Raw genomic sequence first — 142,294 nt, forward strand, 5'->3', positions numbered from 1 at the left:
TAGCAAACTTCCTTGTTTTCACCCAACTCTCCTTCTTCCGTTGTTGTTTTTTATCTTCAAAAAAATTAGAACATTTATGTAATGGAAACTAATACCGTATAAATGATGTACTTTGCATGCATGTGCTCATTGAAAAACAATTAGAAAGAACAATAGCCATTGAGGATATAGTACGAAAAGATTAAGAGTACTAGCTACTACTGAATTTACTTTATATTCACCATATTAAGAGTGTGTTGTGGTTTGGAGAACAGTAATTCAACAACAAAAAAGTCGGAAAAAGGACTTTCAACTCCAATTCAACAATTTTCTCCTTCAGCTTTGAAGGCTTTTAAAAACATGGGAAAAAGCACGCTCGTTCCCGATCCAAACATGCACTAAGATGATAAATACGCAAAGTTATTTGGTGAAATAGAAAAATTCAAGCTGTTTGATCATGTTTCTGCAGGTGAATGAATATACACAGTAGAGCAATCCCAGAGCTAAAACCCATTCAAGGTTTGAAACTGACACCAAACTTTGGAATTAAAATAAAAAAACACCCAGAAGTCGTGTGACATTTAGAATTGAATATAACATTCAAAATCAATGAGAACAAACTACTACATCCATACAAGTGAACTCAAAATTAACTAGACCTATAACAGACAATAGCTGACATCAACATCAATTACAAATACTTCCCTAGATGTAGATGAACTAATTAGAAAGCCTCAGATTGGGTGAACAGTTCTAAACATTCTTTAAAAAATTTGCCAAGGATACTAGAAATTAAATGGCAATCATAACTTATGGGGGTTTTAGAAGGGAAAGAAAACAAATGAAATGAGAAAACCTTGACCAAAGTTCTATTTTAACTTAACAAGCACAATAGCATTACCGAAAAAAACATGTCCTAATTGCACATGTTTTGCTGCATTCACTGGCAGAGCTGCTCAACTGCTGTCACAATCTGAGCAGGCTGAACCACCGTCATTTCTTCCAACGGTCCAGCATATGGGGTTGGCACGTCCTGAGATGACAAACAAACGATGGGAGCATCCAAATAGTCATTGAAATTTTCACTAATAGCAGCAGTCAGACTAGCACCAATTCCACCAGTCCTCATGCACTCTTCAACAATCAGCACCCTATGTGTCTTCTTTACTGAATTCCCAATTGTGTGAAGATCAAACGGTTTCAATGACCTGATATCAATTACTTCAGGGTCATACCCCTTGTTCACCAATGTCTTTGCAGCTTGCATGACATGGTACCTCATCCTGGAATAGGTTAATATCGTGACATGCTCCCCGGGTCTAACCATCTCGGCTTCTTCAAGTGACAACACATACTCTTCATCTGGAATTCTCTCCTTGAGGTTGTAAAGCAAAACATGTTCAAAAAGGATCACGGGGTTATCACTTCGGATTGCAGCTTTCATCAAGCCCTTGGCATTGTAAGGGGTTGAGCAAGCCACCATCTGGATTCCAGGGATTGACTGAAAATAAGACTCCAGTCTCTGTGAGTGCTCGGCTCCGAGTTGCCGCCCGACTCCACCAGGTCCACGAATGACAACTGGGATTTTGAACTGGCCTCCAGATGTGTAATGCAGCATCCCACAATTGTTAGAGATTTGGTTGAATGCGAGAAGTAGGAATCCCATGTTCATGCCCTCAATAACTGGCCTTAGACCAGTCATGGCAGCTCCAATGCCCATGCCGGTGAAGGCATTCTCAGCAATAGGGGTGTCCAGAACTCTCAGGTCCCCAAACTTGTTGGCCAGGTCTTTAGTCACTTTGTAAGATCCTCCATAATGACCTACATCTTCACCCATAACGCATACATTAGGATCCCTCTCCATTTCTTCTTCCAAACCTTCACGTAGGGCTTCAAAAAGGAGAAGTTCATGCCTGAAAATGAGATGCATATCTCATCAATTCCATTGTTATTGATCATAACTCTACAATAAGTGAAGCTAATAAGAGAGAAAAAAAGAATGCCAAAGCATGTTTTTAGTAGCTTCAACCAGTCATATATTTACTAATGTTCTGAATTAAGTGTGACAAGTATGTGGCCCAGAGTAACTACTTTTACCTTCCAGTCATATATTTACTAATGTTCTTATAAAATCAACTAAAATTCAAAATAAATATTACCATAAAATTAACTAACTCATGGGGTTTGGCGAATCATTTGTTGAGTCAAAAGAGAAGACAATCTTTATGAAGCACGTACATATTCACAGAAGAGAGCAAAACATCCTAAAAATCTGGACAGAAGGAAGCGCCATGGGTGTGTCTCGCACCCAATTCAGGTGACCAGAAAATAATATATTCATTTAAAACCAAAGGACGTGGAACATTACTAGAATATACTCTTTATCTTAACTTCTACTGCAACATTCAGATCACCACTTAATCCTTTAACCCTCCTACTTGTGATACTCTCCAGCACAAGGGATGAGCTATTCCAAGGCTATGCAAGTGTAATCAAAAGGCTATGAGCTTACATTTGATTTCTCAGGCAATGAGCCTTCACTCAGGCCCTAACTTTGGAGCCTAGGTGAGGGCCCTTGCAGAGTAAAATAAGCTAAGGGCCGTACGCCTTCAATCCCTTTGTTCTGCAAGGATATGAAACTGTAAAAACCCCACTTAGTAATGTCGTGAGCTTTGACTCAGACAAGAATAATCTGACCCTTGCCGTTGCATTAAAAAGTTTAAAAGTACAACACCAAGGGGCCACCAATTACACAAGTACCTTTTCAGACATTTTGCTCAACTTTTCTGTCTCCCTGATCCCCTTCTCACTAATACACAGCAATCCTCTGTCTCATTCTATTCTGTCCTGGCCCTCCAAACAAGGGAGTCCAGGATGATTTTTTATGTTTGTAATAAAGTCTTTCATTTAACCCAGTGAAGAAGTGTGACTTGCTTGTGTCACTAAGAAACTAGCACCTTAAATAATTGGCAAAAAATCAGGACCTACTTTCATTTCATTTTATCAGAAGTCGAAAATATGCTTAATTGGTAGCCAACTCCACACATTATTAACACATCAATAAGTAAGGAAGTTTTGGCCATGTTTCAGTAATATGACTTCCCCTCTTTCCAATGCTTATATTTTCATCTGTACCAAGCACATTCTAACGCTATGCTTAAATTGAGTAACTACGAAAAACTGGAAACTGCAAAGGTAGATTCTACTATGTTAAAATCTGTCCACATTTCCACTCCCCACCCAAGCGTTTATACTACAAAGACCATATTAGATTACTTTTACGTGTAACTCCAGGAAAAAAACTGGAACAATTCATCTATTCATAGCTTCATATAAAGAAGTCAATCTGTGAGCAAAAGTCAATCTGAACATGGTTATATAAAGAAGACAATCTGTCAGCAAAAGTGTAAACATATCACCACAGCTTCATAACTATGCCTATGCTTGCATAGCCGATCCTAAAGCCTGGGTAAAGGAAGAATGTTGTCTTAGGCCTTCGGCAGCCCACGTCAAACTAACCGATATCTTTAATATGGATCAAACACGACAGATTTGTGTTAATACTAAGTCGTTGCCCGAAAGCAACGTGTTGTATGAGTCAAGTACAGTGTTAAATCAGCTAGAGCCTTTGCATCAAAGCCCCTATACAAAGTGAAATGAGCAAGGGTCCTCACAACTTCCTGGACGTGTAATCTATTTTAATTATTCTTTAGCATATGACCTCAAGATTTTGAATTTTTGTTTTAAAAAGCGGGAGGCACATCTTATTACAAATAAAAGCGGGGCCTTGAGGTCACAAATTGACAAGTTACAAACCCAAGAATTAAGTGGAGGCAGCTCAAGGGAGAGAAACTATTTGACTTTTAAGAGAAAGTTAGTGGAGGAAGGTAATTGGTATCTGTTTAATCCTGTTTTGAACATGCTTATCAGGGATATACAGAAGAGCACTAAACTGCATGATATTTGCGGATGCTATAGTTTTAATAGAAGAATCAAGAGAAGCGGTTAATTCTAAACTTGAGATTTGGAGAAAGACTTCGGAATCTATTGGATTTCAATTAAGATCGAGTAAGACAAAATATATGCATGGCAATTTTATTAACACTAGTATAGGAAGTAATCTGGAAGTGGAAATGACATCATACTACAGGTTTCATAGATTAGGTACGTGGGATATATTATACAAAATAATGAGTAAATTGACAAAGATGTTATACAAATAGTTCAAGCTAGGTGGTTAAAGTGGAGAAAAACATCACGAGTTATCTTATCTGTGACCACAAAGTACCTACCAATCTCAAAGGAAAGTTTTACTGAACTTCTATAAGACTCATTATCCTCAGTGGTAGTGAACGTTGGGCTTTAAAGGGACAGCAGAAAAAAGATAGAGTAGCATAAATGACAATGTTAAGATAGATGCGTGGCAACATTAGAAATGACATGATGCGCAATGATCATATAAGAAAAATATATTGGGGTAGTGCCTATCGATGAAAAGTTGACGGAAAATCAGTTAAGATGGTACGGACATTCACAAAGAAGTCTTTTGGATGCACCACAGAGAAGAGTTGATAACGTGGTCCTAAGTTCTGTGAAGAACATTGGATGATATTGTCAAAACTGACTTATTTATTGTCAATAATATCCCACGAAAAATGGTTTTTTGATCGACCGCAATCGCATCGTGTGATTCATATAACCGAACTCAAAGTGGGATAAGGGATTGGTTGTTGATGTTATATCACCATAGCTTCATCTTAAACAATAATAATAAATCACTATCACTGAATTGTATAACATGGAAAGACAACAAAAAGTGATTACAGAACTAGAGAGTAGACACATACCCAGGTTTTGATGTAGAAGCCACAGAACTGCCCTCCTTTGTCTATAAACAACCAACAAACACCATTTTAAAACTTGATAACACCATGCAAAACACTTCACATTGATCCCAAATCAAACTGCAAAAAAGGGAATGGAAAGGGGAGTGATGAAATAACTTACTGCAACTGCATTGGTAATCAACAAATCATGCTTGCGAGCTCCTGTCTGGTTCGCCCTTGCATCAGATCTGACAACAAAGATTCCAGCTTTCCTCTCTGCATCAATCAATAAAAAAAACCACACCCACCAAAATCAAAATCCCAAATTTACATAACCCCCTTCAAAATTTGGCATCCAAAACCAGAATCACCCATCAGCTACAAATCATAAAATCAATTCAATTATCAAATTTGAAAGAAAAATCTTTGAAGAAGCGAACCTGAGAGGGATCTACGAGAAGAAAGCAGGGACCTTTTGGAATTGGAGGGAGATAGTGAAGTGAGAGCTCCCAATCCCTGGAAAAGGGTCGCCATTGGATCACCAAAAAAGAATGGAAATGAAGAGTTTGAGGGAAAAAGATTAGGACTTTATTTATAACAGGAAAATTGGGCGGAGAAATCAATGAAGATTTTTGAGCTTGTGTTGTGTTGTGTTGTGTTTTTCTCTCTTTTCTCACACACATGCTATTGCTAATGCTAAGTACTAGTTGTAACCAAGCTGGTGCATAGTTTCCATCGCCAAAATGAGGTCTTTGTTATGGACGATGATGCCTTATTGGTGGCCTAAATTGGACCTGATTAATGGGACCTCACATTCCACATACCTGTCACACTTGGTTCTGTTTATGGTTGTTGTTTGCATTCACTAGTTTCATCTTCTTTTTTTGTTTTGATATCTTGGTTTCTTTGTAAATGGTAGTTGACATGGGTTGGGTTGAATTTTTTGTTGGGTTCATTAGTTCTGAGTTCTGACCCAATTTGTCTATTGATGTGTCTGGACTCATTCATAATGTGGTTTGGACTTTAACCAAAAAATATTGTGGTTTGGACTCAGGCCTAGCCCCCATTGAGGAGAAAAAAACACTATTTTTTCAGGGCACAAGAAGGGACGACCATGTAAAGGAGTTGGCATGGGAATGTGAAAAGACCTAGAATTTTCATTAGTTTTTAATTATTTTTGTTTAATGTGTAATATTTTTCTTATATCAAATTATAATTATTTGTGATGTTTGAACTTTGAACTTGTTGGAATAATTTGGTTAAGAATGAAATCTTCTGCTGGCCGAAAATATTGATGTGTTGTTTTATTTTGATAGATGCATTATGACCTTTAACTTGTTGAGTGACATTGCAAATTTGGTAATGATGTGACTTACATTGTTTTCAATAATTGTTGATAGTATCCTACACGACAAATAGTAACCTAATTTGGAGATACTAGAATAATAAATACAACTTAGGGGTACTATTAATCCTAGCAGTTGGCGACCAATTTAGAGGCACTCGGCAACAAACAAATGACAAACATTCATTAACAAATTTGCATTAACAATCGATATTACCGTAGACCATGACAGACACTAACATTCGATCAAAGAAATTTCCAATGTCATACATAATGTCGGCTAAATTGACTTAATTAGAATCGGCTTATATGATCGGATCGGGAAAGCCAACCAAGACTACCCAAGAAGTGGTAGAGAGAGGGGAGCGTTTGAACGTCGGGTTGAGGAGAGTAAGGGGTAGCGTCTGGAGCTGAGAAGTTCGGGGTGTAGCTTTTGAACACCGTGGTTGAGCCCGGGTGGGGGTCCTGCGAAGGTACTTCGATGCCTACGTTAGTTCAGGAGCTTGGCTCTCAAAATCTCTAAGTGTTGAAGTTAGAAAAACCCGCCTTGGGTCCAATTGAGGGAGTCTTTTATACTTGCCCAAGGAGCTAGTGTTGCCCCAGGCGAAGTCATGAGTGCCTAGGCCAAAGGGGCCTCTCTACCGTTAGATCTCTCTAGGGTCTTTTTTGCATTCAGAGACCTAAGGGTTAGGGGCTCCTAGTAACCAGTAGCTAGACCTCGAGCCTCGTTCTTAGCCCTTTGTAGCTGGGGTCTAGGATCAACGATGGGATGGTTGAGGTGATCGATTTGCATCCTTCCCTAGCTTGCGCTACCCGCGCTTGATGCACTTGGCACATGGCATGATCGGGCTAGTACGATCGTCTCGATTTGTTAGTTGGAGGTATGAACTAACCAGTCGAGGGGTGGTCGGTCTTACCGACTCCCAAAACAGTGGTCCCTTAGTTCTGGTCCACAAGGATTGTAGAGTTTGAACTATGGCGGTAGCCGGTCTTGCCGACTCCCATAACATGATCGATATTAATTTTTATGAATATTCGTCGACCGAAATACACAATTAGTTGTTTGGGAGTTGGCTAAAAAACACTCAATGTAACACCAACTAATTAAAGAAGTTGATATTAGATACATTTTGTAAAAATGAGAAATTTGCTTATATTATTCGTGGAATTATCTACATATATAGATTTATAGGTATTTCACTCAAAATTGAAGTAAAATTCGCTGTTTGATAGCAAAGATCATATAGGCAATAAGAATTGAATGAGATAGAGTGTAATATTTGAGTAAGTTTAGAATTTAGGCCTTGTTTGGAAACACAGCTTAATTAAGCGCTTATGGTCATAAGCGCTTATGACATAAGCGCTTATTCATAAGCTATTTACATTTTTTATTGAAATAAATTGAAAATAAGTTATACATAAGCATAGGTTCTTTTTCATAAGCTATCTTGAATAGCTTATGGTGGGTCATAAGCTGTTTGCATAAGCTCTCAAACACTAACATAAGAGTTTATGCTAACATATAAGCTCAAATAAACTCTTCTTAACGGGGTCTAAGTGTTAGTAGAGTGTAAGCTACTACTTTTTTATTTAGAGCATCTCCAATGGTAGTATCTAATGTTAAATAAATACTCATATGGGGATTTATTACCATTGAAGTACATATTCAATTTCAACATGACAAATATGAGTATGTGGGAATAGATACTCTACACTAGACTTGAAAAGTGAGCTTGTATTTATTACAAGCACTTACAATTAGTATAATTAACAATTAAAATGGAGATAAATAATAAAATATACAAAAGTGATGTTGATGGTGTGATCCACTACAGAAACTTTTAAGAGTTGTTGGGTTTGAGTAAAAAGTTAGTAAAGTGGTGTAAATGATGTGACATTATGAGAAATTGTAAAAAATGAAGTGTAGATATTATAGTGAGTATGATGGATGTAGATGCTCTTAGAGCATCTCCAATGCTAGTTCTTAGCACTATTCATGTGAGTCTGTATTGTCACATGTGCATAAGCAACTTTCAAGCAATTTTGCTTCCCATGAGTTCTTAGTTCTTACCACTATTCATTTGGTCACACCAACTACGTTATTTATACTTTCTATTTTCATAAAGTAAAAAACAAAACTCATTTTTTTTGATAGGCAATATGAATTATATTGAATAGAAGTACAAGGGGTACTTCAACCCAATACAAATAGAGAGAAGAAGAAGAAATATACAAGCTAAGAGCTAACAAGTACAAAAACAAAGAACCTAAATATGACAAAACTACCCCACCTAATGCCTCCTTGAAAATAGACTTAACAAAACATGCCTCATTAAAACCTTACTAGGATAAAACCCTCTTGGGAAAACCTAGCAAGGAAAAAGAGTACCAATTTTAAAAAGTCAAGAGGGTATTTTCAAGGAAGCTTACAAAGAATTCTAATACCCACCCCAAACCAAGCTGCCAAGCCTTACAATCAATTCAGTTCCCACCTCCAATGCAGAATTCATTACTCACTTTGGGTTTTTATGTTGCAGCTTCAAAGCTTCCTTCAGAAAATACACCTCCAAATAAAATACCTGATAGCATACCTCTCTTGTAATCACCAAACCATAATGAGAAGAATAACTTTAGCATCCCCAGCATAATTCCGTAGTCATACACGAGATAAAAAGGAAAGCCACCAAATCCAATTAATCAGCCAAGGTAAGCAACACCTTATATAAGAACTCAAAAAGTAATAAAGTAATTTAGATGAGAGAGAAATAAAGTAATTTGGATGAGAGAGAAATAATTAATATTTAAAGCTAAGAACTCAAAAAGTAAAACTCCTTATATAAGAAAATGCTTTGTTTGTTAGGAGAGAGATAGAAGAGAGAGATGCAAGAGAGAGATAGGAGAGAGATGGGGAAGTAACCTTGTTTGGTGGGAGAGAGGAGGGAGGGAGGAGGGGGTTGTAGAGGTGGGGTCCACCCCTTTTTGGAGTCTCTCCAATTTGGAGAGAAATTGAACAGTAACCGTGGGTTGCATTTTTTTATTTTTTTTTACTACTTTTAGCCAACTTAGTGGCGGTTTTTAACCCCCACTTTGTTATTTTTTTCAAAAAAATATTATTTTAATCTAAAGTTAATCTTTTCTCTCTCTTCCACCTCATTATTTCTCGTCTCTCTCTCCTCTATCTCTATCATACCAAACAACCTCTTAAATCCACTCTATTTCTCACATATTTCTCTCTACTAAATCTATCTCTTCTCTACTCTCTCTACCCTACCAAACATAGTGTAAAAGATTCATATCAGCACATTAATGGTAAATGACTGATGCTATTGGAAGATAAAAACATGTAAGATTTGTTAAATGATTGAGCAGAGCGCGTGTAATATGAAGCGGCATAATAAAGCTCACTCACACTCACCAACTCATTGACAGGAAACGTTTATGGCAATTTCGTCTCGAGCGTGACGCAAACGCACCGCACCGCCGCACCGTCATCACATGATGCAAACTCTTAAAAACCGTGAAACACGTGCTGAAATACACAAACTCTTACTACATGCATTCACTTTTCATTCTTCCAATGTGTTCCCCGCCGATACAATATTCTCATTTTTGTTGTGCTTTACGTGTTTCGAATGAAAGCACGCACTTCACTCCATTTTTCCACTTCTTTTAACAACACACCACCCTCTTTTATACTACCATTCACGCTCTTGATCTTTTTCTTTTTCTTATACTACCTCACAAAAACAACTTCAATCTCTGATTTGATTTCTCTCTCAAAGATATTGATCAAGATGAGGAGGAATTTGAATTTAGAACTTCAACTCTTCCCTCCCTCTCATTCCGATCTTCGCCCCATGTAAGTAACTTTTCTTTTCTCTTGTTTCTGAGTCATTAGATTATGAATAATGTCTGATTCTTTTGTTTTGTCTCCAATGAATTGAAGAAATGATGAAGAAGAAGCCAGAGAGAGCCAACAACAAGACCACAGCCACCAGCAGCAACAACAACACCGGCCGCTCACCATTTTCTATGGTGGCAAGACTTGCGTCCGTGATGTCACAGAAATTCAGGTTAATATCATTTTTTACTTTAATTTTTCTTATCAAATTTCCTTTCTTTTGAGTGTTAATTCTCTGTTTTTTTTTTATTCTTCATAACCTGAAAATAGAGATAGGATTTACAATGTTTGTTCCAAGTAGTAGCTTTTCTGATCTGGCTACCCACCTCGTACACATGCTAGTTCAATAGATTCAACATAGACTTTTTTGTGTTGATTTGCTCTCGCAAATCTTCTGTAGTGATAGTTAAATGCGTTCCAAAAATTATGATTCTTAAGGATTAATCAATTTTAACCATTAAGTTTGGAATGAAGACCATTTGTGCTCACTTCTTCTCAACTAGCTTTGACACATTAAGTCCTTAAGGAACAACTCAAGCAATAAAAGCTGAGTGACATCATAAGATAGCAAGTGTAGGTTGATCATGGGATCGGATCTATAATAAAGATATAAAAAATAATTAACCTCCCAGAAATTATTATTTTTTTGACTGATGAGCCTTAGTGTTTTTAGTGAGGCTTATCATGTTAACTACATGGTGAGTAGAGCTGTCAATATGGGCCAGCCCGACCCATATGGGTCAGTCCGTATGGGTTGGGTTCAAAACGGGTTGGGTTATGTCAACCCGGGGTTTTAACGAGCCAGGAAAATATGAACACAACCCGACCCGCAACGAGCTCGCGGGTTGACGGGCTGGCTCGCGGGCTGAGTGAAATAAATATAAAAAATTGAGAAATTGGATTAGAAAATGTTTAAAATGCTATAAAAAAAATAATTTCAAAAAAATACTTATAGAAATTGATATCAACTCATAAAAAGAGGTTTATCAACGCAATTATTTTTATCTCACATTTGAAATATAGAAAAATAGTTTTGTTTACAGGATTTAAGAACACAATTATTTTACTGTCACATTTAAAATGAGATAAATAATATAATAATAATAATAAATAAAACATAAAAAATTGACTCAAATTAAAAGAAATGAAAATTTCAATTTTTCTATCTAAAATTAATCCATAAAACTAACCTGGAATTAAAGAGAAATAAAATAAATTTTTTAATTAAAAATAACTCTAACCCGACGGGTTGGATCGCTTGACCCGCGGGTTGGCCCGTCTAACCCGCGGGTTAAACGAGCCGGGTTGCGCTAACCCAAGTTTTTTTCGAGCTGGAATTTAACCAACCCAACCCGGCTCATTTAGCCAACCCGTTGAGCCAACCCATATTGACAGCTCTAATGGTGAGTAATTAACTACTGTGTGTCTGTATCTACAACAACAAAAAACCTACTGTAACTCACATAATGCAGTGAAAGAGAAGGATGTAACTTTGTAAATGGTGCATGGTAAATTCCATGAAGGCAGTGGCGGATCCAGGACCCCCGGCCAGGGGGTTCAAATTTTTCACATGAACACATCGGTAAAAATATAATTAAAAACAACTTTAATATGTTTATACATCAGAAATTATACAAGTCATAGTTGCCCTCTACGTGATTTCATATTATGAAATCGTTGAACAATTTACACTAACAATAGCGATTTTTTTCTCCCCTCAATCGAAGGAAAACTAAATAAAGTTAAATCTTACATAAAACTTGCAGAAATATATAAAAGCGACTTTCTCTTATTATTTTACTTACTAACGAAAATAGCAGCCCAAATAAGTAAAAACAGAGGAAAAAGTACCTGTCACTTGAAATTTTGTATCTGCAAATATTTATGTATATATGCACATGTATATGTATCTATGATTCATTAATATTTATGTATATATGCACATGCAAAATATCTTAGTTTAAATTGACCAACTGAGGTGAGAAATCTAAACTGAAAACACCAGAAAAATATATTATTCTCATTGAACGTTTCCAATTCAGTAAAGATCAGATAAATGAATAATTCGATTGTCTTCAAGAATTAAGTAACTAACTCGAAACAGAAAAATTGAACAAAGGAAGCATAATTTGAGATTGAACTATTTTGCATACGTTGATTTTGATTGCAGTTCTCACATCTCAGTTGGGTGGGACTTAGGGTAGCGAGAGAAAGAGGATGAGTGGCTGAGTGCGCGTGTGTGTGAGAGAGTGAGAGGAGTAAGTCTTTAGTGCAAATAGGATCAAAACTTAGTCTACTAGTGTAATTTAAAAATTCCAGGGGGTTCAAAAAATATATTATATAGAGGTATAAGTGCAAAAAAAAATTTGTTCAACCCCCTCACTTACAAGTAGATCTGCCCATGCATGAAGGCAAGTTGGTGATATATAAACAAGTCAAGACAACGAAAGGTGTAGAAAGCAGAAGGGTGGGTGGTGCATCTGACCTGTACCACTTTGTTTGATGTGTAACTTGGCAATAGTTTCCAAAATGGGGACTAGTCATTTTGACCTTAAAAACTGGACACAAATGTATACCAACAAGTACAACACTTGTAGTGCATGTTTTTCTCAAGGTCGACGATGCGTGTTCTTTTATTTCATTTTCTCCTTGTCACCTTTTTTCTTTCTGACAGCTGGTATTTTCCCAAAGTCACCTCATTTCATACTCTATTATCCACTTTTTATTTTAGGCGCATAATTTTCACGTGCTGCCATGAATTACAAAAATATCATCACATAATTTCTATAATTTTGATTTTTAAATGCCTCAGAGGTATATTTAATTGCCATTCATATATTTATTTCTATTTGGAAAGATGTTTAATTTGTTTGCTATCCAATATCTAGTAAGTGCATGTGGGATATGTTGGAATTAACAGAATGTCCCCCGGTCACAGTTTTTAAAATTGGTTATTTAAACTTTTAGGTTAAAAATTGGATTAAAAAACACATTTTAGTGAAATATTATACATTTATCATACTCATGATGACATTGCGAGAAAAAATTAATACACAAAACAAAAGACTATGTTTGGATGCAAATGTACATTATGACTCATTTTGAGATTAAAAATAGGTGAACGAAAAAATTTCATGTAAATATCTTGTTACATTATAGCTAACTGGCTTCATGTGAATTGCGTGCAGGCCAGATCAATTTTAATGGTTGCACATAAAGAGATCATGGAGGAAAGAGTGAGGACACCAACAGCAACAACAACATCAACAGGGTCATCACCAGTAATACCGCAGTCACATCAAAACTTGAACAGCCCTTGCACGAGTCATTACATGCAAAAATCGCTGCAGAGGTTTCTCCAGAAGAGGAAGAATCGGGCCCAAGAAGCATCCCCATACAATGTTAGGTCAAATGAGCAAAATCATGATAGAACAAATGAAAATTAATTTCCATCTTGTTTTTACATTAGACTATATAGTATGATGGATCGATCATGTATCATTTTAACTCCTTTTTTTTAAAAAGTTTGTGATATGTGAATTATGTAGTATATTAATTGGGGGTTGTCTAAATGACTCATTAGAAAGTTTGAGTTAAATAACTCATCATTCAATCACATTTGAGATAAGTGAGTTGAAAATAAATTAATAAATAAAATATAAAAATTTTAACTCAAATATTTAAGACCATAGATGATCTTAAAAAGAGTAATAAAAGAGTGATTAATTTATTATCAGTGGGGTGTGGTGAAACTTATACAATATTTTAAAGCAAAATATTGAGAACAAAAGAGTCATGTAACTTAATTATGAATTTGAATTTGTTCCACCAAACTATATGTTTACATATTTTGCAGCTCTTGCTCATAGCTCTTGTATCACTACAAGAAAGGCCTTATAGCGTTAACGTTAAGTGTCGACCCCTAAACTAACGCTATTTATCGCTATTTAGCATCAATCAAATTGACAAAATACATTTAAATTTTTGTGTACTTTACCTAAAAGCAGTGTTGTATTGGCCAACATTGATTAAAGTTGGGCTTAGCCAACTCTAAAGGCATAACTGGTCGACACTAGTTCATTTATCACACAACATCACCCAAATGTCGTGTCGGTTTTGATGCTAAATTTGAATTAATTAACGGGTCATCCTCAATCTCATGACCACATTCGATTGATTTGAACCTTGAATCCCTTATTCTTCCTAGACCCCAATAATCTCTTCTCTTCTCCACCTATCTTGCCTCTTAGACTAACCCCTCAGTTCCCTAACCTCATTCACCTATTCTCCCTCTAGACTGGTTGTGCTTCCCCATCTTCATTTGTTGTTGTTGCACCTCCAATCGTCGCAGTGCCCCATCATGTCGTGTACCTAGCTACTGTCCCCCGAAGACCATATCGCCTCCCACGCCCACTCTTTGCAGGTTAGTTAATTCTATTTCCTCGGCATGTTGGTTAATTTAGAAATTGGTAAGCGAGTCAGCCCGCAATTCCGCCGGTCGATTTCCCACACTCACTCTTTCACTACATTCTGTAACTAATCAGCGCACCAAATGCCAAAAGTGGACTAGCCTAACTCAACTCGCATTTTGACGACTAATAGCGGGTTGGGTCTGCCAATTCATATTGCCACCCGCTCTTTCGACATGACCAAATGGCTCTCTCAGCAATTAAAAAAATCAAATACAGATTGTCTACTCTTTAAAAATAGTTCTTTTTGATGTAAAAAAAAGGTTCTCTGAAATTATTAAAAAATAAAAATTTCAATAAAACGGTATCAGACACATCTTTGGTTTCTCAGATCCAAACACGAGAGAAAGAAAATGGAGGCCATCGACTCTGTCTTCGATCCGCTCAGAGAATTCTCCAAGGACAGCATCAGGCTCGTCAAGCGATGCCACAAACCCGATCGCAAAGGTAGGTTACTCAAACCCTAATCCCATTCCTACTTGATTCGAATCTCTGTGCTGTAGATTTTGATTTTTTCGTTTGCGTTTTGGTGTTTATAGAATTCTCCAAGGTCGCTGTACGCACCGCAATCGGTTTCGTTGTGATGGGATTTGTGGGGTTTTTCGTGAAGCTCATTTTCATTCCAATTAACAACATCATTGTTGGATCTGGTTAGGTAAAGTTCCATTTTTTTAAACAAAAATGATTTTTTGATTGTTTTTTTGCTATCCCTTTTGGACTAATTGGATCTCTATATTGATATCTGATCATCATTCATCAGGAAGATTATGACTTGATTTTTTTGGGGAAATGTTCAATTTCTGTGAAATTTGAATGGATTATTTGGTTGAATGGTTTGGGCAAATTGTAGTTTTTGTTTGTGGCAATGTTGTCCTGTAGTAGCTTGAAACAATTTGATACGATACGAAGAAGAGATTTGAAGTTAAAGTTTATAAAATGAATGAATAAAATTGGGTGTTTGGTTACATGTATGGTGGGGCAGGCATTGTAGATTGGTTTGTTTGAGATTTTTGTTGAATTAGCGATGGAAAAGAAAGCTTGCATGTTTGCTTACTCTACAAATTAAGATAAACTTCTGTTTTGGTTGCTGGTTTTGCCCTTATTGGATCATTCTTTAGTTGGTAACTTGGCATGATGAGGAAGCTCTGTATTAGAACCCAGTATTTTGGATTATGACAGTGAACATTATTTTCGTTGTATGTACTTCTATAGTGGTTAAGTACTTAAGTTTGCAAGCTTTTCCCGAAGTTTGCTTGTTCGTCGTTTACTTTCAGTCATAATTGGCTAGTGACTTATCTCTTCTTTGACTGTGGTATGTGCTGTTGCTTTGGCTTATTTTGAATGGTATTGCTTTTGATCTATATTTTTTTAACACAAATTAGTTGATATGTTAATTGACTGCATTATAAAGTGATTTATTTGGGATAAATCTTCTTCAGTTACATTCTAAATGAACATATTTGACAATGTGCTATAATTTATCAAATGGCAGCCCTCAAGATGGAATTAATCTTCTTCTGTTTATCTTTTTTTGTGATATGTTGGTTGTTTTGAAGAGGTGGAAGTTATTTTTAATTTTACTGGTATTATTAAGTTAGTGTTTAAATTGATTGATTGTTGGGATTGAGCACTAAGAGGCATCATATGGCATATTTAGTCTAGAATCTGTGTCTTGAGCCAAGTGTGTAAAATGAATGAATTAAATAACACTCTTGGTTATCTCTGCAGGATGAGGGAAACTACAGTCGCCTCAGGAATTCAAGTTGTTGAGTAAAAGGAGGCAGAAAGAGTTCCCACTTCACTAGATCGTTCTGTGCCCTAAATCTTTTTGGTTTTTTTCCTTATTTGTACGCTTCAGAAACATTATAATTTTGTTTAAAATGTAAAATCAATTTCCATAGACCCTTGACACATTGTTTGGATTTAGTAAAAGAAGGAAAAGAATTAGATAAGGGTTTGTACTTTTGCTTTGATTCTTTGCTAATTTGCTTTCTAGTTTTTTTATGATCAACCCATAATACAACAGCTCTGCTGTTTATTGGCCGTTGGGCTGACTCTAAGTTCATAAAACTCGTATCGATGATTGACTTGATAGGGTACTAAGTGTGTGTTTGCTTAAAAGTTGAAATAAAAAGTAAAAACACATTCCCTCAACTAATCTCTTTTGTTGAAGCATGACTGGATATTCGAATGTGCTATGAATCTCATAGAACAAAGTAAAATGTTGTTTGGGAACCCATCTATACCAATTGGGATAATGAAGAAATGCTCCAAAATTTCATTGAACACAAAGCAAACTGGGATGTGCTTACCCTTGCTACCAATCTTCATTTATGTCCTCCTAGAAGGGTTTTTACTCAATGTTTGGTTTGCAACTAGAGCTTGCTCTTTTGCTGCCAATGTGACGTCACCTTTAGTTTCCTCAGCTTCATGTGGTCTCCCTCACACTCACCTGGTTCATACTGGTTTGCAGCTTTTAGTTTCTCCGCTTTGCCCCGTGATTTCTGGTTGGATTCAACCGTCCATTAATTTGTATGTTCGACTTCTGGTATAATTTTCATGCTCACTTTTTTTTAAAACTTCTTGACAATTTTCTTTTTTGTTGTACATATTGATGACATATTATAATTTTTTTGGTTCAGTCCATTAATTTGTTTTTAATTCACATCACGACTGGTTTCTAAAGGGTTTCATCAATGATTCAACTTTTATTAGTATGAAACTTTTATTCCAGTTATTAAACTGATCACAATTTGGGTTATTCTCACTTCAGTTTCAAACATCTGGCCGCTTGATGTTAATAATGCATTTCTTAATGACATTTTAGAGGAAGAGGTTTACGCGCAACAACCACAAGGATCTTAGTCCTCACACAAATCACTGGTTCGCATAAGGCTCTATGTGGCATTAAACAAACCCCTAGAGCTTGGTTTGAGAGGCTTATTGCCTCCTTGATGTAACTGGAATTTCCCTCCAGCAAGTGCGATGCTTCCTCACATTTTGCATCTGTCATTTATCCACCATTGTCTGTAGATGATATAATTGTTTTAGGTAATAATTCTCAGCAGATTCAACGACTTTGTAGCAGATTAAATAATCATTTTAACTTAAAACATTTGGGCGAACTCGATTACTTTCTTGTTGTGGAAGTAAAATCTCTTATAAATGGTTTTCTTATTCTTAACCAAGTAAAATATATCTGAGACTTTTTATCTTAGGCTAATATGATTTGTTCTAAGCCAATTGCTACTCCTATGGTTGGAGAACTTAAAATTCTGTAAACATGGAGAAGATCATCTTGCTGATTCATCTCTTTATCGCTTTATTGTTGGGGCTCTACAATGTGCAACTATCAGAAGGCCTAAACTTGGTTATGTTGTCAACAAAGTGTGCATGTTTATATCGCAAACTTTGAATTCTAATTGGAAATTAGTGATAATTGAAAGGGGCTCTTTCTCTTCGCCTTCGCCTTCGACCAACTATGCTCAACAGTCTTATGTCTATGATCTGTTATTGTGATGTGGATTGGGCCTCAATCCTGACGATAAAAGGTCGATTTCTAGAACTTGCCTTTATCTTGAACCTAATTTAGTGTCATGAATCGTGTCTAGAAAGCAAAATGTTATCGCACATTCATCTAAGGAGGTAGAATATTGCAGTCTAGCTGCTGCTACTGTACTTTTTTTTACCAAGCCAATACAACTAAGAAAGAGTCATCATTCAATCACATTTAATTTTACTGGCAATAAATCTTTCAGAGTTTACAAAATCCAAGCTCCATGTGCAATGAATGAGTCTAGATAGAAATTTATTCTGCACAGTGAAAAGAAGTAGCAGTTACTAACTAGTTTCTCATGGCTTATTGAAGCATGAGATAAGAAGAAAGGTTGTTCTAAAGTTCCAATGATCATCAGGTTTATGATGAGTAACCACTAAGGCTCCAACCTTACAAGTAAACAAGCTTGAGTCCTGTCCTGCCATCTCATAATCTGGGAGCAATTCTTGGGCGATCCCACTCAGTCACAACATGATCACGAGTTATCTCCTTGAGTGAACGGCATCCGCATAATGCCATCGCTAGTTCAAACTCATCGTGGAGTATCTGAAGTACTTTTCTTACACCAGCCTCACCATTAGCAGCCAATGAGAACAGCACTGGTCTTCCAATCTGAAATTTGAGATGAAAGATGAATACAGTAATAGTTAGCTAGATCATATTAGACCATCCTCCTCTAATGAAACACTAGTACTACAATAATAGATTATTCAACATTTTTCTGAAGCATCTGATCTTTGGACCAAATTGGCAAAGTTTTGGTCAAACTTGAAAAACAGAGAAAAAGAGAGAGGAGTAGCATATTCCAAAAGTTTCCTTGGCAGTTGGTACATTCATATTCTGACAAAATTTCTGAAGTCTGAAACATATGCTTCTATATGGAACTTGGGGGCTAGTATCCCGGACTACATCTCTATGATGATGATGATAGGCTTCAGTCAGGTAAACAAGCTGTGTGTATCAATCAGTATCACTTTAAGCATTCAACAGTTAAGTTTCTATGGTGGTGAATCAAACTTTCATATACTCACAAATACACCGGATGCTCCGAGAGCTAATGCTTTAAAAACATCTGTCCCTCGGCGGATTCCGCCATCCAGGAAAACAGGAATTTTTCCTTGTGCAGCTTTCACAACCTATTCAAGGCAAAGCAAACAAAAACTTAATTAAAAAGGATTATCTTTATTTTGGGTGTCTGTGAGTGTGTTGGGAGGGGGGGGGGGGGGGGAGAATATTCATGCAATGAGGTTGAAGAAAACAATATTTTAAAAATAGAATTTCTACTCATAGCTAAGAGATTAAAAATGATGGAAAACTAGCAGCAATATTTCCATTATGTTAACAAACAGAAAGAGGAAATTATTCAATATGACCTTTTTAGAGATAATATAAAAACGTAAACAGCTTAAACTTTCAGGAGAGTTGGTTCGTGACACGGTAACAAATTCTCCAAGACTATGGTCTAAATTCAATTACTCTCGCCCTCATTCTTCTCATGAAAAAGTTGAATTCTAACCCCAGATAAGCGAGCTTGTACTTTAAGTCTAAAAGAGCTCTTGTTTAAGGAAGGTTGTAAGAGATATCATATAAAATTCTCCACGCGTCTTTACAAACAAAGCAAGCTTATTTTGTATCATGACGAAATGAAAAATTGAAAAGAAAAGAAATGAAACCACTGAGTAAGAAAACAAGGCAGAAAAAAAAAGAATCTTAGAATGATTCAAAATATAACAGCTTCTAAGTTTTAATTCATAATACATGGCTGACTTAGATCGAACAAAGAATCGGCAAGTCTCAAGTTCCATAACCAAGACTTCTAAGCACTAGAAACCAAAATTAGACAATCAAGAAATGTGGGATGCTACCACTAGGGGCCTTAATGAGACTGTCATTCTGTCAAGAAGTGATTCATTCTATTTCAGTTAATCCAAAAAAATTCCAGAAATGTTTAGGATGCAGTACCTCTTCCAAAGCCATAATAGTTGCAGGGACATAGTCAAGTTGGCGAGCTCCGTGATTGGAAACAATGATTCCAGCAGCCCCAGCTTCTATAGCCATCTTAGCTGCATTTATAGGATATTGGATTACTTTCAAGATTGAGAGAACAACCAACCCTAATAAAGACAAATGGACAGGCAGCATCTGAGTATATCTGTTTGACAGCCTTACTATCTTCAGCGGTAAGTACACCCTTCACTAAAATTGGCAATGAGGTGATTGTTTGAAGCCATTTCACATCCTGTTGACAAGTGTTATCAAAGTATTACTTCTACATTCAATGTCAAGGATTAGGAAATCATATAAGTGAAATATCCATATCACCTTCCAGTTGAGTGACCGGTCGATCTCCGAAGCAACATAAGTGGCTAGACCAGAGTCATTAGTCTGCAAGGTAAGCGCAAACAGTAAAAAACAACAGTAATAACTAATTCTATCAATAATAAAACAAAATCTGATTTCTAAATTTCATTCTAAATACTGACCTTATCATCCAGCTTTCCAAGATCCAATCCTTCAAAATTCTTCAATACCAGGTGTGATGGCAATGTAAATCTGTACAAATGCCCATCAAACAAGCTAGTAGTAAATATCTAAAGAGTTAAGACTAAAAGTAGATAATTTATCAATTCAACCATGGTGATTGGTGACCCATGTAAAGTTAAAGACTCTTCCCATTTATATTTCCAAATGATTGCTAACCTGTTTTTTATATCAGCCTCCCTACGACCAAGAAGTGGAGTGTCCACAGTAAGGGCAATTGCCTTGAAACCAGCCTTTTCAGCTCTTCTCACCAGCTGAGTAACCACATTTCTGTTTTTAATCACCTAAGAGAAGAATAGAACAGCAACATATTAGGTTACAAAACATGTTAGTTGAGAATTTCGGATAATCATATCAGTGCTTGTTTAACTTTAGCAAATAGGATAACATTTTGTTACTAAAAGGGAGTATGGATGAAATTATTGCATAAGAGTAAGAAGCTACTTAGTGGAAGGAAAAGAAATGTCTTGTGAAACCATTATGATCTTTTCAAGTAAAAATTGTAGGAAGCGAAGTCAAAGCAATAAATTGCCATGTGGGCAGTATGCAGGCCAACACATTGAAAGATTACTAAAAGTGCAACAAGAAAAGGAACTATGTGACAAGTCATGTTTTAAAAGTGAATTCCTCAGTCAAACTGAGATGCTTGGAAATTTTTTCATGACATGGAAATGTTATTGTGTTCAAGGGAGAGACTTGTGACTAGCATCCCAGGAAACTTAATAATGAGAAGAAGACATAAAGGCAATATACTCACATAGAGTTGGAAAAAACGAATGCCAGGTCCTGTTGAAGCAACCTCCTCAACGCTAGAAGTACCCCATGAGGATAATGTCTGTGACAAAATATAATGAAAATTAATCTGCCAGAAAGTAAACAACTACAACAAATGCATGCAGGTAAGTAGGCCTCCACCATTTCATTTTAGAGTAAAATACTATGAAAGCTACAAAGAATCTTGTTTGGCAATAAAGCTAAATTAGAGAACAAATATGATGGGATGGGAAGCAAACCATGATTGTGCCAGCTGCTGATGCTGCTCTAGCGGTAGCGTATTCTCCTGCACAAAAGTTGCATAGTTTGTTATAATTTAGAAGCTTTCATCAATTGTAGCAGAATCAGCGACTTCTGATGCATTTATAATTTGATTTTTGAAGTATATACTAGGAATAACAATCTCAACAGTAGGATGATGTACACTATTGGAGCATTCTGTTTCTTTAAAAATAAAATAAAGCACATTTTCAAGAAGTACCCCAAACCCAAACCTTTTCTGTTTCATTTGAAAATACTAGTTTTCCTGAGTTCGTCTTGAATTCATTGCAAACATTTAAGAAAACAATTTTGACTTGGTCTTAACTTCATGGACTTTTCACCCAAAAAGGCTAATATGAGATAGATTTTTCTCACAACTTATTTTGCTTCATGTGGATTGTAGTCCTGTTTAAGAAAGGATATCAGCGGAGAAGTTTTTTCTTCAGAAAGGAAAGTTCTTGTGGCATTATTATTTAGTAAAACCTCTTCAATCCTGCCTTATGTACTTGAGCTCTCAGTCCAGTGATAACAGTCAAGTTGGTTACACAGAGTAAAATTCGATACAGCCCCGACAAAAATTATCCGGTTCAATCATTTGTGGAATATTTTTCTGGTGTTCACGTTGTAACAGTGCATATGGATTTAAATAAAATTCGTTAGGAAAGAAGAGAGAAACAAGGAGAGGAGAACAAGATCCTTTACTAGAAGGATAATGAAAGAACTACAACAAAACCAACCAAACAGAAAACAAGACTGAAATTGGACAACAAGAAATTATGGTATTCCTTTTGTTTCTCTGTTGTTTCTGCAATCACTGAGATAAAGTACACAAAACCTTCATTAGTTTCAGTATGTACTTGCTCCATAAGCTTTCGGTATATCGCTTTCTTTATACTGGGAGACACACGATACCTCCTCATTTAATTAAATGCAAGGAAACTACAGATTATGGCATTCTAGACCTCTTCCTATGATCATTCCAACTTAAGGTATGGGAACGCATAAGTCTGTATTTTAGCCTTTCTGAGAGTATTGTATTATACATAACAAATTAGCAACAACAACAAAATACTTGAAGCAAAGGCAACATCTTAATGTAACAAGGACCAATTAGTTTGAAGACATACCTTCAGGGTGAGCCATCTTTTGCATGGCTGTAGGGGCAATCATGATAGGCATTGATATTTTGAAGCCCAATACAGTTGTTGTCAAGTCTATCCTGCTTACATCAACAAGAATACGGGGCCGGAACCTGTTTTAAGTACACCAAACATATATTAAGAAATGGCTTCAGCTAAAAGAGAACATGGCTAAGAGGAAGATGAAAATTAAATAAAGGAAACATTAGTTCCAATCTCATAACAGGGGAAAATCATGATGTGTCCATGGTGATCAAAGGAGAAGTGAACTTAGATTTTGAATAAAAAAGAAGTTTCTAGGGTGCCAGAAAGATGAATTGAGGTCCCAAGTCCAGAGAAAAGTAGATTACAGAATCCTTGAGAAGGCATTTCGGTTCTCTTTCAAAGTCCACTGGTCCTCTGCCCCTGATGCATAGTAGTCATACACCATCTTTGGCAATATTTGCTTTGCAATTGCTTCATACTCACAGACATTAGTTATCAAGTCCATCTTCTGGAAATTTAGTTATGATGTCCCCAAGGTCTTCTGAAAGTGAGTTCAAAATACAATAATTAAATAACATTTCATACCAAATGCACTCCAAATGCTTATGCAAATGGATTCCCACCAGCTGGTTATAATTCTTTCAAACTGCAAAGTTGAACAAAAGTGACACTAAGAACAAAAAGCAGAACAACAAATAAATAGTCTTTCTTGAATGGTTCCCCTCTAATCTTAGATTTTCATGGCACAAAATTCTCTCACTAACATTCATATATACTAACAGAACCACTAAACATGTGTTGGTTTGAGTAGAAAGGGCTCAGAAAGAGAGAGATAAACACAAAATTTTCTAGCAACCTTGATAATTGATATATCAATGTTATGTTAAAAATTTCACATAAGACTCTCTCCCTAATCTTCTGATGCCAATCAATCATACATCATTCATCCACCATCACAGAGTAGTCCCTAGTCCCTACCACATGAAAAGCAGGACCTTCTGAACTGATCATGTGATCATGTCAAACCCCACTTCCTGGCATCTTTATTATTTATGTCTTGTTGATCATGCTATTTGCTCAAACAGAACCAGTTCTAAATTCTCCACTCAAATTATGAAAACTAAGGTAGAATCAGATTCCGAAGCAACCCATGATGAAAAAACATACCAGGAGATTAAAGATCCAAACGAATAGCCCTTAACCAATACCCAACATGGTTTTTTTTTTTTTTGACAACTAGGTGCAAAAATGAAGGAACCATAAATCATGTTGATCCTAATACAAAATCATGATCATGATTCAATATATATTATAACCTTACCTTTGGTTTTGGCTGGTGAGTGAAGAAGTGATTGGAGTAAAGGATGATCAACGAAAGATGATGAGAAAAGTGAACAAGTGTCACAAGTGTGTAGCAGCAGAGTCAATGAAACGAAATAAATAATAGAGGAATTTTTATAGTAGTGACGAAATAATGAGTCTCGTGATCGCACCAAACATCTGTATACTATGTTATATGCAAAGAATGAGACAAAGAGTTTGTGAGATGGGTTTTCATTTTCCAAGGTTAGGCCGCAATGGGACAAAACTGTTTCATGGAAACGTGAACTCTCGTGTATAGTTGATCATGGCCACCTTTTTTCATTTTTTGTTCTTATCCATTATTTTATTTTCAACACCTTGGTTTGGGAAGGGTCTTTTTTAATAGAAATTTAGGGTAAGAAATTGAGTCTCAATTTAAGATGAGGAAAGTTGTCAGATTCGAAGAATATTTACAAAAGACTTTACATTTATCTCTATCTCATCAAATTAAATTAGCGGATATTCAAACTTATAACCTATCAAATACGAAAGACAAATCTTGTTTTTTGTTATTGGAAAATTGTTTATTGTCATTTTCAGATTCCCTTCTTTTGGTACAAATACAAATCATTTTCAAATTCTTTTTTTTTTTGGTACAAATCATTTTCAGATTCTCATTTTTTTTTTTATCCTTTCAACATTTTCACTTAAATATCTACTTATAGTTCTAGATAACAATATGATTTCACATGTCTTAGATTCATACGTGTGTTCACCTTCTTTCATTGCTGATTAGTCAGCTTAATACAACATTTTCTCTCTTCCTTTTCAAAGTGTGCATCCACCCTTAAGAACGTAAAAGATCTTAATTCAGTAACTTAAGCCATTCTTGAATTAAAATGATTCCAACAATCATATGTAAATTTGAAAATTGATCTTTATTTATGGAAGAGAAAAAACGAATGTTATCAAAATCTAATTTAAAGCTTCAATGTGAAGGCAAACAAAGATTCAAAATCTAATTTAAAGCTTCTCTCTTTCTATTTTCTTGTTTGAAGTTGAAGAAGTATATGAAATGGCCATATTAGAAGTTTATTCAAAGTTGTTTGTTGAAAAACATTTCTTTATACCTTGGGAAACAAAACAAAAAACATTTCTTTAGTTCTTTTGTGACGGTTTCTTACCATTATAAAGTGAAAAGTATGAAATAAAATTATTTTTTCACTTTGTGACGGTTTTACCGCCACGAATAGTTTGTGTTGAGTGTAGTCCCATTGTCTAGGTATCTTTTTGCCGCCACAATAGCATAACATGTTCATAGTGGTGATACAATAACACTAACAATTGCATGGGGCATGTGCATGTTTTCATTGTTTTGTGATGGTGACCCTGAACCTGATCAAGCGATCCACAACGTTGTCTCATCTCCTCCAACTCCACACCCTGTTCCTGAAATCCTCCCTTGATCACAACCCTTACCTCATTTCTCAGTTTCTCTTATCAGCCTCCACCATTTCCCTTCCTTTCGCCAAATCCTTCTTCAACTCCCTCCCCATCACCCCTCCACTCTTTGCTTGGAACACAATCATCAGAGCACTTGCTAACAGCCCCACCCCACTTGAATCCCTCGTCTTCTTCCGCCGCCTTCAACGCTCGGGCCTTTCCCCTGATAACTTCACCTACCCTTTTGCCCTCAAGGCCTGCGCTCGCGTTTCGTCGCTTTCCCATGGTGGGGTGTTTCATTCCTTGACCCTGAAGACGGGTTTGAGCTCTGATTGTTATACAGACAATACCCTTTTGAAATTTTATGCTGATTGTGGCGCGATCGGGTTTGCGCGCCAGGTGTTTGATGAAATGGCTGTTAGAACTGTTGTGACTTGGAGTTCCATGATTGCTGCATATGTTGGTTCTAATTCCCCTTCGGAGGCGTTGCATGTGTTTCAAGAGATGAGGCTTGCAAATGAAAAGCCGAACTCGGTCACTTTGGTGAGTTTGCTTTCTGCTTGTAGTAAAATGGTCAATGTCAGTGCGGGTGAGTCCATTCATTCCTACATTACACGGAATCACGTTGATATGAGTGTTGAGTTGGGTACTGCTTTGTTTGAGATGTATGCAAAATGTGGCCTGATGAAGAAAGCCCTTCTGGTTTTCAATTCGATGCCTGAAAAGAATTTGCAGTCCTTCACAATCATGATTTCTGCTCTTGGAAATCATGGGTGTCAAAAGGATGTGATTTCTCTGTTTACGCAGATGGAGGATATGGGGTTGAAACCAGATGGTCTATCTTTTTCAGTGATTCTATCTGCCTGCAGTCACATGGGACTTGTTGATGAGGGAAAAATGTATTTTGATCGGATGGTGAGGATGTATAACATAAAGCCAAGTGTTGAGCATTATGGATGCATGGTTGACTTGCTAGCAAGAGCTGGCTTGATTCAAGAAGCTTATGATATCATTAAGAACATGCCCATGGAGCCCAATGCTGTTATACTGAGGAGTTTTCTGGGAGCTTGTAGAAATCAAGGGTCCGTTCCTAGTTTGGATGATAAACTTATGTCCAAACTGGAGTCTGAATTGGGGGCAAACTATGTACTTACTGCTAATGTCTTTTCCACCTGTGCTTCCTGGAAAGATGCCAGTAACTTGAGATTAGCCATGAAACAGAAAGGGTTAAAGAAAAATCCTGGTTGTAGTTGGTTGGAGGTGCAAAATTGATATCCAGTATATTCTGAGATGAGGCGCCACTATAAGTTTAGTTCAAAGAAGCTATGGCTTACAAGCCATCTTTCTTCATTCTTCCTATATTTCAATTATTGATTGTAAATAGATGGATACACAACCACTGACTGTTAGCTGTTAGGAGTTAGAACTGACTGCAAATTGTACATTTTAATGAGTTTAACTCGGGTTTCAATTCTTTTCTGTTAGGGATTTTGCTTGATCTTCTGAATAAGTCCCGTTCATGCTTAAGCTATAAATTTGTTTGAATGGCATATGCAGAGAGTAATAGTAAGCAATGACTGGTGATTTCTTTGTAGTATCTATTGAAAGAAGAGAAAACAGTGAGACAAAGTATGCCCTCTCCAACATTTTTTTTCAGTAAGAACTTGTTTTAAGATATTATAGTAATTTGATCAACACTGCTAAATAGTAAATAGTATGAACTCATAAGTCCAAGAAAATAAGGAAATTACAAATATCCAAATAGGAATCACACTGAAAGATCATCATAAAAGCATTTTTTAAACATATTCATATGTACTCTAAATCGTAGTTAAAGATCTAATTTGTTTGCATCATCTTCGATGGTAAATGGTCCCCCCATTCACCATTCCTGAATGTTATTCATAATCACATGCCTTCACATGTATATTAACTGTTAGTTAATCATATTCCCCATACATCAAAATGTTATAGAAGTTTAAACCATCAAGACTCAAAGATTCTCTTGCTTTTTTGAAATTTCTATTCATAATATATCAGCTAAGTACATAATTTTTCTATTTAACAACAGGTGGTTAGTTTAACAGGTAAACACTTGCTACTTGTAAGCAAAGTCTCATGTCCGCTCGTGAGCTAGCTCCAATAAGATAAGGAAAAAACCTCTGCTTAAAGAGATAACCCTACTAAGATGTGAAAGAACCTCCGCTCAGAAAGTTAACTCCACCATGATATAAATGTTTCCACCTCAAACATAATTACCAGACATGGAGGATACATGTATCAGTCAGGAAAAAAATGTTTTTCAGAAAAAAAAAAAAGAATGGTGAAATAAAAAGAAACACATTATTGTTTCTATTGATGTCACAAACCATGATGCATAATGCACTGAAATGTACTGAAATAAAATACAAATTTGACAGCTGGCTTTGTACCTGAGAAAGCTTTCTCCACCACAGTTAGTTCAACTTCAACCCACAAGTAACAGCACTCCCTATGCTTTATTAGTTCCTGAGCCACTTTCTACTCTCATGGCTTCTTCAGTAACCAGATCAGGTTTCAGCAGCTTCACAGAGCACTGGCTTCTGATTGCAGCCATTTCCCTCATTTGTGGATTTCTTTGCTACATAGTCTATGATGCAATCATGGCAACTGCATCAGAGTTGCTGCAGCGTTTGCTGGTGATTTCTCCACTTCTCTTAATCATCATTGTCCACTGGCTCTCCACTGGGACCCAGTTAAGCTTCCCCATGCCAGGATCTGAGCCCAGTGCCATTCACAGAGCTGGTGGCTCCCCTTGGGGTGTTGCATTTGTCCTTGTGTTGCTTTTCCTTCTCATTTCCTACCAACCATCCCTGCATGACCTTGTTTCTTAGAATTGTTCCAGAAATGTGAGTTTGGAGTTTCACATTGTCTAGTGTGTGAGATGTAATTGTTAGTTAAGCTAAGTAAATGCTCTGCATGTCACTCTAATGCAGAGGGTAGGCTAAAGCTGCTTGTTATTTTAGAGTTGATATAATGAAGCTGTTTGTAACTAAGCAAAAATGTAACATGTGTTCTGTATCAGCATGATTTGGGTATGTTGTACTGTAAACTTGCAGTTTCTGTACCTATAAGAAGGTTGTTGCTTTTCACTTTTACCAAAATTATGCAGCTTGTTGAAGATTCAATCTTTTCTGAGAAAATTGCAATGGGATGGTCTCAACTCTCAACTCTCAAACATCGAAATTACTCAGAAAATTGGATTATCAAGAAAACTTTGCTTTTGTGGACTTAATATATTGGTGTAATACTGTAATGCTTAATTTGTTGCCATATATATTTCACAAAAAGTAATTCTTTCCCTTTGTCTGGAGTTGAATTCTCATGGTTCACAAATGCATGGGGCGTTTTCTTTTTCCTCTAGCCTTATCTGACTTTAATCTTTCTTTGTTCTTCTTTGCTGAGTTTGCATAGGATGCTCATTAGTTTAAATAGTTATTTTAAAATTAAGAATGTTTAACAATTCTCTTAAATGTGATTTAAATCTTACACTGATTTGCACTTTTGAAAGTATAGTTGTATAGAGTTAATAGTTGTTTTGGAAATGGAAAGATTTCAGGTGTCCTTTTCCAAATTCCCTAACAGTTGGTGTTTGTCAGTAAACATAGTTATGTGGCACTTAAAAAAACTTGGAAACATGAACTATGTGGATGATTAGTGCATTGAGTGCTCACAGATTGAACTGTCAATATATGCGTTGAGTTCTCTCTCTGTGGACCAAACTAGTTTCATTTACTGTCTTGTGATGTGGGTCTTTCTGTTGTTAATTTGGCATTGTTATGTTGGGTTGGTTGGAGTGTGGTAGGGAGGTTGGGGAGTGGGGTTCATTTATTAGGGACATCCGCAGGGATGGAACTAGTTATACTAAAACTTGGGAAGTCCCTCCAAAGAAAATGTTTTCTTGATAGATATTGAAGTGAAGTATTTGCTCTTTTTAAAATTCTTGTATTTTCTTCTTCACTCTATTTCAGCCCACACATAAAATGACAAAGAAATAAAAGATAAATTAGAGATATAATAAGTAATGTGATAGAAAAAAACGAGAGAATATACAGGAAAAAAAGATGTGTAAATTGTTTTTGAGTTAGAGGAGAAAGTTGTGCGAATGTATCAAGTTTCTATTAATATGTTAATTTGTTGATCAATTACTCTCTTTTTTTTCTAGCATAATCTTTGGACTTTGGCTGAAGGATAAGATGGTTGACTTTATATGTTTGATCTCCTTAAGCAAAGTCCTAAATTTGAGCATTGTGTACGGAAAAAACATGGTTAAAAAATCTCTTACAGTTGCAGGCTTGCAGCTACACAGTCTTTTATTTTTTGTCAAAAAAAGATCTTAAGAGGATACAGTTGCAGCTACTCAGTCTTGAGTCTTAGTTGCTGCATCACTTAACTAATTGGGCCTAATGGGCCAGGGGTTGGAAGTCCAACCTTCTAAACGGATAGTATACACTTTACACAGGGCTACCATACAAATTATAAGAAAAACTTCAAAATTGGAAAGACATGGTTCATGGTTGTGGTGCAGGTACTAGTTAGAAAGATACAAACTCATTTTCAGGCACTAGTTAATAAAAGTATAAAACATCTACTGCACAAGAATGGAAACAATAATTCATATCCAACCAGAAAAAGGTAATAGACCAAGACTGGTTACAGCCAATCAATCAAATTCGTTATGTGAAGTGAAAGAAGGGAAGCAAAAGTTCATGGATATAGGTGAAAACTGAGAAGGCTTCATTGCTTTGTCCTAGCCTTAAACTGTCATGTCTTATCATTACTCTCCCATAACTGAATCAGCAATTTGACTGATCTAGCAAATTAAATTCCCTTTTATGGTAATCCAATTGCCTTCCCCATCTCACACCCTTTCCATGCAAACTAACTGTCATAGTCAGAGTCAACAAAACTTTAGTGAGCAATGACACTGGCTTCTCTTTGCAGCCTTTTCAGCTGACACAGAAGAAATGAGATTCTTAGTTAGAGTTACCTTTACATTTTTATCCCTTGCCTGTTTCCATGAATAACACCATCCTTCAAAGCTTTTAAAGAAAAAGAGGATCAAGGTCTTTTCAGTTAACTCAAAATCAACAAACTTTGCACTTCCATTTGTAGTATGTTGGAGATTTTGAACTTCTAGTAGCTCAAAATGGCTTCTCTGTCTCTTCTTATTATTTGGTTCCTTGTGTTTAATGCTGAAATGATGTTAATAAGAAGCAATTTACACAGGGGCCACATGGTAATGGAAGAGGAGGAATTGTTGGGATTGTTTGAAGTGATGGATGCTCTTCTAGAAGACCCTGATTGGGCCCATGCCCATCCACAGCCATGTACAGAAACTCCATGGTCAGGTATTGAATGTGAAGTTAGCAATAATCCACCAATCTTTCATGTCACAAAGATTCACATTGGTCCTGATATACTCTTCCCACCTTGCAAAACCTCTGCACACCTCTCAGAGTCCATGTCAAAACTCAAATACTTGAAAACCCTTTCAATTTTGAACTGTTTTGTTGCTTCACCAGTCACTCTACCCAAAACCCTCTTTGGTCCTTTCTCTTCCTTAGAACATTTAGCTTTGGTGTCTAATCCAACCCTCTATGGAGAAATACCTCCTAGTTTGGGAAATGTTACTAGTCTTAAGGTTCTGACCCTGTCCCAGAACAGTTTACAGGGAAAAATCCCAAGCCAAATTGGTGGTTTGGTTTTTCTGGAGCAACTTGACCTTAGTTATAACAACTTGAGTGGTCCAATTCCTAATGAAATTGGAGGTATGAAAAGCATAACCATTTTGGACCTAAGTTGTAATGCAATTGAAGGGGTTCTTTTTCCTTCCACTCTTGGACAACTTCAACTTCTCCAGAAGATGGATTTGCATTCTAACAGGCTTATTGGGAACTTACCACCTGATTTTGGAAATCTCAAGAGGTTAGTCTTGCTTGATCTGAGTCATAATTTTATTAGTGGGCCTATTCCTGAAAACTTGTCAAGTTTGAAACTTTTGGAATATTTTCTCATTGATGACAACCCCATTAAAGGAGGGATACCTCAGTTCATAGGGAAGCTTAGAAAGCTTAAATTAGTGAGCTTATCAGGGTGTGGATTGATAGGGGCCATACCCAATTTTTTCTCTTCCTTGATGAACCTTACAGCTATCTCCTTAGATAACAACAATCTCTCTGGACCTGTTCCTCCAAATTTGGGTTCACTGCCAAACTTGGATCAACTTAATATCAGCCACAACAGGCTAAGAGGTGTTCTGGAGCTTCCTGAAGACTTCATTGGGAAGTTAGGTAAGAGGTTGGATTTAAGAGGGAACAGTGAGCTTTGCTTCAGTGATGAGGCAAGCAGGAAAAAGAACCTCTCTTCAGACTTGGAAATACCATATTGTTTGAACATGAGAAAGAGCAATGACAACCCTCTTGAACACCCTTCAGGAACAAAGCCATCAAGGTATTATCATAGCAACATGAGTTCATGTTTGTCATGGCTGGATGATCTACAAGTCATCTTATTTGCCTTGGTTTTAAACTTGGTGATCTGAGTTCTGAATCTGAATTTCATTTTGTAACAATTGAAATTGATTTTACCTAAATGCTAGACTCATTCATAGTGTGCATGTTCTGATACAAACAGTGAAGTCAAAATCAATGTGGAGAAATGTTATTTTGCTTAGCTTTTATGAGGATCCAACATGATTTTAGTTTCACGGCGATATTCCACTATGTATTTAAACATGTACATTGTATTCTAAATTTAGTAGCATGTTTAGAATAATTTTTATTATGAAGAATCAATTTTGACATTTCCCTTTAAAATCAATTAATAGAAGAATTTTCAAAAACATATGTATTTGAATTTTCATTAAACTTAATGTGAATCCAGTTGAAGTTATTGTGGCAAAATCTTTCTTAAAATCGTTCTTCATTAATACCTTAAGATATATGAAATCATGTTTGCAATTACATCATCGTTGAACCAAACTCACACTTAAATCTTTGAAATTGCCTTTATAGTCATTTTCTTGTTGGAAATGTGCGTGGAAACTATTCCTAGAAAGTGGCATGCATTGCTATCTATGCTTGCTGGCACCTTAGATGCTTCAAATAATAAGATTGCATGCATTATGCAATGGTGAAAGGATCAAAAAATGAATCACATTTGGACTCGCACTTTTCCCTTTTAATCATTTTATGAAAAGCTGAGGGACAGTTCTCAAGGCCTTCTCCGAGTGTTGTTGTCTGTGGCAGTCTTTAGGCAAAGTAGCAGGAGAGTCAGTTCTGACATTAATGAGCATGAACCACCCTACCCTGGTTACTGGCAACCTGAAAAGGATTCATCTTCAATGCTTTGTTTCGTTGGGTTCGGAGAGATACTCAAGTTGTTTCAAAACTACACAACTCCATTCACATTTCACACCCCAAATCCACCAAAATCGAAAGAGAGAGGAAGAAAAGAGATAGAAAAATGAAAAATCATTTGTTCCTACTCTATTTCTACTAACATCAAGTGATAGATAATTAGATATATAGCAAAATGTTGTTCAAAAAAAAAAGATATATAGCAAAATGAGAAATAAGAAATATAATGAGTGGTGCGGTGTGAGAGAAATTGATATGAAAATAGAAATTGAAGTTTAAATGAATCAAAACCCTAGAAAATAAAAGGCACAATATTAGCAATGGAAAGGAGGGCTAACCACTACCAAACATTGATTTATGTATTTAAAAGAAGTTCAACTCACCATTACGCCCTCAAAGCATACCTTTGAGACCATCATTGTTAACAATTGGAGATGAACCTATCTTTTTTTTTTACATGAAACTAACTAAATGGAAGAGAAAAATAAATCACACATAACTACCTGGATAAAGGATAATAGAATCTTAACCAATCTAACAATCCTAACTACCTTCAAGAATTGGTGATGACCTTCAATTAGAATTTGCGTCGATGTCCGTAATGGGATATGAGAGGAGAAAACATCGCGTTGACAATTACAAATCTAGTGCACAATGGTGAACAAGGAGGAACTATTGCATCGACGACTACATATCTAGTGCAAAGAGAGGAACCATTGCATCGACAACTAAGATGTGGGGTGCAAAAACTGAGTCAACCCTAATCCCATTTCCTCAAATGCTTTTTGTTTGTGTCATAACAACTCATATAAATAAAATAAATTGAGGAACCTAAAGTCCAAAAGGCAAAAGCTATAATAATTCTTAGGGATCAATTTATATATGATCTATTAATATAATACATGGATCACGAACGTATTTAAGAAAGAAAAAGAAAGGCGAAAAATCGGTGAAGAAGAAAACCTAGGGTTTTGTCAAAGAATCTTGGATTGCAGTCCACTCTCTCCTCTTCTCTCTCGCTCGCTTGGATTAGGGTTTTCAGTGTCATCTTCTTCTCTCTAATAATCAGGTAAATTCAAATTTGCATTGCCATATCCGCGTAATCAATCATTCATCTAATTATTATGTAATTGACGATGAATCCTGTATTAATCGATTTCCAGGAGTTCTGTGTTATCCTTCCTGTAAAATGGGCGAGACTGGAAAACGATACCATTCACACCGAGACAATGACGGTGACCGAAGAAATCAAAAGCGACGCGTGAATGACAAAGACGAAAAGGGCAACGATGAGGTGGTTGTTTTTAGGATACTCTGTCCAGATGAACTCATTGGTAGTGTCATTGGGAAGAATGGCAAAGTCATAAATTCGATACGGCAGGAGACTCGGGCGAAAGTCAAGGTGGTGGATCGATTTCCGGGTGCCAAGGACCGGGTTATAACGATCTACAGCTATGTTAAGGAGAAGGAAGAGGTTCAGATTGATAATGATAATGAGTTTGATTATAAGAAGCCGTTATGCGCTGCCCAAGATGCTCTTCTCAAGGTTCATGTCGCCATTGTGAATTCCGTGGCTGCTGCTGGGGATTCTGATAAGAAACGGAAGGATAGGGACGTTAAGGATGAGTGTCAAATCCTTGTTCCGTCGAGCCAGTCTGCGAATATCATTGGTAAGGCTGGTGCTACCATTAAGAAGTTGAGAAGTAAGACGAGAGCTAATATCAAGGTTAATGCCAGGGATGCAACGGATCCAACACAATCATGTGCTATGGAGTTTGATAATTTTGTCGTGGTTAGTATTATCAATGCTATGAAACTTAAATGTGTTATTGCATGGATACATAGTTACTTCTTTGATTTGAATACTTGCATCTAACCAGCTACACACAAATACCAATTGAGAGTGCCATCATGTCCATATTTCTTCTGTGTATCAAATTATTATGTAAATTCAATCACTGCAATTGGTAGCTAATCAGCTCATGGATGCACTGATGCACACATAAATGACGTGTATGATCGCATACTCATGTAGACCAGAATCAAAAATCTGTTTGGATGCTAGAGCTGGGTTTTCTTATGATAATTCTATATCTAATTTAATGGTTATAATAATTTGAATGTCAACTTCATTTTTGGACATGCAGTTTCTTAGAGAATTCTGCAATTTCTTTTTCTTTTGTCATATTTTTATTCAGGATTTTTTGCATTTGCTGGATCAAGTCCATGGTATTAAACTTCTTGCTTTCATTATGAGTAGATCACTGGTGAATCAGAGTCAGTTAAAAGAGCACTATTTGCAGTTTCTTCTATTATGTACAAGTTTGGTCCTAAAGAAGACATCTCTCTGGACACAACTGTACCTGAAGCTCCGCCCAGTATTATCATTCCTTCCGAAGTTCCATATTATCCACACGGTGGACTATATCCATCTTCAGATCCTATTATCCCACCTAGAGCTGTTCCTCAAATAATGGGTGGTACAAACATACAAGATGTGCAAGGTTATGCTGACATAGGAAATACATGGCCTCTGTACTCATCTGCCCTTCCAGTAGTTTCTGGTGGTGTGGATGCTTCTCAGTCTGAGGAGTTAATTATTAGAATGTTATGCCCCTCTAACAAGATTGGGCGTGTCATTGGTAGGGGAGGGAGTACGATTAAAAGTATGAGGCAGGCAAGTGGTGCTCGTATTGAGGTTGATGATTCCAAGGCTAATCATGATGAGTGTTTAATCATTATAACCACAACAGAGGTACACAATCTTGGCTTCTTCCTTTTTATCTATAAATTAAATTTTCTCATTCAATAATTGTTCAAGTTGTTAAACTAGGTAGAATTCATGATATACCAGTGTATTTGATTAGTTTATTTTGCTTCTTGAAATGTAATAATCAACTTATTATAGGAGATAGCTTTGGGGTGAAAAGCTTGTTTCTTAGAGCAAAATGATTAAAACTAAATGTGACTATCCAGCTGAAAAGACTTTGGCACTTACAATTTATCAAGGATTTTTTGTTATTTCCGTTATATAAATTTGTTTCTCGAAATCACATGCAATCATAAGAAAAATTATAAATCATTTAAAACTTGAATATTAAAATGAGGAATTGATTCTTGCTTTTCGGAGCTTGAGTGATTTGTTGCCAAGCTTCGTGCATGTGTTTGCTTCTTTAAAGTTCAAATGGTTTGAGCTCTAGTTTATTTTCATGTACAACCTCTATTATGATGTGATAAATTTCTTTCCTATCTTCCTTTAAAACATGTTACATCCATAGTTGAAGGAAATATTTTTTAGTTGTTACTTGTTAGTTGTTACTAAGCCAGCAGTTCTACCGCTTGGAACAATGAGGATCAATGCTCACTAATGTGGTGTACAAAAGGATCCACTTGTCAACCGCAATGTAGAAAGAAACAAGAAAGAAAAGCAGTCTTTCTCAGAAAATATTGGTAGAACAGGAATTTTACATTATTTCGGGGGTATGGGGGATGGGATTCCTTTATATTACTCTGAAAAGCTAAATATGTCAAAATTCATTATGTCAGCATTTGTGAATAGTTATTGCTCTTTCTGTGAGGTGGTAATGAAGATTAAAGTTCCTTTGTCACTTTTCATGCCATCAACTTATGAAGTAGTTTTTCTCCCCTTATGCTTGTGTGGCTGATGCACAGGTAGTACAGGTGTACTAGTAAATAAGATTAGGGCTCTATTTTTGTTTAACATGAAATCTTCTTCGAATTTTGGTGGGTTTCAGAACCAGGTTATGCTTTATTTACTAGTTTGTGGATTGTGTGTTCCATATTCTCCTTGCTTTGCATGTAATTATCTTTTTCCCTGTATATATTGATTATTTAGTCTCATTTTATCACCAAGTGGAAAATGATCATGTGGTTATGTACTTTGTAGTCGCCAAGTGATCTAAAGTCCATGGCAGTTGAAGCTGTTCTGCTGATACAAGGGAAGATAAGCGATGAAGACGATACTGAAGTTTCAATTCAGCTTCTAGTTCCATCCAAAGTGATAGGTTGCATTATTGGTAAAAGTGGTTCAATCATTAATGAAATTCGGAAGAGAACTAGGGCAGATATTCGAATCTCTAAAGGCGATAAGCCAAAATGTGCTGATGTTAATGATGAACTTGTTGAGGTATGACTCTTTTTAATGATAAGCCAAAAATTTCTTCATCACTTTTCTTGGTTTATTAATATATTTATCCAGCAAGGCTTTTTGGTATGAAAGCTATTCTACAGAAGTTGTTGTGAATGTCCAGTAAGTCAGTAAGCAATTATGGGTGAAGAAATAAGTGAATTAGAAAGTAAACGAGTAACTAATAAATCATGAGTCATTTCATGAAAACTCAATTGTATCATTTTACAACTTTCTTATTTATTTTATCCAATGTTCTTTTGAACGCAGGTGGGCGGCGCTATTGATTGTGTCAGAGATGCACTAATCCAGATCATCTTGAGACTTAGAGATGATGTATTGAGAGAAAGGGACACTGGACATAATCCTACTATAGGTGGTGAATCCTTGTACTCAGGTGGTGCTGCTTATTCATTGCCACCTATGCTGCCTTCCGTATCTTCTGTTGCTGCTCCAATGGTCTATGATCAGAGGGCGGAAAGTGCAACTGGCATGGGCATGCTTTCTTCAAGCAGCCTGTATGGATATGGATCGTTGTCGGTATGTCTCTTCTTTCTTACCATATATGGTTATATCATAAGTCATAACTAGTCCTTATTTCTAATAGTATTTTTGGTGGATAATTTGTTTTTATATCTCAGTGGTGTTGGTTCTGGTATGATGTTCTAGGATTAATCAATATATGGCGAAGAAAAGTTGTTTTTTCCTACTTCAGGCTGAAATTCTTCAACTGCAGAAAGAAAATAAGGAATCTGCCTAAAGGAAAGAACAAAACCAAAAACAACCAAACAAAGAAAGAATCAATCTAGCAAAACTTCCCATTTCCCAATCCCTTAAAACGTACCTTGATGTTGTAACATCTTATGCTTAATGTGTGTGTTGATTATTTTATTCTTGAGAAAGTTATTTTAAATATAGGAAATGTCCTGTAGTATGTGTTGAAATTTTATGTTTCAAGTAGTAAAAGAGGACTACAGAATAGAGAAATTCTAAATAACAGGATTGAAAAGAGATGTGCTACTCCCTCCGTTCCTATATATAAGTCACAAATAACTAATTCTCTTAGATTAAGAAAAGTAGTTACTAGTAATAAATTTGTAAAAAAAATGATTTACTTTCCTAGATTACCCTTATTTACTTTCCTATGATTTTCTCTCTCCAAGTTAATACTTCTAAAGTTTATCATATCTTTCATATTAAATATGAGGGTGAACTTGGAAAAAATTATTTAATGCTTCCTAGATATTAGAAAGTGACTTATATTTTGTAACAAATTTTTTTCAAAAAATGTGACTTATAATAGGGAACGGAGGGAGTATTATACAAAGTACTCTACTTGTAAACCTATTTGTGGTAATAATTTGGCCAACTGGGTAAGTACCAGTATATTCCTACTTGTACAGGCCTAGATAATAAATATGACTACTTAAACGTAACAAAAGACCCCTAAAATAATAAGAATACTATTATTCAAAGCTTTCACATATAATTAGAAAGGGGGAAATTTTATATTGTTGCACTTTCAAAATTTGATCAGATTGTTCGTTAGAGCTGTTCCTTTTATGTAGTACATCCTTCCCCTTGTAATACTTGAAAAATGCTGATAAATTACATTCCTTCTTTATTTTCTTCCTTCTTGTTCCATATCTATATTCCATATTTAGTTTAAAATTGCATGTCGGTGATCGCTTCCTTTGCTTGGTTCTATGCAGCAGATGGGGGAAAGTGGCTATGGATCTATATCCTCATATCCCACCAAGCTGTATGGAAGGTTAGTATGTATATTTGTGAAAAATTATGTGAATACTTTATTGCTGGTTCGGAGTTTGTGAAAATGCTTTGGATATTGTGATTTTGGCAAAACCGGGTCTGCAATGAAGTACTTATTTTTGGACACCTTTTTTCTTATAGGAGATAATTTTAGTGTCAAACTTTTCAAATCCAGCGTAAAAGCATCTCTCTCACATCCACTCAAACTATGATTTGAGAATAAAATTCCGTCAGGCACTCCATAACTGGCATTTTGCCAAACATTGAATTAAGGATGAAACCCCATTTGTACCCTCTTAACATGTGTTTAGGCCTGGCTAGACTTGCAGTCAATCCTCTTTTCGCTATATTAAATCATTTAACATTAACTGATTTTTTTTATATCTCTAATGTGCACAGTTTGCCTCCTCCATCAACTCTGGATATCTTGATTCCTGCTAATGCTGTTGGTAAAGTATTGGGTAAAGGAGGGGCTAATATAGCCAATATAAGGAAGGTTGGTTCATGGCTCAATTCTGAATTTGTTAATGTTTTATTCTATTTCAAGAGGAATTCTTTTGTTTTGAGGTATCTTTATCTTTTATCTATTTCAAACTTAATGTGTAGTTTGGTTCATGCTGCTGTATTTCATTGTTCTGACTCATTATGTCTCTTTTTTATGAACTGAATAGAATTACTAGTCTTTAAACTTCACATCATGCAAGGAAAAGCCCAATAGAGCATCTTCATTAAGAAAAGAGCATCACATAGAAGATAATCCAATTAAAAGGGTATACTCTAAATGGTTATTGTGAACTTTGTTGTTGATCGAGTAGACGAGTACAATGGGGTTGATTTATCCATTTAGGCAACTCACATAGTAAAAAGGCTAGGTGGTTGTATTATCATGAGATTATCATGCTATCTCAAATTCAATTCTTTTTGTTGGGTGATTGTTTATTGCTTGCTTATTTACATTACACCTTCTCAGTCCTTTTATTTGTAGGAAGGTAAGAGATCCACTTTTTATCATATCAAGTGATATGTCATGGGTGGAAACAATTTGTGAAGAGACTAATTAGAAAAGAATTAGATTAAGGACTTCCATATTCCTTGATCAATGATGTTTTCCACAACTTTTATGTTGTCTGATGTCATCTAATCATATCCTTCCGTGCCATCTAATTTTTGAAATGTTCTCTTTTCCTATTTTATCCTTGAGCAACCCAATAAAGGTCGTATATATGTTTATTCTGTGAAGGGCTAGCGCAGCTGGAAAATTTAAGTTTATTCAACTTTGGCTTGTATTGAAATACCAATTTGTTTTTCGAAAAGAAAACCAATTTGTTTATTATCCTGTACCCTAGCGTATGTATCACAGATGTCGACCTAATGCAAAATTTCCTTCATTTGATCTCACACCAGATTTCAGGAGCTACAATAGAGATTTCTGACGCTAGAGCCCGTGGTGATCGTATTGCCTTGATATCTGGCACACCTGAAGAGAAGCGTGCAGCTGAAAACTTGATCCAGGCATTTATCATGGCAACCTGAATTATTGAAGTTCTTTCTCTAGGGGTTTTGAAGGTGAAAGTTTAATTCTTGAAGCATGTCCTTGTTTCTCTCCTTAGTTTTCTTAGGTTAGTCGGTTGGTCAGGGAGAAAATATTCTACAGGGTTCGTCAAAATCCTGCTTCTTCCATAACATTGGTTAACAAGATTGTGCTGGAGGATCCACTACTGGGTTTGTATTTAGGAATTACAGTTCCTTTCCTTTTTATTTTCGTAATCTACTCTCATCTGTTTTATCTTAGAAATCCAGGATCTATCTGTCCTTTCATACTGTTTGTCTTTGACTAGCGTGGAGTCATCTCTATCTCCATACATATTTCCAGAGGAACCATGAAGCGGTGTTTATTTTGTTTCTGGTGCTTCACTCTCTTATTCTCCTTTCTTTCTGAATGTATCTACCCTAACGATGCAACCTAGATGCTAATTCTATAGCAGTTTCCAGTCTCCACTTCTAACATCCTTGGTTATCCAATATCCAAGTAGTTTCAATCAAAGTGGGGAAGTTGCCTCATGAATTTGAAGGATTTCAGAAAAGTCTGGATCATTTTCTTCCCTTTGATTCTATATCCGTTTTTAATCCTGTAATAAATGATGGTATTTGATTATTTGCAACTAGATACCATCTCCTAATTACCCACACCGAGCATGATTCATTATATACATAGGAAAATGCTATAAGGCAGGCAAGAAATTCGTTAAGACAGATATACATAAGGAGGTAGGAGGATACAGCATCATCCTCTTCCTTGCTGTATAAAGAAAACATGAAAAACAACTCAGGAAAGTAGTATGATTTGGCTTTGTCATTGAACTTGGGATGAGGGTTTTGTACCTGTGTCTTATCCAACAACCATCCTTGAATGTGGGAGTGTAGCAAAATCTTTAGGCTTTTTAGCAATACCTATTCTGCAAAGCCTAAAAAGCCTTTGGAATTTATGGTTTCTTGTATACATGTTTTCACTTCTTATCTGTCTTGCTAGCTGCTACTTTTTTTTTGGGTAAAAGACAAGATATATTCACACACCCTTTGAGCATGGGATTGCATCAGCTTGGCCTTGGCCACAATGTCTTTCCTGTGAGGTTTGAACCTCTGCATGTATGAAGTCCCTTCACATGTATAGGCTTAGTATGTCAGGAAAACCACACCTCATATTTGCTGGACGTCACTTTATTGTAGCAGCCTCTTCCAATATGACCCAAAATGGTTTCATTGGATCCCCCAAATTCTATGAAGGGTCGCTGTTAATTTCATAGTATGATCTCTATCTCGGCCACCTGTGGTTTATATATTTTCCTGTTTACTGCATTGAGTTTCCCAACTAAATCTGGATTTGGGTGACTTTTCGTGACCTAGATAATATGCTGCTTGTTCTGAGCGAGTTAAGTAGGTAAACCCTAGTAGAAGTTAAATCTGTTATCAATGGCTTCTGGTATCATCTTTATTAAGGAGTATTCACCTCACAACCGTACTGTTATATGCATTCTCTCTTGCAGATTACTTGTTAACGTGTCTCAACATCATTGTGCTCAAAATTCTTTCCCTTTTTAAAATGTGATGGATCTTTTTCCTTTTCTTTTCTACTACATGCAATTATCTAGATAAACTTCAGGGGTAATCTCAAAATTTTGCTTTTCCTAGCAAAGTGTGAAGTATAAATTTTCTTCATTTTTGCGTTTGGCGATATCTTAAACTCTCCCCACAATCATCTCAGCACAATTATGCTTGTTAATACACTTTTCATTCTTTAAAATGAAGTACTGCTATACACATGGAGTGATTGTCCCTTGGATCTAGGCCCCTGTAGATTTTGGAACAGTAAAATCTCTTGTTCTTGATTCTTTGTGCACCCTATCCATTCGTTTCACACAATCTTTCTGCTATCCTTCTTATCATTTGATTTAGCTTTAGTTTGGTCATTTGGGGGATGGTATTTAGAGGATGCAATTAATAGATTGAATATCATCCATTCAAACATGTTATGGAGGTGAATGAATCTGTAGTATTTGTGAATTGCGAGCCAGATTGGTTCTATTGTGCAGGGGTAGAAGCGTTACTGAAAATAGTATACTTTTCAGTTCTTACTATTTGTATGTAGATTATTTTTATCTTGCACATTAAAGAATGGAAATAATAGATGTCAATTGTATATAGTTTCTTGGCTGTGCATGTGATGTTCATTCACTAATGCATTTTAGGATTTATATATCACCGTAATTAGGTTTTATCCTTCTTACTGGCGATGCGCAACGATCCTTTTGGTTATACGTTTTTCTGGCCAAATGTTTGGTTTTGATTAAGTTGGTCAATTATATTCAAATGTTCCAAGTAAATTATTTTTTATAACGAAACTCTTCACATGATTTGTGATATACTTTTCAATGTACCCGATAAAACAGGAAACCTTTTTTCGTAAGATTCCAACAAATGTATAAATAATAATTAAAAAAAAAACAAATGTAGATATAATAATCATCTACAAACACTATGATTTCATATTGCCAACTGCACCATATTGATGGAAAGACTGGGTTGATAAGATGATATTGCAATGGTTGGTTTTGAGTTACTAGTTGCCAGTTTTCTCTGCCCTCATTTTTTACCTTATGCAAAAGGTGCACTTTTAACTCGTTGAAATGTTGGTACGCGCACACAAATGTGCAATTTTTCAGATGACTTTGATTTATATTGAAGTTTTTATGATGAACAAATAGTAAACATTTCAGATTATTATATTTCATTCTATTGGTATTCAGTCTAAATATAACATGAAAGTTGTGCCAAAACGACAACCACCGATGAGAGACAGTGGATGGGAATGATATGATATATATTTATTTTTTCTTGAAAAGCGGAATGATAACATATCTTATCTCTCATTATGTTACTTTCCAAAGAATAAAGGCTGGCATAAAGATAAATACAAAGTTCACATGAACATCATGTGGAATTTTAACAAAAATTATTTCCTGAACAAGTGGTTCAATGATCTGACCATCTCTTACACAACGACAAACATTGCTATGTAATCGGAAAGGCCTTCGGAATTTATTAGTGAGAAAATAAATACCTTCTAGTCTGGAATTACATATATTTGACCCTTATTGTTTGGTGTGTTAAACTCCTGGAATATATTGGAGGTAATATATGTCCAAATTCAGCTCAGTTTACTGAAACTAAATAATATGCTATTAGTGAATTTCCTGAAACTACAAATGCTGAAGAGTTTTTTTTTTACCAAAACAGTTGATTACATTATTGAGTCTCAATGTTTAATGAAACAACTGACTGACATTAAGATATGACGATATTAGGGGTGTAAAAGAATTCATTACAAAGATAATTTATGTCAAAACCAAGCTAGCTAAAAGCTCATAAAATTGGGAAAAATGGTAACTTAATTGTGCCCTATGTGGGTTGAGTTCACACAACTCAAAATTGTATACAATACCTTAAGTCAGAAATGGACAATTGATGACATGATTACCAAATTTGTGGTTGAAGAAGAGAAACTTAAAAAATGAAAAGGATGTTACGGTCCTTCTGATTCTTTATACTAAACGATACTCCATTCTAGCAAGAGGAATATAACGCTCCTCATAAAAATCAAGATTTTAAAGAAACTAGGTCATGCTCAACACCACATTGTTGGAGGTCCTAATTTCAAGGATGAAGATGGAAAATTACGCATAAGGATAGGCATGGGTCTTCTTATCTATTTTCAGTTTTGAATGATTGTAGAGACTTGGTCTCACACTTTAGTAGTTTTGATTTATCTTTTGTTCGTCGTTCCGGTAACTTGGTGGCTGATTACTTGGCCAAACACTCTTCAAAATTTTCAGGATCCATTTGGATTGAAGAGACTCCGCCGGAACTAGACTTTTTGCTCACTTCTGATGTACTAGCCTCTGTGGATCTTTGATTTTAATATATTATTTCAATTTCAAAAAAGATGGAAAATTACGCTTTGGGATTTGATAATGTAATATTGTTTTTTTTTTTATCAACAATAATGTAATATTGTAGTTTAGGAAAGTGGAAAACCAACGTAGCCAGCAATTGGCTTTTGATCTTATCTCCATCACGTGGACGATTACGTACACGTAACTTGACTGGGATGGAAGTAATAAGACATGAAGTAACTCTGATATATTATATTATATTGATTTCAAAAAAAAAACTCTGATATTATATTTAACTTAATAATATTAAAAAAACAAAATAATGAGGCCTATGCCCCATTAAATTCCGCCAAATTAGAAAATGTATTTTCATTTTTAATTCTTTTTATTATAACAGATGTCATCAGACTTGATTAAAGTTAGTAATAATTTTGTTTATCATTAGGCTACATACTCTTCTATTTTAAATTTTAGTTACAAGTAAAACGAGCGTAATTTGTTTTCCAAAGTTCCCTAATGTGATTGTAATTATAAAATAAAATAGAAATTGTATTAAGACATTTAAATAAATAGTATTATAGTTCTATTGGGATAAATAATTAATATTACTCAAATTTAATAATTAGAATTGAAGTAATTTTACAATTTAACAATTTATTTATCTAATAATGTGAAAAAACATTAAGTTAGTTTGAAATATTTTAAACTGAGTAATAAGTTTTCAATAATCAAATTAAATGCACTTGTTGTGTAAAGAGTTTACACATGGATCAAATCATATCTAGTGGTCTTGACTATTTTGCTCTTTTTCCTGGAAGTGTTCTCTAGTCTTTATAACTTGTGTATTATTTTTTGAGGCACCGGTTCAGAGATTTTTCCAGTTTTCTTTCTTATTTGTATTCTGCTTTTTGTATTAGGTTGAAGTACCCCTTATACTTCATTTCAATATAATGTTTGGCTTATCAAAAAAAATCTATGTTTCAAAAAAAAATCATATCTCTTAATTTTATATTTGAGATATTTTCAAATTTAAATTTAATTATGATATGATAAATGGTGAATTCTAATTGGATGATTGTGTAAAACTTTTTTACACTATTCATCCATAGTAATTAAACTTGTTTTTAATTAATATATATATGATATATCTTATGAAAATTATATTTTTATATGAAACATATGTATATTATTAACATATTATCTTATACAAAATATCTTTAAATGAATTACAGTTTTAAAACTTAACTCGTGATCATTTCTCTAATTACTGTTTTCTCATGGATTCATTATGAATTATGTAGCAAAAGATAAACATTATGCTTAACCAATTTCACAACATAAAAATTAATTTATATATAAGAAAGTTTTTAAATTTAATAATTATGAAATTTATAATATAAATATAAATTAATTTAAATTAATGATATATAATAATAAATAATTATTAATTATAATTATCATTAATGCTCAAGTTCAAGCTATTTTTACTTATATTATATCATTAATATAAATATATATTATTTATCAATTGCACTGAGACTTGTTGATATTAATATACATTATTTTATGTATATTTAATCATTAATATATATTATTATATATAGTCATTAATATATAAACATATACTCCATGTACTAATAATCATTAATATTTTATGTATATTAATGACTATATATAAATGACTATATATACAATATAAATAATAAGTTATAAATGACTATATATAAATGTATTAATGGATGAATTCATATACATTCATTAATACATTTATAACCCATTAATATAGTCATTTATAACTCATTATTTATTATTGTATATACTATATATAGTCATTTATATACATGTTAAGGTCAAGGTCAAAGTTATTAATAACTCATTAATATTTTATTTTATGTAAATTGGTACATTTAATTTATTTAGTTAAAAAAATTAAAAAAATTAACTCAATGTTTGAAGAGTTTAATGGATATGCACTGACAGTGTAAAATATTTTACACAGACATCCAATTGAATTCCGCCAAATCAGAAAATATCTTATTCTTTTAATTAAAATTAAAGTCAAATGTAATTATCTCTCCTATGTGGCATGCTTTAATTGGATGACTGTGTAAAACTATTTTACACTGTCAGTGCATATCCATTAAACTCTTTTTATGTTAAACACAAGAATACATCAATAATTGTGCAAAAAATAATACATCAATAATGATATATATATATATATATATATATATATATATACCTCATTTTCTCTTTCATCTCATTTTCACTTGTTCTTTCTTTCTATCTTTCACGTCTTTTCCTATCACATCACTAATCATACATCTTAATTATATTCTCTCTGTTCTCTTTCTATCTCTCTCCACAGGTGGAGGTGGAGATATGTGATCATCTCTTTATTCATAACACATAGAACATAAAAGTTATTGATAATTCAAGTCGTAAGAGTTTGGGGATATACGAGATTGATCACTGAACCTCCTTCAACGCAACTCATATGTTCCCTAACTCTTACCACTTGAGCTATCATTCGGTGATAAAATAAATCTTTTCTAAAAACGGTGAATTAATACAATGTTCTAGAGTGTGGGAAAAAATCAATAATTTAATATATTACTATATAATATTCCATTATTGAGTAACTGAGTGAATGAAATTGGGAAAAAATAATAATTAAATAAACTACCATGTATTAGATGTTGGATATGTATCAACAAAAAAAAAAAAAAAAACATGTTGGATTATATAACAATGTAACAAACAACGATTGAGCACCTTTTTGTCTGAAAATTGAGAGGTGTGTTCATCTTTCATCAATGGCTACCATGAGACAAGTTCAGTGTTTGATGCGAAGAATTTCCAGAGGAAGTAGAAGCTATGGGGTCGCCACACAACTCAATGCTTCTTCCTCTTCCCAGGCAGTGATTGACAAGGAGTATCAGCACAGTGCCCACAAGTACGTTTCTCTTTCTCTCTGTCTCTTTTCATCTACCCCACCTTAAACACGCGATTTTGTGTTCTGGGTTTGTCTTATTTTCTCTTCATTCTAACATTTCATGCTCAATCAAATCTGGTGTTTTTTTCCTACCTTGATCATTTTACACCTTGATATGTTGATTGAATTTTTATGGATTTTTGAATCATCTATCTATTGGCATGCTGTTGAATTGTACATATGTAGATTTAATAGAAGACATGAAACTAATCATGAGTAGTAAGCAGAAATGGCTCTCCAAAAATTGCCCATTTTTTAATGTAATTCTGTTTACTCTGTTCTTTCATCACCTTTGCATCAGATAATACTGGTATAGTCTGCCAAGTTGGTAAATACTATGAATTTGTATTTTTCTCGAACTTTCATTATGTGTGTGTTTGGATTTCCGTTAAACTCAACGCTGATCCACGTTTGAGACTCAATCGTGGCAAAATCTTGCTTCTTCGATGAGCTGGAACGTGGACACGGTAAGCCAATAGGGCACCTCTGGAGCTTGCTTAGATCACTCTCAAATAATCTCAGTTTTTTTTTTTTGTAAGAAGTCTGTCTTGAGTACCTAGTACTGCTTTGTGTGGTCTTGTCAAGCTCCAGTGCTTTATCCTTGTACACTTTTCATTTGCATAGACTGTTAATGAGATAAATTGATGATCTCTTCTTTTTCAAATGCAGTTACCATCCACTTCCCATTGTGTTTTCTCAAGCAAAGGGGGCTTGTGTATGGGATCCAGAGGGGAACAAGTACATTGATTTTCTATCTGGTTACTCTGCTGTTAATCAGGTAAAATTTACTGGATCTTGGTAATTCCCTTGGCTTTAGATCTGGAATTTTCTTCTGAAAATGGTGCCCAAATGAATTAATGTGGTTATGTACATTTTCCTGTGTTCTTTTATGAAGCGAGCTTTTTGCTGTGGCCAGATCCTATCTACCACTGCTACTGCTTTTCCTTGTGTTCTTCCTTAATTTTTAGGAAAAAACAATGGCGTGGAGTTTCTAATGACTTTAGTGATTGTCGTTTTTCCTTAGGGACATTGCCATCCTAAAATTCTGAAAGCATTAACAGAACAGGCAGAAAGGCTGACTGTGAGTTCCCGAGCCTTCTACAATGATCGCTTTCCGCTGTTTGCTGAGTATGTGACCAGCATGTTTGGTTATGATATGGTGCTTCCTATGAATACCGGTGCTGAAGGTGTGGAAACATCTATGAAATTAGCAAGGAAGTGGGGTTATGAAAAGAAACGGATTCCCAATAATGAGGTATACCTATAAGAATCTTGTGTCTCGATGTCTGTAATATCTTGATATTTTGCTTTTTTCAATAACTAAATCTTGCTTCATATAGTCACTGATATCAATTCAATATCATTATTATTTCTTTTTGTGAAATAGCTTGTACACAAACACTTAAAGTTCTCATGTTCTAGTTTTAGGTACTTCAGTGACTTATATGTTTCATATGCCTTTACTGTTGTGTAACTTAAAGTAGTTAACAATGTGGTCCAATGCACAAAGCTCAGTTGCATAGGCTCAATTCTGTAGTTTAAGATACAGTTTTGGGTTTTGACCATATGTCTCCTGTTTTTTTCTTCTCTTAACTCTAATTATCTATTATAATTTCTTTCTCATGAGGAATCCATTGTATGAACTTTGACAACATTGCTTGGGACACTTTTATCTATGCCTTGAGGCATCTGAGGAATACTCGTAAGAAATATTTCGCAAACTAGATGCATCTGAGATGTACAATTAATTAATTATATAAGACTCCATATATGTATTCTTCCCGTGCGAAGAGTAAATGAATGAAGTTTGTTCTCTCCACTCTCCATAACATAGCATCCTCTTTTCTGTTTTATATATGATTGCATATTTAAGTTTTCCCTGGTTTTTGATTATTCATTTTTTTTTCTTTTGATGTCGATTATATCTGGAATCTAGTATCTAATTTTTTTGCCTGAAAGTTATTTTGCTATTGAGCTTAAGATCTGTCTCTTGCTGCTGTTCTAATTTGGTCATTTTTTCATGAGAATCAGTTTAGTTATTTTTTCATCATATTAATCTTTTTGCTCATTGACACTTGTTTCAGGCTCTTATCGTCTCATGCTGTGGTTGCTTCAATGGCCGTACACTAGGTGTCATATCTATGAGCTGTGACAATGAAGCTACCCGGGGTTTTGGTCCTTTAATGCCAGGCATTCTTAAAGTTGATTTTGGTGATGCAGAGGCCCTTGAAAGAATTTTTAAAGGTTCTGAATTATTCTGTATACTTTTTCTTTACTTGTGATGAGTATCTTTTGCTATAGCATGGCAGATCTTTGATACTAACTATTTGGAATTCTCGCTGATGAACTGCAGAACATGGAGACAAAATAGCTGGATTTATTTTAGAACCTATTCAAGGTGAAGCTGGGGTATGTTTTCTGACAATACATATTTAATCGGCTTGGTAAACGCTTAGTGTGTTGATTGAACTGAGATGCTAAGGAAGTTGCTATATACCATCTCTTTCTCTTTCTAATATGTTTACCGAAATTAGAACTTTGTGAAAGGACTGATATGAGCGTTATCAATTAAAAAAAAATCCATGTTGCATGAATATTAGATAATAATGCAAAAAAATACCAATAATTCTCTATTCAGCAAAGTTTTGTTTAATGAAAAGCTAATCTACCAATGCTTTAAAGTTCTTTGCTTGATATCTACATAGAACATATCTAACATATTCACTTTTGTATGTATGTGTGTGTGTGTATTCCTTGGCCATGTGAAATGCACTGTTTTTCACTCAGCCTTTAGTTTGTATGTTTGTTCCATTCATATGCAGGGGCAGCAGGGCTATATATATTAGTTTGCTAGTGGGAATGTAAATATTATGTTTAGTCTTGAGATGATACATTTTGACATGTCCCTGCGGACGTGTACAAGCCATGTGACTAACTTCATCTTTCACTGTCTTTTTTTCTGTATTTAATTTAATGATTTTGTTTTTTAATTCATCTGTCAAAGTGGTTTTTTATTGTTTGTTCTAGATAACGTATAATGTTATGTATAACATGAATTCTTTGTTTCCAATTCTTTGGATTCTATTTTCCTTTTTTAAGATGAAAACCTTCTCTGATATGCTTAGTTTTTTACAGAACTCATTCTTTAAGAAATTTACTATATTTTTAATTGTCAAAGTATATCGTCTTCTTTACACTATTTTAATATATAATTTTTTGTTTAAAGATCAAAATCCCTCCAGTTGGCTATTTGAAAGCTGTAAGAGATCTTTGCTCCAAATATAATGTGTTGATGATTGCTGATGAAATCCAATCTGGATTAGGAAGAGCAGGAAAGATGCTGGCTTGTGACTGGGAAGATGTTCGCCCCGATATAGTGGTAAGAAATCATCTCTACCTCCTGTATACTATTTATCTCTATATTCATTCTTAACACTTCGATAAGAACATTATCTTGTGGTCATATCATATGATTAATAAAATCTTCGCAACTCTTATTGCGAATTTGATTATGAACTCTTTTAATAATTCAGGTTCAGATGTTTTTTTTTAATTACAGCAATGATGAACTATGGACTTTGACTTGAAATTGAAACTGTATAGCAAGAAAAAAGCATGTGTATGTTATTGATTCCGACAAAAACCATACTTCCTTTAACCATATGATATCATTCTTTTAAATGCATCTGCTTTTTCTGTTTGACTGGTAAAACATATAATATCATATGTTTGGATTAGTTTCTTTATAATTTTTATAATACAAAGTTACTTCATGATAGAAAAGCTCTAGAATGTAGACTTTAGCCAAAACCTATCCAGTTTTTCCTTTTATTCATATAAGCATATAATTTAGAGACTTGTCTGTCACAGATAATAGAAATTTTGATATTGCCATTTAAAAGTATGCAGTTGGGTTAGACGTATTCACTACCTACCTCTTGAAAGACTTGACCATCCAAATTTTATGTTTTTCTTTTTGGCGAGAAAATGAAATATATACTCCCTCTACTGCATGCTCCATTTTCTTTCTTTCTTTCTTTTTGTTGCATTTGTTGAGGTTCTATTTCCCTTTTATGCCACCACACATATAGTAACTTTTAATTGTCATTTTACGCAGATACTGGCGAAAGCATTGGGTGGTGGAATTTTACCAGTTAGTGCAGTTCTTGCAGACAAAGATGTCATGCTTTGTATAAAACCTGGACAGCATGGAAGGTTTCATTTTATTATAAATTTTTAGATAGTTTTTTTTATCCTCTCCCTTAATTTAACATTTTCTTGCAAATAGTTGTCACATCTTAATTTTATCTGCTACTTTCACACTTAATTTCCATAAAGGAAGTATTTGATCCTTCAAGTGTGATAAAATAGTCTCCTATTTGGCAGCAGGTCTCTAGGTTAATTAATCAATTCAGACAGCCCTAGGTTGTCATACCAAATTGATGTCTTCATTTAACCTTTCAGTTGTTTATTTTTAAAATTTTCCAATTCTCTGGTAACTAGGGAGTAGGGACTGTTCCCTTTTCAGTTTCGCATTCAGTTCTTCATGCATAATTAGCCAATAATTTCATTTATTACGATAAAATTGAATACACCGATGAAGCTTTCTTTGTTCTATGTTATTTTTCACAGTACCTTTGGGGGAAATCCATTGGCCAGTGCAGTTGCTATTGCCTCACTAGATGTGATCAAGGAGGAGAGACTTGTAGAGAGGTATCGAATGCATTGCAAAATTTTATATTATCAATATATATTTGTTATTATACAAACTTGAATACAAGTATAGGCAAGTATATACTCCCTCCGTCCCTAATTATAAGCTAAAGTTGTAAAAATCACGTTTATTAAGAAAGCCTTAATTGATGCTTTGGTTTTTTAAAAAATGGTACAATCTTTCATATTTACCCCTATTTAAGTGGGTAGTAGTAGGAGGAAAGAGAATAAAAGTGAGTTTTAATTTCAAAATGTTGGAATTAAGAAACCAATAAATGCAAGGATAAATATGGAAAGAAATATTAGCTTTTACAACTTTAGCTTATATTTAGTGACAAAACATAAGTCTCAACTTTAGCTTATAATTAGGGACGGAGGGAGTACTTGTTATTATGCAACATCGGCATGTGAAATAAGAGCTTTATTACTAAAGCCTGATTTCTGGTAGTTGAATAATTGTACGAAATATAATATGATTCTTTGGATAAATTCATTTTATTAATGATTAAGAATATCTCCATGCTTCTCATAGTTTTTACATTACCAGTTGTCCTGGTTCGGACATTTTGTTGTATTTTTAGTCTTTTCATTTTCTAATTTGGTCCTATTTATAAAAGTTTTGGACCGTATTTAGAAATGTTCACGAGAACATGGTTTCATCTTTTTTTAATCACATTAACTTACTACTTCATGCAAAATACAATCCTCATTGAAGACTAAATAACGCAATACATTTTAGAGATCTTGAGGTAAAACTTATTTGAAAAGAAAGTATGAATGTATAGAGTTTGTAGTGCTTTCCTCACCAAGCAAATAACTAGTTGAAGGGTTTATGTGCATCACTTTATTTTCTAAAACTTTGCTTATCAACATCCAATGCATTTCATGCTATATTTACTTGAATCTATTACAACATGGAAGTTGCAAAGATTCAGCAAATGCTCTATTGATTTGGTTCATTCATTCTCTGTACTGTGAATTTCTCATTTTTAGAAACTAACATTTAAAATCTGCAATTGGTGTCTTACTATTGAACAGATCTGCCCAAATGGGAGAGGAGCTTCTTAATCAGCTGCGTAAGATTCAGCAGAAATTCCCGGATCACGTGAAGGAAGTCCGAGGCAAAGGATTATTCATTGGACTGGAGCTTAACAGCAAAAGTTTATTCCCTGTATCAGGCTTTGAGTTAAGTGAAAAACTTAAGGACAGAGGAGTCCTTGCCAAGCCAACACATGATACAATTATCCGCTTTACTCCCCCACTCTGCATAAGGTAAGCAAGTGATGAAAATTATTCAAGTAATGTCTTAAGTTAAGAGCTAGAAGATCAAATCTCATGCACTAGTTAAAAGTTTTTTGTCAAGTAAATGAAATTACATAAATTAACTGCATTAATAAATTACTCACATCTACAGCTAGTGTTGTCAAAACTTCCACCATAGCCTCATTTATACTTAGCTATCCTTATGAGTACTTAAAGTTCTGCCTCTTGGAAAGTATTAGCTCATATAAGCATATGATTATCGGAAATGGAAATTGAATTTCTTTTAGAACCTAATCTAACAAAAGCATATGCATTCCTCTAGTTATGTTTATGAAGAGTAATTTATTACATTCAAATTTGAGAATAAACTGAGAATGGTAGAGTTACACTGTAGAATAAAAAATAAGTTGTTTACTATATAATCCTTCTACAATTGATTCTAAAGCCAAAATTAATTATGGGGGAGAAACTTTCGTGAGTAGCCTCTGGATGTAAAAATTGATTGAGGAAAAATAAGCTGGTCCAAACATGTTATAGGGGTTACTTGTCCGTTGTAAGTGTCTTTGCTATGTTCATGGATTTGACATAAAGTAATATTTGCAGTCGGGATGAGATTCTGGAAGCCTCTAAGGCCCTGTCTGATGTTCTGGAAACTGATCTGCCAAAGTTGCTGAAGATGAAGCCAAAGGATGCTGCTCCTCCAGCTGCCCCTGAAGCATGCGATCGCTGTGGTCGAGTCTTGTATAGTTAGACCACATAAAGATAAATGAATTGCATTAACCTTCAATTATTATTGTTGTTATTTTTCTTTGGAAAAGGAGACATTAAAAGAACAATTTTTACTTGTTATACATGAATCAAAATAAAGATATTGGTAACTTGTTACTTGTAACATTGGTAAGTTTTGTTTTCTTTGATTTTTATGTTTCTGTTAATATTGTTTAATACGAATGATGTGCGGAATCTCCAGTGAGATCTTTTTCATGTGAACCACCGCGGTTCAATTACTGTTCCCCACCTAAATTACAAAAAATGCCCATTTTTACTTTTCACTTATGTTGTTGCTACTTGCTTGAAGTAAGGTTTTAACAGAGTAAAATGAATTTCAATTTCTTTACCAAAGTATCCCAATATCCTTACATGATTCTTGCAATAGACATATATCAATCCCTCTTAGTTTTGATACAGGTGATCATAATCAATCTCTTCTAATCATAAACCAACAGGTGTAGTGATATCTTTAACAGTATCCACACAAATGTTAGAATGTATGAGAGAAACAATTTATCTCCATTGTCTGTATACCATTGTAGCTATGAGAATGGCTTGACACTCACATTGCATTGTATGCAGCGTACTGATAGTGGGTTAATCCAGTACATGATTATATCAATAAAATAGTTGAATAAATAAATAAGTAATTAAGATAATAAATTAATCTCTAGGGCATACATCAACAATATTCTTGGTGGATTTTGTCAGATTCATAAAGCCCTGTTGTAAGGTATCAACATTGAGATGCATAATTAATTAACAGACTATAGCATTCTTTATGGAGCTTTGGCTAAAAAGTTTTTTATCTCATGAATTTTTTTTTTGAAGCAGATCTCATGATATGTTGCTTGAAGTGTTGTTTCTGTTTTACAAAGTTGTCATTGTTGCCGCTGCTCTATGTCAAATAGGCATTGATGTCTTGTTTTGTCCTGTTTTAGAAAGTTCAGCTGGGAATGGGATGAACTAATAACATGTTTCAAATCAGCGTTAAGGTTGTTAGCAGGGGTACACAACAAGAAAAACCCTAATTACCGACATCACCAAAACCATTAGTAATTATAATCTACTGACGACCAAACCGACAATAAAAAATTCATCAGTATTTGCCTCGTTGGTAAATATTGCTAACAGTTTTTAAAAGACTTTGGCAAATTTCTGACGACTTTTGACCATCATTGTATTTCTCGATGACCAAAGGTAAATTTCCTATGCAATGACTCTATAGAAGGCTTTACTCCTTTTAGCAGAGTAATTCAGCTCTTTTCTCCACTTATGTGTAGACAATATCAAACAATTACTAGAAGTACAAGACTATATCAACACTCAAGTAGATTTTACATTTCTCCAAAACACATAATGAACTTGAACGTACAAACCAATACAAATGTCCAAATACTGAATGTAATTGAATGACTTCAAAATGATCCCACAAGAAATACAACACTTGATGACAAAAATGTATCATCTGTTTTGGCCAAGGCAAGCTTTGGGACTCAACTTGCTCTTAGTACTCTCCTTTTCAAATCCTACATCAAAAGACATTAAAAAACCAAAATAAATTATGATAACATATCTATCAAAAATTGTAATATTATGTAAAAGTATTAAGCAATTTCAAGATGTTCATGCTACCAACCACTTTAATAATAAAAAAGCAAGTCCACAAAAATATGAAATTGGAGGGAGGGGAAAAGATATTATAGCATAACTAAAGCAAAAGATGACCAAACTTGTGTTTATAGCACTAAGGGCTTTGGAAAGCTTAATTTGATAAATTGATGCACATGCACAAACATCCACAAAGATATACGAGCAGAAGAAGTAGATACTACTAAAACAACCAGTACATGTAAAAGATTTTATAGAGGAACAAGGTAAATACTTAACATTATCTAAAATAATAGGTAAACAAGAAAAGTTTATCAACATCCAACAATATTTTTTTCTAAATTGAAAACAGCTTTATCACCAATTGAGATACTGGAGAACAAATCTCTAATGAGTGTTAGAATATAAAAAGCTAAGATAAGGCCAACATATCATCCTTCTCTACTACATTATTTCTGAGCCAGTACATCATCCAACAAGATTATCTTAATACCTATTATTAAGTTTAACTTTGTAACTTTAGATTTTTCATCAAAGTCACAATACATGGACAAATCACCAATGTACACTAGAACTACATATCGAAAGACAGCCACAAATAAAGATTAATGTCAACCATAAAGTGAAAGATACAACCAACCAGCACAAGAGGATCACCAAAAACTAAAACAAGCCACTACATGAGAATATTAGATGGTTCCTGTTGACATATTAAATCATTGCGAAAATAATTGTTGCTAAGCACAACAATAATGTTTGTGAAGGAAGAAGCAAGAATAAATTTAATATGGGCAATTCTATTCTATGGTGGATCATGTAAAAGCGAGTCCATCCTAAAACCCTAATTTTACTAATAAAATGTAGTACATACTACATAGTGCATACTATTTATAATATGCTTATTATGTGCTAAACATTTGCAGAGAAATTCGTTTTACTTGTGAAGTAGACTTTTCTTGGTCTACACTAAACAACACCCTAGAATAGAATGTGATATTATTTTAGAATTCAAGTTAGGATCAACTCTATAAAAAAAAAGCTCAAATGTGAGAATCACTCTATAATATTTGACCATATCTCTAATCAATGTAGAACCACTCAACATATAATATCTTAAGAAATTTGAAGTTTAAAGATTAGCAAGGATGGGCCTGAAATTTCTCATCTACATCACTAAAAAAAAATCAAGATATCTTTATTTTGTTTCCTGTTTCAAATATTCATACAAGAAACAATGCAAGTAATAAAATGTTTATTTTTCTTATACTAACACTTTTTTTAATGAAATCTTACAATAACACCTTGAAATAAGAACCAAGTGAAAATGTGGTGGTTTTTTTATTAATTAAAATGGTATAGCTGAAAGATAACACTACCAGACTACTGGGTAGGATGTCAATGACATGTTAGGAAGGTTATTAGATGGTTACTCTTGGGTAGGAGTACCATAAGATCATCCTAGAGAGGGTTGTCCACCAATGAATTAGTTCCTATAAATATAAGTGCAATAAATATAGATGGTGCGAAAATGTGAGAATAGTAAAAAATAATTCCTTTTTAACATGACTCACAGAGAATTTACTTGCCACAAAAAGTGTCATATATATCGAGTAATAGGCTTATTGTATAAATAAAAATATAGCAGATTCTACATAGACCTTGAGTCAATATCAATGGACTAAATTATTTCATTATGTAGTAATTACAAAAAATTAGCAATGCTCCAAAATCCAAATGTCTGTTGATGTAGACTTTTCCTATTTAGAATACTTTCCACCAGCTCATAAATTCAAACATCTATGTCATAGCTCATAATATTGAAAAGGCATAGTAAATATAAAACTTCTCTATTAATTAAGAATAGCCTACTTTGAGAATCACTTTCTTTCAATGCGTGAGTGACTACGTGCATGGACCTCTCAACATTATGAATATGAAAAAGTCCACCCCATGTGTGATGATCCTTTTTTTTTTTTTTTTTTTTTGAAATCAAATAACATTAAATCAAAGCAAATTCGGCACAGATGCCAATACATCATCCCTTAAAAGACTAGACAACCCCGGAGGCCCCTCCTAAATCCAAACAGAGTCTGGGTAAGAAGAGGCGTTCCTAGCAAGGTAGTCAGCACAAGAGTTTCCTTCCCTACCCATGTGTGATGATCCTATTCCTACCCTATAGTCCCATATTTGAGCGAATCAGGATTATGGCATGTGTGTGCACAGCAAATTAAGGTTCGGAGCGGGAAATGAATTCAATTGGGGTTGCAAAGAAAAGCCATTTGCATTTTGAAAAAACATTAATTGTGCTAACCATCTTCTACATTTTCTCACTGCTTAAATTTACCGCATTTAAATTTGCGGTAACTAATTAGACACCGTAAATAAAATTGTAGAATACAGAACATACATTCTACAATCATATTTATAGAAAAATAAGAGAATTGTATAAGAATGTAAAAGGTGGTACTAAATTAATGCCAAATATCAAGCACACACTTAAATAGAAAGGAAAATAAGGTGTTTATTAGGTGTATATATGCACGATTTGTGAGGGTGGTTATTACCACTGTTTACATTTAAGAATCATTTTGACCGAAATTAAAGCATCTTCAACATTGCCCCCACTCAGTGACTTACACATGGTTTTATGGCACACAAAAGCTTCCACCTGACATGCTATGAAGGAGGGAACCAATAAGAGCACATTCAAGGAGACAACCAGCCGGAACCCTATATATATTCACGGCAATCCATGCAGGAATCAACAAAAAGACAACACAAAAACCATGGATTTATGCCCCAATGCCCAACTTGTTTATGATTACCTAGAAAAGCAAACGCCTCATGGTATTGCACACAACTCGTAAATCCAAAAACAAACATCATCGTTCTTCAACTAAAGAGACACATAATAACATATTTAATTCCATGTCACTCATGTCCACCTAGGTTTATCAAAGCCAAGGCATTTCATTGGGGGAGAAGAGTCATAGGCAGCAAACAAAATAAAGAGTGTATTGCATCATCAAACATCAATAGCAAACACAAACAAATACTATGTACCAAAATATAACAAACAACAACCAAGTTAAAAAACAATTCACAATTACTTTTTTTTTTAATCAATGATCACTTATAATATTTATCATTTCTCATCCTTATACTCCAATGTAGATTTGACATGTTAACAAAAAAAAAAAATTGACCTTTCATGCACGACATTTTTCTCTCTTCTCTCCTCCTAGCACATCATACCATATATTATGATTGTAATTGTATTTATATTTCTTTCGACATAAACTTAAATGTGATTTAAATGTGCTTTTGACCAATAAATATCTCTGCGTATTTCAATTAGGAAAGGAGTCAATGGATTTCACACACATTTCGAGGCATATAGCCCAACTCATGTAAATGGTTAAATTGAGCAAAAGTCAGATCACATTAACCCAAAGTATTTTTTATGCTTTTGACCAATTTGAACTTATTAATACTTCTTTTATTATTTCTCTCTCATATTTTACTTTCAAATTTCTGTTATTTGGGGTTATACATTGTGTCTACAAACTATTTACCAATAAAACAGTTGTATATATTTCAAGTCTCAAACCAAGGCTATTTGACTAAAAAATAAAGAGAAAACATATATAAAACAGATAAAAGATTGTTTTATCGTACGTACCAGGAAGAAAATGGAGCAAAAGATTGTGTCCCGGAGCTCAGTTTTTAGCCTTCCCCTTCTGATCTGAATGCCGGCATCCGTCGCCATAGTAAAGCTGCAAGCTGCCGCCATCAAAAACAGGTGAAAACTGAAGGTTGTGGTGGTGGTGGTGGTTCTCCATGGCAGGAGCAGTAGCAGCTGCTCCTCCAAGGAAGAATGGTACAGTGGATCCGTCTAAAGGTGAAAACCTCTGCAGAAAAGACGGAGAATTGGACTGAAGGGTCCCCCTATTGAAACCAGCAAGGCCTGCCGAAGAGATGCTGAAATCGAGGTTGTAACCGTTCCCGGTGGCCTGAGAAGCAGAAGAAGAAGTAACCACAGCTGCTGTTGCTGGCATGAGGTGATGATCAGGGATGAAGGAGAATTGCTGGTGCATCTGGTCTGATGCAGAGGAATGGTTTTCACCATTGAATGGTAGTGAAACTGACATGGCTTCAGCAAGGGAATGTGAGTGCCCCAATTGGATATTTGAGATTGAGAACCCTGAAGAATGTTGTTGGTGATGATGGTGTTGGGTTCTTGAAGTGGAAGAAGGAGGACCAAGAAGCCCTGAAGTGAAGTAATCCATTGGTGCTGCTGATGAAGAAGAACACCATTGCTGGTTGTTGTTCTGATGAACTGGCCCTGTTGTTGTGGGAACTGCACTGCTGATTCCACCTGTTAGCAGCTCAGTGAAAGAAGCTGTTTGAGAAATGGGGTTCACATTGTTGTGTTGTTGGTGGTGTTGGTGGTGCTGAGCAATGTGTGAATCATTCTCCTTTTCCTTCTCTTTCTCCTTGGAAGCTCTTTCCCTTGCTCTCTCTCTAGCCTTGACACGGTTCACACGAATGTCAGACCTGGAGAGGGACAAACCAGAGCCTTTGCTTGTCTCTGAGGTGCTGCTACAACCAGATTTTGACAAAGAAAGGTTCTGGCTCTGGTTTTGGTTTTGGTTCTGGTTTTGCTGATGATGAAAACTTGTCTCAGTACCCTCTAGTTCCACCTCTGCATCAGCTGAATCATCAAACCCTTGTCCTCTTCTCTCATGACTTTGCTGCTCTGGCGTTTCAGGCAGGGAAGGAAGCTCAGCAATGGCATCAGCAGCAGATTTTATCAACCACTCTACAGCTTTACTTGGCTGGTCATAACCCAATCGATCTTGAAGGTCATAGAACTGAATAGCTGTGGTAACAGATAGCCTAACCCTTCTGTCTCTTGAACCCTTTGAAGTCATGACCTTGCTGTGCCTGTCTTTCCCCCCAGATGCTCTAGAAACTCTAATGATTCTTGAGGAGTGGTGGTTCCAATTGCTGAACCTGTTTGTGTTGCTGCCACCATTTTTTCCTCCTCCTCCATCCTCTTCCTCATTCCCTCTTCTAGGACCTATCTTGTTAGGCTCATTTCTTCCATTTCCACCAAGTCTTGGCAACTTGCAAGCATGTCCATGAATCTCATCCTCCTCCATACCACAATCATGCCTTTGAAAAAACAGCAGAAGCTGAATCAAGCTAGAAACTAAAACCTTCTCTTATCCTCACACACTTCTAAGAGTGAAAGAGAGAGAAAATAAATAAATAAATGAGCAGTTTGAAGAGGTGCTATGCTAGTAGCTGGTGATGAGAGAATGCAGCAGGGTGTGTGGGGTTGGCTATGTCCTTTTTCTTTGCATTGATGACTATGATTCAGAGACTGCTTTGGCTGTGTTGTTGTGTTGTAGGGATAAAAAGGCCTTTTCAACGCTCTGATATATCACGGTCCGGGTCAGGAGGGCCTTGTTAAGCTTTTTGCAGTTGCTGCTGCACAAAACGCTTTCAAAAGCAAAAGACTGAACTAGGTCTCAGACCCTCTTCCTGCAAACACACACAAAAGCAATTATGAATTAACCAAGCAAAAAACTTGTATTGATTAGCATTCAATAAAATTACAAACCATAAAACTGTTTATTCTAACACATTCTCAGAATCACTTAATTATAGAGCAGTACACAACAGATAAGAGATCTGACTTTTTGTTTAGCATAGCTCTCATAGTCATAGGCTCATAGCACCTAAGAAAAAGGTTGAAAAAATGGCTAGAAAATGGAGACCCCTATATCTATATATGTTGTACCTTTGATCTGAACCTTTCTGCTTTGTTTTTAAGCTAAAGCCAGCAAATTTTGCAGATGGGTCTCTGATCTGAGCCAAAACCCTTTATAGCTTCTGATTGTAGTATTTATAGCTTCTCCCTGCATAAAAAAAAAAATCTCATTAGAAACCACCCCACCACCACCACCACTACAAAGTTCATTAGGGTTGCAAATAAATTATGACAATTTTTTAATGAAACCACTGTTTGTGAAATGCTGAAATTAAAATAGATTTTGTAAGGAAAAAAGGGTTCAAGTTCAAGGTTTCATTAATTTGAACAATGTTGGGTTATGACAGGTGTTAAGCTGTGGAAGAAAGACAGAAAAGAAAGAAGAAACCCAGCTGATTACTCAATTGCACAGATCTGTGCACCTGGAGCTCCATTATTGAAACAAAACCAAAAAATACAAAATTTAAAACTTGGAATCTGAGAGTTTTCACTCAATAAAAGACAGCACTTTTCAGATCAGTGCCCCCCATTCTGTCAACAAAATTAAACTTCCAAAAAAAATAAAATAAAAAATCCATTGAAGTTGAAATTTCATAACTAAAATCTAAGAAGAGACAAGACCTTCTTTGCTGCCTGATTTCAGGAATTGCTGAATTTCCCACCTTGTGTCTTGAAATGCAAAAGAGGAAAAACAATTTTTTTCTTTTGAAAATCTCAACTTTAATATAAGTTGAGACAAGGGTAACAAAGAGCTTGATCAGTTTTTTAAAGGTGAATTTGAAGCTTTGTTTAAGACTTACACTTGCTGTTTTTTCTGTCTTTCTTTGCACAATCAGTTATGGAGGGAGAGAAAGACAAAGGGTGTTCTAGGGTTGGTTGTTTGGTTGGTGAGAAATGGAAAGAAAGCCAAAGAAAATTTCAGAATTGTGTGATTTCTAGAGAGAGACAATAGTTCTGTGTTAATCTGTGTTTGAAAAACATGAGAAAGAGAAGAAGAAGAAGAAGAAGAAGAAGAAGAAGAAGAAGAAGAAGAAGAAGAAGAAGAAGAAGAAGAAGAAGAGGCACAAAGGTTGAAACTGAAGTGTTTGAAGTTATGTATGAATGAATGAAAGAAGGTGAAGAAGGTGAAGGTTAAGGAGGAACGGTGACCGGGGTTATCGGAAAAAAGCCAGACACGGCGGTTTATGTGTGTGTATGTATGTTTTCTCCACTCCTCCTTCACATTTGTCCCTCCTTTCTCTTATATTTACTTCATCACCTCACCTTACCCCTCTCATTATTGTAACACAAAACATGTATATAGTTTAGTACATCGAAAAAATAAATTGCACTCTTTAAGATTAATCTCTTGACTTTCCTCCCCTTAACCTCTATATATATATATATATCTCCTGCTGTTACCACTTGAGTTATTAATTGGGGGACAATATATAGTTTCTTCTAGACTAAATTAGGGATAAGATAAACTTTTGTTGATTCAATAAATTATAATTTTTTTAAATGAAAATGAATGCAATTATTCTATTGACCATTTTAACCTCGTGAAATCATTTTTCTTCTTGTTAAATTAATAGGGTTTAGAACAGGGTTTATTTGGATATCAATTGCATGCTTTAAGAAGAGACATTCATTTCAATTTATACAGAAAAATTATGAACAATTTTAATTAAATGTGTGTTGCACTAGTGTAAAATATCTCCAAATGTAGTCTTAATTTTGCATACAATTGATTTTGATAAATGTGGGTTGAAATTACACTGAGGGAGGGGCATAGGGAGGAGGTGAGGGTGGGTAGGATGAGAATGGTGGTGGCGGGAGGAGGACAAGGGTGAGGTTGGTGGAGGAAGGTAGGAGGAGGGGCGTCGACGAAGGGTGAGTGGCAAGGGTCAAAGGAGGATGAGGGGGAGGAGCGACGAAAGAGAGAAAGGGACGACAACATAAGGGAGGCTGGCAGACTGTGAGAGAGGCAGAGGAAGGTTGATTATGTTGAAGTGAGATGCTTATAATGAAGCATGGGCGGAGAAATCTCTAGAAAGTTAGCGTAGGCTAGTTCGACTCTATTTATCTCGCCCACGAAATGAGTCGTACACACGCAAAATCAGTGTCAGTCATAGTCGACGTTAATTTGGTCGGTGAACATAGTGTTGGTCAACAACCGCCACCATTTTTCTACGAGCAGACGTTACATTGGTTAAAGATTTTGGTGTGTGCAAACACTGATGCTAAATATCACTTAACTTTGAACAATGCTTTACTTGTTTTGATATTGCGTCAGCTAATCGACGCAAACTAACCAAGTTTAGCGTAAGGGTCAAAGTCAAGACCTAGCATTTATAACTATGACAAATTTAGCATTAGCCTCGTTAGAATGAGGGAATATCTCCCTCAAAACTATTTAAAGAAAAAACAAACAAATGCTTTGCTTATATACTTTGTATGTAATAAGCATATTTTATTAATTTAAATAGGGTTTAGGGTTAAAAACTTTAATCGTCCTTAAACTCTGATCAAGGTTTGAAAACCGTCCCTCGCCGGAAAATTATCTGAAAACCGTCCCTGAACTATTGAAAACAAATTTGACCCATCCCTCCGGCCGCCATAGCTCCGGCAAGAGCCTTTTTTTTTTATTTTACCCATCCCTGGACTTTGAGCGAAATTTGAAAACCGTACTTTTTTTATTTTTATTTTTTAAAATTAAAATTCTCTAATTTCTAAGAATTAAATCTACCTAATTTGAAAATTCCCTAATTTCTAAGAATTAAAATTCCCTAATTTGAAATCAGAACTTTGAGCAAAATCTGAAAATTCCCTAGTTTCTTAGAAATTAGGGAATTTTAATTTAAAACAAAAAAGGGACGGTTTTCAGATTTCGCTCAAAGTTCAGGGATGGGTAAAAATAAAAAAAAGGGCTTTTGCCGGAGCTAAGGCGGCCGGAGGGATGGGTCAAATTTGTTTTCAATAGTTCAGGGACGGTTTTCAGATAATTTTCCGGCGAGGGACGGTTTTCAGATTTCGCTCAAAGTTCAGGGACGATTATATATTTTAACCCATTTAAATATTATAAATAAATAAATTTATATTTTAATTTAATAAAGTATGCTTATATTTGTCTAAATTAACAAACAAAAATTTAAAAATTGTATATTAAGAATAGTAATTGTTTCAAAATAAAAAGAAGAGTTTACTGTTATTATAAATTTAAAAAGGGTAATGATAGAATTTTATTAAAATAATAAAGATTGATAAAAATAAGAATAATTTCAATAATTTTTAAGCTATAAACTACCTCAGATAACTTATTGAAAAAGTTTTAAGCTACATAAATATAAATTCATTTAGAGCATCTCCAATGCTAGTTCTTATTTCTTAGTTCTTAGCACTATTCATGTGGGCCCGTATTGCCACATGTGTTTAAGCAACTCTCAAACAATTTTGCTCCAACCATGAGTTCTTAGTTCTTAGTTCTTACCACTATTCATTTGGTCCCACCAACCACATTATTTATACTTTTTATTTTCATAAAGTAATAAAAAAAACTCATAAAGTAATAAAGTAATTTGGATGAGAGAAAAATAATTAATATTTTAAGCTAAGAACTCAAAAAGCAAAACTTCTTATATAAGAACTGAGTTCTTATTTTTAAGAACTAAGGAGTCCATGTCAGCACCTCCAATGGTAAAGTTCTTAGTTCTTAGTTCTTAACTCCAAAATAAGAACTAAGAACCTTGCATTGGAGATGCTCTTACAAAACATGTTTAAACATTTTTTAAGCTAATCATATAAACTATAAATGAGCTGAAATGATGTTAGTTTTGGTGCCATTAATACCCATCTTAAATAAATATGATCAAAATCCCTCGATAATTGTCCTACTACTGTCCTTTTTTTTTTGTTGATAATATCCTACCACTGTCCTTTAATAAATACATTATGAACGTACACCATGCGGCGCTAGCAAACAACCAAAGTGCAGTTCAAAATTGAAATTATGAAATAGGAGCTAGCTCAAGTGGGTTTAAGCATAAAAAGCTTTAATTTCTTAGCCCCCCCCCCCCCACATGACATTAGCTTCCCAGATACTTCCTGCACTTGAAGAAGTTGCATGTCATGACACCATAAAGTTTCACACTTTCGTGCTAACTACATGATATGTTTATTCAGATAACAATATATATCTTCAGCCCTTCCAGCAAGGTTGATGCATATATTTGATTTGTAAATGTACCCCATTCATTAACAAGAAATTAAAGAATCTGGAATCCGGCTAAATGACATGGGGTTCAAAATTAGAGATCATAGTAGATATTGCTCCTTTCTTCCTTTAAAAACACGTTATATCACAATTTGTTGGTTCAAATATATTTTGGTCTAAGAGTTGTTGTGTGAGAGGTTGAGAAATTAACACAATGAATATCTAAACAAGCGATTACTTGAGAAATGAACCATGTCCTGATCAATGTAGATTCCTAAGATACTTTAAAAAGCTCTTAGTTATTGCTATTGCGATATGGTAGGCGAGGTAGTTGAATGCTGACTAAGGTAATAGAGAAACACAACTAGTAAATGGAACAACTAAATAAATAAGCATAAAGCTTAAAGTAAAGGGGTGAGAGGAATAAGTGAAGGGACGAAATAAAAAAGAGAATTGAAAATAACTAGAAAATACAAAAAATTTGTATTTATGATACAAAAGTTAGCGTCAGCATGGTTAACCGTGGATTTCATTGCCCAAGCTTCTTTATAAGCTTCTCTATGCCAAATTTTACACAAACCCTATTTCCATTATTTCACCTTCTTTTCCCCCTCCCTATGGTCTTTCTCCCTCCGCAACCCCTTCTCTATGATCTTTCTCCCTCCGCCGCCTCTTTCCCTACTTTGCTGTTCGATCCTCCTCTTCTGTCGCCCCTCACCATTACCCTCATGGTCGCCCCTCCCCCACACCCTCACTGTTGCCCCAATGAGTTTCCCTTATTCCTGCTCCTCTGCCACTGTCACCCCCCTCCAGCGGCCTTCACCCTCCGCGTCACGAAGCTATCTGTTCTGCCCCTTCTATCCTCCTCCTGCACCCTCCTTCTCCCTTGACCACCAGCCAGATCCTCCCCCCTCACCTCTCCAACAACCCCATTGTTGCACTATAGAGGCATTAATGATAAATAAGAAAAGATAAGGTATAGAGAAGAAAGAAATGTTAGAAAGACTAGAAACATATACTTTTAAATACACTTCCAAGACATTTTAATGTGATTGGTTTTATTTTTTAAAAAGTTAACAAATTTTTTAATAAATGAGAGAAATGTGTTGACTGCAATATGAATAAATCAATCACATTGACGTGTATTATGAGTGTGTTTTAAAAAAAAAACTGTATTACAAGCACTCCTCGAGAAATATATGTGAACAGTAATTATAAAAGTAATGTAAGAAAATATTATGCGAAATATTGTGTAAAAAGGCTTATTTAATTTGCCACCACCCAAATGTCCAGTTCAGAACTAAGTTGGCTCCTTAAGGTAAACAAATGTATTCTGAAAAGTTGTTTAGGGTTTAAATGTTAATGATATTTCATAAAGCAAAGATGATTTAATTAATGGACAGAGGATGTAAGTGTCCGTACGATCAATGATGTGTCTCATTGCTTCTTACTCTTTCTGATCTTGAGTGTCATGTGAAAGGTACATGCAATTGCAGGAAGGAACAGCATCTAATGGGCCATTGATGCAGCAAAAACCCACTATGATCACTTTGCTGGCAACCAGATGGTAATTGGGGAGAGAAAGACCATTCGGCCACTTTCAATGTTCATGTTTGTGGTACAAATGGAGCATATCTTTTGTGATTATTATAGTGGAGATAATTAATCACTTGGATTTTGAAAAAAGTTTTACTATTTTGAAGTTCATCACATCTTCAAGACACGAGCTTCGTGCTAACTAGCATTACTCACAAAGTAATGCGCACAAAACCTTATCTAGAACTCATTTATTAATACACATGGCACAAGACAAACTACAACAAATATTTTGAAGAACAGTTTTCTTTTTTTTTTCTAACTAATGACATTTAGTTTTTTTTTTTCTTTCAAAAGATGCTTTGAATAAAAATTAGAGAGTTACCAAACTACACTTACAACATGTGAGAGTAAATCATAAAGAACGATATACAATACACACGCATAAACAAATTAGGAACATGCATGCACTCTTGAACAGAAGTGTAGAAACAACCAGATGAAATTATGATGTAAAATCTTAAAGGTCGTACAGAAGCCTCTAAAACTCCAAACTAAAAGATGTCAATTGCATTCAGAGCGGAAAAACTTATATCCTCAACTTTAAGCAGCGCTCCCCTACAACTCATCGACTTTGCTGAAGTTGCTAGTTGTGCAAGATTCATGGAAGCTCAACTCTTAACTTCAGAAGCACCAACGAAGGACAAATAACCCTGAGAATAGGGAGACAAAAGAAGACTTATGTAGATTCTCCAACTCATGTTGTAACTAATAAATCCTATGATTGACAATTACACTTCTCATGTTGTTATATTGTCACCTGGATAAAAGATAATTATCCAGTTGGCGGTCCTACCTAATGTCTCACTACTGTTATTAGGCGTGCTAAAGTTGAATAGGCATGACTCGCTGAGAAGTTGACTTGAAGACGTTTCTCAGCCTGCAATATCCTAGGCGAATTGGAAATATAGAGAATCGTAATCTCAACACCCCTGTTAGTGACAAGTTTAGAGTGACCCTCAAAATATTCGATTCTCTTTCACTTTTGAAAATTAACATCTCGTCAGGAGCAATCTAAATATAACCAATATACTATAGTTGATCAGGTTGCATTATGAAATAAGTATACAAAGTAAATACCAATCAATTATGGAAACTAAATTATATAAAACATATGATGGGAATCACATCGTCTATTGTATCGTAACCTCAAGAGAGGATGTTAAACTAATCATCATATATGTAAAGAACATAATAGCTAATTAACATCACAAGAACAAGGGAGAAGATAAACCAATCGTCCTCCCAATAGTCTCTGATAAGCATCTCAATTATCTCTAGTTGTAGTAGGAATTTTTCTCTATCCAAAATGTAGTACTCTGGTTAAATTCGTCAAAACGTATCTGAATAACTAATGAGGTATGGAGTGATGGTTACTCACCTCAATGTTTAATCATAACTTCGAAAGTTCGAACATCACTCATTGGAATGAAGCAATTAAATTTTGTCGTCAACTATTTACGGCTTAATACGAGCACCCGCAACAAGAAGATTAGTCATAAAATATCTTAGAGTATATGAGTAACTAACCATGTAGTGTGACGTGATGGTTGCTTACTTCGTCTCTTAATCACGAGAATGAGGCTCAATCTACTCACTAAAATGAAACACATTATGTAGTCAGCCGTTTCCCATTTAATGCGCACATGTGAAGAATACATTTATCACTATTATTGACGGTAGATACTGATAAGCTAACTAGAAGTACCATAGTACCCTTAAATAACAAGTAACTACTTAAATTGATCATATCATCCACATATTAAATCAAGAGAAACAAGAATCTTATTATGCCCCCCCCCCCCCGGGTGTGGATGCCTTGTTCTCGCAATTCCATGTCAATATCACTTGCCGGATAATAAGAAGCCAACTCTATTTTAATACATCCCCATAAAACCCACTTGCACACTTCTACTTTATTAACATTAATCAAACCCATTAAATATTATAAAAAAAAAGTTACCCACTTGTACGTATTAGCACTTATTATTATATGAGTAATATTAAAAGTACACTTATTAATGTGTTTTAATGAATTTCATTTAAAAATGTGAACATAAGTTTTTTTTTTAATCCAGAAACTAAGTTTTCAAAATCAAATTAACATATATATATATGTAAGATCCATATCAAGTACTCTTACACATACTTAATAAACACAAGAATATCCGTGCATTTTTTAGTAGTACAGCCGCCACTAGCACTACCATTACCATTGGGTGAGGAAACAAATTAAATAATTAAAAAGGTATAGTAGAGTGCTAATTAATTAAGAAGTGCTAAATTTCTGAATGTTTTGAGGAGTCCAATGAGATTGTGAAGAGAGTGCAACTGTGCAAGTGTGTGTTTGTGACACGCTCGAGAGAGAAGGTACAGTATATGGGGAGCAAGGGCACGTGTCAATGGTAGAGATCTATAAAAGAGAGACTTAGATTGCTTGTAATGTGTGATAGTGTGATACCACTACCAGGGAAGTGATGACCCTAGACCACCATTGCACGTGTCGCGATCTTCGTGCAGCTTTCACTCTTCTTCATACTTCATTGTTTAACCATACTAGAGGACATAAACGTTACTTCAATGTGTTTGGATAAGAGTGGTTGGATATATGAGACTTAGTCACGAAAAGCAATTCGTTGTCCTTGAAGGTTTATATATCAACAGCTTGACTGTCGGTAGTCCTTCAATGTGTTGGATAAGATTGTCGGATATATGACGCCAAACAATAACCTCGGGGTGATACAACAACATCACGAACTGTACTTACAAAAAAATAAGCTGAGTCGTGAAAATCAATTTGTTGTCTTTGAAGGTTTTATCCGGAATATCCAGAACACCTCCTCATGATTAAACAGTTTCCTCCGACGTAGTCGGGTAATATAATTGGTGAGAAACTAAGTAAAACTGTGATTGCTGAGGAACTGGTGCGTGAGCACGAAAGAGAGGGTGAGATGTGAAGAAATTCTGCAGAGTGAATATCAACCTTTATTTATAGGGAAAAATCTGTTAATTCCAAAGTAGTCTTCACAATAGTTTTTGTGTGATAAAAATTAGATTTTGTAGTAGTTTCAAGAACTGCAGGCACAATCGACAAAAACGGAAATTCTAAGGCTTTGGACGGTGAACATGCGAAAATCTGTTAATTCCAAAGTAGTCTTCACAATAATTTGTGTGATAAAAATTAGATTTTGTAGTAGTTTCAAGAACTGCAGGCACAATCGTCAAAAACGGAAATTCTAAGGCTTTGGACGGTGAACATGTGAAAAATAATGATGTTCAGGTAAGGTGCAAAAAATAAAAGAAAGTTTCAGTAAAAAACAAGCCTGGCCCATGTGACGTGCGCGGGGGTGGAAGCACATTGAAGGTTTATATATCAACCAATTTGCACTCTTCGTCAAAAACGGAAATTCTAAGGCTTTGGACGGTGAACATGTGAAAAATAATGACGTTCAAGTAAGGTGCAAAAAATAAAAGAAAGTTTCAGTAAAAAACAAGCCTGGCCCATGTGACGTGCGCGAGGGTGGAAGCACATTGAAGGTTTATATATCAACCAATTTGCACTACGTTGGGTTAACAAGGTCCAATTCTCATGCATGTAAGAATCACTTCTTAATATGCTCTTTGACATCCACTACAAGAGAGATTTGGTATATAAACCTTTGAAAAGTTCAATGCACAAGCAATGTGGGACTTGGATTGTCAATAACTAGTAACCTTTGATTGTCAATAACTAACAACCTTGATTGTCAACGTCCATCAATAATTCTAAATTACGACGTTTTTGATTGTCAATAACTAGCAACCTTGATCGTCGATGGTAACTGGACTGGGCGAGCCCCTAGAGGGGCAACGCCCAGCATGTATCCCGCCCTGAGGCGGGGCCCTGGCCTTCAGATGGGCCTTGACCTCGGAGGCCCAATTGGCCCAATAGGTAGTACCCAAGCTCTATAAATAGGAGGTAGTTATCAAGTGTAGGGGACTTTTTGCTGATTGGATGAAATAACACTCGAAATTCAGCACACTCTCTCTCATTCTGATTCTCTCTTAGCACAATCCCTCTACCTCTAGGTACTATACCTCTCTTGAATGTCCATTCCCAGAACACTCTAGGTACTATACCTCTCTTGAATGTCCATTCCCAGAACATTTTGGCGCCGTCTGTGGGGACTGTAAACTCTCTACTCCCATTCACGTGGATTGATTGTGCATGAAGTTACCTCTGATTGTGATTAGGCAATTCTCTGGTTTTCTGATTTTGATTCTGTGATTAGTGATTGGTTTTCCGATCGAGTTTGCATCGTTTCTGGTTTGGATGGAGACTCGACGCAGGAGGCAACATCATTCACCAATGCGACAGCGGATTTCGCCGCCTCGGCGGCCTCATCGTGTGGTCCTGGATTCTCCGGTACGAACGACAGGAGTACAATCGCCTTCTCCTCCTCCATCACCTCCTGTACCACCACCTCCTCCATCGCCTTCACAGGTGGGATCTCTGGAGCGCTCACCAGAGAATTCACCTGCTCCGGAACAACAACCGGCGGTGACGCAGGAGCAATGGCGCCATTTGATGCGCAGCATTGGCAACATCCAGCAGCGGAATGAGCATCTACAGGCTCAGTTAGATTTCTACCGCCGCGAGCAGCGAGGTGATGGAAGCAGAGAAGCAAATTCCGTGGCTGAGTTCCGTCCGTTCTCGGAAGATGTCGAGAGTGTGGCGATTCTGGATAACATGAAAACGTTAGTTCTGGATTCTTACAGCGGAGATTCCGATCCGAAGGATCATCTTCTGTATTTTAATACGAAGATGGTGATAATTGCGGCGTCAGATGCGGTGAAGTGCAGGATGTTTCCATCGACGTTCAAATCGACGGCGATGGCGTGGTTCACAACTTTGCCGCGCGGATCGATTTCAAATTTCAGAGACTTCTCATCCAAGTTTCTAGTGCAATTCTCGGCGAATAAGAATCATCCAGTGACGATCAACGACCTATATAATATTCGCCAACAAGAAGGAGAATCACTGAAAGAGTACATGGCAAGGTACAACGCAGCGTCGGTCAAGGTTGAGGACGAGGAGCCTCGAGCTTGTGCTTCAGCATTTAAAAACGGTTTGCTACCGGGAGGGTTGAACAGCAAATTGACACGTAAGCCGGCGCGTTCGATGGAGGAGATGCGTGCTCGCGCCAGCACTTATATTCTTGATGAGGAGGACGACGCTTTCAAAAGAAAGCGCGCGAAGTTGGAAAAGGGCGACACGTCGCCCAAGCAGCGATAAAAGGAGGAGTTTCAGATCGGTGGCAAGGCGGAGGGGAAAGAACAAGGTGCGTTCACGAGAGAATGACAGATCGAGATTCTTCAAGGCGCATCCAGCGATGGCAGATCGGAGCAACACGGTTCAGACCGACAATGAAGAGCGTCAACAGAGGTGAAGCTTCAGATCGAGGAAGCATGTAGGCGAGGGAGAGCAGATTGGTAATGACGAAGAAAAGAACGAAGGCGAGGAATCTGTCCAGAGCACAATACATGAAGAGCAGAGCCAATCCCGAGACGTTTTTTTATGAGGCGTTGGAATTCTGGCGATCACGTTTGCTTTGGCGAGCACGCGTTGGCTTTGGCGAGCACGTTTTGAGGTTAGGCGGCGAGCAAGTGTTGTTGGCGATGGAGTTCGGCGGCGGGAGAACGTCGCTGGCGTTGGAATCTGGCAAGCACGTTTTACTCCGGCGGCGGAATTCTGGCGGGCACGTTTTGTTTTGGCCGTGGAAGTTTGGCGAGTAAAGCGTTGCTATGGTTAAGATCGCTGGCAACAAATTTTCCAATTCCTTCAAAATTTTCCTCCATCTTTTATTTGATTCCCTTCTCAGTTGTTGTATTTCCTAATTTTCTTATTTTGAAGTTGATATTAGAAGTTATATTGTCTTCACTGGTTTTGATTCAGACAGAGAGGAGCAAATCGGATCAAAGAGAAGGAGTGGGTGAATTGAGGCACACCATTAAAGTTTTATGAAACTTGGAAGACTCTTCCATAAGCGGTTTGTTATTGGGTGGGACAAGCTCCTGATGGCGCGATTTAGTTACAAAGTGAAACAAGTTTCACGATGAACTAAATTAGCCCCGGAAAAGCCCACGTAACCACCGGATTCATTGGCGATGTGTGGGGTACAAATTGCCCATTCTACTGAGCACCGCTTTGGTAATCCAACTGGCCATTGGAACCCAAAGCACTTTGAGTCCCGAAATGGGACGATCACACCAAGGGTGGCGACCTACCGCTAGGGTGGTGACCTCATGCCAAAGGGTGGCGACCAAACGCTATGGGTGGCGACCTGTAAGACTCAGTTTTTAGACACACAAAAGTCGCCAAAAGGGTGGCGACCTCACGCTAAGGGTGGCGACCTACCGCAAGAGGGTCGCGACCTACCGCAAGAGGATGGCGACCTACCGCTAAAGGGTCGCGACCTACCGCCAAAAATGAGGGTAGCGACCTACCGCAAAATGGTGGCGACCTACCGCAAGAGGGTCGCGACCTACCGCAAGAGGGTTGCGACCTACCGCCAAAAATGAGGGTAGCGACCTACCGCAAAATGGTGGCGGCCTTACGCTGAGAGTGGCGAGCAAGTCAAACTAATTTCTTATAAGGCTAAAGCAAGATGGTGATGGCGATGCGGCAAGTGAGGACACTCCTACTCCTCATGACTTGGACACAGAGTCTGGTGGACTTGTAGACTATGGCGAGTGAAGGAGCATGCGTGCCGGGCGGATCTTCTCCTAGGGACGATGCGGCGGCGACTTCAGCTTGAAGACACATTGTGCTCTCATGCTTCGAGCTCGGTGTCTTGTGGACTGGTTGAGTCCCTTCGCCATATTAGGGGGCTCGCCCAGGAAGCAACTTGATCCATGAAGATGCTACGAGGGGCGGATGCGGGGGAGATTGGCGGGAGACCATGTCATCAGGCGAGCCAGCTTCTATTCAGCGAGTCACGTCATATAAGGCGGGCCACCACGACTCCTTAATCTTGTAGGCGTTTGTACACCATCTTTCTAGGTCCCGCGTCAATCGGAGATTCATGTATTTGCGTATTTCCTTGCGCTATTGGCGGTTTGTGTTTCATTTGCGCCATGTCGGCGACCTACACGCTTTATACATCCTTTGTTGATCCCGCCAAGTAGCGTGGCTAGGTGATCTTCTAGGCGGGGAAGCTATTGCAACTAGAAACTTGGGAATAGTTCCTGCGCGTTGGTCGAAACCGCCAGCCGAGGAACGCCGTACCAAGTGGAAAGTGGCAACGGGCGACTTGCTAGGGGAATCACAAGGGGACAGAGATTGACGGTCACAGTTTGGAGACACACTTCGCTCTCCTGCTTTGTGCTTGTGGACTTGCGGACCAAGGGCGCTCGCCCTTCATCTTTTGGCTGTCAAACCCAATTGTTATTGTTTGTGGGAAAGCGCGAAAAGCCTCGCCATTATAAAGATCAAACACCATCGCCTGGCAGGTGACACCAACAACAAAGTTCAGTCGCTCGCAGGGGTTACCGCCAGTCGGTGATTGAATGATCAGCACATGACCCATGCCTGCCACCTTTTCCGCCGGCGAACGATCATACACCTGCTCCAACTTATCGCCAATACGAAGTAATCGTTCTCGCCGCTTGTGGACTAGTGGACTTGCCAGCTCGGGTTGCTCGTCAAGTCAGTGGACTGGGTAACTGAAAATGCAAGTTTCCTTTTGCTCACGCCATGTTGGCGATATAGTTTACTTCTCTTTTCTCAAGCCATGTTGGCAGTGCAGATTCTGGTGTACTGTAAGACATATGTAAAAGCATTTAAAAGACACCCTTAGCTCTCGTACCTCGAGCTCGGTGTCTTGTGGACTAGTGTACTGGGCGAGCCCCTAGAGGGGCAATGCCCAGCATGTATCCCGCCCTGAGGCGGGGCCCTGGCCTTCAGATGAGCCTTGACCTCGGAGGCCCAATTGGCCCAATAGGTAGTACCCAAGCTCTATAAATAGGAGGTAGTTATCAAGTGTAGGGGACTTTTTGCTGATTGGATGAAATAACACTCGAAATTCAGCACACTCTCTCTCATTCTGATTCTCTCTTAGCACAATCCCTCTACCTCTAGGTACTATACCTCTCTTGAATGTCCATTCCCAGAACACTCTAGGTACTATACCTCTCTTGAATGTCCATTCCCAGAACAGTAACCCACGACTAAAAGTTGAACGATTGACCAATTTACCGATGTTTTTGTGAATTTATCAATTGTTCGAGTCGTTAGGAATACGTATTACGAATGACTTGGAGGTTCTATAAATTGCCTTGCTCATCAATGAGGTTGTTAATTAGTGCCCTTGTAATATGAGTAGGCTTAAGAATATTTTGTCGAGCACTGAAGTTAACTATCACTTATATAAGGTTGGGTTTGGACCTGAGATGATATAGATTTGGATCGATCATGGTGAAGAGTAGCCACAAGTTGAAGCTATATTTTAGGCTAGAGTTTAAGCCATTGCAAATGGGATACTACAATCATATCCTTCTCGCCAAAGCGTCATTGAACATATTTCTTTCAATTGCCTTCTTTATCATTTCCCTAAATTGTTAGCCCACAATGTGAAACAAAAAATGGGAACCCAATTATCCTAATCCTCTACCGTGATGAATTTTGTTAGCAAACATCATCTAAAAGAATATAATGAACGCAAATTTTAAGCACTCCATGATTCAATGTCTTCAATTTTTCACAAAACTCGACCTGTCCATTATATAATCAAAGAACTCTTAATTGACCATATCATATGCCTTCAATGAGTCAACTTTTAACAATACACACCTTTCTATTATGGCTTTTGTGATCCTCTACCACCTTATCTGTAATAACAATATTGTAGATGATTTGTCGTCATTTAATTTGTGTATCTGAATGGATTATTAAGAGACGAAATAGCACATTTCCCACACCACCTATGTATTACAAAATTTAAGATTCTCATTAATTAGAAAGTTAAATTTAACGTATATTCATGGGTTATAAAGTTATATTTAATGTGTAGAGATACACATTAAATTTAAATGTTTAAGCGATAAATTTCAATTTTGAATACATCAATCATGTGAGAGTTGTGCTATTTGGTGTCGTGCCAAATAGCTATTCTCACATTTGGCGTGGCTAATAGGCAAAGCTTCTTTCTAATAGGCTACATGTGACAACAAAAATATATATAATCCCATGGTATGAAAGAATGGCATTGGTCTGGACAGAGAGCTGAAATTATTATCCCCACCTGTTTGGCTTATTATATCTTTTGATCATTAATAAGTTTCACGAAACAGGTGTAACACCACTTTGGGTCCCATATCGATCACAAAGGCAGATTCCATAGCACTATAAATTTTTTGATCGATTTGGTTATAGGTAAATATAGCCTTTGCTCAATTTATTCCAACAGAATCAACAGATATGATAAACAGATGTATTCTTCCTAATAATGGCTCAGATTCCGGCACAATATGCTCCCCTTTATGGTTCTCACAGATCATATCCTAATAAAGCTGTTTTAGCCCTTGTTTAATTTTGCCTCTAAGATTTGTTTAATTAGCAGTCTACAAAACGTTCACATGAGATTGATTATTTAAATACAATCTTTCGTCTTGCCATGCTTGCATAGACCTCACATAATGTCTAATATACAGAATTTGTAACATAGCTTAGCTACAGCGTAGGAGGAATCCTGATGAGGGGATAGGGCGATATATAGGCCCATGCCCGCATGTTCTTTTATATATATATATAAATTATGTGTTTAATAAATTATATACTACCTTCGCTTCTTATATATAAATCATTTAAGCAATAAAAATGTGAAGTTCAAATGAGAATGAATCTTCACTGCATTCCAGTATAAATGAGTATCGATCGTGCATCCCCTAGTTCAGTACACATCTTTTTCAAAGCTTCGCCTCTAGAGACACCAAGCAACTAACACAAATTATCAGTTGTCTCGGCTGGATCAATCACTAAAAGCGTGAAAAACACTCGAATAATAAAGATATGTTCAAAAGATGACACATCATCTAAGGTGATCATCATCTCACCTGATGAAAGGTGGAAGGATGATGCCTTCCTGTGCCACCTCCCTACAAAGATTGTCATTGCAACCTTATTGGGTTTGGATCCTCTCCATCCATGTTCCCTCCATCCTCTCTCCATTCAAATCTGAGCCATTGATTTTGAAATTTAAAGGCTTGGATCAATTTAATAAGAGAGAGAAAAAATGAATTGTATTTAAAGGCTTGGATCAATTTAAGAAGAAAGAGAAAACATGAATTAATCCTCACCTTTAAAATTTAAAATGGATGGCTCAGATTTTGGATGGAGAGGGAATAGAGAGAAGTTGGATGGAGAGGATCCAAATCCAAGACAATAGAGGGTAGAGACCTAATCTTATCACCCCTTTATACACGAATAGGTATGTGCCTTTAAACTTGTCTAACTTTTTCGCTGCTGCTAGCTACCTTAATGAGGGTAGTTTTGGGTTTTCAGGGGGTGTTGTTTTGGTGTGATGGGTGTATTTGACAATCTCATATATTAATAGTCAATAGTTCGCACACAGCAGAAGAACAGGTGAGGTGGGCCTAGTGTTTGGAAAATGCAAAATAAACAATACAATTAAAAAATGGGAATGAAAGATTGACTTTATTTTTTATACATCGATGGTAGGTTTGAAAGTGAAGGGATAATATTGCAAGATCCTCCAATCGACAAGCTTATAACTGGGAGGGAGAAGAGCTATAGTCAAGCAAGCAATCATTTGTAATTTTCTAATCATAATAATCAGGATTAATAGTATGCAAAGAAAGTCATGTTTGAAGGAAACTTTGTGGTCCGCCACAAATTAAATCAAATTGTAGAGTGCTGAAGTTTCCGAATTGAGAAAGATTGTTGACTCTAGAGTGAAGAAGCTACGAGCAACATCGAAATTTCTTACCAAACTTAGAAGTTAGAGAAGCTTGGTAGATATCAACTTTAGCATGCAAGTGAAATGACAAAAATAATGTTTTATATATAGTTTTTGCAGTGTAGGAATATCCAGTAACGTTTAGAGATGGCAAGAAAATCTAAACTCATGAGGCCTAATCCGAACCCAACCCGAAATTTCGGGCGAAACCCGATTTCTTTGGGTTTGAGTTTCACCCGAATTTTAAAACATGTTTGGGTATAAGTGTGAGATTGATTAAACCCGCACCCAAACCCAAACCCGAATTTGTGGTTATTTTTGTTATTTTATTATATTATTTGTGATTGTTGTTGTTTGTTTAATACTTCAACTGAGAAGTTTAATTAGAAGAATATTGAAGAATGAAGTTTAAATAGACATTTAGAATTGAGATGTTTATAAATCCATAAATTATGTTGTTTATCAGCTTATGTTCATGAACTATAACTTTTCCTTTGTATTGGAAAGATGATGAGGTTTCACAGCTTATGTTCATGTTGTTTCCGGATCGGGTATTTGAGTTTTTTGCGGGTTCGGTGCTCATATCGGATTTAGGTTTGAGTTTGGGTAACCCGAAACCCAGGGGTTTGGATTTGGGTTTAACTTTTGCACCCATATTGGATTTGGGTTTGAGTTTGAGTTTAGGTGTTAAGTTCGGATTCGGGTGTGGGAATGGTCAAACCCGCACCCACGGGGCCCATTGCCAACCCTAGTAACGTTAGATGTTTGAGGTTGCAAACATGATTTGAAGTTTTTATCAATATATTTAGTAATTTTAGATCAATTAATATTGTAGGGTTTTATTATCCAGTCAGAAAATAACGTTTGATAAAATTTTACCGTGAAGAGAAATCCATTTATACATGTATGAAATCCTTAATTTTTATTAATAAAAATATTTTTTTTTGAAACCAATACAATGAAAATTAATTAAATAGAGCTTATGTCAATTTTTTGAACAAATATTTTTATAAAAAAACTCGAGCACGGATAAAAAAACTCTAGTTAAATTAATTTTACAAACTCTAGATCAAATACACGTTACATAGGTATGCTTTTATAGTGTATTATATAAAGTGTATTATATAAAAAGGCACAGTCGTGTAGCTTTTTATAAGTGTGTGGAAAAAATAAAATTATATAAAGATTTGGTTAAACATTTTTATGTGATAAATTACTTATTAAAAACTTAACAAACAAAATTAATCCATCTACTATAATATAATTAATAAAAAAAGTGCATGGATAAACACAAACAACCGACAAATATCCTACAAAATAAATTCCGAATTGATAAGTCATTTTCAAATTGATGATGGAGATAAAGCAAAGCTAGCTAGGGTTAGACACAACCGCGCTATTGGTTTTCAACACATGGTATTGGTGAGGTTAGAAAGGTGGAATAGGTCTTAGAGTAAAGGCATTGTATAGAGGTCAAAAATTTCAAATTAAAACAATTCAAGGAAAGGAAACTCAGTTGCACTTGAACTAAACCATAAGTGCAAATTCAATAAGAGACATGTCCTCGACTTCACATTGTATTTTGGGTTATCTCTTATTAAATAAGAGTAATAATATGTAAACACACATTTCTGTATACATTCATTTAACATATACCATGGTGATAATTTTTAACAACAGCAAACATAATGTAGGTTGAAAGGGTGTTCGACAAATTTGTATTTGTGTCGATTATTTCCAATTGAGTAATGAGTATTGATTATTTAGTTGTAAAATAACTCTACTATATATTTGTTCTTAATGTGTAAAATTTATTTAAATCTTTTTTTTGAAAATAAATTTATTTAAATCTTACCGGTTACTATTAAGTAACGTTCATGATTTAATAAATGTTATATGAACTTAAGGGTGGTGCTCAATGACCAACTTCAGCTGCTGCGCGAAATTCAGGAGCTGATCAATAGGCCGTGGCGGGTGCTGGTTAGTTGGATTCCAAGGGAGCACAATTCCGTGGCTGATTGGCTCGCAAAGAAAGGATTATAGAGTCGAGTGTCGGATTTAGCTATTGTAGACACACTAGGCCCTGAGTTGCAGTTCTTGCTCCTTCAGGATGAGTTAGGTGTTTAGTTGTTTGTTATTTTGTCATTTTTCGATGTATAAAAAAAATCTAATAATGGGGCACAGTTTTTATATTTTTTATTGGCAGGGAACAAAACTGAAGGACAAACATATCCCAGAAAAGGCCCATAGTTATATCCGAATCCAAAAACAGTTTAATATGTGGCTGTAGTGGATGTAAGTGGCCCAGTTTACAATTGCACTATTTGTGCATTGGGCCTAAATATATACTCTGTGTCTGTGAATGGCTATGGTACCTGCAGCTCCAAAAATATGATTCTCAATTTTCTTTCAAGAAAACAAATCCACTTTTGCTGGCTGTCAATAATAGCTTAATTAACAACATCTGGTTTTTGACCCAAAAAAAAAAAAAACAACATCTGGCCTCTTTTGGGGAAAAAAATCGACATCTACCCCCTCTCGAGTCCTGCCATCAAAATAATGTTGAAGAATGTTAGTAATACATTTTTTTTTGGGGTAAATAACCAAGTTAGTTCCTGTATGTGTCATCCGTCTTCAAGTTGGGTCCCTAAACTGCTATTTACCCCACTTTTTTTACACCTAACCACACAAATTGATTTTGGTCCAAAAGTTTTCTTTGCAAGGGTGTAAAAGCAAGAGCATCATTCGCCACCCCTTTGTGGGTTCCCCTTTCTGGCTTTCTCCATGGAGGCTTCTTTTTCTTTTAGGTAGGCGTTTCTCTTAGTATTAGTGGGTTCTCTTCCAAACTAAATGGATTTGCTACCCAAAAAGTGAAAATTTTCCCTTTTTTTGTCTGGTTCTTTCCCCTCTTTGTGTCCACCACTGATTTCCTTCACCCCTATCGTCGTCATGCCATAGTCACATCCCTGTTACCACCTACAACCACCACCTAGGTTACCTTTGTGGCCCTACAACCATAGTGTGCGACTACCACTGTTCACCACCACGAACTCCTCCCGCATCACCTCTACGACTACCTCTTGCAACCACCAATAAAGGCTACCACCGTCTACAACGACACCTTCGCAATCTCAATTGTGCTATTGTGCACTCCTTCCATCTAGCATATGACTTTCTACCGTCGTGGTGAATACCTGAACTAATTTGCTTCTTCGGAAAACATAGTTAAAATATTAAATAATTTACACATTCATCATTTTTATTAAATATTTTAACTGTTTTTCAAAGAAGAAAAAAGAACTAAGGCTTAATTTTTTTTATATTAATTGTAATCTACTTTTCCTTTGTAACAAAAATTTATATTAATTGTAATCTTTAAAGATATCTTGCGATGTACACGATGCTTGCTTGTTTAATGAATAAAAAACAAGCAATTGGACTCATCCAAGGATTATGGTAGTTTCCTTGTTACATGGTGGCTATGCAGCTTCATAAAAATTAGCCGTTGATAAAATGTGTTAATATTCGTTTTTATCTGGTTCAAAATAATTGAGTTTTGTAGCCATTCTTTCCTAAACAGTTCCAAGATACCAACAAAAATAGAAGCCTCAATGTAGCATAAACAAAAAATATTGTAGCCTATATATGCCTTTTTTTATAAGGAAATTTAGAGCAAGCGGATGGATGTTGCTTGGCAGGAAAAATAATCAGGTTGAGAGAGCACCTAGTATACCCACATTTAACTCATCTTAAGAGGACGAGTTGGGGCTTGAAGTCTTGAACCTACAACCTATCAGATACGAAACTTGTCTTGCTCCACTCAACTCCTATTCTCTCAACCTCAGGGTGGTTGAATAGATTCTCAACGTTTGAAAAGAAGAAAGAGAACTCAATAATTGCACTAGCGGATTAGGCCATTGGAACCCAATAAGAAATTTTATGCATGTGAGTGAGGTGAAGTTAGATGATGATGCTTGTTGACAATTGACAAGGGTTATGGCAAGCAAAGCATATTGCCTGAAACAAATAAGTGAAAGAAGGTAGAATCATTGCTTGAGAGACTAAAAAGAGAAAAGAAGTGTGTTGCTCTCGCGAATACTGGATTAGGTTGGACACAAATTATTTAAAATATGGAGCACATTCAGTTCAAGATGCAAAGTGTAGGTTGAGCATCGATTTTATGAGAAGCATATGATTGGTCCCTTAGCAGCATTAGAATCTCTCAAAGTACAAAAAGCATGGAATTGCAGCCTAACACATTATTTTCATATGGAATAATGTCACACACATCACAGTACATGCATCTTCCATATATCTTAACTACAGATAATCCTAGCAATATGGAGCAAGTGTGCCAATTTATAGAAAGGTCCAACCCCACAGCCAATGGAAAGTAATAAGGTTAATAAGCTTTTTTCAAAAGTTATTTTGAGTATAAAGACATGATGTGTAGAATATGAACCTCTCTGGTCTGTGGCATATAGGTCACTCTCAGACAGGTTTCCTCAACCTAAATAGATCAAGGCTTGGTTTTTGAAATGAAAAACAGAAGATTGAAGCTACAAATTGCTGATTCCAAATACTCTCAACAATTGATATTTGAGACCCAAAACCCAATTTGATGTAGACATCATTCCTCCACAAGGAAGAGTTTCCAATTTTCATTAAGATCAGAAGAATCGTAGAGTGGCAGGACCAAACAACTAGTGCAGGCCAACCAAAAGATTCTGTATTAACTAGAGAATGAACAGAATAGTTCTTATAGAGAGTAGGACATATGTTGTGAAAATTGATATTTTATGAGAAATTGAATGGGGGTGCAAGATAGTAAATCGTAAGATGGACATCAGATGGTAAGATTCCACCTAAAATGTAAAAATAAACCTAAACATAGACATATGCATAAAAAATAGCATAGATAAGGAAAACATTGTGTGAATCACTTTTTTTTTACCTCTGCACCCAGATTTTCTTGGTTTGTGAGAAGAATACTTCTGTCATTCTATGTGTTATGGAACCTGCAAAACCCAAGTCCAGTTAGTAGAAAGCAGGAAGAAAAAGAGATTATCTCACTCTCTCCAAGGGTCTACCAGATTCTTGGAAGTGGTAGATCTTCCAATATCATAGTCAGCTTACAAGCAGGCACCACAATGCACTAGGCTTATACAAAGACCGGAATGGGTACTAGGTTCCTCATCATTGAGCTTATCAGCACTCAGCAGGTGAGACTGACAATGACAGTTCTTGTAAGTGGCATTGGTTCAAGACCTTGTATACTTAGCATAGTGAAAAGGAATTGGGAAAGCAAAATAAAAGAGAAATAAAAGATTCACAAATCTGGTAAACTCAATACAAGTGTATTTGAAAACTCTAGTTCAGTTCATACTTCTTACAGTTACATCATTCAGAAAGAACTGTGTTTAACATGAAAAACACAATGGGGAGACCTTGATAGTAGACTGTTGATAACAACATAGCGACAAAATAAAAGATAATGACATATGATGTGTGTCATAACAAAATTCTGATTTTGTCAGTCAGAAGAAATTGCAGTTTTGGGTTATAAATAAAGAACAATTCCTGAATTCTTTTCCTCATATAACAACTTATTACAGCCAACACAAAACTCATGAATTCTTGTCACATCTAAAACATAAAAATAAAATGATGAGAGAACAAATTATGTAGCTGCACTAACTTTCTTCTTTCCTTCTCTCTTCTTTACGGAACTTCCCTCCTTTTCCTTGATCATTCTCGACAAAACATCCGCTTGCTTTGTGTTCCCCTCCTGGCTAAGGCTCTTAATCAGTTCATCACGGCTGCTCCAATCTGTAGCACCTCTTTTCTCCAGAATTTTACACAAGATCGAATATGCATTGAGGGTCTTCCCTGCTGCTAAGAGAGCATCTAAAACCTTATCATAGAGTGAAAAGCTAATGATGAAGTCTCTCTCAAGAACATAATCTAAAAGTTTGAGCGCAGCAATTGTCTTTTCTTTCTCACAAAGAACTGTTAAAAGGCGGTCTAGATCAGGCTCAAACCCGTTAAGCATAAGTAAATCAATTCGGCCCAAAGCTTCTTCAACATGACCTCTCATGAGAAGGGCCTCCAATATCTTTGAAACCAAGTCCATATTCTCCTTTACCCCCTTCTCCACCATACTTTTCATTACCCTGCTTGCAGTTTGAACTCTGCCGTCTTCAAACAAACTCTCCATAACTGACCTGTAAAGAGATGATTCTGGTAGATGCCCACTTTCAAGCATGCTATCCAAAGCTGTTTTAGCATCAGCCGGCTCTCCTTTTCTCAAGTAACTCTCAATAAGCAATCTGTAAGATTCTGCATCTCTAGGCACCCCTCTCCTGCTCATGATCTTCGCGATCTCAAGAGCAGAATCAGGATTGCCTTCTTTCGAGTGCCCGCGGAGCAAATTATTGAAAGCATCAGAATCCTGCACACCCTTCTTCAATAACTGGCGGAAAAACGTTTCTGCTTTACCTGTCTTCCCATGATCGCACAGATACTTAATCATCAGGTTATACGCACTAGCTTCCATTTCATAAGTACTCTGCGGCCTCGAGATGATATCCTTCTCAATTAACTTGTCCAACAATTTCTCAGCCCTGTCATACACACTAGCCTTGCAGAAATTCTCAATCAAGACACCATAGTGACCAGCCTCCGTGGGAATGCTCAACCTTATCATCCCTTTCAGCACATCAGCAGCCGCATCCAAGTTCCCAGCCTTACACTGGCAAGTCATCAGTTTCATAAAAACATCATTATCCTTAGGCGCAACATACCTCTCCACCATCTCCCCCAACACATTCTGAGCCTCAGTCATTTTCTCCGCATCACACAGCCCCGGCAACAACGTGGTAAACGTAACCGCATTCGGCTTAATCCCACAAGACTTCATCTCCTGAAAAACCTCCAGAGCCTTATCAACCTGCCCCGCGGCAACATACCCCTTCACCATAGTCGTGTAACTAATCACATTAGGCGCTATATTCTTCCCCTTCATCTCGACAAACAAATTCTCAGCCTCCTCAACCTTCTTAAACCGATAATAACCATTAATCAAAGTATTATAAGTCACAACATCAGGCGAAACACCTCTAGTTTTCATATCCTCATACAAACGAATAGCAGTATCCAATCTCAAAGACAAAAACATACCCCAAAGAAGAATATTATACGTATGCCTAGTAGGTTCAATACCCTCCCTCAACATTGCATTATAGTACCTTTTCGCCATCATGTACCTCCCCCTCCTGAGAATCACCTTGAACACTGCATCATACGATTTCACAGTCCGCTCCTTCTGCATCTGGAAGACCTTAACCGCTTCCTGAACGATCCCAGCGCGACCGTAGCCCTCGATCAACGCGACGAACATGTCCTCATCCCAGGGCACATTGTACTTAGGAGCGTCAATGAGGATGCAGCGCGCGTGGTTGAGCTTGGAGTAGCGCGTGAGGATTTGGATCATCTTGAGGGTGGTTTCCCTGTCGTGGACGAAGAGTCCAGCCCGTTGGACCCAGCGGTAGAATTGGAGAGCGTGTTCGGGGTTGGCGGCGCTGTGGAGGACGTTCCAGACGAGGGAGCTGTCGAATTTTGAGACGACGGAGCGGATCGAGTGCTGTAAGCGGGTTGTCCAGGCTCGGTTAGCCATCATGCGGCAGATGATGAGTTCAGGGTTGGGTTGGGATGAGGTTCTGGATCGGGATTGGGGTTCGGAACGAGGAGGTTGGGTGTGGTGGTCGGGATCGGAGAGAGGTTCGGCGAGGGAGGTGGAGGTGGAGGAGCGGGAGAGAGGGTTGGGGAAGAAGGGGCGGAGAGTGGGTCGCCATCGGAGGAGCTTGGAATTGGAAATGAAAGCCATGGTGGTGTGTGATGTTGCAGCAGCCAAGTGTGGTGGAGGAGGGTTAGAAGCTAGTAGGGTTTAACAGAAATGAAATGTAATGTTGAGGGAAGTGTAGTGCTTTGTTTGGTTTTGAAAGAAAATGAGAGAAAAGAAAAGTTGGAAGAAAGAAAAATGAATTTGAGAGGGGTTTTTAGGTTTATTGATTTCGTTTGAAAATGAAGAAAGAAAATGGATAATATTTTCTTTCTTTGGTTGTGTAGAAATTAGAATGAAAGAAAATGTTATTCTTCTATTTTGATTAAAAATAATAATACAATGAAGCGATGAGCGGGTGTTTGCAATCATTTCACGTCACACAATGCAATACAATACTTGATAGTTCATATGCAAGCGTATAGATTCGCTCGTAATAATAAAAGATATCAAACCACGACAATTACGTTTGGTACTAGTTTTGATTAGTTTGTCTTTTGTTAGAACGATTGATTAAAAGTTGTTGTACAGTTTTTAAAAAGTAGAAATAAACAAAAGCTATTAAACGAAGAGAAATACACGAGAAAGTAGTACTTTAGGTGTACCTTCCTCAATTTATACTTATGCCTTTAATATTTCCAATTTTACCTATGAACTCTTTCATTCATCTATAGTGTTTTGCCGAGGTTTCTACTTGTTAATTTCTTAATTGAGCATAACTTTCAATTCAACCGTTAGCACTAATGTATTAGTTCCTAACCAATTTCAATTGAAGAATAATTGTTCTTAATCGGCAAGCCAACAAGACCAAGCACTACCATTATGTCTAACGCGTAACAAAAGATGATTGATCCCTTCCTCAAATCCTTATTCTTAACAGATCTATCAATTGTGCGAGAAATAATAAAATATTTGCATCAACTCAAGCTCAATTAAAAAAGAAAACATATTCATAAATAAAGTAAAAGAGTACATAAATTCAGAAAAATAAAGCATAATATAAACTGAATCTATCAATCAAGTATTGTAAATGCATAAAATAAACTTAACTATGAGATTAATAAGTTGATAACTAGGCTTAACACCTTGAGTAATTGGAATTAATTCAGAAGTGAGTAAAAACATAGAGATTGGTTTATGAAATCATTCCCTTACCCTTATGATCTTTTCTCTTGTTAATCAACATAATCTTTTAATCTCTTTTCACCATTTAACTCAACTGTTGCAAAATACAACTATTTGATTTGTTCTTCCAGCATAAAACTAGCAAGTTGGTACTAAAACTCACAATTCAATTCATATGGATACGATCTTTTATTACTTCATAGCAATTTAGTACACTTGCTAAAGAGCTAACATGACCTTCCTTGTAAAAATAAAGAGGGAACAAGGGAGAAAGGGGTTTAAAGTTCTACATCTCTATAGTAACTCTCTACATTTAACTACTTAAACTGAATTTAATTCCTCTTTCATTGAGAATCCTCTCCATCTCCTCCATTGGAACTCCCTTTGTCTCTGGTACGAAGAAAATGACAAAGACAATGGCAAAACAACTAATTATTCCAAAAATCATGAATGTCCATGCAGCCCCAATAGCTTCAGTCACAGATAAGAAGGACTGTGATACAATGAGGTTGGAGACCCAGACCGCGGTTGATCCCATTCCTCCGCAGATTCCTCTGTACCTTAAAGGGTATATCTCAGAGTTGATTACCCATGGAACAGTTCCCATTCCAGGTGAGAAAAACAAGATGTAGACTGCCAAGCCCACTATAGCAACCCACCCTGTTTTGCTGGGACATCCTTTTGTATACCAATCCCTGTGTTCTGAATGACATTGACTCTTCAAGGAGTCATCTTGAATCAAACATGCCCCCGGTTTTAGCTGTAGATCAATTGATAGCGGAGTTAGTACTAAGAAGAATGAATAACATCATGTCCACAACAATTTGTTGCTTTCATGCTAAGGTACATTGGAATATTTGTGTATACATACAGACGCACCCTTATATAATACACCATTAGGTAATAGTAAATGAATTGTGTGGATTAATGATTTTTAACTCTCTAAAAACGATATTATATTTTAGAGATTTTTATGAAAAACATAGCTGATCTATGGTGTCTGCACTAATCAAAGACACATTCTATTTTCCTCTCATCTATTGCAACAGTTTTTTTAAATCAGCTAATCAGAGTAGCTTATTCATATAATCTAATTTCTAACTTTTTAAAAAGAAATTCAAAACTTAAACAAATGCCTAAAAAGTTGAAAAATTATTTTTTAAAGAAAAAATCAAAACTAAACACATTCTAAATTTACTTTTTCTTTATTTTTTAAGGAGCGCTAACAACACACTCTTTTAAGAACACACTCGACACATTCACTCTAATTGATTTATATTTTGAAAAGTCAACACATTTCTCTCACTTCTTAAAAAATCTGTTATTTTTTCATAAAATAAATCAATCACAATGTTTGAGTTGTCTTAAAAAAGCGTGTTGCTCGCATTTCTCAGGTTTTTTTTTTTGTTTTACCTTATCTGGGGCAGAACAGAAGCTGCATTCTGGGGCTTGAAGGCAAGTCATGCAATCCCATTTACCAGGGTTGGTGGCTGAACTGTAATCAGGACATGTACCATTGAAGTGAGATGTTTCAACTGGGCTAATAGGTGGGGATGTAGTCTCAGTTTGGTGGAAAATAGCAGTGAGAAGAGCTAAGGATCCTGCTACTCCAACCAAACTAATCAGAGCAAGCTTCTTTCTCCCAGTTTTATCAATCAAGTAAATGCTCAAAATGGAACCAAATGCATTCATCCCTGCAGTGATGAGTGATAGAAGCATTGCTACCTCATTGGATGCAAAACCAGCTAACTGAACAATGGTGGGGCTGTAGTACATGACTGTGTTAATGCCCACAAACTGTTGGAAAATCTGAAGCCCCATCCCAGCATATAAACCTCTTCTCACTGCTTTTGTTTTCAACAACTGTAACATGCTGACATTGCCTGAGAGTTGTGCTTCCTTAATTTCCAATTCGGTTTGTTCCTTCAAAACTTGAATCTCATATTCAACTTCATCAGCTGGATAAATCTTCCTTAAAATTGCTTTCCCTTCCTCTTCCTTTCCCTATCACATGTTGAAATAACTAATTACAACAATAAGACATGAAAAAGGAAAAAGCCTTATTGCATTCTTAGTTCCCACTACAACGAAAAAACATCATTGGTGGGTTGAGAGCAAAATCTAGTGTATTTAAGTTGGAGACTTATGTTCTCAATTGCCTTAAGACATTTTGAGTTAGACTATTACTCCACCTCATAGAAAATGATGTGTGGTACACTAACCTTTCGGAATAGCCAACGAGGTGATTCAGGGAGTGTAAGCATAAGTGCAATCTGTACACCAGCAGGTACCGCCGCTACTCCTAACATCCACCTCCATGTTCCAGGCAACTTAAAAAGGAAAAAAAGAAGGTGTTAATCCACCTCCCTGTTCATTTTGGTTTACCGCATGAAAACAGAAAATAACACATTTTAAGACATTTTTTTGTTGAAGTAGCAACTTAAAGCTTCAACAGAAAATGTCTCAAAATGTGCTATTTAAGCTGAACATGAGCACGAGTGTATTCAATATTGATGAGAAAGCATTAAGGGTAGGTTCTTACCTTGGCTAATGCCAAGTTGATGATGTAGGAAAGGAACTGTCCCCCAGTGATGAGGAAACTATTGAGACTTACAAGGGCCCCTCTAACTTTGGTTGGAGAAGCCTCTGAAATGTAAAGGGGTGATGTCATTGAAGCCATTCCAACACCAAGGCCAACAAAGACACGACCAACAACGAGAACCGATGGGTTAGGAGCAGCTGCCATAATAACAGCACCAGCAAAGAAGAGTACATCTGCATAAAGGATTGTAGCTTTTCTCCCAAAACGATCACTCATCCATCCACCAACCGAAGCTCCTATAATCGCACCAGCAATTGCCATACTAACTATGGCTTCCTGTGTTTTGTAGAAACAAAATTCCACTTACTAACATAAGGGCAATTCTACCATCTATCATGTTAAAAAATGGTCCACAATTGAAACATGTTTTTACAACGAACATTTAGTGTATTTTATTTACAATATGTTTCTTATGTGTTAAAAGTTATTATGCATAGATTCATTTTCAACTTCTGAACCAGTGTTTTCTTAGTCCACGATAGATAAAATCATGACATAAATGTTTTAGACATATAAATAGAGTAGACATTCAACAGAAATTCATGTATTTTATCTGATTCTTTCTTCTATCATATATCACATCAATTATTTTTCTCTCTTATCTTTCTTTCTCATTCCGAATATTTGTTGAATGTCTGCAATATGCATATGCCTACAAATCATTTTTCAAAATGAATGTTATTGTTAATGTATAATATTGCCACCCATAGATAATCAATATTCACAATGAATGGGTTATGAGACAAATAAGTGAAACAATGACATTTCATTTTCTGGGCTGAGGGACAACAAACACTTACCTGCAACCAAGTTTTTCTATCCACTTCTTTGAAATCATCTCTGATGTACAAAAGAGCCCCGGATATAACACCTGCAAATATCAAAAAGTGGCCAGAGGTAGAGAAGCACTTAAGTATAATTCGGAAAGAATTCAACATCTACCAAGTAATATCGATTAAATTAAAGCTCAAAATACTATTAAAATATAATTTCAGCACAAACTTTGACATTTTTTTATTTTAATACATTTTAAGTTTTAGATTTGTCATGCTTATAAACATTATACTTATGCAGTTATGCATTGCTCATAAGAGAAATGAGTGTCTCAATGAGGTAGGATTAGACACTCGACACCTTGGAGAGTTTATGCAATTTGTATAAACTCTGTCTAACTCAAATTACAGGTATTGGATGTGTGCCACTATTCCGTGGTTCACCAATTAGCGCTATATATGATAACTTACCGGTGTCGTAGCCAAAGAGGAGGCCACCGATTCCAGCAGAGAAAGCAAGGTGAAGAATGTACGGGTTTTTCCATGAAAGAGCGAAGCACTCTTTGAAAGCAGAACTATCAGCTTCTGGAACTCCCCCCTCCATGTTGTTGTCTCGTATTCTTCAATGATAACAGCAAGCTTAATTATGTATGTTAGATCAGTTGAAGTTACCATACACAACAACGGATATGGAAATAAAACATGCTCAGATGAATGTGTGTGCATGTATATAAGGATATATAGAGAGTTAGAGTGAATATAGGAGAATAAGTGAAGAGGAAAACCGGAGACAAAAATAGAATAGTTTGGCAGGTAGGGAAAGTTTTATGAAGTTGTGTGACTCTCTTTACAACCAAACGTGAATCACTTTTGGGACACAAATAGGAATAACGGAAGTAACTAAATTCTGACAATGGTAAGTTTTGTTATAAGCTTATGTGGGATCCATGACTAGACAACTACAGTTAAAAGCAATATCCTCATAAAGAAGCCTCAAGAAAAATATGTACATACTTGATACTTGTATCCTAATTTTGTCCAACAAGCTCACAACTCAAACTACGTACATAAACTTATTTTCCTTGTAAAGTTGATTGAATTTTTAAAATGGACTTAAAAAATATCTTTTCAAATATTTGTTTTCTAGTTATACATAAACTTATTTTTTCCTTGCAACTATTTGTTTTGTGAATATTGCATTTTTAATGGAGATTTTTAAGAAGAAATTTACATGAAAAATGAGCAGGAGGTTTCATTGTGCCTAAACAATAATATAAGATATGCAAGTTTAGAAACTTTTTAAATCAAACACCTAAAATAAAAATAGTTTTAATAGTGCATTGGTAAACAATGGGTCTATGATTTGTACTTCTAGGTCTAGTGAGGGGTGTTCAAAAATTGGATATGGTTAAAACAAAACCATGTCCACTTTAAAACCAGTTTTACAATTTGGATTTTTTAACTGATCCAGTTTTGATATCCCAAACCGGTTATAAAACCGGTTTTTAATCTAGATCCAGATTTAACCGGTTTTAAAACCAGTTTAAAACCGGTTTTAAACATAACCGGTTTTAAAATCTAGATTTAGTTCAGAATCAGTTTTTAAAACTGGATTTGATTGAAAAACCGGATTTAAAACCGGATTTGGTTGAAAACCGGATTTTAAAATTGGATTTTGCTCAAACCGGATTTTAAAACTGGATTTTGAAACTATATTTGGTCATTTCATTTGTCTAATATGATATACAGTCAAATTTGTCTAAGATGATTGACTAAAAAACGTGAATATAACTTTTATGAGTTTCCAATAACACCAAGTAGGGGTGGCAATATGGGTTGGCGGGCCGGGCTGGGCTCAACCCGCCACTAACCCGCCGAAATGCGGGTTGGGTTGGGCTAGCCCACTTTTGGTATTTGGGTTCAAAGTCTCAACCCAACCCATATTTTGGCGGGAAAACGGGTTGGCGGGCTAGCCCACTTAGAAAATTTGGTGAAATAAAAAAAGATGTGCAATGAGAAATTTTAAGCAATCTTTCACATTTTATATGTTGACACATGAAAAAAAGTAGAATTATACTTGTTCTTTATCTTTAAATGTTATGAGTTCAACTAGAAATTCTCACTAATAGCTATACCAAAAAAATATTTATCATGTGTGGTTATTAAAAGTTGTAAAACTATAACCTCACTAGCAACTATCAAGTGTAAGTTTCAATAACCTTCATCAAATCATTGATAAATGTCATTTTTCTTTGATACACACTCATTTAATATTACTTAACATCACTAAATGTGTTTTACAATCATCAACAAGAGTTTACTTTAGCCAATAATAGTCGACCAACAATTATAAAAGATAATGTCGAGTAGGCATGGAAGTTTTAGACAAAATATAACCTACGAATAAGAGCTGTAACTTATATAGGTGAATCCATAGAAGGTCATTGACTAGTTTTCAAAATAGTTTTTTTTTTTAGTTTAGGTTTGTCATATTATATGCGCACGTTACAATAATCTACTGAAAGAATAAAAATAGAAAAAAAATTTCAAAAAAAAATGTGAAAAATGGGTTGGCGGGCTAACCCAACCCAACCCGCCAAAATACGGGTTAGGTTGGGTTGACCCACTTTTAAATTTGGGTTCAAAATCCCAACCCAACCCGTCAAAAAAGGTGGGCCAAACGGGCTGGCCCAGCGGGCCTAGCCCATTTTGCCACCCCTAACACCAAGAATAGGACGAACATACACCAAATGAAATTAGGATGAACATAAAAATATACTTATTCAACAAACAGACCATCATAAATAGCCGAATATTTCCGTCAACTAATCTAAAATGGATCTCATATCATCATCAACAATAGCCATGTTATGATTTCCACTCCATAAGACAGCCATGAAATTGGCTCTGGCTTACAACACTATAATATATTAAATTCCAAAATAACTTGTTTCATAGCTTAAAACCAAAGTAAGTAGCACTTATATATTGCAAACACTAAGAGTAAAGAAGCTAAAACAGTGACATAGCAGCTAAAAACAAAGCATTGTCAAGGATCCAACAACATTACAACACCGGTTATGAATTAAGGTTCTTTCATGGTTGAAAAAGGGAATTGAATTTAGATTTTGGAAATTGGAAGTAAAATCGGTTATAAATTAGGAATATGAATAATGGAATATTGAATTTTAAAAAATATTGAATTTGGTTTTGGATATGGTAATCCGGTTTTTTAACCAAATTTAAAAACTGGATATCCATATTGGTATCCACTTTAAAAAATGGATAAATTAAAATCGGTTTTATATGAAACCGGATTTTATGGATATAGTTATGGTTTGGTTATAGATTGGTTATTGAAACCGAATTTATTAAACACCCCTAGTTCTAGTATGTATGCTAAGATGATACATTCTAATTGTGTTGTCACTTGTATGCAAATAATATGCTGAGTTTTAGAATTTGCTTATAAATAAAAAATGAAATAAAGGATGCAACTCTGAAAACTAAAATTCAACAATGAAATTGGTTTCTCGAAGCCAAAGCCCTTTATGTTGAAAATTCTTGAAGAAATTTATCAGTTTTTATGTAAAACCTACAAAACAAGTCCTTGGTCCAAAATCCCAAATTAAATAAAGCAACAATGATAAATCAAGCATTGCTTATTTGAACATAAATTTACAATGTGTTCAGTAGAACAAAAGAAAACTAGAATGTGAAAAGGGTATAATCACAACCAAAGAGGATGAAAAGCATGTGGTGAAAGTTCTATTTTCCAAATGCTAGGGCTGAACAGTAAAAATAGCAAAGTTTGCACTTTGCAGTTCCACATTGAAGAAAAAAAATACTAAAGCACAAGATTATGACTAAATACTTATCAATATTTTATATGCAAATAATTATTTTAAAATTTAATCCATAATGTTCAAGCTTCGGAGATTTCATAAGGATTTCAAGAAAGCAATCCAGTCAAAACATAATGAAAACTAATATGAAGTCTGCAAATCTTAGAGATAAAATATCATAAATCATCAACAAGGATTCATAGTTTTCTAGACTAGAAAGTTCTTCACTAACAAACTTGAAAACCAATATAAATGGCCTCAAACTGAGTCAATTCTTCTCCCCACCACTTGTCTTTTCCCAAAACTTCAAATGCACAGCTCTTTTATTGAGCATACTCTCAACTTCCTCCATTGGAACTCCCTTGGTTTCCGGCACGAAAATGAGCACAAAGAAAATGCCAATAATAGCAATAATTCCAAACATCATGAATGTCCATGCAGTTCCAATGGTTTGTGTCAGGGACAAGAAGGACTGGGAAACAACCAGATTTGAAACCCAAACTGTTGTTGAAGCAATCCCGCCGCAGATTCCGCGGTACCTTAAAGGATAGATTTCAGAGTTGACAACCCATGGAACAGTTCCCATCCCTGGTGAGAAGAATATGATGTAAAGTGCAAGGCCACCCAATGCAAGAAAACCCAATTTGCTTGGGCATCCCTGAGTGTACCAAGGCCTGTGGTGAACTTTTTGACATTGAGTCCTTGTGTTGTCATCAGAGAGCAAACATGCCCCAGGTGAAAGCTGCAAAGATAATAGTGTGAGAAATTAGCATAGGAGTGTTACATAATTTGAGAGAATGTTGATTACAATGCATATGTGAAAATATTCTCTGGATTTGAATTTCCTGCGGTCGAATTCCGCTAAATTCGCTACAGTCAAATCTCTATAGCCGTTTGATCATGATCACTCACGATTGTTGAGCCCTGACTACAATGAATTTAAAGAAATTCAAGAGCAGGGAAACCTGATCTACTGTTGAATTTCAGCGAAAATTTGACATGTCACTTAAAAAACAAGGGTGGGGACTGGGGTGACTACAAACATACCCGAGTAAAATTTTATTGGTGAGACAAAAAAAATTGATCCGCGATATATTAATTGTATAAAAATATAGATGCGAAGATGACAAACTTCTTACCTTGTCAGATGCAGATGCACAAAAACCACATTTTGGTGAAGCCTTGAGGCACTTCATGCAATTCCATTCAGCAGGATTCACAGCATGGCTGAAAGCAGGGCAGGTGCTATTAAAGCTAGAGGTTTCCACTGCACTGATCATTGGGGAATGAGTTTCAGTCAATCTGAATGACCAAGTGATTAGGACCAGGGAAAAAACAACACCACACAAACTGATCAAAGCAAGTTTCTTCCTCCCAGTTCTGTCAATGAAGAAAATGCTCAGAATTGAACCAAATGCATTCAGCCCAGAAGTGATCAGAGATAGAAGCAGGGCTGTCCGATTCGACGCGTAACCAGCTAACTGAACAATGGTCGGGCTGTAGTACATGACAGTGTTGATCCCCACAAACTGCTGGAAGAATTGGAGGCCCACTCCTGCATACAAACCTCTCCTCACAGATTTGGTTTTCAGCAGTGTCATCAGGGTGACCTTTTCGCCTTCTGATTCCTTCTTTTCCAAGGCAACTGACTCCTCCAGAGCTTGAATCTCGGCTTCGACCATGTCAGGGGCGTAAATCTTTCTCAGAATTTCTTTTGCTTCCTCCTCCCTTCCCTGGAATGACAAAACAGAACAGCAGAAAAGTGAGTTGTTTCTCAGACAAAAAAAAATCAAATAGAACAAGTCAGATGCATGATGAATGTGCTGATTCAACTAACCTTTCGGAAGAGCCAACGCGGTGATTCTGGGAGGAAAAACATTAGGGCCACTTGGATTACAGCAGGTGCTGCAGCTACCCCAAGCATCCACCTCCATGTCCCTGGTGTCTGAATAAAAAAGTAACCACAATTTCAATCACCACATAATAAGGTGCAGCACAACTTTAATAGTATCATACAAGAAAATTTGAGTGATTATTCATGTAAGACAGCATCATAAACTAAACATGTTTAATAGTTTCATTAACATTATTAGAGACAATCATGTTCGAGCCCTATGCATCCACGATCTTGTGGGGCTAGCTCTCTTATGAAATTTTTTATTTTCATATACAAGACTTGAACCTGAGACTTTACTTAAATGGATCAAACATGAACTACTTAACATTTTACTACACTATATCACCAATCATTAAAACAAAGTAGCAAGTAAAAAGAAGATTTTGGAACATGATATCTGATAAGGGTAGTTTTTCTCACCTTAGTGAGGGCCAAGTTGATGAGATACAAAATTTCAATTCAACATACAAGAAAATTTGAGTGATTAACAACATCATAAACTAAGCTTATCAAGGACAAGAATCCATATTCTCGTGGGGCTAGCGCTCAAATTTTTTACCATACACAAGATTAAAAGGAATTTGATATGAACTACTGAACATTATAATAATTTATATCACAAATCATTAAAACAAGTAGCATTGTAGCGAGTATAAAAAAAGAGTATTTTGGAACATGGTTAAGGGTAGTTTCTCACCGTAGTGAAGGCCAAGTTTATGAGGTAGGAAAGGAATTGTCCGCCAGTGATGAGGAAACTGTTGAGAGCCACAAGGGCTCCGCGAACCTTAGTCGGTGAAGCCTCCGAAATGTAGAGGGGTGACGCCATTGAAGCCATTCCGACGCCAAGGCCAACAAAAACACGGCCAACAAGGAGAACAGCTGGGTTGGGAGCAGACGCCAAGATCACAGAGCCAATAAAAAATAGTATATCGGCAATGATGATCGAAAATTTCCTTCCGAAACGATCATTCATCCATCCACCTACTGCAGCACCTAGAATTGCTCCAGCAATTGCAGTACTCACTATGGCTTCCTGCAATAGTCACATTGCTTCAACATGATTCAACCACAGTCATTAGACTCGCGAGTCTACGCAGACTAGTTTTGGGTCACAGACTAGACTCGGTAGTGTTACAACATAGTTCAACCATAGTAACTCATGATTTGTCAAAACACAAGTTAAAGTATGTTACATTACACCCAAATACTAGGACAAATCCTTTAATTCTCCAAATGTATGACTTCATAGAATACAGTAGACTTCACCAATTTACACATGATGATAAAAAATCATAATTGGAATTTCAAATTTTAATGATCAAATCCAATTAATGGAAAACAGTAAGTTCACTCAGTAGATGTGAATAATTTCACATAAGATACAAAACTTAAATATGAATAGTTTTTTTGGGGTACAAAATGCTTATACAGAAAACAAAGAAGGAAAAAGTGACTTTAAAGATTACCTAAAAAGTTGATTTTTTTAAAAAAATTTAAATTATTTTTTTAAAAAAATATAAACAATAAAATAAGTGAAAATAGTTTTAAATTTAAATTTCAAAAAAAATCGAATTAACTGCACTTTAAACAGCTCATAAAATAAAATAAAAAGAATGAGATCTTATCATTAAATGGTGGTATTATCTTGCCAATTTTTTTTGGTAGAATTGATAAAATTCCCTCCAAATAACAAAAAAAAAAGAATTTAATAACATCAGTTTATTTTGATTTTGAGCAATTACTGGGTCCCATTATTATATATGCTAGTTTATGCCTTTCCTTTTTATGAATTGATTGATTGATGATGATGCAGGGTGAGAAGAATATGTTAGGATTTCAGGAAAGAGGCACTTGTCACTTGTCAGTTTATGTTCTGTGGGGATGTCTTCAAACCCAAATGAAGAAGAAAAAAATAGTAATAGATGGATGTATAAAAGTGAAAAAAAAAAAATTGAGATGAAAAAATACTAATAATATTAAAAGTATGTAAATGTAACGGATCAATCCGGATCATGTGGTATTTGGAGACCAAAATTAATAACAATCCAAGATAGAGAAAGAGAGAATCTTAAAAAGTTAAAAACCATATATTTATTTATTATTTTTGGATAAAAAATCTGAGAGTCACAAGAAGTGTTTTAATTTAACGAATAAAAATATGTACACAGTAACGCTCTTCTCGTGATCACTGAGTAAAAGCAGACAAATTTAATCAATTTCCACCAAACCATCATCAAATTAAAATCACGAGCACAGGAGAAATTTGACCTTTATCATAAAGTAGGATCAGTTGGTTGACAAAGTGCTAATTTGTATTTAATAGTGAAAAAAACCATGAACTTTTGTTTTTTTTTTCAAGTTTGTAGTGAAAAAGATTCACGAGGACTCATTAAATAAGGACTCAGAATTCCCACAACACAATGGAGATTTAATTGGATAAAGGACAAAGTTTTCATCTATGAAAAACAAATGCAATTAGGTGTTCATTCAATTTACCTGAAGCCATGTTTTCTGTTCTACAGCTTTGAAATCATCTCTGATGTACAGAAGAGCCCCTGATATCACCCCTGCAAACATCCCATCACAGAAATAACATCAATTTCTTTTTGATAAAATTCATGAATAACAGGTGTCAAAAAAAACAGGGTAAGCTTGACATGAGAAATTGAAACAGGGGAAAACAGAGGAAAACAGGGGAAATGGTGGTCATGAATTAGAAAAAAATAAAAAATAACAAGTGACTTTAAATTGCCGCCCATAATCGCAATTGCGGCCACCGGCAATGTAATGGGGTTTTCGAGTCTCTCACGACATAAATTGCAATTGCGGATGTATCAATCCGCATTTGTCTACAATTCCGCGACATAACGACAACAGCAACTGCGATCGCAATTTAAAAACTAAAAGAATCGTTTGCATAGGTTATTAATTTATTTACCAGTGTCATAGCCAAAGAGAAGGCCACCAATTCCAGCAGAGAAAGCGAGGCGAAGGACATAAGGGTTCTTCCATGAAAGAGACAAACATTCCCGAAAGGCTGAGATATCAACCTCAGGGACTCCTCCTTCCATGTGAAAATGGTGTGATTTTGCTCCTTATGAATTGGAGTAATCACAGAAGAGTGTATAGAGAGAGAAGAAGGGAGAGAGAGAGAGAGAGAGAAGAAAACTAGTGAGAAAATGTTTCAGTTCTGACTTGTGAGACTGAGGAAATGTGGAAGAAAGGGGAGAGGGTGGTTGTATTTATAGAGGGAGAGAATGAGAATGCTGAAATATCGTAAAACTCGGATTACAGTTTTTGAACTGTTATCATCGTTATCCATTATAATTAATCAATATATTTGATATGGAAAAATTAGTTTTGCTAAAAAACTTAAGGAGATATTTTTGAAAGTAAAAATAAAGGAGATATTAATGATGGAATTAATTGTCATCCTTATCTCTTTAGTATAATTTTTTCTCATAAAAACTTCTTTATTAAGTTTGACGGATGTCATTACAGGTAAATGGGTAAATGGTTGCACGTCTCTCCCAACTTTTTTTTTTAATGTAATCTCATAAAAACATTCTTAATGTAGACCTTGAATTATTTTTTTATAAAAAGTACTAAAAAGTTGTATTTATGAAACAAAATAAGAAGTGAAGTCATTTCATGCTCTGTTAAAAAAAAGTAATTTCATGCTTACCTTCCAATTTTTTTTTTCATGCTTTGACTCCTTTTAAAAAAATTCATGCTTTGACTGAGTTAATGTGAATTGATGAACCAGAGCAATCTTGAGTTTTGTTTTACGAGAACAAATGGATAGGAGATATAACAACCCTGAAAAAACAAAAGCTAATTTAACATAAATGGATGAATAAAAAAAAATCAAACATAAATTTTTTATCGTATTAAATTAAATTTACGAAAATAGAGTGCAAAACACAATGGGTGGGTATCGGTCATAGTGGTTAAATGATACACGCTCTTTGAGAGATATTTAACATTTATTATACCTAGGTTGAATAAAATTATCTCAAATGTTAAAAATGACTAAAATTAAAATTTACGAGTCTTATATTATCACATTTTGTTTAGAGACTGAATGTGATATTCAACTAATATTTAGAATGCAATTATTTCATAATTTTCTTTTAAAATTTTACTTTCTTTAATTTTTTAAAACTTTTTAGGTGGTTGTCTGAGCTTTTAAATATAATCATTATTCTAATAAAATTGAAAATAGACCATTTAAATAAGCTACTTTGATTAGCTTAATAAAAAAAGACATTGCGATATATGAGAAGGAAACGAAATACAAATAAGCTTATAATTTTCATAAATATCTCTTAAATTAACTTCTTTTGTTGGAGTGCTAAAAATAATTTTCCTTATAACCTTAAGCAAATTAAATGCACCCTTAATATCATAGTTACAGTAAATTATTTTTTAGGTATGGAAAATTAAATAAAAAATATAGAAATTTAGATTTGAATGATAATCAAACAAAGCATTATGATAAAAAAAAAAACAAGATAAGGATTAAAAATGAATATAGAAAAAAAATTAAAGGGGTATTTAAAAACTTTTAAAGATTGTTTTTTAAGAAGAAAAAAACTGTTTGAATGAGATGTTTACAGACATTAAAAATAAAAAAAAAAAATTTTAGTGGTTATGGTATTTTAATTTTTAAAACTAAAAATAAGAATTGTTTTAAAAAAGTTTTCAAAAGTTGTAATCAAACAAACTCAAATCAGCCAAGGTAAATATTTGATAAAATCACCCAAGCTTTAGGTGACTAAATATGATTTTACCCATGGTAAATCTTGGGTGATTAAACAATAAAATAAAATATATTTTAGCATATTATACAATTTAAATAATGAATTTTAGTATGAATTAAAGGGACATGCATTGTCAGTGTAAACAGATTTTACACAGTCATCCAATTAAATTCTGTCACATATAGGCTTGTGAGACTAATCTATCGTTCCACGGTTAGTGCACTTAATAGTAAGGTTGTTCAATGAATTTTTCCATTCACAATAATTAAAATTCGAAGACCGATCAATTATTTAAATGATGAAGTCTTGAATTACTACATCAAATCACTTGATTAAATGAATGATTATAATAGCTAGTGGGTGATCACGGTGGATAAGAGGCATATCCATTTTATATAGAGTTTGATAAAAATAAGATAATTACTCAGTAAAATACACTATATCATCCAAAGGATAGGATCCTGCATGTGCACAACATTAGAAGTTGACAATAAAATCGTAATTATTCTTTTCTAAGTGACGAAGATGCATGCAGTATTTCTGGTTCTCTCGGTCATATGCTTTACATGTTTCTTATCACTCATTTTTCATTTTCATCATAATCCTATATACACTGAGCTTTACGTCCAAAAGTGTTAATATGGTCTGACTAATTGCTCAACCACTTGCCACTTTTACAAACTTTAGCTTTGATTGATTCATGATGTAAGCACGAACTTAACCACTGTTAGTCACAACTTAATTTAAAATCCGTTATCCAAACAGCAAACGGAAAAACTGCCTTTTGCTCAGCGTTGCCCATTTTGATTGACGGTAAATTTTATTCTACGGCGGTTAACAACAACTGCCGCTAGTCCACTGACACTAAACGCATCCATTTTCTTGTAGTGAATTTTGATTTTTAAATACACACCAACATTGCATTCATCTCTATACGTACTCTAGTTTTATTTTGGATGTGTTGCATACTCTCAGGGAGGCAAATGCGTGTGCTGACTTTTTAGTTAAGTTTGGTGCTGTTCAGAATAATAGCCTAGTCTTTTGGGATGAGTCTCTTATTATTAGTTGGCTCTAACCTTTGTGAGGTCTTAAGCCGGATTTCCCGTTCTTTTTTTGTTCTTTAACTATTGTACCAAAAAACTCTCTCAATTTTCTTGCTTAACATGTCTACATCTCAAATGAAGAATTCACCAACTATTTTTCCCTTAACTAACGATCCAGATATCATTTCCCTACTCTACGTACATTAGTACTTTTACATCACATTGCCGAGAGAATAAAAGACAATATTCCACATGACAAAAATATGAATACATATGAAAAACGTAAAAGCAATATAACAAATAAATGTTACTGAAAACTGTCTATCTTATTTGAATGCACGGCAAACATTGCACCGAACCACCGACCACGGTTTGAAAGTTGGATCGATTATAACAAATAGCATTATATATTTCACGGGTAGCCATGTAATATTTGGCTTCATGGTCTATCTAAATACTAAATCATATCCAGTAGATCATTATTGTTCCCTTATAATGCATAGTTTTGGCTTTTGAAAAAAAAAATCATTATTGTTATTATATATTTTTAGTGAAATCAGTTATATAAATTAATTGCTTCTTAAAATATTTAAACATATTTGACTTTTATTTACGAAAGCTTAAGTCCATGAGTTTATCTAAGGATAAATATTTAATGGCTGAGAAAAAAAAAGGATAAATATTTAACAATTTTAACATTTATTATAAAGTAGAATTTTCTAACAAAGAAAATCATAATAGAGATATATTTAACAAAAGAAAAACATGTAAACCTGAAAATAAAGTGAATATTAGATTAAGTGTTGAAAACTCCTCTGTAAATAAAATTAATAATTTTTTTAACAAGTCTTACATTGTATGAAAAAGAATGTGTTAAGCAATATATACCTAAAAGAGGCGAATTCTAGTGTCAATCCATGACTCGATCATATGGATCAGCTGGGGGAAGCCATTTTCGAAAGCAAAATTATTATTAGATGAATGGTCGATAATACAAACGACACTCAATAAAGTGAGCATAGTCCCCTCCAAAAGTACATAGAAAAACCTAAAAAAACAATTTAGTACGAGCTAAATTGTTACCCGACAATCATATGTAATAATGTGGCTAATCTTAGGTAGTACTACATATGGTTATAATGACGAAAGTAAACTAATTATATAGGTGATGAATCAAATTAAGTTAAAGAAGAATGCAAACAAGTAAGTTATAAGTCTATGGGTATTATTCATGCTTTTTAAGGAGGTTAATTATTTTGTAGTGGAGATTGAGTATATTTGACTAGCGTATACTACATGGTTATCATGATATAAGTAAATTAATTTCGTGAATCAAAGGAGAGAATGTAAGCAATTAAGTCATAAGTACAGTTAATTAACCATGCATCTAAGGCATTTCTCACCACCTAATTATTTTACTTTTATCAAGTTAATTAACTATATACTTATTGGCACCGATGTATATTGATAAAAGGACACACTTCAAGATAAAAAAAAAAATTATGAAACTCTTTCTATAGATTGATGAAAAGTCTATGTACATTGCATATGAGTGATATCTAAAGACACACTTAGAAGTTAGAACTTAACCTTGAAAAATAGGCCAAAACTTGAGCTATTTCCGTCTGGATTGCTTATCATATTACTCAAAACACAGATAACAACCAACTTAAAACACCGTACTGCTTTAATTTCAATGCTAAAGCAGTCATATAAAGTAAAACGTGTGTGATTGAGACTCCATCGTATTATTTGTTATTTTCTTCCCGTGTCCTAATTATAATTGGTTGTAATGTTTGTCACAAAATGATATATATATATATATATATATATATATATATATAAGCATTAATGAAGAATGCTGTTTTTCTTCAAATCCCACATGTAATCTTCTTCATCTAATTAGAAGGTCACATGCATGCTTCTATGAAGAGCCATAACACGGTCGATCACCTTATAGGGTTTATTTTCAGACTGCAGAGGAAATATGATGTCCGGGACCTCTGTAATCTCTTAACCAATATGAAGTTTTTGATATAAATGACACACAAAAAGGAATCAGAGAATTATCAATTTATGGCAAAGAGAAAGAGAGAGTGAGAGAGGGAGATAAAGGAGCATAAGTGTAATGACAGTACAGAAGTTGTCTACACGACAAGAAGACAGAGTCATGGAATTTGTGTGTAGGGGTGGCCGGGTGGGGAATAGGCCAGGCCGTTCGTAGGGACCTATGGCCTAGCCTAGGGCTGTCCAAAGCCACCCAGACCGAACCGCAATGCATAAGTTGTGGTTCTTTCATCATATTTCTTTTCTTATGACATTGTAAAATTTTATATTGATGTACTTGGTTTGGTTATATACCATGTTGTTGAACCGGAACTTTAGCCATTGACATGACTTATTGTTATCGATCCAAATTATACTAGTAACTTCAGTTTCTTTAGCCATTGAAATGATGACTGTACGAAGAATCTGAAAAATGAAACTCACGAAATCAACAATAGGCATGAGATACATTCTCAATAATAGGCATAATGCTCTTGGAATCATCCAGACTTCTAGCTCAATCATTATAGGCAAAACCTTGAAGCTTTTTTTCCAATACGTACAAGAAAAACACTGATAGTCAACAATTTTTAATTGTCGGTAGTAAAAAAAATCATCAATAATGCTTAATTATCGATAATAAGAAAACCGTGGGTATAGTCTCATCAACGTTTTTCTCAAAGACTTTTAAAAAATCATCAGTAATTACCAGTGTGGTCAATGATGTCTGTAACTTACCCATGACTTTTTTCGTCAATAACTTATCAACGACTATTTTTGTCAACAACTAGACCGTCAATATAATCGATTTGGTTAAAAAAAAAACCTTATTTTATTGCTAATAAAAATGTCACATTCACAAAAAAATTATCCATGAAGTGATATTCTTATTCGCAACAAAAACAAGTCATTTTAAAGCCTTTAAAACTATAACTATTTATAACTTATATGAATGTGGAGAGGAAGAGGAGCTAGGTACATGGTAGCATTTTGGACCGAACGGAATGCTATGGAATGCAAAGCACATTTAATGCAGCATGAGGCTTGGGAGAAGGGAAAATATCTGAATCGAGGGTAATTCGATTTTAACTCATACTTGGTGAATAGAGAATATTTTTTTGATAGCAACCCATACCATCATGTACATCTTTGACGACTTACTTAGTTAATAAAGTGGATGAAGCATAAGAGAGAATGTCTTGAAACTTTTCACTTCATGGAGGCCAGAAAGAGACCTTAGTTTATAGGAGCTAAGAGAGGAGGCAAAACTACACGACATTGAAGACAGTTGAAAATGCTAGTTAGCTAGTGGTAGAGGAATGAGCTAAAGGCTTATATAATTTCCACAAAGCTTGGTGCAAAGTTGTGGGGTACGGCTTGTGACCTTTGAGAACTTAAGGTCCATAAGAAGGTTCATATATATCTCACAAGTTCTTTGCCTCATAATGCCTTTACAAAAAATCAAACCTTTACAAAAGAGAGCGAATGTCCTTCCATTAAAGAGAAAAGACGGAAGGAAAAACAGGGACCGAACTTAAGGATCTTGTAAGGGGCACCATTCAATAATGAAGATACCTTTTGCAGGTGGTTAATTATAAGAGGATAATTGCAAGTTGCTTGCTTTCCATAAAATTGTAAATGATTAAGTATCCAATTATTCATATTAAAAAGTTCTGAACCATCAACTGGTTAAATTATGATGTAATGATAGGGGGAAATCACCTCAGGCTACAACATATCATGGGCGCTAGCAATATGGTGATGGATAGACTTGTTGCGTCGTCACGAAGGTCTCTCCACACACCACATTGGACTCATAGATAAAATCAAGAAAAGACACACACCAATTCTTAAGATATTGGATTTTTAGATCTTTATCTTTTTTAAGCCCTTCAACACTTTCAATTTCATCTAATGTAAAAGTTCAAACTCACATGATTTTCTTGACATTTTCCTCCACTACAAAAAAAAAAGTATTTTTAGTGGCAGCTAAATTTCAATTTCTGGGGTTTTAGTCTCCACAATGTCTATTACCAGCACCTACCATGGCCCCTAGAAATAAAGATGGCTAGTGGCGGTTGCTTGAGGCTGAAAACCACTACATTGTCGCTACAATTGCTCCTATTGCATTTCATTGACTACACCAAAAACATAACCCCAACCCAAAAAGTAAAAAAGGAAAACATACAGAAATCAACCGAAAGTGGGTCAAAACATAATTCCAAAATAAGGTATGAATTGAATCATGAGCATTAGCATTAGTAATCAATGTCTTATTAATTATGAATCATGAGAAACAACCGAAACTTCACCATCTCCTGACAGAAAATGAACCTGCATGCACATTTCAATGTATGCCCTTTATTACTCTACTAAACTTACTCTCTTTAGCTAACGCAAAGTGTCAAAAAATGAGCAAACTCATTTAAATGCAGCGCAAGCTTTCTAACAATTATAGTACTAGGCTTAGGCGGACACTAAGATCACCGATCAATGTAGTGTCCGCCCACCGGCTAGAAGCGTCGGTTTGTGGCCGACCAGCTTAGCGTCAAACTTCAATTGATTCCTCCGCCCCATCTTCAATATAAGCATATTCTCTCCCTCATTCTTCAAAGTCTAACCCTCATTCTCTCCCTTCGTCGCCACTCTCCCTCTTTCCTCTACCACAGTCACCCTCTTCTTCTCCCTCGACCCTCACTCCTTCTCCTCCACCCTCACCCTTTACCCTATATCTCCGAAGACGCCACCCTTACCCTTCTCGATCCCTCCCTCCTCCTCCTCTGCCACCCTCACCCTCTCCCTCGCGGTCTCTCTCTTGGTCTCGTCCTCCTCCCCATGGCGACCCCTCTGGATATGCTTCCCTCTCCATCCACTAGTTGATCCACTGCGAGGCAACGTCCCGGCCCCCCCATCTCGCGTCATCGGTGTCACCACACTTCATCCCCACTATCGCACTATCCCATTGTCTATAACCCCATTGTCGCGGCTGCCGCAGCCCCACTGTCGCCTACACCGCCGTTGTGCAAGTACTATTGATTTTATTTGTGACTTATTTTACAAATGAGATTTGTGACAGACGTATTAGCAGTTTGTGTTTGTAAAAATAAAACTACTTGTTGGCTTGTTGCTAGTTGCTTCGATATCGTTGATCGCTCTTGTCCCTCTTAATTCCTCACCTCTCAATAAAATATTGCTAACAGAAGATAGTGCCCCATAGTGCCCAATTAAGATGGAGAATTTATTTTTCTAAAGTTATAGTTAAGAAATGAGGTAGTAGTATTAATACATGAACATCTATTAATACATTGAGCTTTCTGATTTTCCTTTTCTTCTCAATCATTGCAAGATCATGAATATTATTATTCCATTTGGTAGGAGTAGATTCTTGCGTTCAAAATGTATGGGTTTTGTATATATAAAAAAAAAAAGTTATGGGTTTTGTGAACCGTGAACCAAGAAAAATATATGCTTAAATTACCAATGAGACCGTTTGGGTTAAATAACTCATCATTCAATCACATTGGATCCAACTCACTTATCTCCAATGTGATTGAATGATGAGTTATTTAACCCAAACTTTTTCATGAATCATTTAGACAACCCCATGATGATATACAAGTACTACAAATTAAGAATTTTTCTCCAAATTAGTCAACACATTTTTTTTATTGTGGTGCTAGTGTCGGTCATAAAAATGATCTTATAAAAAGATGACATACATAGGTCCTGTTTGGAAGAGCTTATTTGAGTTTATCTGACAGTATAAGCTCTTATGTCAGTGTTTGAGAGAGCTTATGCAAACAGCTTATGACCTGCCATAAGCTGTTTTGAGCTTATTTTCATAAGCTATTCATGACAGCTTATGAAAAAGAGTTTATACTTATATACAACTTATTTACAATTTATTTCAATAAAAAAATTAAAATTGCTTATGAATAAGCGCTTATCATAAGTGCTTATGACTATAAGCGCTTATGACTATAAGCGCTTAATTAAGCTCTTATGACTATAAGCGCTTAATTAAGCTGTGTTTCCAAACGGGGCCTTCTAGCTATAGTAATCTTTCATAATCCAAGTTTCACCTGCAAGAAACTTGCAGCTCAATTAATACTTTATGCATGATAAACTTTAGACGTTTGATGAGTTAGATGCCAACATTCCGTTGTTGCAACTCTTCCAAACATGGTATCTAATGCAATAAACAAGTTCAGTCCAAAAAAGTTAAAACGAAAGATAAGTGTGAATTTTAGGTAGGAGGGCACGGGTTTCAGGTTAACAAGTGACTTTTATACAAGAGAAACAAATCCTTTTATAAGTCTCTATTTACCACGAACCAATATAAACATAGTTCACATGTTAAAAAGTATTCTCTACAAATTAATTTTAGCACAAAAAGATATCATAAATAACATTTTCTAAATGTTAGTCATCAAACATAGTTCACAGGTGAATGTTTAACATGATCTATCATAAAACTGTTATTTATATATGACAATTCACAAAGGATAAGGTTAAGCTAACGTGTAACAAGGTTTTCCAGAAATGGCAAACATATTGAACAGAAGTGCTTAATGAAAGTCATGAATCTTCATACATGTGACAGCGAAATCACACAAACATTCCTGCGCCCCGTAACCAAATGTAAAGAAAATTATTGCACGTAGATACTGTTTATGTCATGATTCAGATTAAGTTTACAGTTTCAATGATTGGGACTGGGCAGAGCCCAAGCATAACAAAATGCAGATGAAATAAGTGCAAATGCAAATGGACTCTCTTCTTCAGTTAGTAGTAGGCCCAAACTATCTCACCAAACCCAAGTGGATGACCATAATTTGTTACAAAAAATAGTGGATGAATAGTAACTATATTTAGCTATTATTTTGAGGATTGCTAGCAACATTTTTTAATGACACACTCTAACACATTTGTAGTTATTAATTAATTTTTTGAAAAGTCAACATATTTTTTCACTTCTTATAAAATGTGTTGACTTTTCAAAGAATAAATCAATCACAATGAGTGTGCTGAAGCGTGTCCTAAAAAAGGTGTGTTACTAGCATTTCTTTTTTATTTTGACATTCAAGAATATTATGAATACTGCTACTTAATTGTATGGTTTTTTATAACAATAAAATGCTAAGTCGGAGTAGGGAGGAAGACACGTAAAATTGAGTTTTACTCTTCAAATTACTCATTATTTTCTAATTTTCTGATTAATTGTGTTCTTTTGCTCTTTGGCAAGATAGTTACATCCTGTGTACCAATTTGGTGTTTTCATCTTGATCACCGTGCCTCCTAAGATACATTCTACCGGTCCTCTTGACATTGGCTTCCATTGATAACAAGAATTGTCATGTCTGGCCATACAACTAGAGCAGCAGCAGCTGCACATGGATTCTAAAAAGTTTACAAAAATGACTCATAGACCACTCTATTGTATAGACACCGGAGAGAGAATATAACAGTAGAGAGAAATAATAAATGTGATAAACATTGCTATGCGGCTGACATATGTATCTGTAGGAGTTTTTACCTCCATAGCATTTGTGACTGTTAAAAACTCTCGCAAAAACAAGGTTTTGTCACAAATGATTTGTCAGCCAACTATTTTGGGTTTCTTCTTTCCAAATAATAATTCTTCAGACCAAATCATATACACATAAAACCCTTTTTTCATTGACAGAAGATGAACTTTTATCAAATCTACATTGCTAGTCTACATTACACTATTTTATTACTGCTTTCTTTCTGAACCTACATACACACACATTATTGATTATAGGTGATTATACACAGCACAATTAACTTAAGTTGACTGAGTCTTTTGTTTCAACACTTCTTTTCCAGATTTAGAATTTTTCTGCCAAAACTTGAAGTTAAGAGTTCTCCCTTCTAGCATCCTCTCCACCTCTTCCATGGGAAGCCCTTTCGTCTCCGGCACAAAAATAATCACAAAGACAATGGCAGCAACAGTGATGAATATGAATATCATGAATGTATTTGACGTCCCAATCGCTTGTGTCAAGGATAGAAATGACTGAGAAACGATGAGATTCGAGACCCAATTTGATGTAGACGCCATTCCTCCGCAGATTCCTCGATACCTTAGAGGGTAAATCTCAGAGTTGACAACCCAGGGCACGGTTCCCATCCCGGGTGAGAAGAATATGATGTAGAGTGCAAGGCCTATTATTGCAAGCCATCCAGATTTACTAGGACATCCTCTTGTGTACCATAGCCTGTGTTCTTTATGGCATTGGTCCTTTGTGCTGTCATTGGAGATCAAACAAGCCCCAGGTAGAAGCTGCATATAATTGGTGCTATGTTAGAGATATAATAAAGATTATGGCAGTTTTTGTCTAAATTAGCAACTTAGTCCCTAAAATTCCTTAATCTTGGAGACATATGACATGCTAACACGCACGTTAACACGCACTTCTCCCTAGAATTGATTCTGCCTTTAGAATCAATTATAGAACAAACATGCATTAAGCTGCAAGAAGAGAATAACTTCAAGACTAATTTCAGTAATTTGCTTATTTATTTACTACACGATTTTCCCATCCTATGAGTTGATAATGATATCATATTGCTGAAAAGTGATAACTATGCTGCTAACTATAGATTTGAAGTAAGATATATCAAGTATGGGAAATGATGAACTATTGAAATCATTTGGAATACTCAATCAGGAAGGGAAGAGAACAAGTTTACCTTGTTAGCTCCATTAGCACAAAAGCCACAATCTGGAGAAGCCTTCAAGCATTTCATGCAATCCCATCCACCAGGGTTCACAGCTGAACTGTAATCTGGACAAGTATTATTGAACTGAGAGGTTTCAAATGCACTAACCATTGGAGAGTGACTTGTGCTCTGATGGAACACAACAGTTAAAACAACCAAAGCCAAAACAACCCCAGACAAACTGAACAGCAGAAGCTTCTTCCTCCCTGTCTTGTCTATGAAGTATATGCTCAAAATAGAGCCAAACGCATTTAGCCCGGCCGTGAAGAGTGACAGAAGAAGCGCAGTTCGATTGGACGCAAAACCGGCTAACTGAACAATGGCAGGGCTGTAGTACATGACAGTGTTGATCCCCACAAACTGCTGGAAAATTTGAAGCCCCATTCCGGCGTATAAACCTCTTCTCACAGTTGTAGTCTTCAGCATTTTGATTATGCTGATTTTATCAGAAACTTCTGCTTCCTTGATTTCAAGTTCTACTGATTCCTTCAAAGTGACAATTTCGGCTTCGGCTTCGGCTTCCTGGGGCGGGTAAATCTTCCTTATAATTGCTTTACCTTCTTCTTCTCTTCCCTGTTATTCCATTTAAAGTCAAAAAACAAAAGCAAGTAAACATACAATCTCTTAATAAGAAAAGGAAAAAAACTATTCAAAACAATGAATTTATGATAGAAGCTAGAACCTTTCTGAACAGCCAACGTGGTGATTCTGGTAGCATGATCATCAGTATGATTTGTAACACAGCTGGTACTGCTGCTACTCCTAACATCCACCTCCATGTTCCTGGTGCCTGAATTGATTATCAAACAACCAAAGTTTAAAACACTAGTATATTGGACCAACACTCTAGATAATGTAATTAAAAGTGTAACCATCCCCTGAATTTGAATGATAGTAAGTCTGAATCAGCTTATTTTTTTCTCGAATCAATTATGGTACCCAGAATCTATACTCACAGAAGTTTCTTGATTTTGACTTTAAAATCAATTGTAGAAAGATTTCCAAATTAATATGCACTAGGAATCCACTAAGCAAAATGCTTAGGACTTGGAGGATTGTGTACCTACCGAGCTATCGCCTATGATAGCATAGCCTAGAGGATTAGTTATGATCCAGCTAATGGATATTGGATAACCATGAGTTAGGGGAATCGTAACACCCAAATTAAATCAACTATTCATGAAACGGCTAAATTACTACTAGCAACCTAAAGGACAAATCTAAGACCTACATATAAGAAGGGAGAATGAAACAGAAGCAGATATGTTCACTCATCACCGGATCATCCTGAGAACTAGGCTTAATTAGTGTCTTAATCGCGGAGTCTGACCCTAGGTATTTGGACAGAACAATTTCAATGTGTTTATCAAAACATTCTAAGAAAGTTCAAAATACTTCATACCCCACAAGTCACAACATCAGCAAAATAGTCTAAGAAAACATGCTGAAAGTTGAAGTTTCTCACTTTTGTGAAGGCCAAGTTGATGAGATAGGAGAGGAATTGTCCTCCAGTGATGAGAAATCCATTGAGACTAACGAGGGCTCCTCGAACCCTCGTCGGAGAAGCTTCAGAGATGTACAATGGGGCTGCCATGGAGGCCATTCCAACACCAAGGCCAACAAAAACTCGACCGACGATGAGAATGGATGGGTTTGTAGCAGCAGCCATGATCACAGACCCAGCGAAGAAGAGGGCGTCTGCAAATAGGATTGCTTTTTTCCTTCCGAATCGGTCGTTGACCCATCCACCAACTGAAGCACCTATGATTGCTCCAGCAAGGGCCATGCTCACTATTGCTTCCTGCATTATGATGAACACCATTGCTTTTTAGTCTAAATTTTTATGGTGCACTTCACAAGCCAGTTTGAATGTTCTTGATTCTGTTACTAAAATATTGCAGGTGATAGTGTGATACTTATGTGTTGCAAAGTTAAAACAAGTGCATGATTAAATACTCTGTTTCTTACAGAAAGAAGAAGAAAAACAAGAATGAAACAATTGGTAGAAGGAATTATATTTAGTTTGTTTGGTTATCAATTGAGAGCAACGTTAAACTTCAAATACAATTCATAAAAATAGTTTCATTCACTTTTTTTAGCTCAAAGTGCTAACTGTATTTGCACTAATACTTACACTATCCAAATATAAGCTTACTCATCCTGTTTAGCACAATTTTGTTGCATGTTAAATGCTATAGCATGAGTGATCATGAAAATTGACACAAAAATTTCGTGAAACTACAATATCACATTGCTGCGGTCATGACCCATATCTACTGGCTGCTATTAAATTAAAAAATTGTCCTTAATTCGATCCTCAAAGGATTTTGTAGATTTTGTAAAATTGTGCAAGGTAAATCAATGAATCCTAAATCTTAAAGCTTAAACCATGTAAAGAAAAACTTCTGTTAAAGATAGAAATAGCATTCTATATTTTAAAATCCAAAGATAGTGTATTTTTCCAAATGTAAAATAAAAGATAAAAAATCCAAAGATAGTGAATACATTTTGCAGGAAGCAATATCCACTTTTTTATGGTAAAAGAAATTACATTAATTAAGAATGGTGTGAAATCAATTTTATAAACTCAATTTTGCAAATTTTAATTTATTCCAAATACACTATACATATATGTGAGTATGTGACTGGGTGACAGCTCCACACAATACTTGACTTATTTTTATTTTGCCTGAAACATACTTCTCACCAAAGATGTGCGAAGAGTTTGCATGAAAACAAAAAAAACAATTATTGACAAAAAAACAAACCATGCAAGAAGTTTAATTTATTTATTTATATATTTGTCTCGTAACCGCCCTATTTTTTATGTACAAGTTGACGCCTTAACAAAAAATAATGACCAATAAGGGCACCCTCTAATGGATTAACGTAGTGGCCTGATTCATCACTTCGTTTTGTTTAAATTTAATTCTGAACTCATAGATTTGTAGAAAAACTTATTAGTCATGATGAATTAATCTTGTGACAATCAGGAATTTATGTTTAAAAAAAAATACGATTCTCTAGAATGAAGAGATATGTACAAAGGAGATAAACAAATTTTTATAAATTTACACCTCACTTTTTATTTCATCTCATTTTTATTTAATTCTTCTTCATATTACACATTCATCTCTATTCTCTTCTTATATGATCTAAGTGGAACCGATTTGTGAACATATATAATTTTTCCAGTGACAAATTGTTTGGTTAGCAATAATCTTGGAGATGAAGAGAGCACAATAATCCAATACCTGCAACCAAGTCTTTCTATCCACAGCTTTGAAATCATCTCTGATGTGCAAGAGGGCTCCAGATATAACTCCTGTATACATGTACAGCATCCTAATTTGATCAGTGCGTGACCCAAAAATAGAAAAAAAAGAAAAAAGAAAAAGAGATTAGAAATGTATTAACATACCAGTGTCATAGCCAAAGAGAAAGCCACCAATTCCAGCAGAGAAAGCAAGGCGAAGAACATAAGGATTTTTCCATGAAAGAGACAAGCATTCTCTGAAAGCAGACACATCAGCTTCCACCACTCCTCCTTCCATCTTCTTTTACTTCACTTCAATCAAAACTCTAAACTATAAATGTTTATTGCTTTCTCAATCGAACACAATTAAAATAGAAAATAATATGAAGAGGAATTGAAATTATCAAATCAAAGTTGGCTGAAAAATGTATAGAAGAACTAATTAAGTGGTGATGATGTCTGTGAGTGTCAGGCAGGGGTAACAGAGAGGGAGTGATTTGAGCTGCGTTTATAGAGGGGGAATGGTGCCATATTACTAGCTGCGTGGCGATGATAACGACGATTGCATCGTCTAGTTAAATTTTTAGTTTTCTAATGGATAAGAACTAACATCCGATCAAATGTTTGTTATCTGCATAGTCTAATTTTTGTAATTATTCTATAAAAAGTATTATTATAACTTATCAATATAGTAAATATTTTTATTAAATATTTCATATTTTAAACTTTTAAAATAGTCTAATAACTATAACTATACACCAACACTATAATTTTTGTATCTGTGATGATCAAGGTTTGTCAAGAGTCTTATAAAATAAATACCTTATTTGGGCAAAAGAAAGTTGCGATTTATCCACTACAAAAATTAACCAAAAAAACAAGAACAATGTGTAAGATATCAACACTAGAAGGTTAAAATTCGAAGTTACAACCAGCATCAACCGACCATTGGCGCCAAATGAACGTTAAAAGGTCGAAGCGAACTTGTAGAGTCAGCCAGAAGGTCGACGCTACTTTTTAGAGTCGATTTGGCTGACTCTGAGCCGACGCGACTCTCCGGAGACATTGGTTGACACTAATGAGTTTATATTCAAGGTTTGTATTCCCTAATAATGCTTGAAGTGACAACAGGAGGTGGAAGTGACGACAGTGGTGGAGATTGTGGCAGACATGACGGGAGGGCGGAGGATTGGTGGCGAGGCGACATTGAAAGTGTCAACAGTGGTGGAGGCCGATGCAGAGGCAATGAGTAGGTGGGGCGGCACCGATGGATGGTGACGACCAAACGAGAGATGGAAGTGAGGGTATGATCGATATGGTGGATTCAGGGGAGGAGCAAACGCTATGGTGGATAGGGGCTACGTACTCTAGAGGTAGGGGCATATGTAGTATTGGAGGAGGGGGCAGATATATGATGGCAGAGGGGAGAGAGGGATATGTGGCAACATACATGATGGCGGAGGTGGGAGAAGTAAAGGAGGTCAGGGTTTGTGAGTGTGTCGGGAGAGATGTGGGAGCGAGGGAAGACTTGGGTGGTATCGACGAGCGGCAGGTCACGACACAGAGTCAATGGTGGAAAAGCGGGGCGGCGACGACTTGAAGGGGGACAAAGGAGGATAGGTAGATGTTAGGGCTTATGAAGAGGACTTTTGAGAGGGGAGGGATATACTTATGAATCCCAGGCGAAGAAATCAATAACATTTAGCGTAGGTTAGGCTGATGCTAACTTTCTCGCCCACGAAACGTTTCGTATTCATGCAACTTGTCGACGTAAAGGCATGGCCAGCGAATGTTGTAAGTTGACGCTATGTTGGAAAGATATGTTAGCGTCATTGAAGTTGATGCGAAAGCCTACTCAATCGACAGAAATTAGAGTCGGTGCAGTTGACGCTAAACGAAAGTGTATTTTATTAACTTGTTCCTTGCATCAGCTTTGACTCCGAGGTCGTGACGCCTTCAAGGTTGTTGTTCCTGCTAGTCCTTCAAGGCTAAGGGATGGTTGAAGAGGTTGGGTGGGAAGAGGAAGAGGAAAAATGGGAAAAGAGAGAAGTAAAAACAAAAGTGAAATTTTGTAAGCGCTAAAACTATGTGAAAAGTCTACGTGACTAGACATACCCCATGAACTGTTGATCGGGTAAAAACTTGATAATGTAAGCACCATTACACTTGTTCTTCTTTGAAATATAAAAAAGTTCAGTGATAAAAAAATAAAAAATATTTTCATAAACCAATTTAAAATGCAGCTATATATCACATAAACTTGTAAGTTGTAACACATTTAACTCTTTTGATCTAAATGTCTAATTACAAAGTTTTTTATTTTGAAATCCTAATTACAAAAGTTTAAACCAATATAGCTATATGTTAATTTTTGAAATATTATTTTAGAATTTAATCAGCATTTTTTTAAATAAATTTCCTCAAATACAAATTAAAATAAAAATATTAAACATTAAATGCTGTCTGAAAATTTTAAAAATTTTATTGATGTCAAAATCTTAAATATTCAACATTCAAATATTTTTATTTCTTGGCTATTAGAAACCCTTTAACAAATATAAAAATTTGAAACAACTATAGAAAATGAAAAATAAGTTTAAAGAGAAAGACAAATTTAATATGGAAAATTTCACGACGGATGAAGTTCAGCATAGCCGTCTTATCTAGCCGACCACGGGGAAGAGTCTTGCATCGGCGGGGACCTATACTTACACGCCACATATTTAATTTTCTTGAACAACTTTCAGAAGCACTTGCTATGTGTAGTCTTCATCTTTATCCATAAAAAATTAAGTTTCAAATTTATATGAACTCTGTATATCTTTTTAGTTTTTGCATGATGAATTCTCCCTCAATTTAGGGAGGCTCGGACGTTAATCTTTTGAGTTAGTGACTTAGTGGCAGCAATTAATTAGTATACATATCCTTAATTAATAATTCTGCATGCACTTCAAACCATATTTTATAACTTACGAGTTATAAAATGTATATGTATGTTAGCTATCTAAAAACAATATATGCATGTGACACATATATCCAAGGTTTTAAAAAAATATGAAGTGTTCAAGTATATTGGTAGTTCTATTGATTCTTTGGCTTCTTTTATGTTTCTAACAAGGGGTATCGAAGCTGAATGTTATGTAAGTAATTAAGGTGAGACAACTCTTTAGATTGAAAGTCCTTTTAGTTTTAATGTGGTGGTGACCCACATTTAAAGGGTTTGAATTTCACATTGGTTAATTATAGATGAAGTAAAAAATTTATAAGAGATGTAACCCGCATATGCAACGCTGTAAGGTTTTGGAAAAAAGATGCCATGTCCAAATTTCACAATGGTTTTTTATGTTAGCTCACTGTGCTTTGGCTTCTTCAATCGCCCCAACAACATTTGAGAGAATGGTAAGAATTTAAGTTCGTTTGGAGTCTCACATTGGTCGATATTGAGTGAATTGTTGTGACTGATAAATGTGATGTCCATTTTTTTTTGGAATTTTGGTTTCCTAATTCATAGGTTTTTCCGGTCTCCCCAACAAAAGATTCAAACTAACTGTTCTGTTCTGAGATGGTATACTTATCAATCTTGAGAATGTCACTTTGCCAACTGACTTCTCAAACTTAGGACCATTTAGCTCTTCAAGAGACATGGGTTTGTTCTATGACTCGAGCCTTTGCAGACATTGTAGAACAGTATTATGGACTCGGTTAATTGGCTTTGAATTAAGTCAACAATGGAACCGTAAGAGATAAGTTAGAAGATGATCGTGTGTATCAGAGTATATAAAATGAATTGATTGACAAATTACAAAAGTTATAAAGTGGAAGTTGCCGACTTGGAAAGAAAGATGAAATCAGTGAAGTCCAATTTGGTCACAATTCAATCAAAGTAATTAATCACTGATTAATAATCATTAACTTTATCCAGGGTCCGCCCAAGGATAAATTCACTCAAGCAAAGACTTTTTTTTTATACATTGGAAAATTAAAAGCAAAGACTTTAGGCCAAAAATAAAAAAAATCCATTTTTTTTTACTAAAAAAGACTTCCAAAATTAAAGTTTGCTCTATACCTCATTTAGGTAATAAAGTCTCATTTTAAATTTTGTTTTAGGTCTCATTTAGTGTTGGGTCGGCACTTGTTTTATCCATATGGAAGTATTGAGTTTTGCAGTTTAATTAGTAGCCAGATTCCAATTAGTGGCTTTGACAGATCCTAATTTACGTATAATCAAAATGCAAGAGCATGTGGATTACGTATAGAAACAAACAAATTATTCAGATATATCTATGGACTATGCCAGGGTATATATGTGTGTAATAAAGCTACGTGTGTTTTAAAGGAAGGTAATCCGTACTTACACCTCCACTTAGTGAAATATAAAAGAAGAAAAAAGAGAAATGTGACATATGTGATAGGAAAAAAATAGTGAGAAAGGAAGAAAAATTGAGTGAAAATAAGATGTAAGAGAATGAATGTGAATGTATTAAAACTCGTTTTATTTTTGTGATTGGGAAAAAAAATCTCTAATTTTTGTTTTGTCCGTTTTGCTTTAAGCATACAACTTTAATACAATTCTAAGTTTTAAAGCATAAAACATGCATTAAGTTTGTGATTGAAATTTGCCTGTTTTCTTGCCACACTTTCATTGAAGTGAATTCTAAATAAGCGTCCAATATAAACCCTCTATTTCTGGGAATATTTTTCCTATGAAAGGAAACCCATATGCTAATATTTTCCACAAAACTCTCTACCCTTTCCAAGCCTCACAATCATTGAACAAAAAAGAACAAGCCAAAAAGCGATCTTAATGTACCTGATTCAGAAATTAAAAAATGCACAACCCTTTTCTTTTTCCATCCTCAACAACATACCAAACTGAAAACTTTCACATATTTGCAGGAAACAATTTTTCCTCTTTAGCATGTCTTCATTCCAATACAATTCAGTGTCACATGGTTTTTGTTAATAACATTAATGGAATCAGAGATAGTAGAGGTTCAGAGCACACGGTCACTGAGAATTCCCAGAATCTCTTCAATTCAAAGGGACTCAGACAATTTACAATACACTAGCTTGAAGGATATTATCTGTAACACACCAACAAAGTGTTCCTCCTTATATGAGGCAAATGACTTTGACTCATCAAACATTACAATCAGAAATGAGTTGGTTAAGCGTGCAGCCTCGGTTTACCTGCAATCTGCAGCATTTTTGGCGACCAGGAACCGAAACTACCTTGTGGATTTCTCGGAAAGACTGAAGAATAGGGTTGCCTCTTGTTCATGTTGGAGGCTTTTTGGTGGAAACACGATCAGAGCTTGTCTTGGGCCAATTTTTCAGTTTTTCAATCATATGGTAGGGAGTTTTCGATCATTGCCATGAAGGTTTGTAAAGAACAATTCTTTTAGGACATGGTGCATGTCATGTTCCTTTATAAGTTTGGTTAAGATTACTTATTCGATGTTCCATTTGTATATAACTAATGTAAGAGATATTTAAGTGCTTTAAGTCCTAAAATTTGTGAATATTATTTCCCTTTTATACTTTTGCCGGGGGATTTCCAAACAGAACTATGACACAAGATAAGAATTCAAACCTATCTGTGACAACAAAAAAACCATCTGGGCAGATCCTAATTATGCGCCTAGCTATACTATCAGTCTACCATGGAACTTGAGAAAGAGTCATGATCAAATAACTTTTCAATTAGGGTTTAATAATATTCATATCAAGCAATGTCTTGCTTGAAAAAAGTAAAAAGAGAGCTCTCGAAATTCTGCTTCTAAAAGTGCATGCAAAGAGAATTCAATATGACTGCAAACAGTCCAAAATTTAAAGAGATTTAACAATGGATCTTAGCTGCCAAATCCAAGAGTACATGATCCCAAAAGCACAGTATATAGAGATCAACATAAGGGGCGCGAATGCAAGCTTATCACCCAAAAGAAGAGGGTGTAAAAATTGGCCCCATATCTCTACAACTACAAGACCAACCAGATAAATCATCTCAATCCAGCTAATAACAAAACCTTCATTCTTCACAGGTTCACCTGAACTACCTTTAGATCCAAATTGATCAACCTTTTTCTTTGGACGAGCATTTGACGCTCTTGTCTCAATCCCATCATGAAATTGTGCTGAAAAGCCTGACCACATCAAAATGGAGTGCAGAAGCAGCAACAGAACTTTGATAGGATACTCTTGTGCCTCGAATAGTAGCGGAAAAAGTGAATAGCAGGATACTGCACAAACAAGCAATCTCTGAATTCCAAGCAACAAAAAACGGAAAAGAGAAGCACTGATACCAAAATGGTGTGACTCAGACACACAACTTCTGCTTCTGTGGCATCCAAATCACTCATTGTAAATATTTGACAGCAAACATACAACAGTGTGAAAAGAGGAACTGGAAAAAAAATAAAATTGTTTCTTGGTTTTCTCTTATCTTTTATTCTGGTTTCTTACTGTTGTGAAAGATGGAAATAGTTTCTAGCTCCGAAAGTGTACTTTGATCTTAGCTGTAGTTAGTTTATGAAAATATAAATCTCAGCAGTATGACTGTACAGAAACCAGGCTGAGAATTACCAGCTAATGAAGAGAATTAGAATATCAAAATTTTATGTAGTTGTGGTACTACTATTTGTGTCAGAAATTTGTGCTGTTTCTAAAGCTCTCTGGTTCGTAGATGATATTTGCAAAAGGCAAGATTTGCTGGAAAAGATCAAGTTGATCTAGAATTTGTTCACGGCTTTTTCATGACTTTCAGTAAAATATTGCCTTTAAAGGGGCACATCCATCACTTGTGTTTTCCACTAACAGACACATACACACATTCTCTATAAAATTTGTTTCATTTTATGTATACTTCATTTTTAAATTTTCAGTATCATTAAAAAAAAACAGAAGAAAATAAGAAAAAGAAAAGCAAGCATTGTAAGCTGGCCAACAAATGAATGAGCGTTAGAAGCATACCTATTGATAGCAAAAAGTAATGCTTTGCATCCTCCAGGGTTTGCGCAGCAACAATAGCTAGTGGAATTACAAAATGGAGTGATGCCTTCTCATGCACGTGCCACCCAAAAAGAAAGCCACAGGTATAAGCATAGGCTACCCATCTACAAATCATCTTTGGCTGTGGATTCTTCCAAGCCTTGAAAAGACAAGGAGATAAGGCAAGTAGAACCATTATAAAGGTCATGGACGGAGTGACCTGCAGATTAGTAAATAGAAAAGATAAATGTTTTGATGAAACTTCTGATTCTGAATTATGAAGTGCAAAGTAGTATGACTAAACATAACTGTTATATCATAGTTGTAGATTCAAATAACCAGTTGTCTAGCTCAGTTGCTGATCTCAATTGAACAGAAGCATCTTGGAAGTTGCAATAGCCAATAGCTAGCCTAGAATGTATAAAATGTAAAAGCTAATATTATGCATTCTCCCACCAGTCACAATGTTTCACAAATATAACTTTTTTGATATCAGACTGGTTCTGATTTCAACCAAATTGAGCCTGCCCATGGGCATTTATATTTATGATCTATATTTTATATTTATTTTGGAAATGAGAACGGTCATGAACCAACTATCTCAAAATTTTAAGTTGTTGGGTAATGGGAACATGAATGATTTTACATTATATTTCTAACACCCTCTCACACGAGACCCCACTAGACTTAGAAGTTACACCTAACATCTGCTTCTTAAATTCAACTTTTTATTAGGATAATGGTGGGAAACAAGGATTGAACTCAAGACCACTCGGTCATAGAGGCTCTGATACAATGTCATGAACCAACTATCCCAAAAGTTGTTGGGTAACGGAAACATGAACGATTTTATATTATATTTCTAACAAGAACAGCGTCAACCAGTGATTAGGCTCAGTTGTTGATATCAATTGAAGAGAAGCATCTTGGAAGATGCAATGGCTAGCTTGGAATGTGTAAAATGAAACTAATATTATGCTTTCTACTACCAATTATAATGTTTCACTGATATCACATGACATCTAAATGTTGGACTAGGGCTGATTTTGAGTTACCATGTCAAGGCTCCCATGTGAATATTAATATTATAATCTATATTTCTTTACTTCGAAAATGGGATGAGGGTAATTAAGTAAATTAGCAATATTTTCAGCATGTTTAGAAAAAACATTCCAATCTCAGTGGCTAGATTCCCAATTACAAGCTTGAAGCAATATAACACCACCCTCGCTCTCCTACTAATGAAAAGCATGCATCAAATAAGGTATGTAAATCATCTGTTTGTTCTGATGCAAGAATGTGATAAGTTTTACATGGGTGATAACAACCAGTTATTCAGAGAAAACATGAGCATAAATCTTACCTGAGGTAGTACAGAAAAAGGTGAGGAATCCCCTACTAGCCCAGCTGTGAATGAACCTGCTGGTGTCTGGATATTAAACCCAAGTTTTCTGAATATGAAAGCAAGCCCTTTATCTGACATGATATAGAATACCCAAAAATTTGGGGCCCAATATGCATGGCAAAGCCCCCTGCCAAATGGAAACAATCGTTGGATGACTTGTTGTATCTGCAATTTATAATTTCAAAAACTAATAAGCAAATCAATAATTCAAGGGGTGCATATGAAATGAATGTCTTCACTTCTACACTGACAAAAGTGAAGTAATACAAGAATTTAACAAAGGATGATGAATTTTGTTCTCTGGCACGTAAGAAAGCAAAGTTGGTTATAATTGGAGAACCAAATTTAAGCTAATATAATTCTTTACCATGCAGTAATCTCTTTTGGAACATAATTCAGGTGGTTAAGTAAATCTGGATATATTGCTCCTTGTTCTGATTCAGTGGAAGAGCTTTTACTAATGAGTTTTACCCCATTCAACCTCTTCATCTATTACATCTCATGCATTCACATGAGACATTAGTTGAGAACTACTGAACTTATAGGGTTTGAGTAGCAAAGTAAGTAATAAATGGGAGAAAGACAGCCAAAAATACTGAATAAAAAAATAAACTATAATTACCTGCCCAAAGTAGAAAAATGGCCCAAATGCAGATGCAAGCACTGCTGCAACCATACCTCCCATAGTCAAAAGTCGACTGGAGCCTCTCACAATCCCACCCCGACAATAGTGTCTCAACAAATAAACAAAATAAACTGGTGCTGCCACTGCAAATAAATGCTTAAAGCACAAGAGAACAGCAAAAACAAACCCACCTAACAAATCCCTTCCTTCCTCCAAATACGAAAGAGAAATCAACAAAATCCCAATGAGAAAGCCATTGTATTGGAAATGTACATGATCCACTATAAGAAGCATTGGTGACCAAATAACCAATGACCAGATCAATTTTTGCTTTCTTGAATCTAGATTCTGAGTAAGTCTGTAAACCCCATAAAGAAGAGTCAAATCAGAGACTATTACGGTAAGTCTTTGGAAATAAATCACCTTGTTTGAGCTATAATTCAGCCCCTCCTGAAGGTGCACTATTTGGGGATGAACAAGGTGAGCAAAAATGGATAGAAAGCGTTCAAAAAAGGCAAAGAATGGTGGGTAGTCAAGAGTCCATGGACTGGTCTCATCAAAGTACCACTGGGAAAGAGGGAGGGAGTGGGTCAAAGCCAGCCAATTGCGGTGCACTTCAAAGTCTGTACTGCGGTAGGATGGGAAAAGGAGAGCTTTTATACAGGTAGCAACAAGAAAAAACCACCAGAGAGTTGTTTTAGGGCTATGAGAATTGTGAACATCTTCAGAGCATACTTTCTCCTTACCCATGCCAGATGTTATATTTAACGCCGAAACCCAACAATGCCGTTTCTGTTTTACTTAATTAAACAAGAGCTCTCTGCATAATGGCAATGGAAACTTGTCTAACAAAATCAAGTTTACAGGGTAAGTGACAAATCAAGTTTGTATTTTGATGCAGACTGAAGATTAAGCATGGTTGAAACGAAACTCTAGGGTTCTTTTAAACAAAAGGGTAAGTAAAAAACTCCATAAAAACAACAATCAAAGCCTCTTTTTTTCGCTCATACAATACAAGTGCAGGCATTTTCAGATCATCATCACATTGTAAATTTGAAAACGGACCATACAGTCAGTCATGTATCAAATTCAAAGCTAATTGAAATTTGATTTGCAAGGAATCAATACAGAAAATGCAAAATGTCAGTAGATTTGAGTTGAGCAGATCAATGGAAAATGGTAAAGCTTGTTAATCAAAGATGAATCGACGAACCTGAGAGGAAGGTGCAGTAGCGGTTTTGGGGTGGCGCGGTGGTGTAGATGGAGGTTGGTCGCTGGAGAATGAGGTGGTGCTACTGCTGGGTTTACTTCTGACATTTTAGGAGTGGCCATTCATCCATTTTTTATTTTCTTAATTTGTCATTTAATTTTTATTTAATTTGTCAAAATTAATTTTTCTCACAATGAAATTGAATTTTGATATGACTGAATCATTAATTTCACCCCTAATGTTTTAAAGGTGCATAAACTTGTATATAGAAAATTGAAAATTTAACCATGTTAAGTTGATAACATTGGTCACCTTAGTCCCAACATTTTTTTTGGTAAGCAAAGATTGAATTCATACTAGTGTTTATCACCCGCGCGTTGCACGGGAAATTTGTCTATTGTATTTGATACATCGATTAATATTTTAAATTATAAAATATTTAAGATGTTAAAAATGTAAGAACAATCATAATAAAGATGTAGATATTTAAAGAGCACAAATTCAAACACTCAATTTTAGTGTTTTGTAAGCATACACTGAATTAACTAATATAATGATTTTGAAAGATATTTAAAGAGCACAAATTCAAACACTCAATTTTAGTGTTTTGTAAGCATACACTGAATTAACTAATATAATGATTTTGAAAAACACATAAGTTAATAAGTCAAAAACTTTAAGTTTTGCATATGTACTGAATTTTGTTTGTGAAGATGTATACTCGTGGTGCATAAAGGGTAATGCTTTTGTGTTTTAGATATGTAATAATACATAAATATATAATTATTGTTTAAATTATTAAAAATACACTTACATAAAAAAAATGAATTTTTAATTTTTTTAACTCATACAAATTTTCATTTTTCATGTAAAATGTTCCTCCCCGTGAGATCTCGTAACTCTAATTTTTTAGCACAAATAAATTTAGGTCATAATCAAAATAAGTTAAATCATAATCATAATTGATGACAATATTTTTTATAGTTTTTTTTACGGACATTTTTTTTACTTATGAATTGACTACATTATTAACACTTTCCTAAATAATTTTATCACCCAGAATATCACCGCAAGATTAATCAAGAGATGATGAATATAAATAGGTAAAGCCCTGTAGAAATTGATAGCTATGTTCTATTGACAAAATAAAAGGCGGCCTTGTTCTATAATTTTTTTAATATTTTCATATTTTAAATCTAAATTACTTTTCAGCACATTAGTATGAATTTGAAAGGCACATGTCCAAAATAAATACTATTAGAGTTGATATATATATTGTAAAGTGACCATGGAGTCCCTATCTTGTTAGGTCCCATAAGCGCAAACATAAACACACATTATTTAAAAAGCTAAGATGCTAATGTTAATTAAAAAAAATCTTTTGGATGAAGATTGTACATGAGATATTAACATTTAAAATCATGATAATAAGGGTTAGTTTGGTACAATACATCATTCTACTCTTATATATTAAAATGAATAAGATTATGTCGTATAAACTACTTGTCACAACTACCACCACCCTACTGCCACCACCGTCATTACTGACATCGCCACCACCACCAACTCCACTCTCACAATCACCACCACTCACCACCATCACCACCCTTCGCCATCGCCCAGGGTCGTGTAATATGTTAGACCATGAAATCAAGTGTCATAAGCCCAACAAAATTGTACCTATATAATATATACTATTGAGGCTTGAGAAAGGTTGCAGAACAATGGAAAAACGTGTTATCTTAATTGCAACGTGAGAATTAAGAAGTGCAACGTAGAAGTATAATTTTAACAATTATTAGTAATAGTGTTTTATATAAACAAATCTAATTTTTGCAAGAAAAAAATTAATAAATAAAACATATAATATAAAACTAATAAAATGTTGTAAAATATTTCATTTGTTTCATTCCTTGTGTTTCAGGTTCTATTAAAACTTTAGGTTATTTTCCAATTACCTATTAAATGTGATCAATTTTTTGGTAGGAAATATTTGTCATTTTTAATCATTCAAATTATTTGTAGGAAAAATATTACTCCTATATCTTACTTAAACTCTAAAAGTATAAATGGGAGAATATAAAATTATGAATTAGACATTTAATTAAAGTAAACTATTTTTCAATTTGAACAATCATGCATGATTGAGGTCATTCATGTACCATTTTTTTATTAAAGTTGTTGGGTGTTTGGTTTAAAACACCCAAAAAACGAATACCTATCATTGGTTACAATTTCCTTATCCTACAGTATTCATCCTTGTTTTCTGCAAAAACTAATTTTAATTGATGAAAATTAAAATTCTTGTGTTTCTTCCACAAAAAAAGTGAATCTGGATATACAATAAAAAGAATTTAAATAGTCATATTATATAATTGCAAAAGAAAAAAGGTAAAAAACACTGTTAGTGAATAAAACAAAACAACTCTAACTGTATTGTTGCATGTGGTATAAGATCAGAAATAACAAACCTTTGAACCAAAGACATTTTTAAAGAAGATTGATGAAAAAATAGATATACAACATTGTGCATTAGAAAAAAGAAGAAAAGAAATGTCAATTGTCAAGATGAATTTAAAAGATTTTATCTTAAATTACTATAATTAAAGAGATGAGAAGTTTATTTTGATACAAAATCATGTTCATCTATTATCTATATCTAAAAAAAAGATTTTATCTTAAATTACTATAATTAAAGATATGAGAAGTTTATTTTGATACAAAATCATGTTCATCTATTATCTATATCTAAAAAAATATTTTATCTTAAATTACTATAATTAAAGAGATGAGAAGTTTATTTGATACAAAATCATGTTCATCTATTATCTATATCTAAAAAAAATATTTTATCTGAAATTACTATAATTAAAGAGATGAGAAGTTTATTTTGATACAAAATCATGTTCATCATTAAAATTAATTAATACTCTAAAAATAAATCAAAAATAAATGAAGATAAAATCAAGAAATAAACAACCTAAATCCTAATCAAATCTAAAATTTAAAAATGTATTTTTATGAGAATTAACGTGAGAATGACACGTCACTAAGAATTAACGTGAGAATGACACGTCACTAAATCAGCCTGATGAGAGTTCTTCTTTTCTAATATACTAGTGTTTTGTACCCGCGCGTTGCCCGGGAAATATGTCTATTGTATTTGATACATTAATTAATACTTTGATTATTAAAAATATATTAAACAACGAATGAAATAGAAAAGTTAGAATTGATGAGTAAAGTGGACATAAAGACTTCTCTTCTAAGCCCGATTGAGACCAAGACGAACTCGTTTCACATTCTTCGTAAATATGAAGACGATAACACAAATCATAGATATAAGGAATTATCAACATATTAATCTTAAAAAAAAATTAATGTGATAGTAGCACAAATCAGGATTGTGTAAGATATATCATAAAGTATAACATTATTGTGTTTATTCCAACTAAGTAGGGATGACAATGGGTAGGTACTATAGTACCATCTCCATACCCGCGTTTTTAAAAATTACATGTACCCGTCTCCATACTCACGTGGGTAGCAACTCGAAACTCTCTACCTTTAGACAATTCAATGTCATTACAGGAAGCTATTCATCTTTGCCAAAATCTAAATCTATGGATGACAATGGGTCTCAAATTCATAGGGTACCCGCAAAAAGTATCCACTATGGGTAGGGTAAAAAAACCGCTAAATGGGTATGAGGTTGAGTATAGATAATTACCCGCAAAAAATAGAGGGTATGGGCACTATAGTACCCAACCGGCCCATATCCGCACACACATGTTATCATTATCATTATTATTATTATTATTATTATTATTATTATTATTATTATTATTATTATTATTTTTATTTTTATTATTATTATTATTATTATTATTATTTCGAAATATATTAACGAATTAACTTAAGCTATAGCTTTCAAACTCACTCTTTTTAAAAAAAAGTTTGGGATATATTAATTAATACTCTAAAAATAAATAATAAATAAATTAAGATAAAATCAAGAAATAAACCACCTAAATCCTAATCAAATCTAAAATTTAAAAATGTATTTTTTTTACTCTAAAAGTAAATAAAAAATAAATTAAGATAAAATCAAGAAATAAACAACATAAATCCTAATCAAATCTAAAATTTTAAAATGTATTTTTTATGAGAATTAATCTGAGAATGACACGTGTTATTTTTTTTTCCAATTAGTGAATATTTTGCACCCTATAAGATTTTCTTTTCCTCAATCCTTTTGCTTTTGATTAAGAAGAGAAAAGTAGGAATCCTTGAAGCATATGACATTTTACAATTAGTTGAAGAACAAAATCAATTCATGAAGAAGATTGAAACAGAAACCCAAAATGAAGTCTTGAAGAACAAAATACCCTCCTTCACCAATTTGAAAGAACTGTGGTGAAAGAATTGTATTTAGTGTATTTGTGAATCTTGGGGTGGAACCCTTGTGAAACAAAAAAGCAAAGAAACATTTCAGTCAAGAGAAGCAAAAAATGGTGTATTGCCCCATATGTGCGCACCCCAGCAAATTATCTATATATGTGAGAAAAAAAAATTGTCCCACCCAAAATAATTGTGGTTACTTCACCAATAAACTTATACTAACAATCAATTTAAATTGAACTTAAGGAAATATATAGAGCAAAGTAAGATAAGTCACCCAATTGACATACTAAAACATAAGTATATGCAAAAGTAATGAGTTTGAGGAAAACATGAACCAACCCTAAGAATGAGCTAAACATACTTATGAAGATTAAATGTGAGCTCTTCATATGCTTTCATCAATTTGACTGACCTGTGCATCATTAAAAAAAAATTAGTAAGTTGTGCATCATTCACATACAGTGCAAATAGTATGCTTATACACACAGCTCAAACATGATGAATAAAAACGTGCAAAATTTGAGAAATGAATATAAATTCAGGCTATCTTAAGTTTCGTAAATTTCTATAAATTATACCAAAATCTGGTTTAGAATGGCTTCACACGCATGAATTTCTACAAACTATACTAAAATATGGTTTTAAAAAATATAAAAGCGGAAGAAGAAGAATAGAAAAAACATTACATCAGAATCAAAACATTACGTCTTCAACAATGATTCATTAAAGGGTCTATGCAAAAATTTGTAAACTTTTGGATCAAAACACACAAAATATGTGAAATTTAAGAATCCAGGATTGAATTACGAACAAAGGATAAACTGAAATGACACAAACCATCAATCACAACATGACAAACTCTTCTTCACGTAACATCATCTTACGGCATACCTCTGTCCTGAACGCGACATGTGGCAGAGGTAGAAATAGCAGCTATCAAATCTCTGCGTGTCCATGGTAGCTTTGTGGACCCTCAGCACCAAATCAACTCCCTTTTTTTAGAATTAGCATTAAATAAATAATAAGATAAATTAAGATAAAATCAAGAAATAAAAAACTAAATCCTAATCAAATCTAAACTTTAAAAAGGTACTAAATAAAGATAGATAAAAACTACCAAAATCTAGCAAATCACAATAAAAAACTCATAAAATCATGAATTAAATAAAAATATGAAAATACAATAAAAATACCATAAAAATTCATTTATACTTTAAATGTAACTCAAAAATAAAATAAAATATTTCATGAAATTAAAATTAAATAAATAATAAATAAGGATAGATAAAAACAATCAAAATCTAGCAAATCACAATAAAAACTCATAAAATCCTGCATCAATTAAAAACCGAAAATTCAATAAAAATTAATTATTATACTCTATAAATAAATGTAAAATAAAATAAAATATTTCCTGAAAGTAAAATTAAATAAATAATAAGATAAAATTAAGAAATAAACAACCTAAATTCTAATCAAATCTAAAATTTAAAAAGGTACTAAATAAAGATAGATAAAAACTACCAAGTCTAGCAAATCACAATCAAAACTCATAAAATCCTGAATTAATTAAAAATCCGAAAATTTAAGAAAATTTAATTAATATACTCTAAAAGTAAATCTAAAATAAAATAAATTATTTTCTGGATTTAAAATAAATAATAAGATAAATTAAAATAAAATTAAGAAATAAACAACATAAATCCCAATCAAATCTAATATTAAAAATGGTATTAAATAAAGATAGATAAAAACTACCAAAATCTAGCAAATCACAATAAAAACTCATAAAACCCCGAATTAATAAAAAATTCGAAAATTCAATAAAAATTAATCAATATATTCTAAAAATAAATTAAAAATAAATTAAAAGACCAAATCTTATCTTTTAAAATAATATCAATCAATTATTTTAGAATATATAAAATTAAAACATATATCAATTGAAAATTATATCTTCTAAAATAATATCAATTAATTAGGTTAGAATATATAAAATTAAAACATATATCAATTGAAAATTATATCTTCTAACAAATTGACACGTGGAATAATAAATAAATTAAAAGACCAAATCTTATATTTTAAAATAATATCAATCAATTATTTTAGAATATATAAAATTAAAACATATATCAATTGAAAATTATATCTTCTAAAATAATATCAATTAATTAGGTTAGAATATATAAATTTAAAACATATATCAATTGAAAATTATATCCTCTAACAAATTGACACGTGGAATAATTTTTATGAGAATTAATCTGGTGCTGACACGTCACTAAGAATTAATCTGGTGCTGACACGTCATTATGGAAGTTCTTCTTTTCTAATATATATTGATGATTGATATTGATTAAGCACGAGGGTGCTTGCCCCATTATTAGTGTTAACAATCATTTTCCATATTAAGTGTTGATACGAATTTTTTTTTCAATAAAATTATGTTTTTATTTTTGTTGAAATCTTGTCCATTTACGTTTGAGTCAACATGGCAAAATCTTATTAAATCTTATTTGTTTGTTAATACGTTGAAATGTGTGTTTCCGTTTGCGAAACATATGGACAAAAGCCTGGGGATGGTTGCTTAACTTGTGCTACTTGCAGACCAACAACATATATAAAATAGTTGGTCGTTTTTATGTGGACATGTGTGCATCAATTCACACGACTCGCTTATTTTCAAGGTATGCAGATAGGGTCTTCTCGCATACCCACCTCTAAAAGAAATCATGACTTTTAACATGACATCCACTATTACCCGACATTAGCATTTAGGTCCATAATTAAAAAAAAAATTACCGTCATCACTGTCGTTCGTTCGAAAGTTGAACTCAACATGCTCTATCGTGGTTGATGCAACTCTCTCTCCCCTTTCTTGCATTACTCCTTTTGTAGAACAAAGGAAAACATAAGGTATTATATCCAAACTTTTCTTTGATGATGAATGATGACGCTGTCTTCCTTGGCTCACTTCAAAAGTGAACCACGATGGTTCATTAAAAAAAATTGAGTGAAATTCTAATAATACCCCTTTCAAGTTTTATTATACCCAAAATATCTTTCATCCTCTCACCTAAGCCTTGCCACCCAGCCACCACCATTAGATGCGATTGTTAATCTTGTTGCTATTCATTCTCAATGCCCATTTGCCCACTATTAGCATGCCCCAGACATTAATTAGTCTTCAACAAATGCCCAAATATGAACTTTATTTGATTTTCTTCCAATAAGAACCAAAACAATCATATTCCAACCATTAAATTGCAAATCCACATTAAAAAATCAAACTTTTAAGGTTATATTGGAATCAACCCATCAAATTCCAAAGATTCTGATGCAGATCTCTCCAACTTGTTTTTTTCTTCAACCCTCATTTCTAGTTCCTCAAACTTTTTCTTCCACTCCTCTAGCAGACTATGTGCATAATATTCAGCCATCTTTGCAGCTTCAAGCTCAACATTGAGTTGTTCGATAGAAGTCTCTTTCTCTGTCAAGTTCTCATCATAAACCCTGGCCTTTTCAAGTTCTTGCTTGAGAGCTTCCATCTCTGTTTTCAGCTTCAATATAACCTCATTTTCACTAGCCTATGTTTCCCTTTTTGAATCTAGCAAGGCCTTCAGCCGCGTTACTTCAGCTGAAAGCAGATCTAATTGTTTAGGAAGATCTGTGGTGGTGGTGGCGACACTGGGGTGGGGGTGGAGGGTGAATTCCAAGGGTGGAGAACAAAAAAAGGGTATTTTAGTAGTTTGATATTTATTCTTGATCGAATCTGAACCATTGAATATTTAACATTATATCTAAGGGCTAAGGAGAGAACTGAACCACCGTGGTTCACTTTTTAACTGTTACACCGAAGCCAACACCGTGAATGATATTCAAACTTCACCTATTATACCCCTTATTATTATTACCAACACTATGAATTTCCCTTTCATCTCCGTACAAACCAATTCCTTTATCATCTTCGTGAACCATTTCATCTCACCTCTCAAACATGAAGTCCAGCCATGCATCCATCTTTTTAGTCTAAAACATCATCATATATAACTTAGATGATTAATATATTATTAATCCATAAAAATGTGCAAAAAAAATAGGGATCTACTTCTATAAATTACAAATATGTAACAAAAAATCCACCAAATGTCTAGTTGTCTTGGAAAAAATATTCAAACTAGATTCTCGGGATTGAGACTTATTTCCATCGTTGAAAAAGTAGTCTTCCCTTCTAATATTGTCAGAATTCCCATGTTTTCTCCTAGTTTTTAGGGTTTCAAAACACTAAATTATAACTCATGTTTCATTCCTTGTTGTATTTAATCAATTAGCTTATGTCTTTAATATAGTCTTACAATCTTTCCAAGTCCTTCTCCATTTTCTTCAACTAAGATTTCATTTTCAAATGGTGAGAGAGTTGAGATCCACCCACAAATGGGGTGAAGTTTCACCGACCCTTTTGATATCTCATCCTCATGCTCAGAGTCAGAGATCCTCATATTCTTTCAAATTAGAGCCTATTATTGAAGAGGAGCCACAAGGGTCTAAATTGTTGTACAAGAGTGTTGTTTCTTTGCCTTTGCTACTCTCTGGGTTGTTATTCATTTTCTTTTATAGAGAATCATTTTCTTTTGGTGTTTAGAAAAACTTGAAGAATTTTTCTCGTATTATATATGTAATGATAAAAAATAAAGATCATCAAATTTATTTCATGCTCATTTTTTTTTGGTAAGCCAAAAGTTTGTATTAAAATGAGGTACAAGGGATACCAACCCCTAATAGAAGGAGAAAAAGAAAAAGGAAAAACAAAAAAAGAAAAACAGCAAAACAACAAAAGGACAAGATACCGAACAAGACAGAGCCCAAATACACAGTGGGCCTGCTCAAAAACCCAAGCAACTAGACTAACAACAAAAAGAAACCATGTTTGATAAGATTAAGATCAGGGTTATATATGTTTTTTTTTAAGGTTCATCAATGCATTAACTAAACGTGAGGCAAAGAAGTCAATACATCAGAGTTCACAAAAGAAATTGCAGCCAAATGAACCTTCTCCATCCAAACTGAATTAGTGTAAAATAGGAGAGTATTGGATTTGGTCGCTCTAAACAAAATTTAAAGCTTTTAGTCTTCCAACATTAATAAAATTGGTCTCTCGATCCATTTTGTAGTGGTTTAACTGCCACTAAAACCAATAATAAATAATTTTTGGCGGTTATAAATCTCTACTAATACACAAAAATCGTAAAAAAACGACAGAGGCTAATTTCATCTATTTCAATAATATTGGGATCAAAAGCTAGGAATTTATTTTGGAAGGACCAAATTCAATTCACCCTTATTCTACCGCGACTAAAAACTTATTTAAAAAAAATAGAAATAACTTAAAACACATTGGCATCTTAAAAGTAAGGTGACTAAAATCACTCAAAGTTAATAGTAAGAGACTAAAATCGAGAAATTGAAAGTAAATAGAATGAAATTACCCAAAAATAAAAGTAAAGGGACTAAAAATGTGTTTAAGCTTAATTATTATTATTATTATTATTATTATTATTATTATTATTATTATTATTATTATTATTATTATTATTATGTTTGATCCTTATTTTTTCCGCCTTTAATTCTTAGTTTATTTTCTATGATCTATATTATCACATCAATTATAACATTTAATTTTTAATCATTTCCCTAGTTCCCCCAATTATAATTTAATAATAAATTAAAAATAAAAACATTATATTTTTATATATTGTGTTAAAAAATCATTTAGAATATTATACTTTATTTAATATCTCAATATTAAGTTCATCTATTTTATATTAAATCTATAATATAAATTATATTTGGCTTTTTTTTATATAAGCCAAATTATATTTGGCTTAAAAATATTTTTAGTCCCCATTTAAAAAAAAATTTTAGTCCCTTGAATATGTCTCATTTTGTTTTTAGTCCTTGCAAATTTTATTTGTGTGTTTTTCATTGCTCCAAAATTACTAGTTTCGTTTTTAGTCCCTTTCGCCTTCCCTGACACCTACCCTCTCACTCTTACCCCACATTCTGCCTTCATGGCTCCCCCTATCCCCCCACATTCACCTTCCTTCGCCCATTGTTCCCCTTCTCATTCCCTACCTTATTCCATATATGTAGGACACCTCACACTTCTCCTTCTCCCTCTCCTTCTTCCTCATCACCCGCATAACAACAACATTGGAAGGCGTTCTGCCAGTTCCTAAGAAACTACCAGCCACCCCTCTCTATATTCTATCCATCCATCATCAAGCGCTACTCCAACTACCATGCGAACCACAAACATCCATAAACCTTCACCCTTCAACCAATCAATGGAAGAAATGAAAGAAACATCAACTTTAGGTCTCCACCCCCATTGAAAACTCTTCACTGATCCATTTTCTGATGTCATTGTTAGACCCCTAACGAGGCAGATGGAGCAGGGGAACCTCTTCTACATCGAAGTTTGACCTCCCTCATCGTCTCTCTCACTCTCTCTCTCTCTCTCAATCTCTCCTTTCTATCTTTTGAAGGTGTCGTGGACGGTGTGGTTCAACTTCACGATGAAGGAAATGCAAACCTATTTGACCAAATGTTGTTTCTGAGGGGGTGAGAGAAGATGTGATCACGTGGGCGGATTTGGGAAGTGTTTACACTGATTTTTGGTAAACAAACAGAATCCAAAAGCAATTCAAGAACCGGATTCAGAGTCCTTTCTGGGTTCTTTAGTGAAAACGTTTTAAATGTCAAGGTCGGGTTTTTGTGAAGAACGGTATGAACAAAAGGAAAAAAGAGTAGAGGATCGAAAGGAAAAAGAAAAACAAAGAGTAAAAGGAAATCAAAATGGCAAAGGAAATTAAATTGCATTGAACATAAAAGGGTGAGAATCACAGCACACTCTTAGTCTCTTTGTAGCCATATGTCACATGAGACTTGGAGGCATCCATGGAGAGTTTTGAGTAATTGTGTGAGTCTACTTACATTACAATCAGAACTAGTATTTATAGACTAAGTTTTTGATAACTACTCTTGCCCACTAAAGGACATGTGTTTATTTAAAATAAACTGCCTAAGCCACTAATAACCTCCACTTAAGCCACTAAGTAAGTGCTAGTAACTGCTTCCTTTGACAACCTCTTCCAGTAACTTTCCACCTCATAACTTCTGCTGCTGACTCTTCATCCTTTGTTCAGCTTCTTTCCTTCGAGGGTCTCCACATATTCATCGAAAAAGTGGCTTCAAATGCTGTTCATGGTTTAGTCGAAAACATCACTATGTCGAGCTCTATCAATCTTTAATATGCATACATATATAGCATCCAAATCATGTTCCAGTAATGTCATGATTGGTATTGCCACAATCTCAATCTAAAATCTAGAAGATATTGACCTTGGCATAATATATAATAGTAGCCAAATCCATTAGCCTCCAACATATAACATCCTGCCAATATATGTCATATATATATTTCGACTAAAGTACACCTTGGCATTAACATGTTGCCATGTTTTATCACTCTGTCTAATAGCCTTTGCCATTGATTTATATATACTATCAACACTTGGGTCGAAGAAGTGCTTCTTTTATCTAGTCGACATACTGGTCCAATATAACCATACAATTTCGACCCCAGCAACTTCTACTAATTTGGCAGTAAAGTATAAATTACACTGAAACATGCCATGCATCCATGTACACCATATTTCAACGGCTAATTTCCAAACCTGTAAATTTTGGTGCTAACAGAGGCCCCCCAAAATGTTGTTTCTCGAATGAAGTGAGAGGAATAACATTTTGAGTTATATCACCAAAATTTTAAGCAAACACCCCATAGCCTTTTGAAATCACTTAACCACTTTTCCTTTTAATTTGTAACTCTCCATTTCGATTGCCACCTACCATCTTCAGTATATAAAATACGACTGAGCCATTTAATGGCTAAGAGATTAGTCAAAAATTATAGAATTGGAATAGTTCATGAGCAAACCATGATTCATTCTCTTTGGTCGAAATTATATCATTTTCTAACATGGTCGAGATATGTCCAGTGCCATCCTGCAATTTCAACATTTCGACATTGGCATTTGGATATTACCATGGCAATATGTTTCATCAACATATAATATCAATCCAAAGCCAGTATCAAATCTCAACCATGACCCCAATACTTAGCAACACAAACTTCGACCAATTCATTGTTTCTTACCAAGTTGGCATATCATTTTGCCACGAAGAACATTTCTCTTTTATTTTCGGCAACGTGTGCCGAATTTCGGCAATGTGTGCCGAATTTCGGCAATGTATGCCGAATTTCAAACAAAAATATTTATATTTCAGCCAACCCCTTTTGGACTTGAGGTCCTTGGCAAATTCTGGCTCCTTTTCACCATAACCTTCTGATAGTCACTTGTAGTCTTCAATCCTTTATAGGATTTTGCTAGAAATTTTCCTTTGCTCTCACCTTCATAAGTATAGGGAGACTTTGGCTTAAATTCAGCCATATTCACCTCATTTTCATCACTACCACTATCCTCATCAGATTGATCAATTTCATCTTGATCAATTTCAGGACTTTGAGTGGCTCTTATGCAAGAACTTTCTTCTCCTTGAAAAACTTCTTCAGGCTTGTATTTCTCAAGCCTTAGTTTCTCTACTCTTTTAACCTTATGAGCCAATTGAGTCATATCTATGAACTTATCATTAACCAAATTCTTTTTAATCGAATAGTCTAGGCCCCCAATAGCCATTTTTACTAATTCGAATTCAGGCACATGAGTAGAACATCTAGTTTCCATATGCCTAAATCGAATTAAGTAGTCATTTATTGGCTCATTCGGTTGCCTCTCAACATTAGCCAAATCCAGTAATGACACTTTGGTTTCTCCTCTAAAGAATTGCTCATGAAAAGCCATCTCCAATTCATTCCAATTATGGATCGAATTAGGAGGTAGAGTAGTAAACCATGTGAAAGCATTCTTCGTCAAGGAACTTGGAAAATATTTCATTTTCAACTGTTCATTGTTAGCAAGATCACCAATTTCAAGCCGGTACCTTGCAATATGTTCAACAGTGGATTCACCTGTGTCTCCTGAAAATTTAGTAACTTTTGGAACCTTTCCCCCCCTTGGAAGTTCTGCTTGAAGAACTACTTCAGAAAACGGAGACGTGAAATTTGGACGATTGGCATATCCAACATTGAAACCATGATGATTTAGAACTTCTTCGACAGCATTGGCCACATTTTGTGGCCCCCCATAGTCATTTTGATTTCGATTAACTAAGACATTGTTGTCTAAATTCTGATCAAAATTCTGTGGCTGATTTTGGACTGAATTTTCTTATCCATTTAGAACTTCATTTGGACCAAAATTCTGATCTTGAGGCAAATTTTGAGGCTCATTTTGACTAAAATTCTGAACTTCACGTTGAGTAAAATTTAGAGGCACACTTTGGCCATAATCAGGAACTTGCTGGAACGTTTGGTTCAAAGGCGGTGCTCCAAGAACATCAGCAATTCGACACAATTGTCGAGTCAAGTGTTGAGTATTTTGAATGAGAGGATTAAACATAGTTGACATTTGTTGTGTCAACATGTTCACCATATTGTACCTACTTTCATCAATTTGTTGCCTAATTGATTGTAAATCAATATCAGTGGTTGAATTTGATGGTCAATGAACCACTTTGAATCAAAGGCATGGTCATTCCCAATGTGTTGAACTGTGTATGTTCTTGACCATTTTGATTTGCTCCTTGCCCAGAATTTTCAGAAATGACATCATTTGTCATTCTGCCATTAAACATTTTCACAAAATTCTGAGTACTACCTGAATGAAAAATATCAATATACTAATTGGTGGCCAAGTTCCAATTTGAACTCAAATAGAATTCAATTCGTTGCACAGTAGCACAATACGTTGGCCTTCTTGATATTGGTTTTTTAAATTCTAAAAAACCAATTCTTGAAATCAAATGGTCAATTTAGACCAATATATCAAATCAACGAGATAACGTCAATAACTGAAATTCAGAACTGGACCATAAATGACACTGAAAAACTTAGTTTTCACTAAAATGGTCCCACTGGGCGTGTTAATTTGTTTACACTGATTTTTGGTAAACAAACAGAATCCAAAAGCAATTCAAGGACCGGATTCAGAGTCCTTTCTGGGTTCTTTAGTGAAAACGTTTTAAATGTCAAGGTCGGGTTTTTGTGAAGAACGGTATGAACAAAAGGAAAAAAGAGTAGAGGATCGAAAGGAAAAAGAAAAACAAAGAGTAAAAGGAAATCAAAATGGCAAAGGAAATTAAATTGCATTGAACATAAAAGGGTGAGAATCACAGCACACTCTTAGTCTCTTTGTAGCCATATGTCACATGAGACTTGGAGGCATCCATGGAGAGTTTTGAGTAATTGCGTGAGTCTACTTACATTACAATCAGAACTAGTATTTATAGACTAAGTTTCTGATAACTACTCTTGCCCACTAAAGGACATGTGTTTATTTAAAATAAACTGCCTAGGCCACTAATAACCTCCACTTAAGCCACTAAGTAAGTGCTAGTAACTGCTTCCTTTGACAACCTCTTCCAGTAACTTTCCACCTCATAACTTGTGCTGCTGACTCTTCATCCTTTGTTCAGCTTCTTTCCTTCGAGGGTCTCCATATATTCATCGAAAAAGTGGCTTCAAATGCTGTTCATGGTTTAGTCGAAAACATCACTATGTCGAGCTCTATCAATCTTTAATATGCATACATATATAGAATCCAAATCATGTTCCAGTAATGTCATGATTGGTATTGCCACAATCTCAATCTAAAATCTAGAAGATATTGACCTTGGCATAATATATAATAGTAGCCAAATCCATTAGCCTCCAACATATAACATCCTGCCAATATATGTCATATATATATTTCGACTAAAGTACACCTTGGCATTAACATGTTGCCATGTTTTATCACTCTGTCTAATAGCCTTTGCCATTGATTTATATATACTATCAACACTTGGGTCGAAGAAGTGCTTCTTTTATCTAGTCGACATACTGGTCCAATATAACCATACAATTTCGACCCCAGCAACTTCTACTAATTTGGCAGTAAAGTATAAATTACACTGAAACATGCCATCCATCCATGTACACCATATTTCAACGGCTAATTTCCAAACCTGTAAATTTTGGTGCTAACAGGAAGATAGGGAAGAGGGTGAGAAGGGGGAGAGGGAGAAGGTGGGAGAAGGGTAAGGGGAAGAGCTAGGATTAGTGAGAAGGGGTGAGTGCGTAAAGACGAGGATACGAGACCGAGGTGGAGCAGATTAAGGTGAAGCTGGAGAGAGAGGTGAGAGTAGGGGGAGAAGGGCTACCATGGGGAGGGGCGTGAGGGAGATATAGTGTGTATGACAGGTCCATATTTTCTTGCATAATTCAGATGTAATAAAAAAACTCACATGTCAGGTCCAAGTGGACTTCCGTCAAAAGTTGTATAAAAAATTTAATGTCAATGCAAAACCAACAATTTTATAGGGACATAAAACATACAAAAATATTGCAAGGACTAAAAAGGAAAATGAGATATATTTTAGTAGTCAAAAACTTATTTAATAATGTCTCATGTTAGGTCACGTGGACTTCCATTAAAGTTGGATGAAAAATTTAATATCAATGACTAAAAATGAAATTGGTCATTTTGAAGAAACGAAAAAGACAAAATAAAATTGCACCGACTAAAAACAAAAATAGGTATATTCCGAGGGAAAATTTAAGCCATTATATTCGAAATACTCTTTATAAAACTATTTTTTTTACGGCTTTATAAAACTATATAAAGAGAGTGTTAATTGCATCTTTAAAGGATCATTTTGAAATCTAATCGAGTATCTGGACTCACATTTTTTTTTTGATAAGCACTGGACTCACATTAAATCAAGTTAAATCCATCATGATCTCCCCAGAAATCATTTCATATTAAAAAAAATCCAATCGAATTATTTTTTCTGATTTGAATAATATTGGTTTGTGATCTATCTCAAACAAACTAAAGAAACAAACCCATCACTTGTTGCACCTGAATAATGTTGATCAATCAAACAATCTAATTAAAATCGATCATATATATATATGTATATGGAGCATATCAGGTGAGAGGAGTGGTTTATAGTGAGAGGTGAGAGTGTGTAATAATAGCTATCAGATCAACATCAACGGTGAGGATAAATTCGCAACTTAAGTCTGCACGTGCCTGCTAATTCGCAACCTCACGCGCCCCTTTCCCCCTTGTTCTCCAGTGCGAATGAAGATTTCCTTTCATCTCTGTTCTCGCTCATCTCTCTCTCCACAACTGCAACCTTTTCTCTCTTCCACCCATGAATTTGAAAAGCATCATGATCCAAAAATTAATTTCTGCACACTTTATTCATAATTAATTTCTACACATTAGACCTTGACCTTCCATATCCCTACAAAAAATGATTCATCCTCAACATTAATAGATCTGTAGTGTACGCATCAGATTTTTAGTGTTTCATGGAATCCTCTTTGCTAATCCATGACCTGTTTGGTTGAGAACGTTAGTGGCATATTTGATTTGATTTCCATCCCTGATACGGCAACAAGATTTAGAGATGAGCGAAGAAATTAAGGATTTTATTGAGAAAATTATTTAATTGTCAATATTTGATATAAATATATATATGCCGTGGAAACTGGGAACCTGGATATATCTTGATTCCATGATTTGGTCCCTTTTCGATTTCATGATGGGTGGTGTGTGAAATGGGGAAGGGAGAAAAACATCAATGGCGGAAGTGAGAAAGACAGCATCAGGGGCGTTGGGAACATAGCAAAAGCACAGAGGAGGATGCGCGTGGGGGTTGGAAAGTTAGAGTTGGAGGGTCAGGTGAGAGTATATTAAATGAGATTAAATCCAAACCATTCAAAATAATCTAATGGCTATTATTGCACACTCTCACCTCTCACTATAAACCACTCCTCTCACCTGATATGCTCCCTATATATATATATATATATATATATGAATTTCACATCCTCTCAAGGTGTGCAAATTAAGCACTAACAACAAATTCAAATCATCATATTTTGATCAGGCACTAACATATCTATACAGCAAGAAATATGAGACAAAAGAAATGAACGCTGGAACAAGGAACATCATCCTCTTTGGCATAACAATCTGCAGAAACCCTTCATGATGATAGGGCCCTTCTTCAATGATAGGCTCCAACCTTGGAAAACCAAGTGAACTTTTCTGAGGGGTTATGAGAAGAGCAGGTGCAACCTCCCCACAGTTGTTTTGGATCATGCATCTCATTTCCTTCACCATCACCTTCTTCAACATTTCCAATACAAGTTAGTGGTAAATTAATTAACCAAACCCTTGTATTTTCCTTGACCCTCTTTTGTGATGATCAAAGAAACTCAACCTCTCACAAAAAATTGAGATCAATGTGGTTGGGGTTTGGAACTAGAGATGATTGGGGAGAATTAATGGGAAATGAGGCAATATATACATTGGAGGTTGTGAA

General features: G+C 35.2%; 14 protein-coding genes across 24 annotated transcripts; 6 read left to right on the plus strand and 8 right to left on the minus strand.

Annotated features, from left to right (window-relative positions):
- Window positions 1–549: 549 nt before the first annotated feature.
- Window positions 550–5,569, minus strand: LOC130710836 (pyruvate dehydrogenase E1 component subunit beta-3, chloroplastic-like). Its single transcript, XM_057560209.1, has 4 exons — window positions 5,246–5,569; window positions 4,987–5,081; window positions 4,827–4,867; window positions 550–1,892 (listed from the first exon to the last, which is right to left on the minus strand). Exons 1-4 carry the CDS (start codon window positions 5,337–5,339, stop codon window positions 920–922), a joined length of 1,203 nt encoding a protein of 400 aa, XP_057416192.1. The 5' UTR covers window positions 5,340–5,569; the 3' UTR covers window positions 550–919.
- Window positions 5,570–9,805: 4,236 nt separating this feature from the next.
- Window positions 9,806–13,603, plus strand: LOC130714198 (protein TIFY 5A-like). The gene is made up of 3 exons (XM_057564088.1): window positions 9,806–10,009; window positions 10,097–10,223; window positions 13,240–13,603. The coding sequence occupies exons 1-3, from the start codon at window positions 9,945–9,947 to the stop codon at window positions 13,495–13,497; spliced, it is 450 nt and encodes a 149-aa protein (XP_057420071.1). The 5' UTR covers window positions 9,806–9,944; the 3' UTR covers window positions 13,498–13,603.
- Window positions 13,604–14,808: 1,205 nt separating this feature from the next.
- On the plus strand, window positions 14,809–16,481 carry LOC130715710 (protein transport protein Sec61 subunit gamma-like). The gene is made up of 3 exons (XM_057565830.1): window positions 14,809–14,967; window positions 15,060–15,175; window positions 16,249–16,481. The coding sequence occupies exons 1-2, from the start codon at window positions 14,874–14,876 to the stop codon at window positions 15,173–15,175; spliced, it is 210 nt and encodes a 69-aa protein (XP_057421813.1). The 5' UTR covers window positions 14,809–14,873; the 3' UTR covers window positions 16,249–16,481.
- A 1,742-nt stretch (window positions 16,482–18,223) lies between these two features.
- LOC130711434 (glycolate oxidase 1-like) lies at window positions 18,224–24,300 on the minus strand. Of its 6 annotated transcripts, XM_057561050.1 has the most exons (14): window positions 24,098–24,299; window positions 23,142–23,317; window positions 22,780–22,904; window positions 21,631–21,677; window positions 21,375–21,452; window positions 20,777–20,901; window positions 20,560–20,629; window positions 20,399–20,461; window positions 20,246–20,315; window positions 20,039–20,139; window positions 19,108–19,212; window positions 18,908–19,027; window positions 18,466–18,688; window positions 18,224–18,333 (listed from the first exon to the last, which is right to left on the minus strand). In XM_057561050.1, exons 2-13 carry the CDS (start codon window positions 23,279–23,281, stop codon window positions 18,503–18,505), a joined length of 1,230 nt encoding a protein of 409 aa, XP_057417033.1. In that variant the 5' UTR covers window positions 23,282–23,317; window positions 24,098–24,299; the 3' UTR covers window positions 18,224–18,333; window positions 18,466–18,502. The 6 variants fall into 6 exon arrangements, with proteins under 6 accessions (XP_057417033.1, XP_057417035.1, XP_057417032.1 ...); XM_057561052.1 differs by having other exon boundaries at window positions 18,224–18,688; window positions 23,142–23,314; window positions 24,098–24,300; XM_057561049.1 differs by having other exon boundaries at window positions 18,224–18,688; window positions 24,098–24,297.
- Window positions 24,301–25,458: 1,158 nt separating this feature from the next.
- On the plus strand, window positions 25,459–28,394 carry LOC130713346 (pentatricopeptide repeat-containing protein At5g43790-like). The gene is made up of 2 exons (XM_057563118.1): window positions 25,459–26,781; window positions 27,942–28,394. Exons 1-2 carry the CDS (start codon window positions 25,459–25,461, stop codon window positions 28,392–28,394), a joined length of 1,776 nt encoding a protein of 591 aa, XP_057419101.1.
- A 2,315-nt stretch (window positions 28,395–30,709) lies between these two features.
- LOC130715345 (receptor like protein 29-like) lies at window positions 30,710–32,205 on the plus strand. Its single transcript, XM_057565431.1, has one exon. The coding sequence runs from the start codon at window positions 30,710–30,712 to the stop codon at window positions 32,102–32,104; it is 1,395 nt and encodes a 464-aa protein (XP_057421414.1). The 3' UTR covers window positions 32,105–32,205.
- Window positions 32,206–33,817: 1,612 nt separating this feature from the next.
- On the plus strand, window positions 33,818–42,555 carry LOC130710559 (KH domain-containing protein At4g18375-like). Of its 2 annotated transcripts, none has more exons than XM_057559868.1 (8): window positions 33,818–33,990; window positions 34,085–34,713; window positions 35,182–35,676; window positions 36,829–37,068; window positions 37,339–37,608; window positions 38,781–38,839; window positions 39,238–39,334; window positions 40,243–42,555. In XM_057559868.1, the coding sequence occupies exons 2-8, from the start codon at window positions 34,111–34,113 to the stop codon at window positions 40,369–40,371; spliced, it is 1,893 nt and encodes a 630-aa protein (XP_057415851.1). In that variant the 5' UTR covers window positions 33,818–33,990; window positions 34,085–34,110; the 3' UTR covers window positions 40,372–42,555. The 2 variants fall into 2 exon arrangements, with proteins under 2 accessions (XP_057415851.1, XP_057415852.1); XM_057559869.1 differs by having other exon boundaries at window positions 33,819–33,990; window positions 38,784–38,839.
- Window positions 42,556–47,046: 4,491 nt separating this feature from the next.
- LOC130713498 (ornithine aminotransferase, mitochondrial-like) lies at window positions 47,047–54,151 on the plus strand. Its single transcript, XM_057563262.1, has 10 exons — window positions 47,047–47,244; window positions 47,953–48,061; window positions 48,308–48,538; window positions 49,368–49,527; window positions 49,637–49,692; window positions 50,510–50,662; window positions 51,401–51,498; window positions 51,916–51,996; window positions 53,035–53,268; window positions 53,863–54,151. Exons 1-10 carry the CDS (start codon window positions 47,105–47,107, stop codon window positions 54,008–54,010), a joined length of 1,410 nt encoding a protein of 469 aa, XP_057419245.1. The 5' UTR covers window positions 47,047–47,104; the 3' UTR covers window positions 54,011–54,151.
- A 1,120-nt stretch (window positions 54,152–55,271) lies between these two features.
- LOC130710327 (transcription factor TCP2-like) lies at window positions 55,272–62,658 on the minus strand. Of its 2 annotated transcripts, none has more exons than XM_057559550.1 (4): window positions 62,221–62,658; window positions 61,451–61,568; window positions 59,324–61,191; window positions 55,272–55,559 (listed from the first exon to the last, which is right to left on the minus strand). In XM_057559550.1, the coding sequence occupies exon 3, from the start codon at window positions 60,804–60,806 to the stop codon at window positions 59,361–59,363; it is 1,446 nt and encodes a 481-aa protein (XP_057415533.1). In that variant the 5' UTR covers window positions 60,807–61,191; window positions 61,451–61,568; window positions 62,221–62,658; the 3' UTR covers window positions 55,272–55,559; window positions 59,324–59,360. The 2 variants fall into 2 exon arrangements, with proteins under 2 accessions (XP_057415533.1, XP_057415532.1); XM_057559549.1 differs by having other exon boundaries at window positions 62,042–62,658.
- Window positions 62,659–83,582: 20,924 nt separating this feature from the next.
- On the minus strand, window positions 83,583–86,135 carry LOC130711584 (pentatricopeptide repeat-containing protein At2g37230). Its single transcript, XM_057561262.1, has one exon. The coding sequence runs from the start codon at window positions 86,046–86,048 to the stop codon at window positions 83,844–83,846; it is 2,205 nt and encodes a 734-aa protein (XP_057417245.1). The 5' UTR covers window positions 86,049–86,135; the 3' UTR covers window positions 83,583–83,843.
- Window positions 86,136–87,309: 1,174 nt separating this feature from the next.
- LOC130713721 (probable inositol transporter 2) lies at window positions 87,310–91,176 on the minus strand. Its single transcript, XM_057563519.1, has 6 exons — window positions 90,975–91,176; window positions 90,531–90,601; window positions 89,671–90,006; window positions 89,351–89,458; window positions 88,542–89,132; window positions 87,310–87,888 (listed from the first exon to the last, which is right to left on the minus strand). Exons 1-6 carry the CDS (start codon window positions 91,105–91,107, stop codon window positions 87,442–87,444), a joined length of 1,686 nt encoding a protein of 561 aa, XP_057419502.1. The 5' UTR covers window positions 91,108–91,176; the 3' UTR covers window positions 87,310–87,441.
- A 3,249-nt stretch (window positions 91,177–94,425) lies between these two features.
- On the minus strand, window positions 94,426–99,463 carry LOC130714754 (probable inositol transporter 2). Its single transcript, XM_057564702.1, has 6 exons — window positions 99,184–99,463; window positions 98,742–98,812; window positions 96,943–97,278; window positions 96,186–96,293; window positions 95,488–96,081; window positions 94,426–95,090 (listed from the first exon to the last, which is right to left on the minus strand). Exons 1-6 carry the CDS (start codon window positions 99,314–99,316, stop codon window positions 94,617–94,619), a joined length of 1,716 nt encoding a protein of 571 aa, XP_057420685.1. The 5' UTR covers window positions 99,317–99,463; the 3' UTR covers window positions 94,426–94,616.
- A 10,291-nt stretch (window positions 99,464–109,754) lies between these two features.
- On the minus strand, window positions 109,755–114,665 carry LOC130714909 (probable inositol transporter 2). The gene is made up of 6 exons (XM_057564886.1): window positions 114,266–114,665; window positions 114,099–114,169; window positions 112,310–112,645; window positions 111,527–111,634; window positions 110,815–111,417; window positions 109,755–110,404 (listed from the first exon to the last, which is right to left on the minus strand). The coding sequence occupies exons 1-6, from the start codon at window positions 114,396–114,398 to the stop codon at window positions 109,907–109,909; spliced, it is 1,749 nt and encodes a 582-aa protein (XP_057420869.1). The 5' UTR covers window positions 114,399–114,665; the 3' UTR covers window positions 109,755–109,906.
- A 5,119-nt stretch (window positions 114,666–119,784) lies between these two features.
- LOC130711984 (probable dolichyl pyrophosphate Glc1Man9GlcNAc2 alpha-1,3-glucosyltransferase) lies at window positions 119,785–124,467 on the minus strand. Of its 4 annotated transcripts, none has more exons than XM_057561798.1 (5): window positions 124,331–124,467; window positions 123,115–123,475; window positions 122,451–122,657; window positions 121,070–121,307; window positions 119,785–120,339 (listed from the first exon to the last, which is right to left on the minus strand). In XM_057561798.1, exons 1-5 carry the CDS (start codon window positions 124,447–124,449, stop codon window positions 119,930–119,932), a joined length of 1,335 nt encoding a protein of 444 aa, XP_057417781.1. In that variant the 5' UTR covers window positions 124,450–124,467; the 3' UTR covers window positions 119,785–119,929. The 4 variants fall into 4 exon arrangements, with proteins under 4 accessions (XP_057417781.1, XP_057417779.1, XP_057417778.1 ...); XM_057561796.1 differs by having other exon boundaries at window positions 123,115–123,937; window positions 124,331–124,454; XM_057561795.1 differs by having other exon boundaries at window positions 123,115–123,962; window positions 124,331–124,450.
- Window positions 124,468–142,294: the final 17,827 nt, after the last annotated feature.

The sequence above is a fragment of the Lotus japonicus genome, chromosome 4, assembly GCF_012489685.1.
Source record: "Lotus japonicus ecotype B-129 chromosome 4, LjGifu_v1.2".
Taxonomy (NCBI): Eukaryota; Viridiplantae; Streptophyta; class Magnoliopsida; order Fabales; family Fabaceae; genus Lotus; species Lotus japonicus.

Excerpts from the sequence above, each read along its gene's own strand:
- LOC130713346 (XM_057563118.1), top strand. The coding sequence starts at position 25,459 with ATGGTGACCCTGAACCTGATCAAGCGATCCACAACGTTGTCTCATCTC. Across the intron at positions 26,782-27,941 it reads CTGGTTGTAGTTGGTTGGAG|CTGGCTTTGTACCTGAGAAA; the intron begins GTGCAAAATTGA and ends CAAATTTGACAG.
- LOC130715345 (XM_057565431.1), top strand. The coding sequence starts at position 30,710 with ATGGCTTCTCTGTCTCTTCTTATTATTTGGTTCCTTGTGTTTAATGCT.
- LOC130710559 (XM_057559868.1), top strand. The coding sequence starts at position 34,111 with ATGGGCGAGACTGGAAAACGATACCATTCACACCGAGACAATGACGGT. Across the intron at positions 34,714-35,181 it reads AGTTTGATAATTTTGTCGTG|ATCACTGGTGAATCAGAGTC; the intron begins GTTAGTATTATC and ends CATTATGAGTAG. Across the intron at positions 39,335-40,242 it reads ATATAGCCAATATAAGGAAG|ATTTCAGGAGCTACAATAGA; the intron begins GTTGGTTCATGG and ends ATCTCACACCAG.
- LOC130714198 (XM_057564088.1), top strand. The coding sequence starts at position 9,945 with ATGAGGAGGAATTTGAATTTAGAACTTCAACTCTTCCCTCCCTCTCAT. Across the intron at positions 10,010-10,096 it reads CATTCCGATCTTCGCCCCAT|AAATGATGAAGAAGAAGCCA; the intron begins GTAAGTAACTTT and ends AATGAATTGAAG. Across the intron at positions 10,224-13,239 it reads GTGATGTCACAGAAATTCAG|GCCAGATCAATTTTAATGGT; the intron begins GTTAATATCATT and ends AATTGCGTGCAG.
- LOC130711434 (XM_057561052.1), bottom strand. The coding sequence starts at position 23,281 with ATGGACTTGATAACTAATGTCTGTGAGTATGAAGCAATTGCAAAGCAA. Across the intron at positions 22,905-23,141 it reads AATGCCTTCTCAAGGATTCT|GTTCCGGCCCCGTATTCTTG; the intron begins GTAATCTACTTT and ends TACTTAAAACAG. Across the intron at positions 20,630-20,776 it reads GAGGCTGATATAAAAAACAG|ATTTACATTGCCATCACACC; the intron begins GTTAGCAATCAT and ends GCATTTGTACAG.
- LOC130711584 (XM_057561262.1), bottom strand. The coding sequence starts at position 86,048 with ATGGCTTTCATTTCCAATTCCAAGCTCCTCCGATGGCGACCCACTCTC.
- LOC130713721 (XM_057563519.1), bottom strand. The coding sequence starts at position 91,107 with ATGGAGGGGGGAGTTCCAGAAGCTGATAGTTCTGCTTTCAAAGAGTGC. Across the intron at positions 90,007-90,530 it reads ATAGAAAAACTTGGTTGCAG|GAAGCCATAGTTAGTATGGC; the intron begins GTAAGTGTTTGT and ends TACAAAACACAG. Across the intron at positions 89,459-89,670 it reads TCAACTTGGCATTAGCCAAG|TTGCCTGGAACATGGAGGTG; the intron begins GTAAGAACCTAC and ends TTCCTTTTTAAG.
- LOC130710327 (XM_057559550.1), bottom strand. The coding sequence starts at position 60,806 with ATGGAGGAGGATGAGATTCATGGACATGCTTGCAAGTTGCCAAGACTT.
- LOC130711984 (XM_057561796.1), bottom strand. The coding sequence starts at position 123,867 with ATGGGTAAGGAGAAAGTATGCTCTGAAGATGTTCACAATTCTCATAGC. Across the intron at positions 121,308-122,450 it reads CTTTTTCTGTACTACCTCAG|GTCACTCCGTCCATGACCTT; the intron begins GTAAGATTTATG and ends ACTAATCTGCAG. Across the intron at positions 120,340-121,069 it reads TTACTTTTTGCTATCAATAG|TATCCTGCTATTCACTTTTT; the intron begins GTATGCTTCTAA and ends TTGTTTGTGCAG.
- LOC130710836 (XM_057560209.1), bottom strand. The coding sequence starts at position 5,339 with ATGGCGACCCTTTTCCAGGGATTGGGAGCTCTCACTTCACTATCTCCC. Across the intron at positions 5,082-5,245 it reads TTCTCGTAGATCCCTCTCAG|AGAGGAAAGCTGGAATCTTT; the intron begins GTTCGCTTCTTC and ends TGATTGATGCAG. Across the intron at positions 1,893-4,826 it reads GCTTCTACATCAAAACCTGG|GCATGAACTTCTCCTTTTTG; the intron begins GTATGTGTCTAC and ends TCTCATTTTCAG.
- LOC130713498 (XM_057563262.1), top strand. The coding sequence starts at position 47,105 with ATGGCTACCATGAGACAAGTTCAGTGTTTGATGCGAAGAATTTCCAGA. Across the intron at positions 48,062-48,307 it reads GTTACTCTGCTGTTAATCAG|GGACATTGCCATCCTAAAAT; the intron begins GTAAAATTTACT and ends GTTTTTCCTTAG. Across the intron at positions 53,269-53,862 it reads ACTCCCCCACTCTGCATAAG|TCGGGATGAGATTCTGGAAG; the intron begins GTAAGCAAGTGA and ends TAATATTTGCAG.
- LOC130715710 (XM_057565830.1), top strand. The coding sequence starts at position 14,874 with ATGGAGGCCATCGACTCTGTCTTCGATCCGCTCAGAGAATTCTCCAAG. Across the intron at positions 14,968-15,059 it reads CCACAAACCCGATCGCAAAG|AATTCTCCAAGGTCGCTGTA; the intron begins GTAGGTTACTCA and ends TGGTGTTTATAG.
- LOC130714909 (XM_057564886.1), bottom strand. The coding sequence starts at position 114,398 with ATGGAAGGAGGAGTGGTGGAAGCTGATGTGTCTGCTTTCAGAGAATGC. Across the intron at positions 111,418-111,526 it reads CACGTTGGCTGTTCAGAAAG|GGAAGAGAAGAAGAAGGTAA; the intron begins GTTCTAGCTTCT and ends ATGGAATAACAG. Across the intron at positions 110,405-110,814 it reads GTGCTAATGGAGCTAACAAG|CTTCTACCTGGGGCTTGTTT; the intron begins GTAAACTTGTTC and ends AATTATATGCAG.
- LOC130714754 (XM_057564702.1), bottom strand. The coding sequence starts at position 99,316 with ATGGAAGGAGGAGTCCCTGAGGTTGATATCTCAGCCTTTCGGGAATGT. Across the intron at positions 98,813-99,183 it reads TCTCTTTGGCTATGACACTG|GGGTGATATCAGGGGCTCTT; the intron begins GTAAATAAATTA and ends GGATGTTTGCAG. Across the intron at positions 96,294-96,942 it reads TAAACTTGGCCTTCACTACG|ACACCAGGGACATGGAGGTG; the intron begins GTGAGAAACTAC and ends TTTTTTATTCAG.